The sequence below is a fragment of the Erpetoichthys calabaricus genome, chromosome 14 (assembly GCF_900747795.2).
Source record: "Erpetoichthys calabaricus chromosome 14, fErpCal1.3, whole genome shotgun sequence".
Taxonomy (NCBI): Eukaryota; Metazoa; Chordata; class Cladistia; order Polypteriformes; family Polypteridae; genus Erpetoichthys; species Erpetoichthys calabaricus.
This window is the reverse complement of record NC_041407.2, coordinates 107,373,404-107,495,299: the sequence shown is the minus strand read 5'-3', so window position 1 is coordinate 107,495,299 and position 121,896 is coordinate 107,373,404. Positions and strand designations below refer to the sequence as shown.

General features: G+C 41.5%; 1 protein-coding gene across 1 annotated transcript; it reads right to left on the bottom strand.

Moving 5' to 3' along the window:
* Positions 1–7,998: 7,998 nt before the first annotated feature.
* On the bottom strand, positions 7,999–88,954 carry cdc27 (cell division cycle 27). Its single transcript, XM_028818726.2, has 19 exons — positions 88,751–88,954; positions 75,417–75,492; positions 67,673–67,820; positions 65,165–65,290; positions 64,934–65,031; positions 61,086–61,237; positions 60,688–60,902; positions 53,358–53,469; positions 53,044–53,159; positions 52,746–52,845; positions 44,788–44,989; positions 40,283–40,455; positions 36,459–36,611; positions 32,601–32,809; positions 24,491–24,608; positions 19,794–19,922; positions 19,623–19,697; positions 14,132–14,300; positions 7,999–9,762 (listed from the first exon to the last, which is right to left on the bottom strand). The coding sequence occupies exons 1-19, from the start codon at positions 88,775–88,777 to the stop codon at positions 9,677–9,679; spliced, it is 2,484 nt and encodes an 827-aa protein (XP_028674559.1). The 5' UTR covers positions 88,778–88,954; the 3' UTR covers positions 7,999–9,676.
* Positions 88,955–121,896: the final 32,942 nt, after the last annotated feature.

Here is a 121,896-nt window from a genome sequence, read left to right as displayed (position 1 = left end):
CATCCCCAGCACCCCTAGGAGGTCCCATCGAAAGGCTCCGGTTATCAAATACAACGATGGAATCATAAAAACAAAAACGTGTGCAGCGTCCCTCCGTGTTCAGACCACCTCACCTGATCCTTCATGGACTGATGAAGCAAAGAGAAGAAAATGGATCCAAGCCATCGAACGAGACAAAGGACCACAGTGTGTAAAACACTAATGGAGCACAGATGTTAGCCCGATGACTACACAAAGTCCACACACTTTTAATAATAATTCATTACATTTATATAGCGCTTTTCTCAGTACTCAAACCGCTATCCACACAGGGAGGAACCGGGAAGCGAACCCACAATCTTCTACAGCTGCTGGTCATAAAATTAGAATATCATGACAAAGTTGATTTATTTCAGTAATTCCATTCAAAAAGTGAAACTTGTATATTAGATTCATTCATTACACACAGACTGATGTATTTCAAATGTTTATTTCTTTAATAATTTTGATGATTATAACTGACAACTAATGAAAGTCCCAAATTCAGTATCTCGGAAAATTAGAATATTGTGAAAAGGTTCAATATTGAAGACCCCTGGTGCCACACTCTAATCAGCTAATTAACTCCAAAGCCTTTAAATGGTCTCTCAGTCGAGTTCTGTAGGCTACACAATCAGGGGGAAGACTGCTGACTTGACAGTTGTCCAAAAGACGACCATTGACACCTCGCACAAGGAGGGCGAGACACAAAAGGTCATTGCTAAAGAGGCTGGCTGTTCACAGAGCTCTGTGTCCAAGCACATTAATAGAGAGGCGAAGGGAAGGACAAGATGTGGTAGAAAAAAGTGGACAAGCAATAGAGATAACCGCACCCTGGAGAGGATTGGGAAACAAAACCCATTCAAAAATGTGGGGGAGATTCACAAAGAGTGGACTGTCACATGGAGTCAGTGCTTCAAGAACCACCACACACAGACGTATGCAAGACATGGGTGTCAGCTGTCGCATTCCTTGTGTCAAGCCACTCTTGAACAAGAGACAGCGTCAGAAGCGTCTCGCCTTTGGACTGCTGCTGAGTGGTCCAAAGTTATGTTCTCTAATGAAAGTAAATTTTGCATTTCCTTTGGAAATCAAGGTCCCAGAGTCTGGAGGAAGAGAGGAGACACACAGAATCCACGTTGCGTGAGGTCCAGTGTAAAGTTTCCACACTCAGTGATGGTTTGGGGTGCCATGTCATCTGCTGGTGTTGGTCCATTGTGTTTTCTGAGGTCCAAGGTCAACGCAGCCGTCTACCAGGAAGGTTTAGAGCACTTCATGCTTCCTGCTGCTGAGGAACTTTATGGAGATGCAGATTTCATTTTCCAACAGGACCTGGCACCTGCACACAGTGCCAAAGCTACCAGTACCTGGTTTAAGGACCATGGTATCCCTGTTCTTGATTGGCCAGCAAACTCGCCTGACCTTAACTCCATAGAAAATCTATGAGGTATTGTGAAGAGGAAGATGCAATACGCCAGAGCCAACAATTCAGAAGAGCTGAAGGCCACTATCAGAGCAACATGGGCTCTCATACCACCTGAGCAGTGCCACAGACTGATCGACTCCATGCCACGCCGCATTGCTGCAGTAATCCAGGCCAGAGGAGCCCCAACTAAATATTGAGTGCTGTACCTGCTCATACTTTTCATGTTCATACCTTTCAGTTGGCCAACATTTCTAAAAATCCTTTTTTTGCATTGGTCTTAATTGATATTCTAATTTTCCGAGATACTGAATTTGGGACTTTCATTAGTTGTCAGTTATAATCATCAACATTAAAAGAAATAAACATTTGAAATACATCAGTCTGTGTGTAATGAATGAATCTAATATACAAGTTTCACTTTTTGAATGGAATTACTGAAATAAATCAACTTTGTCATGATATTCTAATTTGATGACCAGCACCAGTACAGTCTCCTTACTGTAAAGCAGCAGCACTACCACAGCACCATCTCTAAAATTGATTTTAGGAAGTGAAAGGAGACAGGCGGCCTAAACACGGCCCAGTGCTGGCCAGTAAGAGGAGTTTGGATTCCTCATCGACGTGTATCTTTCTACTTTTGTGACAATGCTGATGGGCCAGTTTCTCACCCAAGGAAGACACGTCACCTTTATGCCCCCCAAAAAATTCAAATATCTACCGCGGGGAAAATAAATATGAAACGCGTCAACGTTTTTCCTCAGTAAATATATTTCTAACGGGGCTATTGACGTTGAATTCTCACCAGATGTCAGTAACAACCCAAATACAAAGAAATCAAAACAATTAAGTTATGTGTAATAAAGTGGAGTGACACAGGGAATAAGTATTGAACACACTTGCTGAAATGTATTTAATATTCAGTAGAAGAGCCTTTGTTGGTAACGACAGGTCCAAGACTGTATGGAGAAACGAGTCGCACGTATTTGGCCCAAACCGTCTTCAAATCTGGAAGGTTCTGGGGGCCTCTTCTCTAAACTCCAACCTTCAGTTCTCTCCATTGATTTTCAACGGGGATGATTGACTGGGCCATTCATTCTAGCAGCTTCTTTCATTTCTTTATTCTGTGAAACCAATCGAGAGTTTCCTTGGCTGTGTGTTTGGGATCCTCGTCTTGCTGAAATGCCCAGCGTCCTGGTAGACAGCAGCAGGTTCTTATCCAGAATGTCCCGCTCCATTTCTCCATTCATCGTTCCTTCAGTGATATGAAGTCTGCCAGCTCCCCACACACACCATGCTGTTCTCACCTCCAAACTTCACTGTTGGTGTTTTTGGGGTGATGATGTGCAGTGCCACTTCTCCTCCAATGACATCCAAAGAGTTCCGCTTTGCTCTCCTCTGACCAGACTCTACTCTCCCAGTTATTTAATTTTCTTGTCCAAATCTTGTGCACTAAACTTTCAACGAGCTTCAACGTGTAGCAGTGGAGTCTCGCCAGACCATGGCGGTGGAGTGCTCTACTTACTGGTCTTTCTGAAGCTCTCTCCACGAGTGGTCCTCAGCTCTTCTGATTATTCTTTTGACTCCTCTGTCAGACATCTTGTGAGGAAAACCTGCTCGTGGCCACTTTATGATGTTCTTTGCACTCCAGGATTACGGCCCCAACGGTGCTCACCGGGTCATTCACAAGTTTAGAAAAGACGTCTGTGACCAATGCCAGCTGTAAGGTCATGAAGGTCTTGAGAGAGCTCTGTGCATTCACCCATCATGAGGTGCTTCTTGCGTGACACCCTGGTAACGATAGGCCATTAATGAGGACTAAAGCAGCGGGTATTCATTGGCACTGACGGGGGGCTATCAGGAGTAACAGACGTCAGCTGCTTTCTTGGTCTTCCAGGCCTTTTTGCATCTCCTTGTCTTCATGTGTTTAATTCCTATTCCACTTTGTTACACATAACTTTATTTATGGACTTAATTCTTGTTTTGATTTCTTTGTATGTGTGGACTACTTGGGTTGTTACCGACATCTGGTGAAAAGTCCATGTCAACAGCCCCATTAGAAATATATTTACTGAGAACAACATTGACACATTTGACACTTATTTTTGCTCGCTGTATCCAAAGTTTGAATGTTGTCCAACATGTGGGAGTGGCGGGGGGGCACCTACTGGGCTGTGATTTAAGCAGTACCACCTCCGAACACGAGGGGGCGCTCTTGGTGTGAAGAAGACCTCTTCTACGGAGTAGTGTTGTGGGGAGGCAGCATAAAGAAGAGGGGCGCCTCACGCCTGGACAAACTGGTGAGGAAAGCAGGCTTTATTGTAGGCACGGAGCTGGACAGTCTGACATCTGTGGCAGAGTGACGGGCGCTGAGCAGACTCCTGTCAATCATGGAGAGTCCACTGAACAGGATCATCTCCAGACAGAGGAGCAGCTTCAGCGACAGACTGCTGTCACCGTCCTGCTCCACTGACAGACTGAGGAGATCGTTCCTCCATCACACTATGTGACTCTTCAATTCCACCCAGGGGGGGTAAACGTTAACATTATACAACGTTATTGTCTGTTATATCTGCATTGTTATCAATCTTTAATTTAATATTGTTATTATCAGTATGCGAATTTCCCCTTGGGATTAATAAAGTATCTATCTACCTGAATGTGGCATTTCCACTGATCATTTCTGTATGGATATCCGTCACCGCAAAAGTTCAACTCTGCTCATATGCTCTCAATTAGACCCGTTTTAACTTTGTACCCGTTTGCAGATTTGAAATTATGTAGTAATAATAAGCTGGACTGGGTTAGCCTGTTTGAAATGAACAATCGTCGTGCTTCTCAAATGTCACCTCCAGGCAAATGATGGCATTTCTACATTAGGCCCCGAACTGAAGTGTGTAGTCACTTCTGGTGTTGTCTGTCGAAAGCATGTTAAGATGTTATTCCCAGCGCGTCACTTTTTCCACATTTTGTTATGTCACAGCCTTATTCCAAAATGGATTAAATTAATTTTTTTCCTCAGAATTCTACACACAACACCCCATAATGACAACATGAAAAAAGTTTACTTGAGGATTTTGCAAATTTATTAAAAATAAAAAGGCTGAGAAATCCCATGTCCATAAGTATTCACAGCCTTTGCTCAATACTTTGTCGATGCCCCTTTGGCAACAATTCCAGCCTCAAGTCTTGTTGAATATGATGCCACAAGCTTGGCACACCTATCCTTGGCCAGTTTGGCCCATTCCTCTCTGCAGCACCTCTCAAGCTCCATCAGGTTGGATGGGAAGCGTCGGTGCACAGCCATTTTAAATCAGCAGAAACAGTAAAAGAAGGCATTGCTACTAACAAGGTCATTATGATGTAATGTACGGAAAATAAAATTAGTGTATTCATGTATAGTAATCCCTCGCTACTTTGCGGTTCAGTTTTCGCGGATTCACGACTTCGCGGATTTTATACGTAAGCATATTTAAATTCATAACGCGGATTTTTCGCTGCTTTGCGGGTTTCTGCGGACAATGGGTCTTTTTATTTGCTTCCTCAGTTGGTTTGCCCAGTTGATTTCATACAAGAGATGCTATTGGCGGATGGCTGAGAAGCTACCCAATCAGAGCATGCAGTTAAGTTCCTGTGTGCTGCTGATTGGCTCAGCGACGGAGTGCTGCATTAACCAGGAAGTCTCATCTCACTCATTCAGCATTAACGTGCTACTGCTGCAGGGGCCGTGTCCAAGCACCAACAGAAGTTGCAAATAATTGCAGAAAAGGTAAAAGTTTTGGATATGTTGAAGGAAGGGAACAGCTACACCGCTGCAGGACACCATTACGGCATCAATGAGTCCACGATTCTTTTTATTTAAAAAGGAGGAAAAGCATATAAGATCTACGGCCGCAGTGTCTTTTAATCAGGGCGCAAAATGAGTTGCAAGTGGACGTGGTAAGGCAGTAGTCTGGATGGAATCTGCTTTGGGAATCTTTGCAACAAGGTCGACGACGTCATGGCCGCCTACAAGCTGCTACGTGTACTTCGCTATACAGTAAGTGTAAACTTATCTACCGATTTCATATTGCTTAGCAGTTGTCCCTGTTATTAATAGAGTAAATGGTGGGTTGTAAACAATACAGGGAGGGTTTAAAAACGTCCAAATACATGTTAAATAATTAAATAAATGTGGTGTCCCTACCTCGCGGAAATTCAGTTATCGCGGTTGGCCTTGGAACCTATCTCCTGCGATAAGTGAGGGATTACTGTATTAGCATAAAGAAATCTATAAGCATTAACCTTAGTGCAGATATTAATGCAAGTCAGGCCTGCCGAGCAAATGATTAAATAAAAGCACATGCCATATTTCTCTTTAATTAAAGCTTAGCTTTAACCTACCAAGTAAAATGTAGTTTGCAAGCCAAGGAAAGGGAAGTGATAAGAGAAAGCCCAAATATGGAAGAAGGGAACATCTGCTCGGCCAAAGCCAATCATAATAAGCAAAAACAGAAAATAAAGATGAACAACAGACAGTAGAAATAGCGGAGGCCTGCTGCAGGGGGCAGTCAGGAGATAATAATGGTTCCCATGAGAACTCGAGGTATCGGCTGGGCAGGTGCAGAGGGGAGTCAGAGGGAACAGCGAATGAGCTAATCTGAGCGAGGTCAGGACGATAAGAAATTACTAGACAAGTTTTGAGTCCAGAAATGTTCAGGGCTCAGTTCAATTTGGCCGTATTGGGTTGAGTCCGTGTTATTGTTGTTTTATTGTAATAAAGCTATAAACTCTGTCTGCCCATCCTCTGAGTCCTAATAGCCTTCATTTCAGGTAAAAAGCCTTTTGGTGACAATTTTTCGCCACGACATAAGGAGCACTCCTGGTGTGGTGCTCTTCGTACTCACATGTGAGTTTGACAAACGAAAGCGGATTTCTGGCGTGGATATCCTTTCTATTTGAACTGAGGTGAAAGCGGCAGGACTTAGTCAGGCCCGGCCTTAGGCATAGGCGAAGTAGGCGACCGCTTAGGGCCCCGGATCGACGGCCCGCCCCTCCCCTCGCAATGCATTCCAAAAGTTTCAAATATCCCAAAAAATAAAAAACGACAAAAAAACTAAGCTCGGCTTAGCTACATACCGCCACGTGGTGCCCAGTGGAAACAGTTCAAACGGGCTAAATTGTAGCAGCTAACTACTCCGGGTGATGACCTCGTAACGTTACAAGAAAACGTCTCCTTGGTCTAATTTTCACGCATTTCGCAGAGCTGGACCCCCCCTTTTGCCTAGGGCCCCATAATACCTAAGACCGGGCCTGACTTAGTCTTAGACATCAGTCTGGCAATGGAGTGTCATCCTGGAGGTCTAAGACGAGGTGGTGTTACGGACAGCGCCCTCTAATGTTTGGAGGTGGTATGACCCAAAGCTTAGCCATGTAGTTGTCCCATACTCCTGCTTGTCCGACACCATTTGCTTGCAAAGCACCCTGGGAAGGCGTTCATTTCAGTGCCAAAATAAAAGGTTTGCCTGGAGTGCTGCTGGACGTCACTGATCCACGACAGCCTCCAGCACCCATCAGCGCTCAAAAAGCACAAAACGGATGAACGAATGAGAGAGAGACGCGGTGACCTCAAAATAAAGCGGTTTTCCGAAGCCTTTGTTCAAAGTATTTTATTCCATATTTTTCACATCCTTAAAATGAATTGCAAATATATATTAACAGAAAGACTTCTCCTAAGACTGTACAATTATTTCAAAATAGGAAAAAGAAAAAAAAAAAAAAAAAGACACCAAGTTTCACTTGTAAAATGCAAATTAAAAAGTTGTACATCACACTCACACTGCATATTTCAGCCATTTATACTTTCTTTTTCTTTGCGCTTTTGACATAAACGCACCAAGTTGACTTGCAAAACATGAACATGACCGTCCAAATTCCCAGAAAATCAGCCACTTAGAATGCCTTGCATGGTTTTAAAATAATGTGATTTCTAATACTTGTATTGTTTTGGGGGGGAAAGGGACACCGCTGGATCAAAAAACAAACAAAAAAACAAAAGACATTTGGGAATACAAAAAATGAATTGACATATTCTCAAGAAGACAGTAATATCCTTCTGTTTAACGTAATTTGCAGTAAAAAAAAAAAAAAAAAAATTGCACCGTTTAGTTTTTCTCGGCTCACAGATGAACAGGATTTGTCATAAAACATCCGGATAAACCAAACCCCTGGCGTCGTCGGTGTACGTCTACTGTGGTCCCGCTCCGCACGCAGCGCCTCTGCATCTTAAAAGACAAGCAGATTCCGTCCGTTTAGGGTTAAACGAGGTGCTTATCATTTAGACGTTCAGGCCCTTCAGATTTTATAATTTGTGCAAAACGGACGTCGTTTCTCGAGACCGTTATTTTACAAAAGGCATGCAGAAGAAGAGGGCAGCGTTCCCTGTGATTATCGACTTTGTCTTGATTTGAGTGTTCTTGTTAAAACGGACAGCCCTGCAATCTTGATTTGTTAACGGATGCCTGTAATCTCCAATCTTCTCCGCACAAACATGTGGGGCAAGCTAGCATTATTTAAAAAAATAAATACAATAAAATAAAAAAGGTTGATACTTTACTAGTCGACAAACACGTGGAAGTAAATCAGAACGCACTTCCCTCCCAAACTAGTGAATCTCAGAAATTTAAGATTAGTCGGTGAGTGAATATTCAGGGAGGGCAGTCACGATTCTCTCTTTAATGTTTCAGGGGGAAAATCGCAGTGTTGAACCATTACAGCCAATTTCATAAAACACATCGCTAGAAATGTGCGGATCAGTGACGTCAGTGGTCTAGTTGAGAGCATGGGGGGGGGGCGCGGTGGCGGAGAACTCAATCCCAAAACTCAATGCGGTGGTAATGATGGGTAAGCCATCCATTAGCTGGACCCCCCACCTACCCGCCGTGTTGATTCTTGGGATTTTCTGTTCTTCCCTCAGTGCCAGTCCACACGTTTCTACTGATTTATACAAAAATGGACGCATCGTTTTACACTACGATTTTCTCAACGCAAGGAATACTGTTCGATATTAAGAAGGTAGAAGATTGTGACCGTTTCCCATTAATTGTGAGTCTAATATATTAAAGATAAAAAAACTGCACCTACACATCCGTTACGTATTACGTTTCGCAGACGTCACCCCACGGCTCTCCCGTGTGAGCTCTCTGTGCGACGCTAACCTCGACGTAAACTTTCGTCACGTTGGACGATCTGCTTATCCTGCGACAAAAGTCTTCATGTATGGACGTATTCAGCAGGGATAAAAAAATAAAAAATAAGCAGACATTTTCAGTGATTTTATTTATTTTTTTTAAAAAAAAGGTTTCTCTAAATTTCTAAAGGCTCGATAACAGGAAAGAGAGAACCTTAGTGATTAATCTGACTAAAAAACTGAGATCCAGAATTTAAAAGATCGTGTTATCAACCACTATTTTATTTTATTTTTTTCTTGCAGGTGCCACTAGAAGATGTAAACGTAAAATCTTGAATCCATTATCACACATTTGAAACTTTTCATTAGATTTGTCTGAACAAAAATAAAGGAAGCCTTTTCAAACTTTTTTTTGTGATATACATATATATACACATTTAAAAAAAAAAACAACAAAAAACGTTTCGACTGCATTAAAAGTCCGGTGTTGGGTTTGGGATCCCCAAGTTTTCACCGTCCAGCACACAGCATGATACTCGTGCACTTTCCTGAAACAACAGCCCCTCATAAACACAACAAGCATAATTTCCGTTCAAATAAAATCGACTCGTGTAAGACTTAATAGTTTCTGTCTCTCCTGGTCAAAAATAAAAAAAGGGAAGGGTGGGGGGGGGGGGGACAATGATTTAAAAAAAAAAAAAGGTACACACCACGAATCCAGAAGATGCAAGGAAGTTTGTCAAGATCTTCACTCACAGGCAGCAAAGAAATTGAAACTTTCGGAAGGTGCCAACTGTGGCTTTCATTTCGGTCCAAAGTTTTCACCGTTGGCCACACACTACGGCCCAGCATCGACACCCGTCCCAGGGGGCGTCCTCCGCTATTCCCATGAAATGGAACTACGTGGTTTGGCAAAAAAGTGCAAGACTGGAACAAGCAGTACACGGCGGCAAGAAGCTCATCGAGAATAGTGTGGGGGTAAATGGAGGCATTGGAGGTATTGTGTCAGCAGCAGTAAACGGGGCCCTGGAAACGCAGGGCTGATGGGAGCGCAGCATGGCGCCGGGCTAATACACCTCATCGCTCTCTGCTGCGTGAAGCTGAGTGTCATCGGCGTCTGTCATGCTGCTCTCCTGAGACTCCTCTGCATCGACTGCAAAGACGAGAAAACACCGAGAGGTCAGAACGGAAAACACACACAGACACACATTGGAAAATTAAAAAGACAATTGAAATACGGAAACACAGGCGAGTAAAAAAAAGAAAAAATTACAAATTATAAAAATGAACTTAGAAATACACAAATAAAGAGAAGAAAGCAAATACACAGCAAAAACTCAACGATGGAAAAAAACCCCAAAAACTATAAAGGCAACAAAGCAGAGTCAATAAAATAAATGTAACTGGAAATAGTATAAGAAAAAAATGAAAATAATAAAATCACCAACATCAAATGAAAATCTATAAATAAGCAAATAGAAAAAAGAAAATACAAATACAGACAGAAATGAGAGCACTTGTAAAAAATAAAATATTCTGGCAACAAAGCACAGTAGGGGAAGAAAAGGACAGTAGAAAAAAAACTAATAAAATCATGTAATCAATTTGATAAATGGAATTCTAAAAAAGCAAATACACATACAGAGAAATACAGGAAAGTCCATCCAAAAAATAAAAAAAAAAAATCAATAAAAATCTAAACTGGCGATACAGTGTAGCTAAAATAAAATAAAAAAAAACAGAAAAGGTATTAAAATAAAATAAAATCTAATAAATGACATAAATTAAATTGGAAATACATGAATACACAAATACACATACAGAGAGATTGGAGAGTCTGTCGAAAAACCAAACAATGAAAAAAAAAAAAATAAATAAAAAAATTAAATCGACAAGGCAGTGTAAAAAAAAATTATATAAAATTAATTAGCCATATAATATATTGCATAAAATAAATTGGAAATAAATTAGCATGGAGAAAAACGCAATTAAAACACAAAGAAAAGTTTGTCATAAAAACAAAAATCTAAAAACTACACTGGCAATGCAACATAGGAAAAAAAAAATATGGAAACAGTACAAAAATAAAATATAAAAACGACATAAAAAATTACATAAATGAAATCTGAAGTCCATACAGTAAGCACATAGACATCAGAAAACACATCCAGAGGATTATGGGAGTGTTTTGTTGTTTTTTTTTTTTTTGTAAAACTGAATGACTAATAAAACATCTGAGAACTACACTGGCAGTGTATCATAGTAAATAAAGAAGTACCTGGAGAGACACTATAAAAAATAGAATCATGCAATAAATAACATCTGTAAGATTGGAAATACAGTATATAAAAAAGGGAAGTTGATCTCCCTGTGTGGCGATGTTGGGCGCCCTTCATGTTCGCCTGATCTCGCTCCGTGCGATTTCTTCTTATGGGGCTTCCTCAAGTCAGAGGTATACACACACACCGACCTCAAAACCTTGAAGCCCTCAAGGATGCTATTCACCACGAAATCGCAGCTATTCCCCTTGAAATGACCGAACAAGTCATGCGAGCATTCAGAAATCGTCTCGAACAGTGTATTGCCAATGATGGCCACCACCTTGAAGACATCGTTTTTAAAACACAGTGAAGAAAATCTATTTTGTATACCGTTTCTTGTGTCGTAATGAAACTTATTTTATCTTGTAGCGTTTTTGTGGAATACCGTAGATACTCGCGTATAAGTCGAAAAATTTATGCCTTAAAATTCATTCAAAAAAAACAGGGTTGACTTATCCGCAGGGCAACACAATTGTCCATAGAATGTGGGTAATGACATTGTACACTCAACGCTTCACGGTGTTAAGTCACCGGTCATCTGCTGTTTCCCATGGTCTTTGAAATAATTGTAAGCCAGCAATACTATTGCTAATTAGCTAGTTTTTTTCTAATTTCATTAAATAATTCGTTAAACTGTGAAATACTTGAATTTGAGCATTAGCAGGTTTTGGATAACAAACATACCATTAGCTGTCACGTGCAACCAAATTTGGAATCAAAAGAACCAAGGCAACGCACGCTATCAATGTGATGCAAGCACAGCCCGCGATTCAAAAAATTTCTCTGCCTACCGGTTTGTCTCGTCTGACGGTAGCTGAAAAGCAGCATCAGGAGACAGCAGCCTGAAGTAGACAAGCAGCGGGTGATCTGTCGTGTCTAACAGCAAGCCATGCTGTCTTGTGAAGTCCGGTAGCCAGTTCGGCTCCCATGGACCAACGTCTGGGTATTCCACCCACGTTAACCTTGCCGTAGGTGCATCAGCTGCGCGAATGCGTTCAGCTGGTGCGGCATCGGTTAGTGTCCGATCAGCTGATGCCGGCTTCTCACTCTCTTGCTCGATTCCTGATCACTGTCAATAAAATCCGATTCTAAAAAATCAGAGTCCGACTCCACGATAATGTGCAAAACATCGTCTGCTGAGTGTTTTCTTTTCTGCACTCGCTTCGCTCCCTTGTGACATATCGACGCCATCTTGCCTTTGTTTACATTTTGCAACTCACGCACACGCAAGGATTAGTTGCTGAGTCAACAAGTCTAGTATTCCTCCAAGCACAGAGGGAATGCCTGGGACGTGACGGTGAGTTTTGTCGCCATTAACAGCTGATTGTCGCCCTCTATCTCTGATAGCTGTCAAGTTTTACTCTCGACTTATACGTGGGTCATAACAAATTTCGTAATTTTCGGCTTAAAAATACACTCGACTTATCTACGAGATCGACTAATACACGAGTATGTAGGGTAAACGTTTGAAATGTGGTACTTCTTTTTGGCTCACCCTGTATTCTTTTTGGCTCACCCTGTATTCTCAATCAGACTCTCTTCCTGTGTAGGTCGTAGTTGGTGGAACGAGCTGCCCAGCTTCATTCGTACTGCCAACTCCCTCAATATATTTAAGAAGCAACTGAAAACCCACCTGTTCTGTGATTATCTGTCTAACTGATAGGTGCTCTGTGATATCTCATATTGGTGGTTGATTTGTTATTAGGTTAAATTTAATGGCTTTATCGATTGTCTATCTTTTACCGTATAATTTCCAGTATTTTATAATGTCGGTCGTATAAGTCAAATGCGGAAAACTCACGCTATTGGTCCAAGAGATTATGATGTGCTAACGCCCACCTGACAGAGGAAACACGGAGCAGACGACCTTTTTTATTCTACATATTATGACTCAGGCACCGCCAAGAGTGGCAGCCTTTTCAGCAGCTCCATGTACGAATTCATTTTTCTGCTTTTATTTTTCTATTTTTTATTGATCACTCCTATCAATTGTGAATTTCCCCTTGGGATTAATAAAGTATCTATCTATCTGTCTACTATTCCGAAGTGACATTTGCATTTTCTATCTCACACCTTTATCGTAAGAACATCCCTTATCTATGATGGACCATTCAATCAGAATGGTTTAAAACTAAACATCGTTGAAGTACTTCGCAAAAGAAATTGGTAACTGTGCTGCTGCACCAAAATTCGATTTGTCTGAGAAACTGATGAGATATTAAAGGAGGAGGAGGCAAGAAGATGAAAAAAAAAAAAAAATAAAAAAAAAAATGAAGTGTCACATTTTTGAACGGGCGTATAAGTTTGGGTTTGACTTTATGTTCGATTTTTTGGGTTTCAAGACTGACTTATATGTTAGTATACATGGTAAATGTAAGAACCTTTTAAATCTTCCAGTTTTCAATTTGTTTCATTTGATTTGACAAGTCAAGCACTGTTGTGCTGATAAGCTGAAAAAAAAATCCTGCTTTAGTATACTGTAAGGATTGAATCTATGACAATAAAATATGAAAATAGTTTTGGGGGCTGAATATTGTTTTCAAGGCACTGAATTCTTGAACAATCTTGAATTGTAAGCAGCGCCTCCGATCTCGACAGCACGCTGTAACCACAATTTTAAAAAATCAGTTATTTGATAATTATGACTGGTCAGCCTAATTGTGTTGGCATACATGCAGCTGAAGCAAGGACAGCCATTTCAGGCAGGTAGATGTGCACAGACAGTCAAAAGAATGTGCTCTGTTGGGGTCTCTGAAGACCACGGTTCATACATAACATATCCAGATAGCTCCGTCGGGAGTTCCCCATATCTGGTAATTGTCACAAATAACTCACTGAATATGCAACGTGTGGGAATTTATGGCTTGTTGATGAATGTTAAGCCGTCTGCAAGAAGTAGGCCTTCAGTGCTCCACTGAAATGGAACTTCAAAATCGTCAAGGACCCCCACTAAACTGGATGATGACTGCACCATTCCAATGGCTCATCTTTGGCTTTATTTGAATGTTTAAATGGTTATACCACAGTGCAAGTTAAATGTATGTCTCCTTTTGTACCACATTTCTCTTGTCTTAATATTTTTACGGTTACTAAAGGGGTGTATGTACAAGTTCAAGTGATGAGTTGCATTAATTTAAATAAAAAAACAAAACACATTCCCGGGGTGGGAGCGCCCCCTGCTGGACACACACGTGCACTTGCCTGAGTCAAATGGGTAGGAGTCTTCTTGAGGTACTGGCTCCTCGTCATCCGGAAGATAGCGTTTATCGATGGCCTCTTTGATTTGATTGTTGGCCCCCTTGGGATCGAGGTCCATGGCCCAGGAGAAATTCATTAAGGCCAAGTGCGTCTGACCCAGCTTCTTATAAACCTGTACGAGGGCACACATGTGTAATACACGGTGAATTCAAAAGAAAAAAAAGCACAAAACAGTTTTAGTCCACCAGCAACCTCACACTTTATCTTTATTACGTATGCGTGGCTTCTTATTTGTTATTCTTGGTATTTCAATTATTTATTAATTCATATAATTACCAGTTTCTAATTTAACTAGCTGTGTACCCATCTATGACAGGCTGAAATCTAAATCAATGCAGATCTCAGCAGACTGAGCATTAACATTTGCAGTGCGCCATCCGCTGGAATGGATATTGTAATGCATGTAGTGGTAAAATGCATTGCATGTGTAATTCCAACATGTGGTGCATCACAAACGTTTATAGTAATGAAGTGTATGGTCCCAGGTAACTTGTTTAGTTACGCATTATGCAGTGGTGCTTGCTGGGTAAGGCTCTGTAGATTTGCATCACCATTGCCTGGCACTGCAGAATTGTGAATGGTTCTGACACCAGTCTACGTCTAAGACCTTGCAGTAATCTTGCGGTGCACTATTTGTCATACTCAAACAAAACTTTAAATTTATTGACGGGTAATTTACACTTACACATAGCTGAATATAACAACATCAGCTGTTATAACTAATTATCTTCACTTAACATTTTCTTTAGGACAGCACCCCAGTAAAATTATTTCTGTCCAATGGTCCCCTAACACATCACTGTCAAAAGCACGATATGCTTTATATGAAGACACAAGAAAGCACACCATCGTGCACGACACAGTAAGCTCGCCTCTAGCGGTTCTCCAGCCGCCATCCTTCTCCATTTCGTACAGATAGAGTGTGCATGTGGATGGCCCTAAGAACCATGGAGCAATGTACCCAAAATCGTCTCTGATGCATCTTTAGGACTGCAGTCACCTTCTTTAGCTAAGCGGGCACAGTGGAGTTGTGGGGGGAATTCTAAGGCTTAAGCCCCTGATCAATGAGCCACGCCACTCCCCTCCCGCCTCCCGTCCAATGCACTTCAGCTTTTAGCCCCCGATGTTCACAAGCAGAGCTCTTGGTTGCTGTTTCAGGTGTTCTGAAGGTGCACCCCCTAAGACCCCCCCAAGCACTCATCAACCCTGTGAAAAATCCAAAATGAACCCCCCCACCCCCACTTTATTAGAGAGGGGAGGCTAAACGCTTAATAAGTGCTGAAACTAGTGATGCACCTGAGTGGTCATCGCACTAAAGTAATACTGAAATATGCACTATAGGGCGTGACAGGGGCAATTTATTTATTTTGTTAAACAGAAAAATTTAAACACAAAATTGTAGGCAGACGCCATTAAAAATGACCACATTAAAACAGAAACTGATGTGCATCGAGACGCTAAAGACGCATGTGAACTTACAAGCAACTTTCTTATTATCTTCTCCCATTACACCTTACAGTGCTGGGGAGCTTCTAGTGAGCGCGTCCTCCAGGTGGCGGGCAAAGGAAGGACTGCTGTGAATATTCATAATAAACAGCCATGGACTAAAGGCCAGTTGTCCCGAGATAATGGGGTTCGTGACATTGGGCTTATCACCCGCACCGGCTAAGAATGAGTCAGAAACTTACAAGAAAATAAGTGAAAAAGGCATCAGTGTTAATGTGCATCTCTGTACGTATAACTGATGTGAACGGGCCCCTACCTATCTATCTATCATATAGTGCCTTTCATATCTATCTATCTATCCCATACTAAAGAAACTATGAGAGAGTGCAGAGAAAGGGAGAGTGTGCAGCTAAAGGCAATGGCTTTTACAGTAAATATGTCTGTACTTGTAAGTGTAAGTACGTTGGAGCAGGTCACTATAGCCAAAAAATTTGACTTTTTATTTTTTAATTTACACCATGTAGTTTGCAGTTATGGCCAACAATTTTTTTTAATCCCATTGAGAATGGAAATAAAGTTTCTGACAGAATAAGTGTCTATGGTGACCAACACTGGACAACTGCAAACAGTATTAAAAAGTCCATGACAAAAATCTCACATTGCTCTTGTCCAGTCACATGCTTATAACCTTCAAAACACGTGTATTTTTAATAAAATTGTGTTAAATAAACCACTTCCAGGAAAAAGCTCTCGTGAAAGAAAATGGAACGTGCTCAGAGTGAAGACCCGCCTCCTCGCCTCATTCGCTGGTCAGCCCAGTAACAGCTTATTCATTGGCTAACATTGTGCTTCATGTTATCACAAAAAATGTGTACTGAGGGGCGAGTAAAACTAAAGGTTAAAAGTTAAGGAAAAGTGAATGAAAACCAGGAGGAGGATCAGCGTCAGACTTGTGTACATCTGGAATGCATCAACAAGAAAATGGTCAAGTCCCCTGTTCAGTTTCACAGACATGCGACTAAATAATTCCGAGGTACTCCACTTGTGATAATGAATTTAAATGTAATGGTGGGAGGCAGGTCTTCAATTCTATTGCTCTGGTGAATGAAAATAAAATGTGCTCAGACATAAATAAGCATTTTCTGGTGGTGTTTCATTTTACAATATTTAAATAAAAATGCGTTTTTGCTCAATGCAAGCATACGACTGGACAACTTGACATGTGGATTATGCAACATAAGCACCACAAGGTTTTTCTTTTTTTTCTTTATTGATGCTTCGGATATTGTTTGTAGCATTGGTCACCATTAATGTCTACTCTTTCAGAATCTTTATTATCTCCGCTCTGCATGAAAACATGAGATTAAATATGTTTCTCAGCTATCACTGCAAATTAGATGGGATGGATAGATGTGAAAGGCACTATATAGTAGATAAATAGATGTGAAAGGCACTGTATAGTAGAGAGATAGATAGATATAAAAGGCACTATATAGTAGATAGATATAAAAGGCACTATATAGAAGATAGATATAAAAGGCACTATATAGTAGACAGACAGATATAAAAGGCACTATATAGTAGATAGATAGACAGATGTAAAAGGCACTATATAGTAGATAGATAGATAGATATAAAAGGCACTATATAGTAGATATAAAAGGCACTATATAGTAGATAGACAGATAGATATAAAAGGCACTATATAGTAGATAGATAGATATAAAAGGCACTATATAGTAGATAGATAGACAGATATAAAAGGCACTATATAGTAGATAGATAGACAGATATAAAAGGCACTATATAGTAGATAGATAGACAGATATAAAAGGCACTATATAGTAGATAGATAGACAGATATAAAAGGCACTATATAGTAGATAGATAGACAGATATAAAAGGCACTATATAATAGATAGATAGATATAAAAGGCACTATATAGTAGATAGATAGAGGTGAAAGGCACTATATAGTAGATAGATATAAAAGGCACCATGATAGATAGATATAAAAGGCACTATATAGTAGATAGACAGATATAAAAGGCACTATATAGTAGATAGACAGATATCAAAGGCACTATATAGTAGATAGATAGATGTGAAAGGCACTATATAGTAGATAGATATAAAAGGCACTATATAGTAGATAGATATAAAAGGCACTATATGATAGATAGATAGATAGATAGATATAAAAGGCACTATATAGTAGATAGATAGATGTGAAAGGCACTAGATAGATAGATAGATAGATAGATAGATAGATAGATAGATAGATAGATAGAGATAGTTTTTTTATTAACTTTAAGTTAAGAGAAAAACCAGATTAGGGGTTGGTTTGCGCATGTGGACGACTAGGTAAAGAGGTGCACCTCAACGAGGGGGCACTAGATGAGGCCAAGGGGGAAGTCAAACAAGACGCATTTGAAGGTGGTGTCAGGTGATATACAGTCTTGGTCCAAAGGAGGCCAAAGAGTGCAGAGAGCGGAGGTAAAAGATTAGGGGGGCAACCGGCTAACCCAAATATACCTGGAAAAGGCCCCTTAAACCAGTGACGTGCACATTCTCTGTGTGTCCACATGAGTTTAAGAGAATTCGTAAAGACAAGCTCGTTAGACAACTGTGATTGAGCCTTGTCCTGGTGTGGAAAAGTTTCAGATTGTGAACTGCAGTAGACTGTTATTATCAAGTCTCAATTATTTTCCTCAAATGAAACAGCATGATCCGCATTTACAGGACTTTAATTAGAGGTATTACAAGTCTATTTTGTGTATTGTTCCTGTCTTGTACCAGTAATTTATACATCTGTTCCAATCAGTTTCTTCAATTAGTTTATGACCTGGGAATGGGGAAAAAAAAAAAGTACAGATGCCACAAACCTGCTTTTATTCATTTATAACCTGAGAACGGATGGACGCCATAGGACTAGAAATGACAGAATCAGTTTACAGCTTGAGAAAGGAAGGAGTGCATAGGAACTTAAGAGATCAAACACTCTACCCAGAGTCACTCGTCTGCAGGGCAAGACAGCCTGTCAAATGTGTGCGAAGTCACATGTCCCGAAACCCCACGTGTGCATTTTAACACAGATATAGCTCAACTGACGGACCAATCATACATGGGGGGTGTTGTGGGAACACAGAAAGTGACATCAGAAATGAAGAGATGTTAGACCATCTGATTTAGACATCAAAAAAGATAAACCAAGAATAACACAGATCACCAAACCAAAAGTTTCCCAGGACAACACCCACCCCTTGACATTTCTGATTTTCAGTCTGCTTTTCTAAGACTGTTTAGTTTTTAGTTGCTATTATATTTTTCTTCTATTGGATATTGTTATACATTAATAAATACCACATTGCTTTTATATTTTCTATATTTGGTCATTTATCTCGAGTAAGAAGAAGTCACTAAGTGTGGGCAAAATTGCCACTGTCTTACCCACAGGGTTTATAAAGGCTGTTGAGGTCGCTTGTCAAGAATAAGAACAACAGAGGAAAAAGCAAGACATTATTTGGTTAGCAAATGGCATCCAACTAAAAGAGTCGCACATTTATGTGTCACAACGACACCCCCATGTTTGTTAGTGCTGGTGACAGTGAGTAATACTGCAGGGTGACCGGCAACTGGTACCAGTCGAGACTTTGTCTGTCTAGGATCTGTGTGTGTGTTAGTCTTCAAGGGTGGGAACACATAAACCCAATAAACGTTCCTGGTAAGTTTCAGAAACTTACACAATGAGTGCCTGGGGGTGTGCGAGTGAGTGTGCACTCCAGAGCCGCCTCATGCACTATTTTGTAGGAAAAGGTTTCGGGCTTCACCTCCCTGCCATTAAGCAAGACCAGCAATGGAACAGAAATTCTCCTTTTATATTTCCATTTAGACAAGCTACAGTATTTGAAGGAATAGATGTTAAATCAAATCATTTAATTAAATATACATTGAATATAATGTCCAGATGAAAAGAAAAACTATTTACCTTTCCTATTAAAAAGTAAACAAGTGACTCTTTTGGAACAATCTGCTTCAGCTCTTCAAGTTCTTGTAAAGCAGCCTAAAAATGAAAGAAGGTAGGGACACGCGGTGAGTCCAAAGTGGACAAAGCTGACCGGAAGGCGGGACACACAGAGCTCATGCAGGGGAGCTTTACCTTGTATTTCTCATTTGCAAACAGGATAGAAGCCCTGTGGAATTTGCATAGTGGGTTCTTGGGGTCAATATTAATGGCTTTGTTTAGAGTTTCTAAAGCATGTTCAGACTTCTTAAGGGCATGTTGTACCTGAAAGAGAGGAAAGAGAAGAGGGACATCATTTCAGTAAAAACAGTTAGAAGCAGCAGCAGAGAGCATGGTCATGATCTTTAGTTTAAGGCAACAAGAGATCAATTCCCTACCATGTACACATCACAAAAATTAAATAGAATACCCACAGTACTAGGGTGATGATTACATTTTACCTTAAGTAGGGGCCTGAGTTGCCTTGAAAGTTTGCATATTGTAATCTTTTTAGCCAATAAAAGGTGTCATTTTGGTTGACTTCTCATAGAATACCACAAAAAGACACTCTACTAACGGTAACACAAGGTCTAGTCAAAGGGGATGTCAGCACCTGCGGATCTTGTCATCTGAGGATGTCAGTCTTCACGACTGGTTAATCGGAGGACATGACAAATTACATAACTCCAAGGTGATTTTCCATCACAGTTTCACATTTCCAAAGTATCACCACATTCACACAGCCAATACTGTTGTGTATGACAAGGCTGGTGTTGTACAAATTCTTTTCTGGTAAAATCCTCTGTTCCTTTTTGTCATAGTACAACCAGCACAGGACATCAGACAGGCGAGTCGTGTCTTCTGCTTGCACGGCCTAAATCACCTGCCTCCGTTATTCATCATAGCTGCACTCTATGCATTATACCTGGTGAGTGCTCATTGGTTCTCAGCTCTCATGCACACACGGACCCCCACTGCTACGAATAAAGGCAAAAATCAAAGCTACCTGATTTTGTCAGGGAGAGTCACTGGCTGGTTGGATCGAGTCCGACTACACAACTGGCTGTCAATGGAGCGCGCCGCGACTGTCCCCAACTCAGTAAAATTGTGTCGATGAAAACAGCTGGAAGAGTCATGTAATATGGCAGGACCTTTTAGGGCTGCGTGTTAACTCTTTTAGGGCTAATTTTTTTTTTGTTTCTTTTCACCCAGGGCTGAATATTTTTCCAAAAACTAACATTTTTTAAAAAAGAACACAAAGCAATTGTTTAACATATCAAATCAACAAAAAATATTTACTTTTGACAAATGTTACTGTCTTGCATGTTGTATGAGCCTGCATACTCTATGATTTCACATACATATCACATACATTTTACACAGCAAAGTCTGATCTCGCTCAAAGCAGCCAATTTCAGTCATTGCCACATTGCACTCCTTACAATACGTGTTGCTTTGGTGCCTATTTTTCAATTGTCTGTTGCTGCACTTTCTCACATATATTGTTAGTGTGTACTGTAGAGAGACAAGTCACCCATTTGCCATCGTGCCATGCCACTGCCACCAAGTTTTCTGCCTGCATGAAAACCGTATTGTCACCTCTTTTCATCTTCTGAAACTTTATGAACTTTATGCATGATGTTATAGCCTGGCTCACCCCATGGGATTTGCTTCTGTTTATTACAGAAGTGAATAAAACTTTGCAGCATCACGTACCTATCATCACGCTGCATAACCTGTCCAAAGCCACCAGGGGACAAAGCACGTTTGGACCATGTTCTGTCCCATCTCTATTTGTAATGCCACAGCGCGCTTCATCTTGTCTTTTGTTGTGGGTTTCCACTTTGAAAAACGAGAATGCGATGCAACCGCAGCCCGCGATTCAAAAAATCTCTCTGCCTACCTGTTTGTCTCGTCTGACAGTAGCTGAAAAGCAGCATCAGGAGAGAGCAACCTGAAGTACAGCAGCTGGTGATCTGTCGTGTCCAACAGCAAGCCATGCTGTCTTGTGAAGTCCGGTAGCCAGTTCGGCTCCCACGGATCAATGTCTGTGTATTTATCCCACGCGAACCTTGCCGTAGATGCATCGGCTGCGCGAAGGCACTCAACTGGCAGCAGATCCGCTGGCGCGGCATCAGCTGGTGTTTGATCAGCTGATGCCGGCTTCTCACTCTCTTGCTTGATCTCCTGATCACTGTCAATAAAATCCGATTCTGAAAAATCAGAGTCCGACTCCGCGATAATGTGCAAAACATCGTCTGCCGAGTGTTTTCTTTTCTGCACTCGCTTCGCTCCCTTGTCACATGTCGATGCCATCTTGCCATTGTTTACATTTCGCAACTCACGCACACGCAAGGATTAGTTGCCGAGTCAACGAGTCTATCATTCCTCCAAGCACAGAGGGAATGCCTGTGACGTGACAGTGAGATTTGTCGCCATTAACAGTTGATTGTCGCCCTCTATCCCTGGATGTCGACTTTTGTCGACATTCGCCCTCAACCCTTCCTGTCAACAAAAGGCGACATCCGCCCTAAGAGAGTTAATAACCTAAAAGTTTACTCCGGATTGAACATTAAAATGTAATCAAAAGTAAATCAACTTGGACACAAGGCTTTCATGTTATAATGGACCTTCACCATTATTATGTCCCCCTCACAAATGCTGAAACAGACTTGACTTATGTAAGATGCACTTGATGCTGCTGGGACTCGCTCCCATCGCTACGACCCTTTAAGGAGTGAGGCAGCTTGAGAATGTTACATTACGTAACTGTGCAGTTTATAGAGGCTGAATGACAGAGTAAGGCCTTATGAAGGGTGAGGACAGTAAAGTGGATCAGAAGTGACAGTTTGTCTACTTTCTTAGAAGGCTGGCGTCCTTCAACATCTGCAATAAGATGCTGCAGATGTTCTATCAGACGGTTGTGGCGAGCACCCTCTTCTACGCAGTGGTGTGCTGGGGAGGCAGAATAAAGAAGAAGGATGCCTCACACCTGGACAAACTGGTGAGGAAGGCAGGCTCTATTGTAGGCACAGAGCTGACCAGTCTGACATCCGTGGCAGAGCGACGGGCGCTGAGCAGACTCCTGTCAATCATGGAGAATCCACTGCATCCACTGAACAGGATCATCTCCAGACAGAGGAGCAGCTTCAGCGACAGATTGCTGTCACCGTCCTGCTCCACTGACAGACTGAGGAGATCTTTCCTCCCCCACACTATGTGACTCTTCAATTACACCCAGGGGGGTAAACGTTAACATTATACAAAGTTATTGTCTGTTATACCTGCATTGTTATCACTCTTTAATTTAATATTGTTCTTTATCAGTATGCTGCTGCTGGAGTATGGGAATTTCCCCTTGGGATTAATAAAGTATCTATCTATCTATCTGAATGTGGCATTTCCACTGATCATTTCTGTATGGATATCCGTCACCGCAAAAGTTCAACTCTGCTCATATGCTCTCAATTAGACCCGTTTTAACTTTGTACCCGTTTGCAGATTTGAAATCATGTAGTAATAATAAGCTGGACTGGGTTAGCCTGTTTGAAATGAACAATCGTCGTGCTTCTCAAATGTCACCTCCAGGCAAATGATGGCATTTCTACATTAGGCCCCGAACTGAAGTGTGTAGTCACTTCTGGTGTTGTCTGTCGAAAGCATGTTAAGATGTTATAAAATTGGAAAACGACAAAATCATTTCATTAAGATCTAAATCATCTTTAATACTGGATTGTCTGGAGATGAAAATCATCAAGTGCTCAACAGGTAAAAAGAACCTGAATTTTATAGACAATGTAGACAACACAAACCTAGAAGTGGCTTAATGTAATCCGATTCCGACATTTAAGACTAATCTACAATTAAGCCCATTAACTGCTGGGTAATAATAAGGAATTATTTTTATATAGCACTTTCTAAGAGTGCTTTACATAAACAGTGGGGAACCATCTCAACCACCAGCCAGCATGAGATAGCTGACCTAACAGTTTGCTGTATCGCGGCCTAGTGCGATTTGTGGGAATTTAAAAACAGAAATTGCTTGTCTCTAATTTTTGTCCCATGTAAAATGTCAGTAACTTTGTACAGACTGAATACTCATGTCTCAGTAAAGATTATGGAGCCTTACATCTTCAATAAAAAGTCAAAAAAGAAAAAAAAAAATGAAGACGAGGTTAAAGTAACCCCATAGGAATCAACATGGCAGTAACCCCATCAACTGAGTGACTGGGACAAGGCTAAAATCAAAGGGGTCCTCCAGTAATAATCACTGTAAAAATGATCTTGTCCAAATAGGGCTAAAGACTGGTACCAAAGAGGTACTCTACATGTGAGGGCTGACTGAAAAGTAATGAGACTACTCTTGGCTGTGCAGGAATTTGTGAACGACACATATTGACGTGTGTGAACCTGCAGTTGGACCACCGCATTCTTCAGCGTTCTGTCACGGCGAGTGGAAGCACCTCATGTGTGATGTCATGGGGGATGAAGAGGACGTTCCTGTGAGAGTACGGCAGAGGTGTGTCATCAAATGTTGCCTTCTGCTTGCAGGACAGCACTAATGGAACAACAACTGAAATAACAGCAACTACATGGAAAGAAGTTCTCCTCAGATAAAGTGAAAAACGCCACGGCTGCATCGCTAAGAGTGACTTTGAGAGACAATGTTACTTGTCCTTGAATCATTGTAAAAGAAAATGTTTCAAGCCTGTGCAGTTATCCGACTCTAAATTTAAAAAATCAGTCTCATTACTTTTTCATTGGCTCTTGTATTTATAAATCTCTTGCTGGAATCATTCACAAAATAAAAACTTAAAAGAAAAACATTTAAACAGATGCAACAACATACTCACCACACCAACATGACACAGCAGAACTGAACTTTGAGGGTTGATGCCAAGTGCTTTTTTGAAATAAATTTCTGCCAGAGTAAACTTTTCTTGCTTATAATAAATCATCCCCAGGCCATACCTACAGAATTAAAGAAATGAACACAATTAACAAGAGTTCGTTGTGGCCGTAATACATCAATTCAATTTTACTACAATTAACAACACTAATGGCCATTGTGATGAGGATTTTGGTGGAGGGTCGGTTTCTGGAGAAGTGCCATAGAGACACCATGTGCATTTGCTACCTGGGGACCCAAGCAGGACTGTATTCATTGTTTAAAAATAATCATAAAACAGAAATATTTTTAAAGATTATTGAATGACCATAAATTTAATGTCACCAAGAAGGTCAAACCATAACCATAAGCAGTATTTTAAAGTCAATTCTGAATGACACAGGTAACCAATGTAGTGACATCAAAAGTGGAGAAATTTGCCTGAGGCAAAATACTTGCCCCATGAAGTTGGCCAAGCTAGATTATGGAGTAGAGGCAGCACATTGAGTGCAGCTGCCATTTTGATAACACGCCTGGTTGTTATCGTCGTCATCCATTTGGAACCGATACTTCCTGCCCAAGTCTATGTACATTTTTAGTTCAGGTGCTCCAGTTTTCCTTCCATATTCCCAGGTTAGGGTAACTCACGACTGCAAACTCTCGCGATAAAAGTGTGGGTGTGTGTAAGAGTGGGCATTGCACTGGACTGGACTGGCACTACCGTCAAGTATCACTGCAGCAGGTTTGAAAATGCTCATGTGTTATGTTGCATTACAAATATGCAAATAGTTTGGTTCTAGCCGATCAAAGCCGTATCTAGGAGTGGACATAATGGCCTAACACGATACAAGTGAAAATTCTGACAGTTTCACTGGCTACCAGTATGACTACTTTGCAAACTGAAAACTTACTTTTTAAGAAAGGTCTTACTGATTAATCTTGATCTGGGCCTGGAGGGGTGCCCAGTGTATGCGTCTCTTTTTCCCAGGCTAAGTGGGGAGACTTTTGGTGGTCCTTTAAGGTTCACCCTGAAGTTCCAGATCTGAGGTCTTTGCACCCAGTGTGGAGATTTTAACACGTCTGGTTACCTGGCACAGGCAGTTGTGTTCAACTTTCCTGACCCTGCTTAGAACCCTTCAACGAAGCCCCTAAGGTGACACACAAATCCCACCACCTGAACCTATGAAACCAGACTGATACAAGAATCTAGACCAAATTAATATAAAAAAAAGTGTTTTAAGTATTTATTAATGCACTAAAGATAAAAAGTTACAAATACTAAATGTAAAATACAAGGAGTATAAAAATGATATTCTTTCAGCCGTTAGGCAGAGGTGACATGGCTTTAGTCCTTTATGTCTATCTTCAAGATGATCTGTCTCTCTTACAAATTCCATTTTTATAAGAAAAAACTACAGAAAATTGCTCTGATCCTCCTCTTTGTTACTTCACTTTTGTCAAACGCTGGACTTTCCCTTTCCAGATGGTGTAACACAAACAGCTTCTTTTTTATAGCTAACAACCCATCAAATATTTAACTATTTATGTTTTACGTGGTTAATATTTCATTACTTCTGATTAAGTTTATCTCAAGCTTCACACTTATTTTTATTTAAATAGCATTACCATGATTAAACATCTATTAATATTTTAAAGAATAATATCCAAGTAATCAAACAGTTCAGTTTCTCTCCAATCCCATACAGCAAACAGTAAAACCGCTTAGCTCCAATGTTCAAGCTATTTATCTCAAGATTGTCTAGGTCAGGCCTAAACTGTGAAACTTCTAAAACCACCAAGGGTCAAAAGCTGAGATTACTGTGCAGAAAGCGACCAGAATTGTGCCACCGTCATCCTCACGTTCACTCCTGCATGCAATCTCCCATTGCCCTGAAGTGTCAACCACATTTTTTTAAAGCCAATTTCTTTCATTTAGCATCTGAACGTCTCCAGTCCATTAGGTTTATGGCCAGAGGATTCACCAGAGCGCGCCAGGGTGGTTCGATTTCGACAGCACCTCTTATCCATTGAATGCTTAATAATGCTCAGCTACTCAATTAGATTTGAATAATAAAGAGAAAACTGAAATTTTAGTGATTGGCAATAATGGATATAATGAGGTTATTAGAAATAAACTTGATGCATTAGAATTAAAAGTCAAGAAGGAGGTAAAGAATTTAGGGGTAACTGTTGACTGTAACCTGAATTTTAAATCGCATATTAATCAGACCACTAGGACAGCATTTTTTCACTTAAGAAATATAACAAATGTTAGACCTCTTATATCATTGAAAGATGCTGAGAAATTAGTTCATGCTTTTGTTTTCAGTCGACTAGATTACTGTAATGCACTCCTCTCACGACTACCCAAAAAAGACATAAATCAATTGCAACTAGTGCAGAATGGAGCTGCTAGAATCTTAACTAGGTAAAGAAAATCCGTGCACATTTCTCCAGTTTTGATGTCACTACACTGGTTGCCTGTGTCATTCAGAATTGACTTTAAAATACTGCTTATGGTTTACAAAGCCTTCAATAATATCGCTCCATCTTACATTTCGGAATGTCTGACACCTTACACTCCAATTCATAACCTTAGACCTTCAAATGAGTGTCTGCTTAGAATTCCAAGAACTAAACTTACAAGAAGTGGTGAGGCGGGCGGCCTTCTGCTGTTAGGCACCTAAAATCTGGAATAGCTTGCCAATAGGAATTTGCAAGGCTAATACAGTGGAGCACTTTAGAAAACCGCTGAAAACACATTACTTTAACATGGCTTTCTCATAGCTTTATTTTAGTTTAATCCTGATGCTCTGTATATTCCATTAATTATTATTATTCATGGTGGCTCCTATATCCATACTAACCTCTACTCTCTCTTCTATTCTGTTTCCGGTTTTCTGTGGTGGTGATCTGCGCCGCCACCACCACCTAATCGAAGCACCGTGATGTCCCTGCATTAATGGATTAAAGACCAGAAGTCCACGTGGCCATCATCATCAAGTTCTTCCATGAGAACCCTGAATATAATGAGGACTGATTGAGGCCATTTATGTTAGGTAGAATGTCTAGAGGGGGCTGGGTGGTCTCATGGCCTGAAACCCCTGCAGATTTTATTTTCTCTCCAGCCTTCTGGGTGTTTTTTTTTTTCTGTCATCCCTGGCCATCGGACCTTACTTTTATTCTATTTTAATTAGTGTTCTCTTATTTTAATTCTTATTTTGTCTTTTTTTTTCCTCTTTCTTCATCATGTAAAGCACTTTGAGCTACATGATTTGTATGAAAATGTGCTATAGAAACAAATGATGTTGTTGTCGTTGTAGCAGATGTTCGCCTTTTGTGAACTGATTAAAGGGCAGTTTCCTTACCTCTCACTCGCGCTACCCAGCAAACACAGCACAAGATGTGGCTGCGGCTGCTGATTCTGCTCCTCGTCTGTTTTCACTGCCACACAGCACTCTGGGTAATTCTCTTACTACACAAGTCCACACACAAAGACATGGCCTTTAAGACATTACTGCACCAACACAACAATCACATTTCCTGTTTGTGTTTTATGCTTAAATGTGTTCATAATGTTTTGTTGTATTTCCTTAACTTTAGATGAAGTTGGAGCTGTGCCGACACAACAAAAGAGAACTATAAGATAGGGTAATTAAAAATGGAGTTAAAGTGGTGGATCAAGTCTATCTAAAAGATATTTTTAACATGTGGGCAACAATATATTGCTAATTTATTAAAACCATTTTGCATATTCTAAAAGTAACACAATCAAATGGTAAGACTTTTGGGTCATTAATGCTGCACAGCAAAGAGAATAATGGCACAACGGTTTACTGTGCTCTTGAATTTGTGGAAACCTGCAGGTTCTGTGGGGACTGAGTGGTCTTTTCTCTTAAAGTCCTGCAGATTTGGTTTGTTTCTCCAGAATGGCGCCCCCCCCAGAGTCCCTCAACCCCCCATTTCTATGGCCGTTTGACCACAGCATCAGAGTCATCATTAGGGACTTGAAAACGAAGCAATAAATAAGCACTAAACTTTATCACTTGCATATCTGTATTGTGTGTGTGTGTGTGTCTGCACATTTTGATTTATGCTTATTTAGTATTTTTTATATGTAATTTATTCATTCATATCTTTACCTTATTCTCATTTGTTTTTCTTGCAATTTTTCACGGATATGTTGTAAAGCATTTTGAGCTACATTCCAGGTTTAAAAATGTGCCATAGAAATAAAAATGTCAAGTTTCACATTTTTGGTAGCTTTCTTAAAAATCCATACTGGAGGAAGAATTTCATCTGGTATCCTGAAGCCCACTGCTAGCCCTAACCGTTCCCTAATTTTAAACTTGATACTTCACTATTTACTAGGGGCTCTGCCCCCTGCTTGCTTCGCTCGCCAACCACCAGGTGGGCGCTATGCGCTAGCCTCTTCACGGCTCTGCTGCTCACGTATGGGAATGCAGATGTACAATTTAAACAGATTGTTATTTTCATGGGAATTGTTACATATTTTAAGAGCCATTTTCCTAGTTATATAAAATTCATAAATATTTTACTAGATGACAATGCATAATCTATGGGAGGTTCCTAAAACCCCCATAAGTTGAGTAAAATTGGTATATTCTTGCCATTTCTATCTGCTTTGACTAAACATTATTCTTCAGATAGTGACCAGCCTTGCCATGTGTAAGGTGTAGAGGGAATTAGGTTTTAAACCGTGCCCGTGCCCACGGGCCTTCTGAGTGTGTGAAGTAACATGTAAGGAAATAGCACTTATTTAAGTGCAGAACCGTACGCTTATAGTGTAACTAAGAAACTAAGAATCTTTAAGTATATTGTCTTAAAGTCTGTGCTGATCAGCTGGCCCCCATATTTACACAGATCTTCAACAGATCCCTGGGGGCATGTGAAGTTCCCTCCTGCCTTAAGCGTTCCACAATTATCCCGGTTCCAAAGAAAACCTCCATCGCAGGGTTAAATGACTACAGGCCAGTCGCCCTGACGTCTGTGGTCATGAAATCCTTTGAAAGACTGGTGTTGACCTACCTGAAGGACATTACAGACCCCCTGCTTGACCCCCTACAGTTTGCTTACCGAGCAAACAGGTCAGTGGATGATGCAATCAACATGGGACTGCATTACATCCTGCAACATCTCGACTCTCCAGGGACATATGCTAGGATCCTGTTTGTGGACTTCAGCTTGGCGTTCAATACTATCATTCCAGAAGTCCTCCACACCAAACTCACTTGGCTCACTGTACCAGCTCCCATCTCCCAGTGGATCAAAAACTTCCTGACAGATAGGAAGCAGCAAGTGAGACTGGGAAAAATCACATCCAGCACACGAACAGTCAGCACTGGCGCCCCCCAGGGATGTGTCCTCTCTCCTCTGCTCTTCTCCCTCTACACAAATTACTGCACCTCAAGAGACCCGTCTGTTAAAATCCTGAAGTTCGCAGATGATATGACAGTCATTGACCTCATCAAGGACAGTGACGAGTCTGTATACAGACGAGAGGTCGAACAGCTGGCCCTCTGGTGCGGTCAAAACAACCTGGAGCTGAACAAGCTTAAAACTGGCGAGATGACAGTGGACTTCAGGAGGAGCCCCCCAGTGCTGCCCCCTCTCACACTACTCAACAGCATTGTGTCTGCTGTGGAAAACTTTAGGTTTCTGGGATCCACAATTTCCCAGGACCTAAAGTGGGAACTAAACAAACACAATTGTTAAAAAGGCCCAGCAGAGGTTGTACTTCCTGCGCCAGCTCAGGAAGTTCAACCTGCCTCAGGAGCTGCTCGTCCAATTTTACTCTGCAGTAATCCAGTCTGTTCTCTGTTCATCTATCACATATTGGTTTGGCTCAGCCACAAAACAGGACAGGAACAGACTTCAACGGACAGTCAGGATTGCAGAAAAAATCATTGCTGTTGATCTGCCCTCCATTCAAGACTTATACAGATCTCGAGTCAGGAAACGGGCAGAAAACATCATTGCAGACCCATCACACCCTGGTTACAACCTTTTTCAACTTCTTCCCTCTGGTAGGCGCTACAGAGCACTGTACGCCAAAACTACCAGACATGTGAACAGTTTCTTTCCTCAGGCCATCACTCTCATGAACACTTAAGTCAATCTCACAGCATCAGGGACAATACCAGGTAAAACCGGAGTCCAATTCCTTGTATGTGTATATATACTTGGCCAATAAAGCTGATTCTGATTTAAGAAGTAAAGAACTTTTAAGTACAGAAATAACTAAAATTTCTCAAGAAAAAGATAAGTTTAGAGAAGATATTTTTTCCTTTTTTTTGCCTTTTATTCTACATGTGTAACTACTTTTTTCTTTATTTTTGTGTGGATTATTTTCTTTTAACTTTCACTAAATATTTTTAAAATGAACTTTTGGACTGAGAGATTTCTTTCAGCACGTGTTTTACCCGTGCTCGATCTCGCCTTATACTTAGGCGGCTACACATATGCATAATAGAACTAACCATTTTACATTACAGCGAGTAATAAACCATAGTAAAAAAAACAGTCAAATGTAATAAATTTAAAGAAAATTATGTTTCACGTTGTGTTAGGGTTATTCATGTGTTATACGTTTTTGTTCTGTTTGGCTTTGAAATTAACACGCGAATACTTTTTAAACTTACACTTTTACTGTAAAACTTCAGTAAAAATAATATTTAGAATTAACTTTTCTTCAGTCTTGCATTAAATTTTGATTCCGTGTTTGGAGTCACATCGTGACAACGCAACGTATAACTGCCTGTGAGTGAATATTGTTTCTATCTAATAAATAAACATACTTCTTCGAATGTTTGTCCCTGTGATTTGTTAATTGTCATAGCAAAAGCTATTCTAACGGGAAACTGTAAACGTTTTAATACGAATGGCGTATCACGATCTGTTTTTTTGTCTAATGTTGCCTGTTAAAATTTTACATGTCAGAATTGTTTGATCAAATTTGAATACAACTAATCTTGTCCCATTGCATAGCCCATCACTTAGACATAAATTAGCAAATAACATTACGATACATCCTTCTTTCAACAGTAATTCGGCCAGTGGAAGACCAGACGGTGTTAACGGTTGTAGATATTCTTCGTTATGTTGTAAGTTGATGTTTTCTTCTTCCGCACCATCACCACTAACTGTTTCAGCAGAGTCTATTGATACGAATTTAACCAATGTGCCGTGTAACCGATCGACAATTTTTGCGTTAATTCGTTTGACTTCCTCATTTTTCGGTGCTAGGATTGCACGTGTACTCATTTCCTCTGTTGATAACCCTTCGGGATGAAAGTCTTCAATAAGATTTGGACATAATACGTCTTCTTTTACTGGGAACTTAAAGTGAGGAAAATGTAAAAATTTATATGAGCTGAGAGCGCAGGAACTGAGTCTGACAAAAGCATTCACACGAATGAGAGGTAAGAGGACCGCGGGCATGTGCCGTTAACCTGAAATGGTTAATAGGAGGGCGGGACCCAGTCTACCAACTTGAAAAAAAATCTCTTGGCAATAGTCTTGTCTCGTCGCAAGATTTTCTTTTATAATAGAGATATGACACTGCTTGTCATGAGTTAACAGAACTTGAGTGCTTTATTTTCTTCAGAAAATTCAGGATGTTCAGAAGATCTCTTCAGAGTTAATATTTTATTTGTTTGAATTGACCCTGATTAAAACTCTGCAGGCCTTATCAATTGCTACCTGGAGTTAAAGCCCATACCGAGTAGTTGGCACATCAGCGTGGACTGTTTAATCCCACTCTGTAAAGACATGTGTGTTGGCTTAACGGTCCCTGTATGAACGAGTGTGCCACGCGATGGACTGGCGCCCCTGAGATGGGCTCTTGCAACTCCCCATGCATCCGCTATGGAAAATAAATATATTAAAAGTGATCTCTTGAAATGTCCGTTATTGATGACATCAGCCTTCTTGAACAGGGGGAGAGCTCTTAAGATGCTTGGGGGGGGTTTTGCTTTATGACAGTAAATCAAGAAATAAAAAAACATAAAAACACACCACTTTATATTATACTCTAATAGTCTGTTCCGTCTTACCAAGCATTATAGTGCCGTGGATTAACGCGAATAGCATTCCTGAAACACGCTAAGGCCTTCTCCAGCTCCTCTGTGAGAACGAATTCGTGGCCAAGCAACGTATATGCATATGCAAAGCCGGGGTCCACTTGAATCGCTCTCTGGAAGAACTTTATTGCGATGTCGTGTTCTCGCTGCAAACTAAAGCAATTCCCAGCAACACACCAGGCCTAAAAAAAAGGGATGGGAAAGGGTTGAGGAAGTAGTCAACCATGACAGGCTTGTCCTACACATGTTTAAACATAGGCCACGTATGTCAGTAATTGGCTAAAACAGTGCTGGGGGTCACACAGATAATGCAGTGCCCCCTAACCACATAGAGAAGGGAGTTAAGACCCCCATAACAAGCGTAACAGTTTTTCACATAACTATGCAAGTACACACAATGAATTGTTTTTGGTCTTCATTTAAACAGAATCCACCAATTAAGATGATATAACAATCATCATGCCATATTTACACATTTTAGTCCATTGTAAAATTTACATAAACATACATGCAAACTTCACATGCTGAAAAAGTAAGTGCACCCTTTGATGTATCACAACCTCAAATTAGAAAAATGTCTTGCCTGGATGTCTGGTTTAAACATCAGACATTTAGTTTGGTTTCCTCTTTGTTCTTTAAGTGTGTGCATCACAATGACAAGACTGAAGGGACTCTCTGCAGCTTTCAGAAAGACATTTGACGAGGGGGTTTAAAAAGATCTCCAAACAACTGTACAGTTGTGCTTGAAAGTTTGTGAACCCTTTAGAATTTTCTATATTTCTGCATAAATATGACCTAAAAACACATCACATTTTCACTCAAGTCCTAAAAGTAGATAAAGAGAAACCAGTTAAACAAATGAGACAAAAATATTATACTTGGAAGAGTGATTTTTGCACTTTTTGCGGTGGTGGGAGGATGGGATTGTAGGCTGCTGGGCTTATCGACACATTTACAAGACAAAAGACACTGACGGAGAGGTTCGAGCGGATTCAAGGTGGGCAGGATTTACGAGTTTTTTTGTAAGCTTTGGTAATTCAAGTGTTAAAGAAGGCTCTTAAGAAGCTCAGAATTTCATCACAGAACCTCCAGGTAGCTCTTGTCTCTGTTGGATGTTAAAATGGAGGAGTCTTATTATTAGAAAGAAGCTGCACAAATTAGATCTACAAAGAAGGTGTGCCAGGAGGAAACAAGAAAGAACATCACGGCGAGACTAAAGTCTGCCCATTAACACCTAGGCAAAGACCAGGAGCCTCATGTATAAATGGTGCGTATGCATAAAAATGTTGCGTACGTCTTTTTCCATGCTCACATTGAGATGTATGAAAACTAAACTTGCGGTAATGCTGCGCACAATTTTACAGCAGCCTCACGCTATGCGTACGCATGTTTCTGCTCGGTTTTGTAAATGGGCGACACCCAGCCTCAAAGCAGTGCTACTGTTTCTGTGGGTTTCCTTTCTTTTTTATATTCGCATCCATGATGTGGGCTTTACCAAAAACGGCAACAGCAATTGCATATCATTTACAAATTTAAAGCACTTGATTGTAATCAATCTGTAACAATATAATGCTGCAAACTATTCCAACTACCATGGCTGCTGTGGCGTTGTTAGAAGACATCAAAAACGGAAGAATTAGAAGTGAGATCATACCGATTTCCTATCCCATGATGATGACTGGCTTCTAAGTCAATTTAGATTTCCAAGAGCTATCTTCTTGGCACTGTGTGCTGAACTGGGGCCAGCTTTACAAAGGCAGATTCTGAGCAGTTGTGATCTACCTGCTCTTTTGCAAGTTCTGTGTACTCTCGAGTTTTTAGCCACAGCAGCTTTTAAACATGAACTGGCTGACCAATCAGGTATTTCTCGGTCACCACCGAGTCGCACCATCCCAGCTGTATGGGATGGTATTATCCTCTTGTCACCCACAGAAGTTTTCCTCACACTGTAGTTGAACAGGCAAACATCAGAGCGCAATTTGCAGCCACATCCAGTTTTCCAAATGTAATTGGAGCGGTCAACTGCACGCACATTGCTATAGAAGCGTCTTCAGAGAATTTGCTTATGTAAACGGAAAGTATTTGCACCCTATTAATGTGCAAATTATCTGTGATGTGAAAGTTTGTATCATTAATGTTGTGGCGAGATGGCCTGGCTCAACACACAATTCATTCATTCTACAAAATAGTGTCGGGAACAAATTTTAAAATGGTGCTGTGTGTGATGGCTGGCTTCTCGGTAAGATAAGACATTTAATATTACCCCTTTGGGCAAAACTGTAAGTTATGATGTAACCATATAACATGATTACTTAGGTGACAGTGGGTACCTGCTGAAGACGTGGCTTCTCAACCTGCTCACCAACCCACTGACTGAACAAGAACAACATTATAGTGACCTCCAGTCAGGTTTGGTCGCCATTTAAGTGTCTCGCCAATAATTGCAGCATCTCACTGATCAAATTGTGTGAGCCCCAGAATTCCGGAATTTCACCATCTCTTCTAGTGGTGTTGACATTCAGATGGTGGGCTGCGACTTCCTTTTGTTGCTTATACCACTGCTTAAGCTACCAAAAGTATGTTTTTCCTTGCCTACACTTCACTGACCAGACCCTCCATTTCTTATTCACTGAAATTCTTTTTAACATGTACTTTTGCAGTTTTCTTTAAACAAAACACTGAATGGATGGGGCTTTTTATATTGATTTGCATATTCAAATAGGCATAATTCTGGGAGGAGTCAGGGTGGAGCTGTAGGCTCATGCATGAGTGTTAAAAATCATGTTGACTGGGATTTATAAAGGAAAGTGTGTATGACTTTGCTTACGCACAGTTTTATGCATTTGAATTTTTTTTGTGCATACACACATTTCTAGTTTTGTCCGTATGCCATGTTTTACTGTGAATAATATGGAAGCTGTTATACATGAGGCCCCTAGGACTTCTGGAGCACTATGCTCTGAACAGATGAGACAAACATAAGAGTTATTTGACCACAGTACCAGAAGACATTTTTTGAGAAATCCAAAGGCAGCATTTGAACTTGATAGAAACTATGAGGCATGGTGGTGCTTTGCTATAGCAGGGTCTGGGCAGCTCACCGTCGTAAAACCCACTAGGAATTCTTCATTGAGGAAAATGAGCTTCTATGTTGTGACAGATGGTCTCACAACTTAGAGTGGACCTTGCAACATGACAATGACCCACAATATGCCAGTAAATCCACTAAGGAACAGCTAAAAAGAAAGAAATGGAGAGATCTGGAATGGAAAATTCAAAGCCCCGGATCTGAATCATACTGAGAAGCTGTGAGGGGATTTGGAATGGGCTGTGCATGCAAGACACCCCTCCAACATCACACAGCTTCATGGAGGAGTGGGAGAAACTCTCTCAGTCAATGTCAGAGACTGTCAGATGGTTAGAAGAAACACTGACTTGAGGGAGCAATGCCAACTATCAGAGCCAAGGCGCCACTTACATTTTCCACAGACTGAAAAGCCATCTCTGTTCATTCGACACTGAATAAATTAGTCAAAGTCAAATTTTCACTTCTTTTTATATTACATCAACGTTATCTAAAGATATTGTTTAAAGGTAAAATCTTGATATGTTATAAAGAAAAAAAATTTAATGGGATGTACTTACTTTTTCACATGACTATAGTACCCTACAAAGCCTAGAAACAGGCCGGTGTTTAGACCATACACATAAGCTGATTATTCAGGCAGATTCAGAACTTTTAATTGGTGGTAGACCATGAAAAAATCAATACCAATAAGAGCTGCCATTTTTAACAGTGTTGCTCATCTTGCTGAACTGAAATGACTTTACCTCTGGGGAGTTTTTATCCATGTCGGTAAGATCTTTTGAAAGGGCAGACAAGGCAACTTCCTTCTGTAGGTGCCAGAGACTCGTGGAATAAATCTCCATGCCTTCAACACGATAACTTTCTATGCGCCGCACTTCTGAGAATAACCGCTCAGCCTTTAGAAAAGAGAAACGACAGGAGAGCGTTTACTTAAATTTATATTGCAGTTATAAACAAACTGAAAAGCTCGGCACATGAAAAAAACAGAAAATCCAAGACGCACCTTTTGAAAAATGTAATGCCAGATCTAGTCACATGACCAGGTCACTTAGTGACATACAAGGGGGTACCCAAAAATAACTGGAATCTATACCTGGTGTGCAATCTCGACGTGGTTGTGAATTTCGCCACTGGGTGTAGCAGACTTATAGTATTCTGTGGCAGTCTGCCAAGTGGCGTTGCTCTGCATTGTTTGTACGCCATTCTGTGTCAGTTTTTCTTGGTGCTTATTAAACGTGTTCTGTGATTTTTGTGATGGGTGATCACGCAGAGCAGCGAGTCTTTCAGTTTTGTTTTCTCTTAGGGAAAACAGCTGCTGAAACTGTAGTGATGCTTGGAACTGCTTTTATAGAGGAAGCCTTAAGTAAAACACTGGCCTACGAGTGGTTTTCGCATTTCAAACGAGGAAAATGTCACTTGAAGACCAACCAAGATCTGGCTGGCCTTCCACAATTAGGAATGACGAAAATCTTGAAAAAAAAGTTTGCAATGAAATTTACGGAGATCGATGTCTGACTATTGAAGAGATTTCCGACTTGTGTGTTTTGGACTTTTTGCCAACCTCCCTACTTGCCTGATCTTTGCTCCGTTTGACTTTTTCTTGTTCCCACATATGAAAAAAGAACTCAAAGGAAAGCGTTTTTGTACCGTGGAGGAAGTCAAAGAAAAATCGATGCAGGCATTGGGAAATGTTCTTTTCAGCAATTCCAAAAATGCTTCCACCAGTGGGAAAACCGCTGGGAAAAGTGCATTCATTCACATAGAGTACTTTGAAGGAGACTAAAATTTCAGCAAGTAAAAATTATTAAAACAATTTTTTTTTCCTCTCAATTCCGGTGATTTTTGGGTACCCCCTCGTACCTATCAAAGACAATGGAATTCAATTTTTCCACTTACTTCAATATAAAACAAGCTACCAGCGTACATATAAATTAATTATTATGTATTTTGTTTAATTGTACCCTTCAAAACACTCAAGGACACATTACAAAGAATATAAAAAACTACACTAAACATGAAAAATAACAAAATAGTCTAAAAATACTATGGAAATAAAAGGAATACGTCTAAGACAGAAAAAGTAAATTTAAAAGTAACAGTTTCAACACTACGTTCACATTACCAGGCTGAAGAGACTCAAATCCGATATTTTCAGGACTGTGTGGACACAGAAATCCAATGTTTTTAAAATTAGATTTGAGTTATGTGGTGCTAGATCACACATATCTCGGAATTGTGGCAATGTGGATGGTCAGATTGGACTTCGTGTATTTCTTTGACAATACCAATGGCCGGCGTTGGCAACAGAGCAAAAAAAAAAAAAAAACACCAAAGGAAGAGAGCTATAGCTGCGATGATTGTCACAGTCCCACCACTGCCAGCTCCTTTCTCGCTCCCACGTATCTTTTGGTGTGGCGATGCCAATAACAATTAGCCATCTGGCTTTAATTTTACCTTCTCAACCAATCATGTGCAGTTGACTAACTGTTTGGTGTCTTCCAAAGCAAAATGTGATGCATACAACTAGCTCCTAGTCTGTCCATTTTGTCACCTTTAATACCATGAGTCGTCTCATACATGCGACGGTTTTTGTGGTTGGTGACACAAATGACCTGTGCTCAAACTTATCAATGTGCACATGCGTGCCGCTTCGGAAGACAGAGGTGTTCACATTACAGTTAGACACAGCAGGTCACTTGTACTTACAGTGCATCCAGAAAGTATTCACAGCGCTTCATCACTTTTCCCACATTTTCTTATGTTACAGCCTTATTCCAAAATGGATTAAATTCATTTTTTTCCTCAGAATTCTACACACAACACCCCATAATGAAAACGTGAAAAAAGTTTGCTTGAGATTTTTGCAATTTTATTAAAAATAAAAAAACTGGCAACACACATGTACATAAGTATTCACAGCCTTTGCCATGAAGCTCCAAATTGAGCTCAGGTGCATCCTGTTTCCCCTGAACATCCTTGAGATGTTTCTGCAGCTTCACTGGAGTCCACCTGTGGTAAATTCAGTTGATTGGACATGATTTGGTAAGGCATACACCTGTCCATATAAAGGTCCCACAGTTGACAGTTCAGGTCAGAGTACAAACCAAGCATGAAGTCAAAGGAATTGTCTGTAGACCTATGAGACAGGATTGTCTCGAGGCACAAATCTGGGGAAGGTTACAGAAAAATTTCTGCTGCTTTGAAGGTCTCAATGAGCACAGTGGCCTCCATCATCTGTAAGTGGAAGAAGTTCGAAACCACCAGGACTCTTCCTAGAGCTGGCCGGCCATCTAAACTGAGCGATCGGGGGAGAAGGGCCTTAGTTAGGGAGGTGACCAAGAACCCGATGGTCACTCTGTCAGAGCTCCAGAGGTCCTCTGTGGAGAGAGGAGAACCTTCCAGAAGGACAACCATCTCTGCAGCAATCCACCAATCAGGCCTGTATGGTAGAGTGGCCAGACGGAAGCCACTCCTTAGTAAAAAGGCACATGGCAGCCCACCTGGAGTTTGCCAAAAGGCACCTGAAGGACTCTCAGACCATGAGAAAGAAAATTCTCTGGTCTGATGAGACAAAGATTGAACTCTTTGGTGTGAATGCCAGGCGTCACGTTTGGAGGAAACCAGGCACTGCTCATCACCAGGCCAATACCATCCCTACAGTGAAGCATGGTGGTGGCAGCATCACGCTGTGGGGATGTTTTTCAGCGGCAGGGACTGGGAGACTAGTCAGGATAAAGGGAAAGATGACTGCAGCAATGTACAGAGACATCCTGGATGAAAACCTGCTCCAGAGCGCTCTTGACCACAGACTGGGGCGACGGTTCATCTTTCAGCAGGACAACGACCCTAAGCACACAGCCAAGATATCAAAGGAGTGGCTTCAGGACAACTCTGTGAATGTCCTTGAGTGGCCCAGCCAGAGCCCAGACTTGAATCCGATTGAACATCTCTGGAGAGATCTTAAAATGGCTGTGCACCGACGCTTCCCATCCAACCTGATGGAGCTTGAGAGGTGCTGCAAAGAGGAATGGGCGAAACTGGCCAAGGATAGGTGTGCCAAGCTTGTGGCATCATATTCAAAAAGACTTGAGGCTGGAATTGCTGCCAAAGGGTCATCGACAAAGTATTGAACAAAGGCTGTGAATACTTATGGACATGGGATTTCTCAGTTTTATTATTTTTAATAAATTTGCAAAAACTTCAAGTAAACTTTTTTCACGTTGCCATTATGGGGTGTTGTGTGTAGAATTCTGAGGAAAAAAAAGAATTTAATCCATTTTGGAATAAGGCTGTAACATAACAAAATGTGGAGAAAGTGATGAAGCGCTGTGAAAACTTTCCAGATGCACTGTATGAAGGTGCACTATCAAAAGACAGGCAAATTTGAGTCAAGCAAAAAATATCTTAATTGAGCAATGAGGATGGTAATGTGAACGCAGCGAGATTTGCTTTTTTAATAATACAACTGAATCTGAGTCAGTACAAAGCGTGGGTGCAGGATGGCTATAAAGTCACCAGCCTACTGAGGACAGAAGACACAACAAGGTGAGGCAGCAGCTGGTCTTACCTGCATGTACTCAGCAAGCTCAAAGTGTGCTCTCCCAATCTGGCACAACACCCAGCCCGTATTGTAATGGTGTGAAGGCAACTGGCTCAGGATGTTTATCGCCTCTTTACAGTTATAGGAACAAAGTGCTAAATAACCTTTCCCCATGTCACGCAGAAGGTTCATTAGGCCATCTGAAGAGAAAACAAAGACATGTTAGAAACTTACTCATAAGCAGACTTGACTGATACTTCATGAACTGCTATCCTTCATACACCTTCACAGAACGTGCTACCGCTTACAGGCCTGCCTGGGTCACAACACGGCAAAACACGTGTCAAAACGTGGTGCTGATCATCCAAAATGCTGTTGTGAAGTGCAAGAAGAAATGTAGAGCTAAAAAAACAAATAAAGTGGAATATGCTAGGACACTGGTTCTCAACCTGAGTCTTGGAAATCCCAGTGACTGCAGGTTTTTGTCTCCACATTTAATAATAAGTTTTATTTATGTAGCGTCTTTCATACACTAAAGGTCACTTTACAATTCAATACACACATTAACAAGACAATAGAAATCACATACAAAAAAATGAATAATACTCATTGAAAAGATGTTTTTAACAGGAATTTGAAATCAATAATTGATTTTTCCTCACGAAGGCTGAAAGGAATAGCATTCCAAATTTTAGGGGCTATCACAATGAAAGCTCTGCCACCCACAGTTACTAACCTGTAATTAGGTACAGTGAGTAAGTGAGCGTCCGATGATCTTAATGCACAAGCAGGAGTGTAAGGAAGCCGGCAGCTCAGACAGATAATGAGGGGCTAAACCATGAAGGGCTTTAAAGGTGAGAAGAATAATTTTATATTTGATTCTTGAAGAAACTGGTAATCAATGTAAATTACGGAGGACAGGAGTGAAGTGAGCAGATTTTTTAGTGTGTAAGTAAACATGCAGCAGAATTCTGAACATATTGTAATCTATTGATATAGTAGGCCATAAAACAATGCATTGCAATCGTCCAGACGGGAGTTGATGAAAGCGTGGATGAGTGTTTCAGTATCCTTCACACTGAGGAAAGAATGCAGACGAGCAAAGTTACAGAGATGAAAAAATCCATCTGTACTATTGAACTATTGTGTGATTGAAAAGTAAGAAGCTGATCAAAGATGACACCCAAATTACAGACTAATGCGGAGGGTTCATCCAGGATCCCATCAACGTCAATTTTTAGCCCACAAAGGGTAAAGAGGACAGATTTGGTACCAACTAATAAGATTTCTGTTTTATCAGGATTGAGTTGTAAAAAATTCTGTGTCATCCAATGACTTATTTCCCAAATGCAGTCAGTCAGTGCAACAGGTTATTGGTCGTAAATTTTATTTATTATGAACATGTTCTTCTTAAATTTGTATATGCTGGGTTTATGTCCAAATGTCTGTTAACGGCATTTTTGTTTGATAGCCAAGATTCAGGCAGCTCTCTCAGACCTTCGCTTCCATATATATATAAAATTATTATATATATATATATATGATGAAGTGCTTTGAGAGACAGGACAAGATTTAGATAAAATCCGGACCCTCCATTATACCGGATTATTATCTTAACCCTCCATTAAAGACGCCATAGCCACTGCAGTCCACCTGAGCCTGGCACATCTGGTGGATACGGACATGTGTGCGGATGTGATTCTTAGACTTCAGCTCCACATTCAACACAATTATCCCGCCGTACCTCATCGTTATGCATTCTCTACTAGTCCTGGAAACCCCCCTCCACAACTGGATATTAGACCCTCTTCACAGAAAGACTAGTAAGTCTGAAGTGGAAACAATACTTCAAACTAACGATACATCAAATACCATCCCTCTCAGCACTGGTGTCCCTCCATGGCTGCATACAGAGGCCTCTGCGCTTAACCTGATGACCTCTGACTATTGCACCAAGTATAGTATGAACCACATCATTAAGTTCGTGGCAACACTGATAGGCCTCATCAGTGGTGATGATGAGATGGTTTAGGAATGAGGTCGAACAACTTGTGGACTGGTGTAAGAACAATAACATGAAACCAAATGTCGCTAAAATAAAGGAGACTGCTGTCAATTTCAGGAAAGAAACCTGCCAAGATCCACTCCACTGTGGAGTAAGTCAGGAGGTCAAAGTTCATGGAAGTGGAGATAACAAATGATCTCCTTCTGGACCCAGCATACCTCCTCCTCTTACTGCCTAGTCAAGAAAGGACAAAAGAGAGTGCACTTCCTGTGGCCTTTGCTTCTTAAGTAGAAAAAGAAAATCTGATCACATCCCCACCAGCATTGTTACACTGGTTACCCGTGTAATTTAGAATTGACTTTAAAATACTAATAATGGTATATAAAACTTTAAATGGTCTGCTGCTTCTTAGATCTTGGGATGCCTGTCCCCCGTACACTCCAAGTTGTTAGATCTTCTAACGGTGGTCTGCTTATTATTCAAAGAGCTAAGCACAAAAGAAGAGGTGAGGTGGCCTTCTGCTGTCACGCACTAAAAATCTGAAACACAGTACAACATTGTAACATCGTAACATAAACGTCACCGGTCTCAAATGGGTTGTTCAAACTTTATGACCAGTGTGATAATGCAGTGTTGGTCTGTTAATGCAATGCAATATAAAAGTCATCCATATAAACCACGGATCTCAAACTCCTGTCCTGAAGGGCCACAGGTTAATCTTTTTCTTAATTAGTGATCTGTTTTTGCTGCTAATTAACATCTTTTCAATTCATTTTAATTGACTTGTTTAAGAATTGTTCCCTGGAATTTCTTCATTCTTCCTCCGAATTGCTTCACTTCTTTCTTTAAACAGAAATGAAATGTGAAGTGTGTGAGCCTACAGGAGGCCAACTAAGTCAGGGCCTGAAACTCTGGCCAATTTCACTCCAACCAGTTGCTTAATTAGGCTGTGATTCTTGTCATTAATTAAACCCTTTCCTTAATTCCATGGCTTGTTGCAGCTCTCATTGTGCAATAGCAGACATTATCAAAATTGTTGATTTTTTCTTTACTTTTCTAAGAGTGCTGTTAAAATGTTTTAGGGACCTGAGCAGATCAACATTCCTGAGACTTCCACCCTTTATATTTTCAGATATTTTATGATGGACAAAGTTTGCTGGTCATGTTTTGGATCATTTTGTATCTCATTATTGCTTGGCTTCGAATTCAGGAAAAATAAACAAATTATTGGGTCTTCAAGAGCAAGTTAATTAAAATGAATTCTAAACAAGTTAATTAGCAGCAAAAACAGGTCACTAATTAAGAAAAGGGTTAAAACGAAAACCTGCAGCCACTGCGGTCCTCCAGGACTGGACTTTGAGATCCCTGATATAAACTGTTGGTGATTCTCTGTGGTTTAATCTTGTTATTCTAGTTATTAGTCTTGTTGTCTGTTCTTCCAAATAATCGGGCCAGTGATGCAATTTTTCGTTCTGCTGTGCACTGCGGTGTGTGGTTTCAAATGACAAAGTTAACCTTGAACCTTGATTAGCAAATAATGATTTAAACAGGAGCACCTAGAACACAAAAATGGTTAAAAAACACTTTGCAACCCAATTAAAAATCCAAAGTTGGTTGAACAAAAACCTGCAGCCATGTGCGACCCCTAAGGACTGAGTTTGAAATCCAACCACCTTAGACAAACAAGACAACACCATTCATAGACATTAGAAGAGACATTAGAACACTCTCTAGACGAGAACAGGCCATTCAGCCCAACAAAGCTCGCCAGCCCTGTCCACTTATTTCTTCCAAGAAAACATCAAGTCGAGTTTTGAAAGTCCCTGAAGTCTTACTGTCTACCACACTACTTGGTAGCTTATTCCAAGTGTCTATCGTTCTTTTTGTAAAGGAAAACTTCCTAATGTTTGTGCGAAATTTACCCTTGACAAGTTTCCAACTGTGTCCCTGTGTTCTTGATGAACTCATTTTAAAATAATAGTCTCGATCCACTGTACTAATTCCCTTCATAATTTTAAACACTTCAATAATGTCACCTCTTAATCTTCTTTTGCTTAAACTGTAAAGGCTCAGCTCTTTAAATCTTCCCTCATAATTCAACCCCTGTAGCCATGGAATCAGCCCTAGTCGCTCTTCTCTGGACCTTCTCTAGTGCTACTATGTCCTTTTTGTAGCCTGGAGACCAAAACTGCACACAGTACTCAAGATGAGGCCTCACCAGTGTGTTATAAAGGTTGTGCAGACCCTCCTGTGACTTGTACTCCACTCATCAAGGCGCTATATAACCTGACATTCTGTTAGCCTTCTTAATGGCTTCTGAACACTGTCGGGAAGTCGATAGCTTCGAGTCCACTACGACTCCTAAATCCTTCTCATAAGGTGTACTCTTGATTTTCCGACCGCCCATTGCAGCCGCACATTTGCAGGAAGTAAGGTCTACCGTAACGCAATGAATAACTTTTTCCGAAGTAGCAGGACACCCCCTGGCTGGTACAAATCTGTCAAAACAACAATAAGAAAGCCATACCTGCTGCCGCCTTCTGCATATTGAAGGCTTGAACTTGTGGGGTGACAAAATTGCCCTTCCCTTCAGAAACGGAGTCGAGCTTCAGGATCTCAATGCTGTCATTTATGTTTGACGGAGTGATCCCCCCTTTGCTCATTTTTGTCTTCGTCTTTCTATTTGGAATTTTCGTTGGAAACTTCATTTTTAATTTCTTACTGTTTTCCTGAAAAAGAAAAGGTGTGCTTGACTGATTTGCCTGTTCCAGTTGTCACAGCACTGCACTGCCTAAAATTCATTTACTTGTTATATTTTTGAAAAGAATCTAACACCTTAAATCATTTGCCACAGCCCATTCACTGAGGTTTTAGGAAAACATGCCTTGTGTACCACTGCTAACATTATTTTTGCATAGTTTTGGCACTTTATGGCATCAAAATCAGAAATTAATAAACATTTTCCCCATTTAAACAGATTTAAAAGAGAAGAGATGCCATGTCTGGTCCAGTCTGTGGCTGATCCCAAATACAGTATGAAGGGAAAATTGCCAGCCTCAATGTCATTCATATACACACACACACACACAAAAATAAGACCCACATGTATTAAAACACAATGTTTTCCTCAATTCTTTAGATAAAAATATTATTTTTGTTAGAAGTACAGGTGGTTTACTGCTAATAAATCCAGACAGGTGAGAACTATGAGGTGCTCTGAACAACCCGAAGGGCAGCTTTAGGCAGCTGATTGAGCTTAACGTGTGGTGTGCTGAATGTGCACATCGAGGAGCTCGCTTTGCGCACGCACAGCATTACATCCCAATAGATTAGAAGCGGAGTGGTGGCTCTGAGGCTAGAGATTAGCACTGGCAATCGGAAGTTTGCCAATTCGAATCCCGTAAATGCCAATAGGGACTCTGCTCTGTTGGACCCTTGAGCAAGGCCCTTAACCTGCAATTGCTGAGCACTTTGAGTAGTGAGAAAAGTGATGTATAAATGCAAAGAATTATTATTATTATTATGTGTTACATGTGATAGTGAATGCATGGAATCTCAAGGCATATTTTTGATCGTTTTTTTTGCAAAAGTGAGTGACATACTTTGATAATTTCAGCTCTGATAAAGCTTAGAAAAGATTTTAAAATCCTTCATCTTACATATAAAGCCTTAAACAGCCAAGGTCCTGCTTACTTATCATTACTTACAACCCGATGTGTGCATTAGGACCTCAGGATATTGACCTACTAAAGATTTCACAGATTAAAAAATTAACAGTGGGAGGTCAAGCCTTTAGTTACAGGGCCGCAAAGCTGTGGAATGGTCGGCCTTCTTATATATAAGATGTCCTTTCAATCACAGGACTAAGACTAACAACGTTAGTCTAGTAGTGTTAACTTTCTTGTATACGAAGTACAGGGAAAGTATTGTAATCGTTCAAAGATTCGATGTTGAGATTTTGATGAATCTCAACGTTTTAGACCTCCCCGACTTTCTCGTACACAAAGTGTAGGGGAAGTATTGGAATCCTCCAAAAATTGATGAATCTCGACGTTTTAGACCTCCTTGAGTCTGAAAACACCATTTTTGGAATTATGTCTGTGTGTGTGTGTGCGCACATGTAAACACAATAACTTGAATACACTTTCACTTAGGTCAACCAAATTTTGCATGCAAGTATTAGGTACAAAATGTACATTTCGATCAACTTTTGGGCTATTTCCGATAACCGGAAGTGGTACTTTACTTTTTATTCATGTAACTGCAGAGTCCGATTTATTCAACTTTACTTTAATAATAATAGTTACAGAACTTATAACTATTTACTTTTATTTTATTTTTTTACTTTTATAATAATAGTTTACTTTTAAATAATAGTTCAATATCTTATTAATTTGTTGTTGATGGTTCTTTAATGTACATAATATAAAAATAGAAGCATGGTCTTGTGGTTTACTCTTCAAATATCCATCCCCATATCTGAGTATACGAAAAAGTTTCGGGGAGACCACTCCCGATTTTAACTCGTACTCGCAAATGTGACCATATTTCTCCAGTACTTGCCTCTCTTCACTGGCTTCCAGTTCGTTTTTGAATTGCTTTTAAAATTTTGTTATTGGTTTTTAAATGCTTAAATGGACTGGCGCCTTCTTCCCTCTCGGATCTTTTAAAAATTTACACCCCAAAGAGGGCACTTAGATCATCTAGCCAGTTGCTCAAAGTCGCCCTTAGATAAAGGTATAAAGGGAGTGGTGACCGGACTTTTTCAGTAGCTGATCCCTCTCTGCGGAATAGTTTATCAAAGGAGTGTATCAGAATGGACCCCTCTTTAGTCACATTTAAGTTATTACTGAAGACTTACTTCTTCATGCTGGCTTTTCAAATAATGGTATAAGCGAGTCTTTTTTTTCCTCTCTTATCTTATCGCTGCTATTTTAACTTATTCTATTTTCCTATTCTATTTTCCTTTATATTCATTTATTTTTAATTCTATGTGAATGATTTTTATGTGATTAATTTTATTCATTTTATTTTTGATTGTACAGCACTTTGGTCAGCGTTGACTGTTTTTTAATGTGCTTTATTTTTTGTTTTTGTTGTATACCCCGACAAGAGGTGCGGTTTATCTATGTGCGAGTGAAAATCAAAAAGTACTGGCGATTTGAAAATTAACCACAACAGATAGAAGCTGATGTAATACAACATGTTCACAGAGTGTGGCGCTCTGCCGTTAGGCGAGTTGAAGCCCAGGTCAAATAAATGTGAGGTTCCACTGCTGTTAAACAATGCACCATAGTGAGATTTCTTTGGGCAGAACAAGTGAAAATGGCTGAAATTCATTGAAGGATGTTGGCTCAGTATGGAAGTGAAAACAGCTGATTGAATGAAATGGGTAGAAAGGTTTAAAAGGAGGACGGACAAGTGTAACCAACAAACCTTATTCTGGTCAACCAATAATACTGCACACACAAACCCACACTGACAAGGCAAAGGCCTTCGTCAGAGAAGATCAACAGATTAAGTTATCCAAATGTGCAGCAACAGCACACATCAGCTATAGATTGCCATAGCGCAGGATGACTTTGGGTACCATAAGGTTTGCACAAGATGGGTACCAAAAACAGCTTACTGATATGCACAACCAACAGTGTGTGGAGGTTGCAACCCAATTCCTAAGACATTATGAATAGTTGAGGGTTTTGAAGCAGACTGTCACCGGAGATGTGAGATGGGTCCATCACTGTGAGCGGAAAAACAAGAGACAAAGCTTACAGTGGAAAAAGTGGTCTTCTCCAGTAAAAAAGAAATTCAAATCATAGCCCTCCACTAAGAAAATCATGACGACCTTCTTTTGGGACATGAGTGGGGCCTATTCTGGCTTATTTTCGGAAACCAGTCACCAGTGTAATATACTGTACTATGCTTAAACCTGCAATTCTCAGCAAAAGACGAGGAATGCTGTCAAAAACAGCCATTTGCAGTACCACGACAACATGTACGGCCACAACTGTAGAGGGCACACAACAGCTGCCCCCTTACAGCCGTGATCTGCTACCGTGCAACTATCACATCTTCAGTTCACTTAAAGAGGCTCTGTGTGGTCGCAGGTTCACCTCTAATGATGAGGCTAAGGAACTGGTGCAAACAGGGATGCAGGAACAGCCGAAAAGCTTCTCCACCCAAAGAATGAAGAAGTTAGTGGAACAATACAAGAAATGCTTCGAAATGCAGGGAGACATCATGGAGAAGTGATAGAACTGTTATGTTCTTCTGTTCACAGTCACCAGAATTAAAGAGGAAGTTGCTTTTACTTTTTGATTTTCCCCTCATGTATTGCATCTCTTGTTTGTTGATCATTTGCACAAAAACATAAGCATTACAATAATTGTGTGTTACTAACCCTACTGTATTCTGTTTCTCTTCTCAGTATTCTGCCACGGCACTTGGTGCCACTGCTTTAATGCCAAACTGCTTTTCTGTCCATGGAAAAGACACCAGAGAACATTTGGAGACCTTGGAATGAATGGATCTCAAGATTCAGTCATCAGATTAGACAGCCCAGCTCTGACTCTGCTAAATACAAAGGTGGCGGTACACATACAATGCATTTGGATCAAGTCTGAGGTACTGTGAGGTTATATAGAGGCAGAGAGTACCAGTGCTACGTGTTTTATTTATTTGGTGAAGCATAATGTTTAAAATCTGTGGTGGGTTGGCACCCTGCCCGGGATTGGTTCCTGCCTTGTGCCCTGTGTTGGCTGGGATTGGCTCCAGCAGACCCCCGTGACCCTGTGTTCGGATTCAGCGGGTTGGAAAATGGATGGATGGATGGATGGATGGAGGTTTAAAACTGCTAAATCGTCATGTGTACCAAAACTTCACAATATTGTGCTTGCTTGACAGTTTAAAATCACAAACACAGAATTTCTGAAATCAAAGAATATGAACTGCAAGTCCAAGCTGGTGGCACAGTGGTAGCACTGCCGCCTTGCAGTACGGAGATCATGGGTTCACGTCCTGGGTTCTTTCTTCATGGAGATTGCAAAGAGCTTTGAGAAGTGAGAAAAGTGCTATATAAATATAAAAAATTATTGAGTTAAAAATAAGTTCTAAATTCTACAAAAAAAGTTGTTATAGTACGTAATCCTGCAAAGCAATCAAAGCTTGATTTGTTAGGAGTTTTAAAGAAATTTCCAAACTTTTTGCATGTTTTCATCAAATTCAGTCTTGCTAATTCATTCTTTGCTTTGAAGGTCAATGGCTGATTGTCGTCCTCATAGCAGCCATGAGTTCATGTATCTCGTAGGAAAGAAGCGTATGAGTGGAGGTCCAACCAATCGTGTGAAGTGAAGTGCAGAGAAAGTAACAAGGCTCTCATTGGATTAACAATTAAGAGGTTCATCTGTGCAAACCCAAATTCACACTCACTTGATGAAGCTGGAATACAACTAAGAGCACGTTACAGAGACTGCAGTTTTTCCAAGACTGTTTTTCAATGAGGTACTAACAGAATCCGTGAGTTGCGTATCTATCAGATAACTACAGTCACATGACAAAGTCTGGGAACCCCTCAATTCTTTGGATTTTTGTTTCTCATTGGCTGAGCCTTCAAAGTAGCAACTTCCTTTTAATATATATCTTGGTCTCCAGGACTGTCACTGCGTCTTAGTTGGTCTTCAAGTTTCTTCATAATATTTGACCGTGGACCATTCAGAGGTTTATTTTACCCAATGATGCTTTTAACTTTAGCTTTTGTTTTCCTTTCCTCCAATGTCCACTGGCCATATATGTCAACAAATGATTAGTGGACAGACAGAGTTTCAGTTTCCAACTACTTTGTGTTTTTATGTACTCATGATATAGTTAGCAAAGTTTGTCACTGCATTTTTCATGAGGACTTGTTACAGCACTCTGCACTCCCTGGCCATCGGATCTTACTTTTCTTCTATGTTAATTAGTGTTTCCTAATTCTATTTTCTTGTTTATTTTTCTCTTTCTTCATCATGTAAAGCACTTTGAGCTACATCATTTGTATGAAAATTATGTACGAAAAAGTTACAGAAATAAACTGTATTAACGATGCCAAAAAGTGTAATGGTGATGGAGACTGTTGATCCCTTGATACCAATAACGAACATAATTTAGGAGATTACAGCTTTGCTCTTGGAAAAAAAAAAAACAGCATCTATGCTCTAAACCACCCAGAGCTGCAGTGCTGGTCTGTGGGAGGGAGGCCATTGTGGATCACCACAATCTGTACAATGACCCAGCTGTTTTAGCGTGTACCGCGTACACTCAGTGCAACTTCTGTTTGATGCTGGTCCAAAGTACAAGGTGGAGGGTCTTTTGTTTGTGTATCTGTGTATGATGCGGTTCATCTATAAAGAAATGATTCTGTTATTAATTTTTCCAAGGTTTTTGGTTGCAGCTTTCATGAATATTTCCTACCTATGAGGGATTCTTAAGAATAAACGTAAACAGGAAATCATTGTTGAAATCTGACAAGTTTTTAAAGTTACCAAAATTATTTTGCTCTGTCTCGGTCGCCATTTCTGTTTTAGTATAGGACGCTGACATTATGCGAGTTCCATGGTTAAGACGCGTCACGTTATATGAAGTGACTAGGAGGCTTCGCCCCCTGCTCACTTCGCTCGCCAACCCCCCGTGCCTGCTTTGCTTCCGCAGTTTCAGATGCGCGTTGTAGGCGCCTATGTTCATTGTATTTGTCCATGCTGGCGCGTTTTTGTAGCTCTGTTAGTCGAGCTGTTTGGTTCTGGAGCCGAGACAGTTTTGCTTCCGCGGTTTCAGACGCGCGTAGTAGGCGCCCACATTTATTTTCTTTATCCATGCGGGCTCGTGTTTGTAGCTCCGTTAGTCGAGCTGGTTTGTACAATCCCAAGCAGCACATTATTCCTAACTTCAGTCCGCAGTAGTGCCACTCACAATATGGCAGTGACGCCTGCACCTTCACTCCGCAGTAGTGCCACTCACAATATGGCGGTGACGCCTGCGCCGTCTGTACTATGTCGGGTTTCACTATGCTGTGTAGGCGCCTTTGCCTTTCGTACTATCTTTATGGACCTGTGGGGCCTCCGTAGCCTCTTCCGTTTGAATCTGGGCTGCAGCGCAGAATCCTCTTTTTTGTGTGTCCATGTCGGTAGTCGTTAGCTATGGGCGCGTTGTTGCTTCATTTCTCATTCACGTCAAGAGCTCTTTCGTTTTTGAGCGGTGACTCCTTCGTCCGCAGTGGATCACACTTCGCTGGCGGTTTATGAGACGCGCGCTGTCGGCGCCTGCGCAGTACGTCTCCTGCATCCATCGCCGTGTACCTGGGTCCATGCCATCCGGTTTACCATTCTCGGTTAGTAATATGGATAGACATGATTGATTAAACTTTTCACGGACAACTGTTTTTTTAAAAAGGCTTTTTGGTTTCAGGTCTGATATACAATTTTATATGTATTTATAAGCATTTCTGATGATTCTCGACTCATGCTTTGTATTATTTTTCATAATTTTTTTTCTGTTTTTGACCTTAGCTTTGTTATAATGTCCTTTCTTCTGGCCCAACTCATTCTAAAATTTCCAGCAATCCAACATAACATTGTCTACCTAAGAGGTGCATATCCTAATTAAAGTATTCTATTTAGTAAGATTTCAGTGTTCATCCAACACTGCAGCACTAAAGGAGCCCACAGATTACCACAGACTATCCAGCATCTTGGGTTCAAATTCCATATTTGGTTGTTCTCTTTTGTGCGGTTTGTCCACATTAATTTTTCTCCCACATCCCTAAAGATGTGCTGATTAGACTGTGGAAGATTGTGGGTTCGCTTCCTCCCTGTGTGGATAGCGCTTTGAGTACTGAGAAAAGCGCTATATAAATGTAATGAATTATTATTATTATTATTATTAAGTGGCAATTCCAAATTGGCACTGTGTGAATGAGTGTGTGGCATGTCTTGAGGGAATTCCATAATAAAAACAGAGTCAATCAATGGGCGCAACACAGTGTCCATATAAAGAGCTCTGAAGTTCGACAAAACTTCCACAAGTTAGTTTAATCAAGAGAGGGCTGGAATACAAAATGATTCTGTAATGGAGCTGCCTTATAAGCATTTCCTATATTGACGCCATACTTGGAGCGAGTGATGCACAACTTGATTTCAAGTAAATGGACAAGAATGACTGACAACCAACAAATATAAATAGGATTTTGTACAAGTTTTCTTTCCAGAGCTCACCAAGCAGGTGCATTCTCAGTTCCTTTTAATTCCTTCAGTGATCTCACAGGTGAAAGGGCAATATAATGGGCTGGCACTGTATCTCAGGTTAGTTCCTGCCTTGTACTCATTGCTGGTGTGGCAGGCTTCAGGCCAATGTGATCCAGAATTACATTAAGCTTGGACAAGAATTTGACCTTAGTATTTCTAAATGCCCCAGTAAGCAAAATAAATGCAGTTACAGCATAACAACCATCTTTACCTTTGCAGTAGAACTGGCACTAGTAAAGAGCCTCGTACTCCTCCTTGGCGGTGCATTTGGTGGAGCAGCAATTGTTGGACTCAGCACTTGTGGTGATGCACTGGATTGGAAGGGAAACAAATCTTAAATCTGTTTCCAAAATACAGTTTAGATAAAAAATGAGAAAACCAATGGTGCTACATTAGTTACGCAAGCAATGTACACACAATGGAAGAAGACAACAACTGTTCATTTTTTTTCATGTGCTTTCTTTTAAACAAAATGAAAGTATGATTGAAATACAAACCCCAAGATTTACCTGGTTTGTGGAGCCATGCTCTGCGTTTGCGTTAAAGGAATCGGAGTAATGTCCCGACTGTTCCCACTCTGCGTGAACACTGATTTGGTACCAGCTTGGCTAATTCTGGATAAGGACTGTTACAAAGGGGGAAAAAAAAATGCAATTGCGTTTAGAGAGCAGTTGGGCCAGCAATGATATTTAAAACAAATCTGCCATTAAGAGAAGCCGATTGCAGGACAGCTTTTGAAACTGTAAAATTACAACACAGCACATGTAGATATTTAAGAGGTGGTACAGTCTTACGTCTAGCAGTCCTGTAAGCTTTTAAGTACCTTCTTGGGAGGGGCTCCGGAAGATGGTGGGTCCATTACAGAAGATGTATTGGTGAAGTTTTGAAGGTATGACCCATCTCCCGGACTTGGTTCTAGTGGTAAAATCCCAAAACTGAAACAACAGGAACAATAGGTTAGGTTAGGTTAACTTAAACCTAAAAACCTAAAAACTCATCTCTTTAGAAAGACTTTTTGTTAAAGTATTTTTATAGACTCTTATTTTTGACTCTGTAGCACTTTGAGATTACTAAAATATAAAGTGCAATACAATTTATTACTATTATTATTATTAACTTCTTCTTTCGGCTGCTCCCGTTATGGGTTGCCACAGTGGATCATCTTCTTCCATATCTTTCTGTCCTCTGCATTTTGTTCTGTTACACCCATCACCTGCATGTCCTCTCTCACCACATCCATAAACCTCCTTTTAGGCCTTCCTCTTCTCCTCTTCCCTGGCAGCTCTATCCTTAGTACCCTTCTCCCAATATACTCAGCATATCTCCTCTGCACATGTCCAAACCAACGCAATCTTGCCTCTCTGACTGTCTCTCAACTGTCCAACCTGAGCTGACCCTCTAATGTCCTCATTTCTAATCCTGTCCATCCTCATCACACTCAATGCAAATCTTAGCATCTTTAACTCTGCCACCTCCAGCTCTGTTTCCTGTGCCACCGTCTCCAACCCATATAACATAGCTGGTCTCACTGCCGTCCTGTAGACCTTCCCTTTCACTCTTGCTGATACCCGTCTGTCACAAATCACTACTGACACTCTTCTCCACCCACTCCACCCTGCCTGCACTCTCTTCTTCACTTCTCTTCCACACTCCCCATTACTCTGTACTGTTGATCCCAAGTATTTAAACTCATCCACCTTCGCCAACTCTTCTCCTTGCATCCTCACCCTTTCACTGACCTCCCTCTCATTCACACACATGTATTCTGTCGTGGAGGTCCTACTGACCTTCATTCCTCTCCTCTCTAGAGCATATCTCCACCTCTCCGGGGTGTCCTCAACCTGCTCCCTACTCTAACTACAGATCAAAATGTCATCAGCAAACCTCACAGTCCACGGGGACTCCTGTCTAATCTCATCTGTCCACCTGTCCATCACCACTGCAAATAAGAAAGAGCTCAAAGCCGATCCCTGATGTAATCCCACCTCCGTCACTCCTACCGCAGACCTGTCACACTTTCCTCGTAAATATCCTGTACAACTCTTACATACTTCTCTGCCACTCCCGATTTCCTCATACAATATCACAGCTCCTCTCAGTCACCCTGTCATTTGCTTTCTTCAGCTCCACAAAGACGCAATGCAACTCCTTCTGGCCTTCTCTTTACTTCTCCATCAACATCCTCAGAGCAAACATTGCATCAGTGGTGCTCTTTCTTGGCATGAAACCACACTGCTGCTCACTAATCATCACCTCCCTTCTTAACTGAGCTTCCACTATTCTTTCCCATAACTTCATGCTGTGGCTCATGAATTTTATCCCCCTGGGTTACGTCAGGAAGGGCATCCGGTGTAAAATTTTCTGAAATCAATATGCGGACAACAGGTTAGGTTAACTGAAGGCCCAAAATTGTCAAAAATAGGAGACTGCAATAAAACTGTATAAAATGGCACCTGATGAGATAACTTGGTTTTTCCTTAATGCTTACACACAATTATGGATTGCTATTACCTTACCAACACTCACATTTGTACTCTGCATGATTATATTTGAGGAATATTCTCTATAAACACATGAATAAATGTGTAACGGTCCCTCCGGGCTATTCTGGTAGTCTAGTTGCCTGGTGTTACAGATGCAAAACAAAAAGGGACGTACGGAACTACAACAGCAGTCAATCTGACAGTGTGGCAAGAGCATCAGATTTGGGGCATTCTGTCAAGGTCCATGTAATAAAAAGAGAGTCTAAAATGGCAAACAGGGTCACCCTAGGATCATCAACAACATTAATTTCTATAGCATGTTTTCATAAAAAATATACAGCTCAAAGTGCTTTACAAGATGAAGAAAGAAAAATATAAAAATAAGATTAGGCAATACTAAATAACAAAGAATAAAGTAAGGTCTGATGGCCAGGAGGGCAAAAAAAAATCTCCAGAGGGCTGTAGGGGGAAGAAAAAAAAAAAAAAAAATTTGCAGGGGAGACCACCCAGCCTCCACTGGGCAATCGAACCACCCATGACAAAACAGCATGGCCTAAAGACAGACACAAATTCCCAACTGTGCAAAAATACCATTCGTCAATCCCCGCTACTCCACAGTGTTATTTGTCTTGGCGTCTACTCCACTTTAGTAGATAAATTGTCATTATTAGGATAGAATTCAGGCAACAAACAATACAGAAAAAGGTGAATTAGTAGAAACCAAAGAGAGTTAAGAACTTAAAACTATGTCAAAAATCTGAACATTTCTAAATTTCTCTGAATGCAAATCTCACACTACTGCTCTTTCCTAAATGCAGAAAAAAAACAAACGTCCAGCTCATTAAACACAGAGATGAACTGGAGGGAAACGCACACACGGATTCAGAAACTGCGACCTCAGTGGTGCCCCAGACAGGGGATTACCAAAGCTCCTCGATGTGAAGCCCAAGCAACTCTTCTCCTTGGAATTCTATATGACCAAACTGCCCAGCGAATTGGGTCACCTGAAGGTTCACCGAGGTGCGAGTAGCTTTATAGTGAAATTTCAAAATGATTGGAATCAAGTAGAAGGACAAGACAGACAATAGCCCTCTAAGCTCTGTTCACAATGCAGAAACTGTCAAAGTTCATGTCAGGGGAAGTGTGGAAATCACTAAGCCTTGAATCGCAGTAGCCTACAATAACACAATGAGTGGCGTTGATCGTGCAGGTCAGGCAGTGACATTCTACCCTTTCGTGTGCAAATAACAGAAAAAAAGAACACCGGCTTCTACTGTCCTGATTGCATCATTGGTGACCCTTTCAAAAGACGTCACACAAAGGACTTGTACTAAATCTGCATCAGTACAACAGTGGACACTAGTCAGACCTTTCCTACTGTATTTATGTTGATATTTTTATATTTTCATGTCTCTGTTATAAATGGATATGATGGTGATCTGCATCCAGCCCTGCAAGTAGGCCCTCCAACCTGCAGGGAAAAACCTGGGGGTTGGTGGCAGAATTGGCACTCCAGCTACCATAAAAAACCCATCATCACTTGCTCCATTCCATCTGAACGCATGTGGTGCTGAGGTGTCATCACTTGCATGGCTGCACTCGGGTCCTAATCTGGGATCCTGAGTTGGTTTGTCATGTGGTGGGTGTGGCAATGCGCTGTATCAGCGTGTGCTCCTAACCTCTGTTACATATAACATTTTTTATTGTTGAAAAAGTAATGCTACTGGCTCTTTTTTCAGGGGTATACATCACGCTACGGAGGTTAAACCATTCTCCTAATATTGAGCTGTAAGCAGCACAGGAAGATTTGCTGAGACAGCTCAGGAGAAGAGACGTAAATAAAATAAAACCAAGCTCAAAACGGAGATATTAAGCAATCTTTAGTGAAAGTACCAAGACGAGAACCAAAAGTCATTGAGCAAGGGTCAAAACCAGAAAATAATTCATTAATGAGGCAAAAAATAGTTTTCGATCCGGAAACTCTAATGAGAATATGTGCCGAGAGCTGACCATTTAACCTCGAGGTCATGATCCAACTACCTACTGACATTGGACCAAGGAGAAGAAAAACAGCAAACCCCCACCATCAGGGCAGGGCGTTGGGCAACCATGACTCATCAATGCGACAGGTCAGCAAAGGCTATTCCGTGTGGGACAATCGTGAAAATTTTAATGATAGTTATGGGAGAAATGGGCAACAATACATTAAAGCTGTGTAACCGCAGGTCAGTCAGAGTGCCCATGCTGACCCCCACTGAAGAGCATACAATGGAGACAAAGGATTGGAACGGAATTTTGGATTAATGGCAAGTGATCACCTGGTATAGTAAATCCCATTTTACTTTACATAACGTTTATGGCTGGGTGTGTGTACGTCATTTGGCAGGGGAAGTAAATGGCACTAAGATTCATTGAGGGGAATAAAAGTCAAAGCTGGTGGAGGGAATGTGATGCTTTGGGCAACGTTCTACTGGAACAGGTCCAGAAATTCACATGAACATTAAACTGATGCATACCACTTACCTAAACATTGTTGCAGACCAGGTGGGCCTCTTCATGGCAATGGTATTCCATAATATAATAATAATAATAATCCACTGCATCCACTGAACAGGATCATCTCCAGACAGAGAAGCAGCTTCAGCGACAGACTGCTGTCACCGTCCTGCTCCACTGACAGACTGAGGAGATCGTTCCTCACCCAAACTATGCAACTCTTCAATTCCACCCTTTTGGGGGTAAACATTAACATTATATAAAGTTATTGTCTGTTTTAATCTATCTAGCTAATAAACGTGGCATCATTCAGCAGGGTAATGTGCCCTGCCACCACTGTCTACCACAAATTGTTCAGGGACAGTTTGAAGAACAGAAAGAGTTGAAGGTTTTGCTCTAAACTCCAAATTCCTAAGATCTCCATCCAGTAGAGCATTTGTGGGATGTGTCGAAAGAAAAATTAACTGCTTGTTAGTTACTAAGGGTTTAAAGCTGACAAAGCTGTTTTGTTATAAATGGCACGTTATTCATACAAGCATGTGTCATAAGACAGGGTGCAGTAAGCTGACCTAGGACAACTTCCTTTTTAGGAACGCATCTGTTAGATACGGGAAAGATGACCTTTCCTTCTTTGGGGTCCATCTGACACGTACACAAAACAGAAACAGATGGCTCATTTGCATAATAAAAATGAAATGCTTAGGTAAATATTACGCTTTTTGATAAGTAGGGTGAAGGGAGGAAAATATAAAAAAAAAAAAACGACCGAAAACGGGAACTTTGCTCTTCTGCCTTTCAATACATGAATCCATGTACTCACTGGTGCCTGAATAAAGACTGATTGATTGAACTATTCCTGTCTTCCTCGGGGGATTCTTTCAGAGTTGAAACAATCTGCCACAGAGTTAGAAGATCTGCTGCTAACGTCCTATGGTATCGGGAAGCACAGCACCATCTGTGGTCTTGTGGAGTCTGTGCCTTGGCAGCATATAGAGGAGACACGGCATATTAGGTGGGAGGTCAGAATGTTTTATCTCAGGTGGTATATCGGTACTGAAAGTATCGAAAAACCTAAATTTTGAAACTGTATGGTATCAGTATTTATTTCAGCACCGGAAGTAAATGGTAGTTTTAAAGAACCTCACACTCAATCGTTTCATAATGTGATTGGAACTCTAATTGGGCTCTTTGATTCTAAAATTACATCTAGCTTGAATCACCAAAAGTGGGGCCGCTCTTTGAACGCACATCTATATATATATATATATAAAATCCCTATGTGCGTCCAGGTGTCCGTGTGTGGGTGTCTTCTGGTGAAGTGCGCATGTGCGGGGCACGGTGAGATGCACGATATTACTGTCCGAGAAAGTTAGAGGCGTTTTACGGAAATACAAACCAGTATTACTGCAGAGGAAATTAAAGGTACACAATACAGTGACGCATATTACAGCCATATACAAGCCAGTATTACTGTCAGAGGAGATTAAAGGCATATTACCGACGCGCACGCCTGTATTACCGCCAGAGAAAATTAAAGGTATATTACGGACGTACAAGCCAGCGGACGTACAAGACGGTATCCTTCAATAAGGGCGCGCACAAAAAGGTGAGCCTCAAAAGGGCGACCTCAATTGGGCGCAGCGAATAAAGGCGCGCATAAATAAAGATCTGCACCTTTGTTTCTCTTCACATATTCCAGAGCCATTTGAACTAAATTATCTACGAATGCCTTTATTCAACGCGCTCAATTGAGGTCGCCCTTTTGAAGCTCGCCTTTTTGTGCGCGCCCTTATTGAATAGAGCCGTACAACACAGTATTACTGTCACAGAAAATTAAAGACACACATTACACGGCAGCAGCCCACGAAGAACAGTGAGCTCAGCAAGTAAACATCAACAAAAGAAAGGCTGAAAGAAAGAAAAATACGACCAACAAAAAGAATGAGGTCAAAGTCCCTTGCCATTTAATAGAGACTGTTCCTACTAATGTTTATGCACTACTGTTCTAGTGCCCGTTATTGTTACGAGCTAAATGACTAGTTTTTAAATAAAGGTGATGGACAGTCCAATGAGCGACTGTGTTCCCGGTAATGACGTGCAGCGTGGCAGGGAGGCACACGTGTTTGTGGGCTGAGGGAATGAAGCAGTTGCGAGATGCTGTGGTGGGGGGCTTGAGGAGGTGTTATTAGAACAGAACATGGCTGTCAAACTCCAGGCCTGGAGGGTTGCAGTGGCTGCAGGTTTTCATTCTAACTATCTTCTTCATTAGTGACCAGTTTTTAATGCTAATTAACTTCTTTTGCTTTAGTTTTAATTAACTTGACTCAGACCCCTTAGTTGTCTCTTTTTTTAAATTAGCAGCCAAACGATAATGAGACACAACGAGCAGCCACATGACCAGCTCACCTGTGCCCGTTCACACCGTATCTGAAAATAAGGTTGATCTCTCAGGTCACCAAAACATTTTGACGAACAGAAAATCAACAGTTTTGGAAATGTCTGCTGTGGCAGAATGACAGCAGCAACAGGCCACAAAATTAAATAATGGGCTTAATTAACAGAAAGAATCAGCTTCTCATTTATAGACTGGTTGGAGTTTAAAATCCCAGTTTAGCTGCTCATCTGTTGGCTCGTTTCACGTCTCATTTTTGTTTGGCTACCATTTAAAGAAGAAACGAGTCAATTCAGAGGACTGAATCCTTAAAAACAGGGCTATTAAAATGAAGGGGAAAGGAGTTAATTAGCAGTGAAAACTGGTCACTGATTAAGAAAAGGGTCAGAATGAAAACCTGCAGCCACCGCGGCCCTCCAGGCCTGGAGTTTGACACACCTGCATTACAACACTCTAGACAAGAACAGGCCATTCAGCCCAACGAAGCTCGCCAGTCCTATCCTCTTATTTGTTCCAAAAAAACATCAAGTCGAGTTTTGAAAGTCCCTGAAGTCTTACTGTCTACCACATTACTTGGTCGCTTATTCCAAGGGTCTATCATTCTTTGTGTAAAGAAAAACTTCCTAATGTTTGTGTGAAATTTACCCTTAACCCGTATCCGTTATTAACTTCAGAATCCAATTAACACCCATGGATTTAGCACTAATTAATAACAGATAGCCTGAATTTTCTAACCACTTGGAGCTGTTAATGAAACTTTTATCGTTTGGTGTTTTACTTACCTTGGAGTTAAAGGACTCATAGAAGCAGGCCCTCCCAATAAACTGCGCCCACTTTTTGGCTTGTTCTGTGCCAGTTTGGACATTAAAGCACTTCCAGTCCCAAGTGGCACAGAGTCAGGAGAGATTACCGAGGAGTCGATATATGACAATGAGGAATCCGTGTTTAAAGCTGAATACTTTGAATTTGAAGATTCTAAATTCAGTCTATTTAATTCCTAAAGGGGAACAAAAAGACAAACACAAAACACTCACTTTTGTGAAACTGTTACAATCTTGGATGAAAAAACCAAGAACTAAGCAAAAGGGATTTGCACAGTACCATATTCCATGCACTGCTGCCAGTTAAATGAATAAGGCACCGAAAATGAAAGAGTCAAACACTGAGCCCTGTAACATACTAAAGTGTCTTGTGGCGTTTCCATCAAAACTGCATCCGTCTGTCTGTGAGAAGTGCTGAGGGAGGAGTAAGACGGACAGACGTTTGGCTGGCAGCTACTAAAATTCTGCAGAGACGTCAGTTTAAATATTTGATCTGGGTCAGGCTTCTCACCTGCAACAACAAATGGAAAATGAAAAGAATAAATAAGGCAACAATTTAGTTTGTGCATCATGAGCAGCAGTTGTAAGCTAAAAGATATTGAGACCGAGGACAAGTGAGGTAGTAGTCAAGTAAGCCACATGTACTTTTTAAAGGTATTTTAGTAGTCTACGTGTGCGTCCATCTAGTTGCTATGTCGCTGTCATTCCAACAGATGGTGCATCAAAAACATTAACACTGATTTTATGAATCCCATATCAAATGGGATATAACAGACACGTGAACTGCATGGTTCACTGCAAATGTTAATGCCGAGGTCTATGTTGCTTACTTAAATTTCAATCCGTCTTAGACGGGTTGCACAGGTAGTGCATTATAAATGTACTAGACAAAGAGCCCGTTTCGACAACTCAAGATGAAACGGGCGTGAGTTTGTGTCAGCAGTGTATGAAGAACAAATGATAAGTAACGAAGAAGTTTTTTTGTAATGATTGTAGTCCGCTTTACTCATTACTGTACAGGCTTGTACTGTTAGTTGATGAATTTTCCAAGCCTATAGTATAATATTGAATGATGAATGTTCCAGTACAATATGGAATAGTAATAAGTATAAGCACCACAAACCTGATATAGGTGCACTGAATCAGAATGCGTAATTAGGCCTCGAGCTGTAGTCGAAATCGCCTTTCAGGCCTCTAGAGCTTTAATCGAAGTCGCCTTTCTCTTTGAATTTTTGCGGCCGTAAATCCGACGCCTGCTGCGATGTTGGGGTTGGATGTCGGTCTTGTAAGGTTTTTCGGGCAGCTGCACAGAAGGCGACTGCGCATTCGGCTTCGGACAGACATGAGTGAGTGAGTGAGTGAGGAGGCAGTCGAATTATGTACTAAGATTATTCAATACGGAAAATCTGGAATTGGTGAACAAACGAGTTAAGCAGTAGATGGGAAGTCCTGAAAGTGCTTTCCAAAATACTGTAGAGAAAATAGAGTGGATGGTTTGAATAAAAAAATCTGCACTTTAAGGTGGTAAAAATGGCAAACTATTACATGGCTTGGTGTGATGCTTTTAAACACAAAGTAATGAACTGTTTGGGGAGCTTAATGGAACAAGCAGACATGGATTGTGAAATTGGAAATATGACTGGATGACTTGACATGTGGATTATGCAACACAAGTAATGTGAGAGTTCTTCATGGTTATTATGATACGGTTTGCTATCAACTAGTCTTTGGTTACCAAAGACCCCTTTTATACCAGAAACTTTGTTATCTCCGTTCTGCATGAAAACATGAGATTAACATTTTTTTCTTGGACAGCACAACAAAATACATGGTAACATATGAAGAAAATATTTTTGTGTAGAGTGTTCCTTTAATGGACAGCCATTTGAGCTATTTAAGTTAATTACTTGCTTTACACTATAAGTCAAACAGCTTCAATACTACAAATGTATCACTGTGCTAGTATCGGGAAGGTCACCAGTTCAAATACCATTACTGCCAGAAGGGTTCCTATTCCATTGGGCCCTTGAACAAGGCCCTTAAGCAGAAACACTTGTTCTAGGGGTGCTGTACGATGGCTGACCTTGCAGTCTGACCCCCAAAGTGCATGTGAAAAGACAATTTCCCCATGGGGATTAATAAAGTACATCAAATCTAAGCATACTTATTTATTTAAGAGTTTACTAGGGAGCTCTGCCCCCTGCTCACTTCACTTGCCAACCGCCGGGCGGGCGGTACCCGATCTGCTGCTCGAGTATGGGGAAGCGGATGTACAATTTAAACAGATTGTCAGTTTCATGGGAATTGTTACATATAGATAATAGAACTATTTTACGATCGATCAATCGATCGATATAGATAGATAGATACTTTATTAATCCCAATGGGAAATTCACATTACACCGAGTAATTAACCATAGTAAAAAATAGTAAAACACAATAAATTGAAAGAAAATTATGTTTCATGTTGCATTGTGGGTATTCGTTGTGTTATACGCTTTTGTTCTGTTTGGCTTTGAAATAACACGCAAATACTTTTTAAACTTACACTTTGTTTTTACTGAAGTTTTACAATATTTGGAATTAACTTTTCATCAATATCGCACAGAATTTTGATTCCGTATTTGGACTTGCATCATGACAACGCAACGTATAACTGTCCGTGAGCGAATATTGTTTCTCTTTCTAATAGATAAATCGACTTTTTCTAATATTTGTCCCTGTGATTTGTTAATTGTCTTTTCAGAAGCTATTCTAACGTGAAACTGTAAACGTTTTAATACGAATGGCATATCAGTGTCTAATGTTATCCCCTGAAGATGTACTACATTACCTTTCTTGGATATATCCTTCTTCAACAGTAATTCGGCTGGTGGAAGACCAGACGGTGTTAACGCTTATAGATATTTTTCATGATCCATCCATCCATTATCCAACCCGCTATATCCCAACTACAGGGTCACGGGGGTCTGCTGGAGCCAATCCCAGCCAACACAGGGCGCAAGGCAGGAAACAAACCCCAGGCAGGGCGCACAACACACACACACCAGGGACAACTTAGAATCGCCAATGCACCTAACCTGCATGTCATTGGACTGTGGGAGGAAACCCACGCAGACACGGGAAGAACATGCAAACTCCACGCAGGGAGGACCCAGGAAGTGAGCCCGGGTCTCCTAACTGCGAGGCAGCCGCGCTACCCACTGCCACCCTTATTTTTCATGATATTGTAAGTTCATGTTTTCATCTTCCGCACCATCACCACCAACTGTTTCAGCAGAGTCTATTGATACGCATTTAACCAATGTGCCGTGTAACCAATCAACAATTTTGGCGTTAATTTGTTTGACTTCATTGTTTCTCGGTGCTAGGATTGCCTGTGTACTCATTTCTTCTGTTGATAAACCCTTCGGGATGAAATTCTTCAATAAGATTTGGACATAATAAATCTTTTACTGGGAACTTAAAGTTAGGAAAATGTAAAAATTTATAAGAGCTGAGAGTGCAGGAACGGTGACTGACAAAAGCATTCACACCAATGAGAGGTGAGAGGACCGCAGGTGTGGGCTGTTAACCAGAAATGGTTGAAGGGAGGGCGGGACCCCCCCCCTCTACCAACTTGAAAAAATCTCTTGGCAAGTCTCGTCTGAAGATTCTCTTTTATAATAGAGTGATTATTGCCAGCAGTTCTGAAGAGAGATACAAAAAAAATAATTCATTGTTCTGCAGATTGGTAGCATGTTCCCCATTGCCTGCTCCGTTTTCCTATCAAAAAACATGCAGGCTAGGTGAATTGGTGATGTTAAATTGGCCTGTGTGTGTTTGCCCTGCCCTACTGGACTGGCACCCTGTCCAGTGTTTGTTCCTGCTTTGCATTTTATGCCAGCCGGGATAAGCTCCAGCACCCCATGCAACCTTGCTGTGGATTAAGTGTAATACAAAATGCCATAACATGAACACATGACTAGCCTGACTTGACATGCTGGATGTAGAAAGCACATAATACAGAAATACCCAAAAGCCTTGAAGACTTTTCATTTCAAAATTCACATTTATTAAGTGACAAAATTTGCATTATGAGGGAAAAAAAAAAAGACAATGGGGAGAATGAGAGAGGCATTCTTAAAAGTTAAATATTCAGACACATCACCCTACAAAAACAGCATCTGGTATTGAAGCAAAGAAGTAAAAGGAACTGGCAACGTACCGATTTCACACAGGGACTCAAACGGAGACCACAGGAAAGGATTTAAATTCAGGCCCTTTAGGTAACATTCGGATCCTTTAGCTAACCGATCAGTTTTACTAAATCAAAGAAGAGGAGAGGGGATTTAAAAAAAAAAAACCAAAACAAAACACAGATTCATCCGTGTGATTGTCAAATCATCCATCATTCTTTTAATATAAAGACCATGCATAAAATACCAAAACTGCTTACCAGTAAATTTGCCCCAGCAGAGAAAGAGTAAAGCACGCAGTTTCTCCAAACTCTGTCACAATATCATCTTGACTCTTCTGTTTATTCAAAACTCCTCCGGTTAAAATCTGCTCTCCTTCTGCAAGCCTAAGAACGGTTGGAAAGGGGACGGCATGGATAAGGACATCAATGACACGCGACCGGTTAAAGACGGCAGGTGCACACGACAGGGAGATCAACTGGGCGCTCGCTACACAATACACAAGAGCCCAGCAAGGAGAAGAGACCACCAGGTCAAAAAGAGAATTAGGAGCCGGGAATTGTGTACAAAGCCACTTGGCAGTCCATTATGTCCGAGTACTTGCTCTTTCCCTGCATAAAGATGATAACTAAGCAGTAAAATATTTTATTATGTGGAATGAAATGGCAGAAGCAAATGTGGTCCAGTAAGTCTAGATCTCATCTTCCTCCCTAATTCTGTTGCTTTTGGGGGCACAAATGTACTGGAAAAAAATTCCAAAACTTTTCTCACTGTAGAGAAATTACTGTTGTTGTTTTGATCAAAGTTATTTGCTTTTAACATTTTGAAAATCTGATAAATGTGCCAAGTTTAATTTGGAATAAGTGATTTGTTTTTGAGTTACTGAATGCAGAGTCTCACATCCTGACAGACGGACGTCACTCCATACTGGTCATACGGTGCTCAGGGATACTTAAAGTGAAAAAATGTCACACGTTTACAAATATTTTACACACAATTATGAGGAAGGACTCAAATTTCTGGAATTGGTTAACAGCATAGGAGTTGGATGTAGTTCTTAGATATGGCGCTAAGTATTGTATGCCTACCGTCTGGTTAATCAGTCTGCCAAGTGGCATTGTGGCAAGTTGATCGAGCGCATATTACTGCCATTTATTCTACAATTGTGCTTTCGACTTGGGTGGTTTCTTTTTTCCAAGTCACCATGGCAGATTTTCAAGAGAGTCGCGTTTTTCGACATTGACAGACTTGTTCAGAGAGTTTGTTCTCCGTGGAGCATTTTAATCAGTGAGATTACATGGAACTGCTGAGAGGTCTAGGGGAAGACATGCAGAAAAGTGGAGCATCCAAAACTGGATTCTGAAACATGACAATGCGCCTGTAGACACCACGCTGTCAGTCAGAGCTTCTGACCAAAAACAAAGCAGTTGCTTTCCTGTATTCTTCAGATCTCACTCTTCTTAACCTTTTTGTTCCAAAAACTAAAAATGAGACTGAAGGAAAAAAGACTTGTGAAAGTGAAAGAAATCCAGGAAGAAAATAAAAAAATAAAAATAAAAAGAGGCGGCTCTAGCATTGGTTAAAAAATACCCCTGACTATAGGAAATGTTTCCAGGAATAGGACAAGCGCCGAGACAAACATATTGTGTCTCAAGGAGAGGATTTTGAGGGGGACTATATGGAAATTACTTTAAGCATTATAATTAATGTTTATAACAACTGTGGGAATTTTGGGGTCCCCCTATCTATATACATACACATATATCTATATCTAATATACACATATCTATATCTAATAGACACACATGTATATATATATATATATATATATATATATAAAAATATTATATATAATATATATACTGTATATTATATAATACATGTTATATATAATTATATATTATATATAAACACATACACACTGTACATGTACACACACTTGAAAGAGTATTCAGCCCCCAAAACTACAGTTGGGTCAATACGTATTTAGACAGCAACCCAGTTCTCATAATTCTGCTTCTGTAAGTCACCACAAGGGAAGTGAAATGAAGATGTCATTTAAATGAAGACTTTTAGATTTAATTCAAAGGGTTTAACAAACAAAATATTATATTACGAGCCATTTAGCAATGACAGCCATTTTTACACACAGTGTCCCCCATTTTGAAAGACTCCGAAGTAATTGGACAATCGACTGACAAGCTGTTCCATGGTCAGGTGTGGGCAGTTCGTTCATCATCTCATTAACAACTAAGCAGGTATCGGGTCTGGTGTTGATTCCAAGTGTGAAATTTGTGTTTAGATGCTACTGCTGTGAGCTCTCAATATGACTCCAATGCAAGTAAAGCAGGCCATCATTAGACTGAGAAAATAAAGCAAACCTATCAATGGAAACATTAGGAGTAGCCAAAGCAGCAATTTGGTAAATTTAAACTTTAGTTATACAACAATATGGATTTTTCACCATACTGCCCACTCCTGCACACACACACACACACACACACACACACACACACACACACACACACACACACACCAATAAGTTAGGTGTAAACAGAGACAATAAAATCTCAGGGTCACTGACCGACTTTCTTAAATTTTCCCCACAAACACACTGCCTTTTAATATGTGACAGAGGCCATCTGCTGAACAGACTTTTGCCTTTAATTACCTTTTTCTTTACCATGTGATGTGGGCTTACAACACAAGTGAAATGAACACAAAATTTCTCTCCAACACTTAAACGAAACTTTGGCACAACCTCTTACCTGTTCAGGTCCACACAGCACTTTGCTAAGAGGTATTTACACTGTGGTGTGGTGCAACTATGGCCTTTCAGCAAACGGTACGCTTTGTACGCCTTTCCAGAACGATAGTAACAAGTTGCCAACAGGAAAAGAGCTTCTTCTGAGTGCACTGAAATTTAAAAATTGAAATCTCACATTAGCACAAACTAATTGAATAATAGTGTAACAAGAGACACATATACACTCTTCTTCAAAGGAATACTTCACCTAAGATATTACTTTATAAATGTATATTCACACACACACACACAAATTAGAATTATTACTGGAAAGTTAATTCAATTCAATTCAAAAAGTGAAACTTCTATATTATACAGATTCATTACACACGGAGATATATTTCAAGCGTTTATTTCTTTTCATTTTGCTGATTATGGATTACCGCTAATGAAAACCCAAAATTCAGTATCTCAAAAAATTAGAATATTGTGAAAATATTGTAGACTCCTGGTGTCCCACTCCACTCAGCTAATTAACCCAAAGGGGTCCTGAGCCTATAAATGGTCTCTCAGTAGTCTGCTTCAGTAGGCCACACAGACTGCTGACCTGACAGTCATCCAGAAGACAGTCACTGAGACCCTGCATAAGGTGGCGAAGCCACAAAAGGTCATTGCTAAAGAAGCTGGCTGTTCACAGAGTGCTGTATCCAAGCCCATTAATGGATAGTTGAGTGGAAGGAAAAAATGTGACAGCAGAAAAAGGTGCACAAGCAACACGGATAACTGCAGCCTTGAGAAGATTGTGAAGAATATGGGGGAGAGTCCCAAGGAGTGGACTGCAGCTGGAGTCAATGCTTCAAGAGCCACCACACACAGATGTATTCGGGACGTGGGCTACAACTGTCACACACCTTGTGAACCAGAGACAAAGTCAGATGCGTCTTACCTGAGCTAAGGAGAAAATGGACTAGGACTGGTCTGTTGCTCAGTGGTCCAAAGTCCTCTTTCCAGATGAAAGTCAATTTTGCATTTCATTTGGAAATCGAGGTCCCCGAGTCTGGAGGAAGAGTGGAGAGGCACAGAATCCAAGTTGATTGAGGTCCAGTGTGAAGTTTCCACAGTCAGTGATGATTTAGGGAGCCATGTCATCTGCTGGTGTTGGTCCACTGTGTTTTATCAGTTCAAAGCCAGTGCAGCCATCTACCAGGACATTTTAGAGCATTTCATGCTTTACTCTGCTGACAAGCTTTATAGAAATGCCGATTTCATTTTCCAGCAGGACTTGGCACCTGCCCACAATGCCAAAAGTACCAATACCTGGTTTAATTGACTATGGTATCACTTTGCTTGACTGGCCAGCAAACTCACCTGACCTAAACCCCATAGAGAATCTATCAAGAGGAAGATGAGAGACACCAGAGCCAACGATGCAGACGAGCTGAAGGCCGCGATCAAAGCATCCTGGGCTTCCATAACACCTCAGCAGAGCCACAGGCTGATCACCTCCATGCCACGCTGCACTGATGCAGTCATTCATGCAAAAGTAGCCCCAACCGAATATTGAGTGCGTACATGGACATACTTTTCAGTAGGCCAATATTTCTGTGTTAACTCTTTTAGGGCAGATGTCGACGAGGGGGTGAAGGCGAATGTCGACAAAAGTCGACATCCAGGGATAGGGAGCGACAATCAGCTGTTAATGGCGACAAATCTCACTGTCACGTCACAGGCATTCCCTCTGTGCTTGGAGGAATGCTAGACTCGTTGACTCGGCAAATAAACCTTGCGTGTGCGTGAGTTGCGAAATGTAAACAAAGGCAAGATGGCACCGACATGTGAAAAGGCAGCGAAGCAAGTGCAGAAAAGAAAACACTCGGCAGGCGATGTTTTGCGCATTATCGCGGAGTCGGACTCTTGATTTTTCAGAATCGGACTTTATTGGCAGTGATCAGGAGATCGAGCAAGAGAGTTAGAAGCAGGCATCAGCTGATCAGACACCAGCCGATGCCGCGCCAGCGGATCTGCTGCCAGTTGAGTGCCTTCGCACAGCCGATGCATCTACGGCAAAGTTCGCATGGGATAAATACACAGACATTGATCCGTTGAGAGCCGATCTGGCTACCGGAGTTTACAAGACGGCATGGCTTGCTGTTGGACACGACAGATCACCAGCTGCTGTACTTCAGGCTGCTCTCTCCTGATGCTGCTTTTCAGCTACTGTCAGACGAGACAAACAGGTAGGCAGAGATTTTTTTTTGAATTGCGGGCTGCGCTTGCATCGCATTCTCGTTATTCAAAGTGGAAACCCACAACGAAAGACGAGATGAAGCGCGCTGTGGCATTACAAATAGAGATGGGACAGAACTGGTGATATAACTTCAGGGAGCATTGGTCCAAACGTGCTTTGTCCCCTGGTGGCTTAGGTACGTGCTGCTGCAAAGTTTTATTCACTTCTGTAATAAACAGAAGCAAATCCCATGGGGTGAGCCAGGCTATAATGCCATACATAAAGTTCATAAAGTTTCAGAAGATGAAAAGAGGTGACAATACGGTTTTCATGCAGGCAGAAAACTTGGTGGCAGTGGCATGGCATGATGGCAAATGGGTGACTTGTCTCTCTACAGTACACACTAACAATATATGTGAGAAAGTGCAGCAACAGACAATTGAAAAATAGGCACCAAAGCAACACGTATTGTAAGGAGTGCAATGTGGCAATGACTGAAATTGGCTGCTTTGAGCGACATCAGACTTTGCTGTGTAAAATGTATGTGATATGTGTGTGAAATCATAGAGTATTCAGGCTCATACAACATGCAAGACAGTAACATTTGTCAAAAGGAAATTTTTTTTGTTGATTTGATGTGTTAAACAATTGCTTTGTGTTCTTTTTTAAAAATGTTAGTTTTTGGAAAAATATTCAGCCCTGGGAGAAAAGAAACAAAAAAAAAATTAGCCCTAAAAGAGTTAAAAGTCTTTTCTTTTTTATTTGTCTTATGGAATACAGTGGTACCTTGACTTACGAGTGTCCCAACTAACGAGTTTTTTGTAGATACGAGCCGTCTCTCGGCTGATTTTTTGCTTTGATTTGAGAGCTAAAATTCGGGTTACAAGCCAGCTTCAGATACCCCACCGCTAGTTCACTCAGCAAACGCCACAACATCCGCCCAGCATCCCGTGCTTCACTCATTCACTTTAAGCGGTTAGCTCGCAGTGGAAGCATCAGTGTTGTGCTCGCATTTGTGCTTGCAGTTATTTTGCAAAACTTCGTTTTTCCAACCATGGGTCCGAAGAAAGCGAGTGCGAAGGACAGTGCTGAGAAGAAGCAGCGGATGATGCGCATTGAACTAAAGAAAGAAATTATAGAAAAATACGACCAAGGTGTGCGTGTAGTCGACTTGGCGAAGCAGTACGCGAGTAGCACTTCTACAATCTGCACCATACTGAAGCAGAAGGAGTCAATAAAGGCTATAACACCAGCCAAGGGCGTTAAAATAATTTCTAAACAGCGGACATCAATCCATGAAAATACGAAGAAGCTGCCGATGGTGTGGTTGACGGAGAAGCAGCTTGCAGGAGATACCGTGATGGAGGCTATAATATGCAAGAAGGCACGAGCTATTTACGCTGATTTGCTGCAGCAGACACCAGGCACTTCGACGAACGAGGCATCGGGCGAGCCGTTTAAAGCCAGTCGGGGCTGGTCCGAGAATTTTAAAAAGAGAACCGGCATTCACTCCGTTGTCAGGCATGGTGAGGCAGCGAGCGTGGATATGAAGGCAACTAAGGATTACCTAAAAACTTTCCGGAATTATAGCAGCTGAAGGATACATCCCCCAGCAAGTCTTCAACTGGAAGAAGATGCCAAGGAGGACTTATATAACGGCAGAGGAGAAGAGGATGCCAGGCCACAAACCCATGAAGGACAGGCTAACCCTCGCACTGTGCGCCAATGCAAGATTAAACCTCTGCTCGTTTATCATTCAGAAAACCCCACAGCCTTTGAGTCACAAAAGAAAACCCCTGCAAATGAAAGTGAGGAAGGCGTAGCGACAAAGCCAAAAATCAGAGAATAAGATTCAGTTATTCAGTTCAGTTTCTCCTCCACCTCCGTGAGCATCTTCAAGTTGTCTGATCTCCAATGTAAATGCTGTACATTATGCTTAAGAAAACCAGTTTATTGTAGTACATTCTATTGTATTGTGTTTTAATACAATATTCGTTCTTTATAAGTACATTTTTCTTATTTAAGAACATGTAACAAAAAAATTGCAGTGTTTTTTGGGGGTCTGGAACGGATTAATGGCATTTCAATTCATTTCAATGGGGAAAATTGATTTCACATATGAAAAATTTGAGTTATAAGCTCCGTCACGGAACGAATTAAACTCGCAAGTCAAGGCACCACTGTATTCTTATTTTCTGAGATACTGAATTTTGAGTTTTCATTACTTGTAGGCCATAATCAGCAAAATGAAAAGAAATAAACACTTGAAATATATCACTCTGTGTGTAATGAATTTTGAATTGAATTAATGAAATAAATTAACTTTTTAATGATATTCTAATTTATTGAGATGCACCTCTATATTGCTTACCCAATGTGATTTGTAGTGATGGACGAGCGATTGTTAAATGGGACGTGTGTTCAAACGGGATGGAGCTCATGTATTGAAGACCTCCTTTCCCCCATAATTCATTGCTCAACAGTGCCGTCATAAACTCTACAGTTCGACCCCATCTGAATGCACTTCCCACCTGTGCACTACCATAATATTTTTGAATATAAAATTAATGAGGGAAGGTGGGTCAATGTGCTGACTTAAGGAGAGAACGGGGTCAACAGTGAAAAAAATATCAAAAGTGTCCATGGAAAAGTATTGCATATTCCACAAATTAAGTCATTTAGTCGTATGCTCACAACATCCCCGTGTTTAGACCGAAGTGTTGTTACATAAATCATTTCTGGAAACGGCTAATTGTGAACTAAAATTGAACACACTCAAGACAAGTCTGAGCATTTGAATTGCATACCCACTCATTCACTGGTCAGGAGTCCTGTCTTCCATTCAAAAGCCCAACCTCATGTGAAGGGGGCTTCCTGTTTGTGGGCTACTTTCATTTTCCAAAAGGTATTTAACAAAATTTCAGCAAATAATTCACGCATTTTGTGCATTTGAGAGTATACGACTGGACGACTTAACATGTGATTGATGTGACACGAGTAACGCAAGTATTTTTTTTTTTTTTAACCCACGTATGCTTTTCATAGTTTGCCATTGTGCGGCACAGGTTACCATTTGGGTCTATTATATTAAATTTTTTTTCTCGTTCTGCATGAAAACATGAGACTAAAAATGTTTCTCGGCCATCACTACAAACTACAGTGCATCCAGAAAGTATTCACAGCTCATCACTTTTTCCACATTTTGTTATGTTACAGCCTTATTCCAAAATGGATTAAATTCATTTTTTTCCTCAGAATTCTACACACAACACCCCATAATGACAACATGAAAACAGTTTACTTGAGATTTTTGCAAATTTATTAAAAATAAAAAAACTGAGAAATCCCATGTCCATAAGTATTCACAACCTTTACCATGAAGCTCTAAATTGAGCTCAGGTGCCTCCTAGGCACACACCTGTCTATAGAAGGTCCCACAGTTGACAGTTCATGTCAGAGCACAAACCAAGCATGAAGTCAAAGGAATTGTCTGTAGACCTCCGAGACAGGATTGTCTCGAGGCACAAATCTGGGGAAGGTTACAGAAAAATTGCTGCTACTTTGAAGGTCCCAATGAGCACAGTGGCCTCCATCATCCGTAAGTGGAAGAAGTTTGAAACCACCAGGACTCTTCCTAGACCTGGCCGGCCATCTAAACTGAGCGATCGGGGGAGAAGGGCCTTAGTCAGGGAGGTGACCAAGAACCTGATGGTCACTCTGTCAGAGCTCCAGGGGTCCTCTGTGGAGAGAGGAGAACCTTCCAGAAGGACAACCATCTCTGCAGCAATCCACCAATCAGGCCTGTATGGTAGAGTGGCCAGACGGAAGCCACTCCTTAGTAAAAGACACATGGCAGCCCGCCTGGAGTTTGCCAAAAGGCACCTGAAGGACTCTCAGACCATGAGAAAGAAAATTCTCTGGTCTGATGAGACAAAGATTGAACTCTTTGGTGTGAATGCCAGGAGTCACGTTTGGAGGAAACCAGGCACCGCTCATCACCAGGCCAATACCATCCTTACAGTGAAGCATGGTGGTGGCAGCATCATGCTGTGGGGAACTGGGAGACTAGTCAGGATAAAGGGAAAGATGACTGCAGCAATGTACAGAGACATCCTGGATGAAAACCTGCTCCACAGCGCTCTTGACCTCAGACTGGGGCGACGGTTCATCTTTCAGCAGGACAACGACCCTAAGCACACAGCCAAGATATCAAAGGAGTGGCTTCAGGACAACTCTGTGAATGTCCTTGAGTGGCCCAGCCAGAGCCCAGACTTGAATCTGATTGAACATCTCTGGAGAGATCTTAAAATGGCTGTGCACCGACGCTTCTCATCCAACCTGATGGAGCTTGAGAGGTGCTGCAAAGAGGAATGGGCGAAACTGGCCAAGGAGAGGTCTGCCAAGCTTGTGGCATCATATTCAACAAGACTTGAGGCTGGAATTGCTGCCAAAGGGGCATCGACAAAGTATTGAGCAAAGGCTGTGAATACTTATGGACATGGGATTTCTCAGCTTTTTGATTTTTAATAAATTAGCAAAAACCTCAAGTAAACTTTTGTTCACGTTGTCATTATGGGGTGTTTTGTGCAGAATTCTGAGGAAAAAAATAAATTTTTAATCCATTTTGGAATAAGGCTGTAACATAACAAAATGTGGAAAAAGTGATGCGCTGGGAATACTTTCCAGATGCACTGTATATGGGATAAGTAACATTTTTTTTGTTTTATGATTTTTTAATGGAGTATTCCTTTAATAAAATGTATTGCACTATAACCTAACAAAGGAAACTTTACATACAAGAAAATAAAAAGAAATAAAAAAAGGCAGAGAAAGGAAGTACTAATTCATTGGAGTCCAGTAACTGTCACATTGAGGGAGGTAGCTGATGGTCCGACTATGGAGTCGGAAACTCGGGTCCCAGTTCTCACTAGAATGCTTAATGGACTCAAATAAGGTGAATACTCGTATCACTCATTTCCTATTTTCTCTACGGTTTTCTATTTCAATTATTTTCCTTTATTTAGTGTCAGCTTGTCTCGTCTTTTGTCAACACCTCAGCTAATGTCTGAATGCGGCATTTGCTGGAATGAAAAATGTAATGCATACGAGAAGTAAATTCATTACAAAATACATTCCAATAAAGAACGCACCGATAACATTATTGCTGAATATGTCCCACAGAAATCAAGTTATATTTTATGCATTTATTGGTACCAGCAGGGTCACAAGCCAGTGCTGCCCAAAACCAATTTCAAATTTCTAAGGGAAACAGTGCTGCAAGTCACCCGGGATAAAAGTGGCAGTGAAATATTCAGTGTCATTTAAAATTTTTATGCAAAGCACAATCGTGATGATGGGCTGGCACAGGTTTACCATTAAAATTGTCCAGTAAATCAGTGATATTTCATTGCATGGGGAAAACCATTAAAAATAAAGAATTATAAAGATTCAGTTCTTTAAAAAACAATCCCAACCTGTAGAAAAAGTAGACAAGACCACCCAGCGATGCATGACCAATAAAGAAAGAAATAAAACATACCTTCAGCATAGAGTCGCTCTGCCAGAAAAACAGCATCCCGGTAAGCATAGTGGTTAAGTGCATGCCACACAGCAGCCTGGCAGGACAAAAAAAAAAAAACAAAGAAGCCAACGTTAGAACGCCATGTTGGAATTCTGCAGTTCAACAGCAAGTTCTTTCCAAAGACTTCATAGCCATTATTTCTCAGGGCAGGAGCCAAAAAAATAGTTAGGAGGCTGTTGGCCATTCACTAGAACATCTTACACCCCAGGGTTTATTTCTCATTAATTTTATAAATTAACTGCAATTTAAGCAGTGACAAATTAAAAAAATTAATTATTTCAGTAATACAATGTACACTGAGATGTCAACCAGTGGTGAGAACTGTAAAAACCACTGCCACGTATTCCAGCTGTCTCTGTATGTGTGAATCCTTAAGCCCTTTTCGGTCAAACTCTTCATTGAAGTCATTTAAGGGAGTCTCAGCCACAGCAGTGATGGGAAAATGAAGCCTTGTGAAGCTTTCTTTCTATTTGTGCCAAAAAAGATTCAAATCTTTGAAGCCTCAGCCCCAGTATGAACAGCGACATCTGATGGTTAACTGAGGTCAAGGCGAGCTCTCAACAGCGCAAGTGAAGCAGCACTCACTGTTTCAGTCTCAAGTCACCAGTAAAAGGTCAGAAAAGTCAGTGTTCATTTAATTTTACGAAGGTCCTTGTCCATTTATACCATTTAACTTTTGAATGCCATTTTCCGCTGTTAGTTGCCACCTGTCACCAAAGCTCTCCAAATCTCTCTCTCCCTCCTCACAACCCAACATTGTTGAATGAGAATGATGCATTTTATATAGGCTACCTCTTAAATTTATCGGCAAAGCTGTCAAACCAATAAAGCGCACTGTAAAGCACTGATGACGTTCGAAGCTTCAAACGTCACAGGTCACATGACAGCAGTGTTTTGACACAAGCTCTGGCCCAGTGATTCAACTCACTACACTTCAGAATGACTGACAAGCTTCGACAAGTATCATTTTCCCCATCTATAATCAGACAGTCAAGTGTGAAAGAAATTATTTTTTATATTTTATCTCATGCATGTTGAACTCCAGGCCTGGAGGGCCGCAGGTTTTCATTCTAACCATTTTCTTAATTAGTGACTAGTTGTTGCTACTAATTAACTTCACTTAATTGATTTGCCATTTAAGACTCTGACTGTGGGCTTACCAGTGTTGGTGGTCCTGGGGGGGGCCGCAGTGGCTGCAGGTTTTCATTCTGTTTTCTTAATTTCTGACCAGCTTTTACTGCTAATTAATTTCTTTTCCCTTCATCTTAATAGCCCTGTTTTAAGGATTCAGTCCTCTGAATTGATTTGTGTCTTCATTAAACCGAAATGAGACGTGAAACGAGCCAACAGATGACCAGCTAAATTGGGGCTTCAAACTCCAACCAGGTTCTCAATGAGAAACCAATTCTTGCTGTTAATTAAATAAGTTTATTTTTACTGAACATTCCACAGATGCTCAATGAGATTGACATCTGTGGAGATTTCAAGACTCATTCAACACCCTGAACTCACTGTCAGGTTCCTGAGAACATTTCTGAACAGTTTTTGCAATGTGGCAGGAGGAATTTTCCTTCTGAAAGAGGCCACAGCCATCACTAAATACCAATGGCATGAAGGGGTGCAACGTGGTCTACAACAACCTTTAGGTAGGTAGGACGAGTCAATTTAATAGTCACAAGAATGCCAAGATCCAAAGTTTATGACCAGAATATCACATTGCCTCAGCTGGCCTTCCTTCTTCCCATAGTGCATCCTGCTGCCCCCCATGGGTAAATGACACACACACACCGTGCCATCTACATGATCCAAAGGAAAATGATGTATGTAATCATTAAACATCCATCCTTTTCTGAGATACTAGTAAGCCCGCGATTCGCTAGCGAATCGGAAATCCAAGAATGGCAATCAGTTTCTGTTCCGTCCGATATCTGGATGGATGACATATCATGGAGGGTGGGTGCGTCTGGGGAAATGTCATTTAATTAAATAGGCATATCTGTAGTAAAGTGGTCTCGTTTTGTGGAGACGTGATTCCGTTGCCTGTGCCGCCATCGACTGCTGGCAGAGTTTTGCACAGCAAGTGCAGTTTACAGGTTGTGGTGTTCGTGTGCCAGCCACCGAGTCTGGGAAGCCGCTGGGTTTGAGTCTGTGACCGTTATGTGATCTATATTACTGGCACAGTGGATTAGAGCAAGTGTAGTGTACAGGTTGTGTTGTTTGGGCGCCACCTACTGACTCTGGGAAGCCGCTGCGTTTGACTCTGGGGCGTGCGCCACGGTGCATTACGTTGTGTTATTTGGGCGCCACCTACTGACTCCGGGAAGCCGCCGCGGTTTGGGAAGTCGCTGCGTTTGACTCTGGGGCGGGCGCCAAACTGAATGACCGTTATGTGATCTACATTACTGGCACAGTGGATTAGAGCAAGTGTAGTTTACAGGCGGCGGGCTCGTTGCAGTGCGCGTGACATCCGGTGCACAACCTTCTCGTTTCTGTGGCTGTGTCGTTAGCTATGGGCGGGCTTGTTTCAGTGCGGCAGTGTGCATGCGCTTCGATGCGCCCTGGAAGCCGCTGCGTCTGACTGTGGGGCGAGCACCGCAGCGCAATATGCGCCTCGGTGGGAAGCCGCTGCGTGAAGACATATCATGGAAGGTATATGCGGTGGTGTGGGCGGTCGCGTCCGGGCGGCTGTACAACCCGCCGTGCACGCTTTACCCCAGGTGTAGTTCACGGGTCGTAGTCTCATTTCTGTGTTTTGTTTGGTTTGTGCCATGACTCCTTTTGAGATATTGTGGCAAGGTGTCCTCAGAATTTAATGGATGTTTCAGTCAATTCACAACACAGCCAAGCCAAACGTTTTCTCTTCGTGATGGTATCTCGCACTGCCACCTGGTGGAATCTTCCAGATTTACGTGAAGTACGTGTGCAAGTATAAACAGTACAGTAGCAGTAGCGTCCGCTGGAGCGTGTATTGCGTGAAGTATAAACCCGGCCTTTGAATGAAAACCTGCAGCCACTGCGGCCCCCCAGGACTGGAGCTTGAGATCCCTGCCTTAGTAGATGCCATTGTGACGAGACCATGAATATTATTAGGGTCACCTGGCAGTGCTTTTACATTGGCTGATCTGTGTTTAAAATAGAATGCGATGTTTCTACATGGCTGGTTATGCAGGAGCTTATTGTTAAAAGGATAACAAAGAAAAATCAAAATTGACCAATTCTAGTAACGTGAACTCAGGGATTGGAATCTGCCCTAAAAAAAAAAAAAAAAAAACCTGATTGGAGCATCCCTAACCTCAAATGAGCCGATCCCAAATAAAGTTGTCCGTTTACGCCATGCCACTTCCTAACTTGAGCTATCACTTGACTTTTGTTCATTGCATTCGTCTGACACCTAACCCAGCGCACGTCTCACTCCTTGCATTCTGCTGTGGTCACATTTGCTTTTAACCTTGAAATTTCTATAGGTTTGTGCATCCAAGATCAACGTACATTCTTGCTGCTTTATACCAACCTGAAAAACGTGCAATCACATGGTACTGAAGCAGTGCAATGCCCGCCTGCCTATTTATAATGCACTGCAGGCTTCATGAAGGCCACCACCTCAAAGGCCTACACACACACTCCACACCGCATTGTTGTGTTCCTTATAAAACGACAGCTGACGGCGCTCATTACGACATGTTATAAAATGAAGATTTACTGACCGAAAACTGCAGGCGGCACACTGGCGTCGGAGCTCATGGATCCGGCATTCCATGTTGGAATTATTCATAACAAACAGGGCTTGAATTCTGGCTCAGGATTGAGGGTATCCCACCTGTTATTTTAAAAATTCCACACAGTTTAACTTGATGGAGCAGGACAATACTACTGTGTTTTCAAGGCAGAAGGTAGCTGTCATAACATTTATGTTATAGAAAAATACACGATTGAGTCGCACATGCTTTGAGAGTGCAGTGACACCCGGCCACATGCCGTACAGTTTACTATCTTACCTTTGGTTCATTGGACATTCCAGCCGTCTTGGTGAATCCAGATGACATCACACCTGGGCATGGACGCCAAGCAGACATTTTATCACTTTACATATAAAGAGATATGATTCTACCAACATTAACCATTACTTTGCATAAGGGGGTTTCGGGGCCTTATAATAACGACAGCATTTCTCATTTAAAACTAATGTAGATAGACAATTGCAATCATTTTTTTTTTTTTTTTTTAAATATGCTTACATCAGGATTCACTTTTTCCACGTATTCTGTCCCATTAAATCAAGAGGAATGTGTAGTGGCCCGTCGTTAATCGAGAGAGGGAAAGACGATAATTGCCAGAGTGCTGCCGTTAACTGACAAACAGCTGAGCAAACCAAGGAGGACTACAAAACAAAACCAAGAGTAGCTGTGGATTAGACAAACTTGGTATTGATCTCGTTCCACTCCTTCACTCCAACAGCACTAAGACCCGAGGATCGTCGCCTCTTAGTACCGCAGTACGCAGTCTGATCTCGATCCGCAGCGAGTATGGTACCATCTCGAGTACGCTGCAACTGACCCAAAAAGACTCTGCGACATCATCGATGCCAAAGGAGCTTCAACGAAATTCTAAGTAAAGGGTCTGAATACTTGTGTCGATGTGGCATTTTAGTTTTTTATATTTAAAGAATTACTAAAATCCAATTTTTGCTTTCTTAAAATGGGGATATTGAGTGCTGGTTGATAAGGTAAAATATTAATATATATATATATATATATATATATATATATATTTACACACACACACACACACACACATACCTCTATATAAATATCTGTATCTATATATCTATATATTCATTGTATTCGTAGTCTGAGTCTCAACGACCTGAATTGTGTGAGTGGTTACCTACCAGGTAACGCTTGTGGTTGGTCTGCCATTCGGCAAACATCCGCCACGGTGCCCTCTTTCAGTTGCGAGAAGCAGATCATGGAATGTTGCATAGTTTACTGTCAAATAATGCAAAGAGTACACGACACGTGTTTCGCCCTAATCAGGCGAATTGAAATAAATAAAAGACGTCATCTACAAAACCCTTAGTTGGCATATCTGACAAAGGAGAAGTACCCAAGGACTGGAAAGTTGCAAATGGGACTCCAATTTCCAACAAAGGAGAAAAAGTGGATCCTGGTAATTACAGATTACAATGTGTCTTACCTCTGTGTCATGCAAAATTATGGAAACTACTGGGTGATTCTAATTGGCGGGACCCTGAGTTATGATGTATTACTGTGTTAATAATGAAGCAATCCAAACGAAACAAAAATCACAGTATTCCTGGATAAATGTACGAACGAGTGAAGCGCTCTTTTGTCGGCGAGTGAGTGGCAGAACAGGAAATTGCTGCCATCACCCCTAAGACGCTTGCGGATACCTCTGTCAATATGGAGCGCCCTATCGATCTGTGTTTGCAAGAAGTTGGTGACCATTTCCATCACTGAATGTGATTGGATTGTTTACTACACATCTATCGAGGTATGCACTGTATTACCGTATATACTCGCGTACAAGTCGGGTCTTGAAACCCAAAAAAAAAAAAAATTGATCATAAAAATCAGACCCTGACTTATACGCCCGTTCAAAAATAAATTTTACATCTTCTTGCCTCCGCCAATCTCGTGTCAGTTTCTCAAACACATCAGATTTTGTTACAGCAGCGCAGTTACCGATTTCTTTCGCTCTACAATGACGTTTAATTTAAAACCAGCTTCACATTTTCTTCTGATCGAACGCTCCATCATAGATGACGGATGCTCTTACGATGAAGGTGTATAAGAGCGTGAGTAACAAAAAACACAAAAAACAGTGCAAACGTCGCTTCGGACTAGTTCAGGTATTACCGTGTGGTCACGTAGGCACAATACATAAGAATTAAAGGCCGTGTGCCCTGTGGTTACTCTCTCAGGTGGGCGTTAGCATATTGTAATCTCATGGACCAATAGCATGAGTTTTCTGCATTTGTCTTACACGACCAACATTATAAAATACTGGAAACTATACGATAAAATCAAGTCCCGACTTCTCCGCGAATGAACTTAAACACAAGTACAGTGGACCCTTGACTTATGAACTCAATTTGTTCGCGAGGGCTGGTTGTAACTCAAGTTGGTTGTAAGTCAAGACTATTTTTCCCATAAGAAATAACGTAAATGCCCTTAATGTGTTCCGAACCGCCCACAGCAACACTTAACTTTTTTTAATAGAAAAGGGTTGTATAATGTGCATAATTTACCAAAAACACCAATACTTTTTCTAATGTACTAACCAAAAAGTTATAAAAAGTGCCTAGCCTACCAGAAACAACAATTTCATACTGTACTCACCATTTAAATTGACATCTTTGGCTTGCAGGAAGGAAGGAGGAGGAGAATGAAATGGAAGGTGGTTATTGTTTGGAAGGAGTTTCCTTATTCAAATCTTTTCTTTGTAAAATTGTTGAGATGGTGGATTTCGACATGCTGTGCATATTAGCGAGATCAGTCACACGAACTCCACTCTCATATTTCCACACAATTTCCTTCTTCGTTTCGATTGTGATCGCTTTCTTTACCTTCACTTCCTTCCTTAGCAATTATCGAAATAAATTATATAAATCACTGCACTGACCGAAATTACGTCCACAAACACATGTATCTGGGCTCCGACCGACGCTTACAAAGGCTCTCGGCTGTTTGATTACAATCGCACAAGCGGATACACGTGACCGCATTCGGGTCATAACGCAAGATGTTGGTCGTAATTCAAAACAAAAAGTTTGGTCGTAAAAAACAAGTTGTTCGCATGTCAGGTCAGTCGTATATCAAGTGTCGACTGTATATACGGTAATTTTGTTTCTATCATTTAACTACTACACGAGTAACACATCGTAACTCGGTATTCTCGCCCATTAGAATCTCCTTGTATAATCTAGATACAATGGAACCTTGGGTCACGGCCATAATTTGTTCCAAAACTCTGATCGCAACCCAATTTGATCGTGACTCAAAGTAATTTCCCCCATAGGATTGTATGTAAATACAGTTAATCCGTTCCAGACCGTACGAGCTGTATGTAAATATAAATTTTTTTTTAAAGATTTTTAAGCACAAAAATAGTTCATTATACCAGAGAATGCATAGCGTAATAGTAAACTAAATGTAAAAACATTGAAGAACACTGAGAAAACCTTTAGCAGAGAAAAGTAACATTGCAAGAGTTCACACTACAGCCTTATGAATCGCTCGCTGTAAACACTTTTTTTAATGAGTTTTAAGCATAGGGAAAAAAATGAAAGTTTTTATACAAAAACTAACCATAAACAACCAAGAAAACTAACTTTGCACGAGTCGAGTTCTGGCATGAAGGAAGTGAGCAGGAAGCTGGGTGGAGAGAGGAGGTTACAGTTTTGAGGTAAAGTCCCTCTGAGCGAAGCACATCTGACCGAGAACAATGTACTGTACAGTGAGAGACTGAACACGTGCGGAAATCATCGGCGCGTACGAACCGGAAGGGAAACTGGCTTGTTCGTCACCTGAGTGTGTGGTCATGAACAGATGCGAAAGTTTGGCAAACTTTTTTGGTCGTAACCAGATTTGTACGTGGTCAGAGACGTTCGTGACCCGAGGTTCCACTGTATATATAAAAGCCAAATATCACTGACTCACTTATCATGAAATCTTCCAAACCGTGAGGACTTGGGACTTGAAATTTGGAATGTAAGTTACCCTTGTTCGCCAAGAAACGGTTTTAAAAATTTCATGGTCCAAGCACGAAATTTTTGTATAGTTTTTTTTTACACCCGTTTGTATGTGTGTCCGCTTTTCACGAGAGAACTACTTAACGGATTTAGATCTTTTTTTTGGTTTCTATAATTTGCTCGAACATTCCACTGATTTTGCGACTTTCTCATCGCGCTGATCATCATAGTTTGCGTGCGGTACCGATTTATTAGCGCAAATCCGAGACGGGCTGCAGGGCCCTCCTCACTCACGCGTCTGCCTCTGGGCGTAACCTTAACTCTACTTAGTTAGGGAACGAGAGAACGACTTAACGGATTTAGATCTTTTTTTTTTCCTAGAATTTGCTTGAACGTTTTGGTTGATTTTGCGACTTCTCTCATTGCGCTAAGAATCAGAGTTCACTTGCATGAGTGATATATTTGTGCTAATCCGAGACAGAGGCTGTGGGCCAAGGGGATTGGGAAGAGTGACGTCAGGAGTAGAGAGCGGGGCCCTCCTCACTGTCCTGTTTCAGTAATAGGCGGGAAAAGCCAAGAGGGGATGGTTAGTAAAAAATAAATCAGAAAAGTACCCGTATGAAAAGAACATACTAAATAACAGCCAGTATGGGTTAATGAGAAAAAGAGCTTGCCAGACCAGTGTTTTAGTTTCTGTGAACAGGCAACAAGAATAGTTGACAAAAACAAAGCAAATGTCATAATTTACTTGAACTTTCAAAAAAATGTACAGGTCGCTACAAAAAAGACAGAGCAGCACATGAAGCCACGTAAAGCAGAGCAACCAAGATTCTTTCTCTGAATTACTTTAATGACACCAAGTTTGTGACAGCTGGTAAACATGGGAAACTCGCAGATGGCACTAAAATTGGAGGAATGGCAGACACGGAGGAGGCAGCAAAGATGAATGAGAAAGGCCTGAGCAAGTTTCAGAACTGGACAGACACTTAGAAAATGGAGTGAACTGTGGAAAAGAGCAAAGTGCTACACATGGCTAAAAGGAACGTCAACCATAAATGCAAGATGGGAGACACCGAGCTGCAGGAAGCAACCTCTGAAAAGGACTGAGAGGGGTTTATGTTGACAGGACATTTTCATTGTCTAAGCAATGTGCAGAAGCAAACGAAACAAACGAAATGTTTGATTATACAGTAATCCCTCGCTATATCGCGCTTCGACTTTCGCGGCTTCACTCTATCGCGGATTTTATATGTAAGCATATCTAAATATATAACGCGGATTTTTCGCTGCTTCATGGGTTTCTGCGGACAATGCGTCTTTTTACTTCTGGTACTTGCTTCCTCAGTTGGTTTGCCCAGTTGATTTCATACAAGAGATGCTATTGGCGGATGACTGAGAAGCTACCCAATCAGAGCATGCAGTTAAGTTCCTGTGTGCTGATTGGCTCAGTGACGGAGTGCTGCATTAACCAGGAAGTCTCATCTCACTCATTCAGCATTAACGTGCTACTGCTGCAGGGGCCGTGTCCAAGCGCCAACAGAAGATGCAAATGTTTGCAGAAAAGGTAAAAGGTTTGGATATGCTGAAGGAAGGGAACAGCTACACCGCTGCAGGACACCATTACGGCATCAATGAGTCCACGATTCTTTTTATTTAAAAAGGAGGAAAAGCATATAAGATCTACGGCCGCAGTGTCCTTTAACCAAGGCGCAAAACGAGTTGCAAGTGGACGTGATAAGGCAGTAGTCTGGATGGAATCTGCTTTAGGGATTTGGATTGAAGAACAATGGCGGTGCTACACAGTCGCCTGAAGAGGCTCCTTTAGAAGAGCTGTAACGCTCTCCTTTGTTGTGCAGTAAAATTAAACTCATCGTTATCGGACAAGTCGTCGTGTCATTGTTGGTGAGTAACCATAATTAATTATCTACGTACAGTACTTATTACATGTACATAGTTTAGTGTCACTGTACACACATTTTACTGTATACAATTTTTCTCGCATTGTACGTATTTATTGCTGGTGGCCTGTCTGTCGTAATGGCTGTAACATATGTGATATCGGAGACGCTCGATATCTTTAAAATAATATTTAGGTTTTACTGTATATAAACTGTGTTTACATAGATATTAGGTAAGATTCGTTGAAATTATGTAAGAGAATACAAAGGGTTTATGCTGTATAATTGTGCAGGAAATGTTTATAATAGTGTGGGAGAGTTTATAAGGGCTTAAAATATATAAAAATAACCATATGAACATATGGTTTCTACTTCACGGATTTTCACCTTTCACGGGGGGTTCTGGAACGCAACCCCACGATGGAGGAGGGATTACTGTACTGTAAAAACTGTTTATATAATGTACTGAGTTCACTAAACAAGTCTGATGGACTGAATGGATTCCTCTCATTTGTCAAAGTTCTGGTCACCACAGGAGGAGGAGGTTGGGCGCATTCGCTGATGGCACACCCACCACATGACAACACCCGGATTGGGACAGAGTGCAGCGGGCGACACCTCAGTACGACTCTGGAACAGTGTGAGGTTTTTTTTTTTTTTTTTTTTAAATATACGGTAGCTGGAGTGCCAATCCTGCCACCAACCGCCAAGTTCATCCCTGTAAGTCGGAGGACCTGGATGCAGATTAACGTCACACCCAGGACGAAGCCTTACAGGTTTAGGGCTTTGCTGAAGGGCCCAACAGAGTAGAGTCACTTCTGGTCACCACACTACAAGAAAAACAGAGCAGCACTTGAAGATGTGCAAAGGTGAGCAGCCAGGAGCATCACGGGACTCAAGTGCACGTCGTACCGTGACAGACGCAGAGAACTGAGCCTGTTGGGTCTCGAGTAAAGGAGACGGCATGGGGACCTCATCCAGGTCTTCAAAATGCTCAAAGCAGTTCCTGCAGAATTCTCTCAACTGAACGGTGGATGACGCACTCGAGGACACCGACGGTAATTACGCGGAACATGGAAGCCAGAAAGCACTTCATTGCGCAAACAGTTGTGGAACAAACTACTGGCACATGGAGGTGAAGCAGAACCCCCTTTAAGAAGGATGTGGCAGAGCTATGGGGACAGCTCAGCTATTAGCCAAACAAACAAGTGATAAATGGACTGGAAGGTCTGCAATCATCTGTCAGATTTCTTATGCCCGAATACTTACTGAAGGCGCTACATTTATATGGGACAATAAGGACCCCAAAAACCTACAGTGCTGTTATGCCGCAAATGGTATCCTTGCTAAATTAGTGATGGTGGTATTAGAAATAGGAATTACACCATAAGGCACAAAGACAAATTTAATCAAAATAACGTGGGCTAGAAACAATACAGAAAGATAAAACGTGAACTTCCACCATGATGTCACGACTGCAAGCCACCCAAATTTATAAAAAAAGTTACATTTAAAGACAGGCGGTCATTTCCAAGTGGTTCAAAAACGCCACCATCGTAACCGTGTTAAAGAAGTCCACTGTCTCTTCTCTCGATGGCTATCACCCTATAGGACTCAACACTGGACATCATGAAGAACTTCCAGACACGAGTCGTGGGCCACCTGAACGCTGGACTTTCCAAACGGCATGGCCCATCACCCAAATGTTTGAAACGAGGATGCCATATCATCTATTCTTCATCTGGCCAATGTCCCACCTGTTCATAGACTCCAGTTTAGCATTTAACAACATCATCCCTCAGAGGTTCAAAGGGAAAGTTGGGTCTGCTAGGCTGCAACTGGATCCTGGACTTCCTGACAGACAGATATCAGAAACACCACCTAAATGAGTGCCAGTGCCCCTTCAGAGTACTCTGCCCACTTCAGTTCATAAAGCTCTAACGCCATCTTTAATTTTGCGGATGACACAATGATGGCGGGTCTCATTAGCATCTGGGATGAGTCAGCTTACAAAATGGAGATACGATGACTGGCAGACTGCTGCAAATGCAACAATCTGTCTCTTAATACGAAGAATATGAAACAGATGACGGTCTACTTTGCCGTCCAGGAACCAAGGTACACCGAGGGCTCTCTCTGGTCGAGATCATCAAACTCCTGGGTGTGAAGCTGACCTCGATATGCAAGAATGCACTGCAGCATCTCCACTTCCATTAAGGGGGGCCCAAGGAAGGCAAGACTACCTCCCCACATTCTACAGGGGCGCCATCGAGAACGTTCTGACCAGCTGCATCACCGTCTGCTTTGGGAACTGCAGAGTCACTGACTGTACACAACAAAAAAAGATCACGGGGACCTCCCTGTCCTCCATTAACGCCATACTTATTAAGTGTTGCTTCTGGAAAGCCTACAGGACTGTGAGGGACAAATCCCATGCTCTCCTTGTCCTACTTTCATAGATAGATACTTTATTAATCCCAAGGGGAAATTCACATACTCCACCAGCACCTTACTGATACAAAAAAAAAACAATATTAAAGATTGATAATAATCTGCCAGAAGGTTCTGGAGCATCTGCACCAGTTCTGCAACATCTTGAACTCTGAACTGTCCCTTGCGGTTCATTATTAAGCTGCACATTTGTGGCGATTGTTCTTTTTAGCATTACTTGTTACAATGTATTTATTACTACCTATTTCAACATATTACATATTTTTTTATCCATGATCTAATTCTAGTTCTGTTCTTAACCTGTCCGGTGCTTATGCACGTTACTTCATACCACCGTACACTGCAATATGGTGTATGGACAATAAAGGCACTCGACTCGACTCGAAGCAGCGGCCTTGGCTCAGGGCTCCACTCCGAACGGCTCTGCCTTGGTCAGTGTGTCCAGTTGCTCTCAGACTGGCATACAAAGTCTGACAATTTGAATACGAGTGACTTGAGTGGCACACCAGCAGGATTGTCCAGATGCCCCTTGGCAGGCGGGCAGACAACTTCAACTGCTTATTATTTTAATTTTAAATCCGTTTAAGAAGCAAGGCGCTATACAAGATCACGACGGTGGGCTGAACTCAAGAAGGCCTGATGTTTATTTATCAAGGCGATTCTACAGACCCCATAAACGTTCACAATTTTCCACTTTAGAGACTACCCGGTCATTCAGTTTATGGTGCCCGCTGCTCTTGTGGCACCCACTGGTGCCAGTTTTGCCCTTCAGTAACCCACCGACGCACGTCATTTAAGAGTTCACCAAAACCGCCGTGAAAAAGTAAAAAGGAAAAGCAAACTTGGGGCAGAAAGTGCTCGCCGCTCACCCCGCAGCTCCATTTGAGCCTCCGCTCGCCTTCTCCATTCACCTGACAGCCGCTCGCCTGCGCTTCCCCCCAACACTTCCACGGCTCCCTGCGTCGCGTTCAGGAGCTCCACAGGGGCACAATGAGGCTTATTCGTTGTCGGCCTCGCGCGGTCTTGAAAATTCCTGCAAAGCGCCCGATAACGATGTGAGAATGGAACACTGTGCCGCCTTCCCGGTCCGCAGTAGTAGGCCTCTGCGGAGCGCTCTCCGTCCCCGGCCTCAAGTGGCAGCAGCTCACGGCCGCCAAACGCACACTGGCGGGGGAGCGGGAGGCCTCGCACTTTCAAGTTTAAATCCAAACGCCGCGCTTCGCTTCTGTTACCTGGACGGGTTCCTGCAGCACAGTCATCCCGAGAATCAAGCGCCTTCCCTCTCGCTCGCTCGCACTCCCGCTCTCGCACACTCGTAGCCCTTTGCCGTGACTCTCCCCTCCGCTTTACTTCAGTTTCAGGCCCGAGCAGCTTCCGAGAATTTCAAACACACAGCGACCGTTACCGACGAAACCGAGCCGTGGCGGAACTTGCCGAAGACTCCGACCGGAAAGTGTCGAGCGGCAGCGGAAATGCACGAGCCGGGGATCGCGGCCGCGCGAATCGCGAGTCTCTGATTGGACGACTTCTATTTAGTTATTCCACTCGGCTCTTATAATAAAAAGAACAGAAAATGAAGGCGAACATCGAGGTCGGACAGACGCGGAGGTCCCGGCGATCTTCAATTGGATTATAGAGAATATTAGAGCGGAGGTTACGGCCATGATTTAAATTACTCGATAAATATGGAACACTTAGCGGGTGTAATTATTCTAGAGATGACACCCAAATGTATTTCATTTACGTTGTTACACTCCCAGCCAAATTGCATATTCATAAATCTAAAAATAGCAGTCATAAACGTCCATCCAACTCCAGCCATTTTCTAATCTGCTTCAATAGATCAGAGTGCAGCACTCCATGCAAGGCAACAACTCACCCTGAACAGGATGCCGGTCCTTCACAGGGCACACTCAAACCACATTCATTCATTCCTCATTTCTTACACTTTGACAATGAGGATAAGTTGTACATAATCTCACTCATTTATTTCAAGAGTACTAAAACCATGAAGATGTTTGTATTAATGTTTCATGTCCTTATGTACTGTAAGTACTTGAGCCTTATGCTTGCAGATATTGCTTATAAGATACAGCTTCAGTGACAGACTGCTGTCACCATCCTGCTCCACTGACAGACTGAGGAGATCGCTCCTCCCATCACACTATGCGACTCTTCAGTTCCACTGGGGGGTAAACGTTAACATTATACAAAGTTATTGTCTGTTTTACCTGCATGTTTATTACTCTTTAATTTAATATTGTTTTTTATCAGTATGCTGCTGCTGGAGTATGTGAATTTCCCTTTGGGATTAATAAAGTATCTATCTATCTATCTATCTATCTATCTATCTATCTATCTATCTATCTATCTATCTATCTATCTATCTATTATATAGTGCCTTTCACATCTATCTATCTATTATATAGTGCCTTTCACATCTATCTATTATATAGTGCCTTTCACATCTATCTATCTATCTATCTATCTATCTATCTATCTATCTATCTATCTATCTATCTATCTATTATATAGTGCCTTTCACATCTATCTATCTATTATATAGTGCCTTTCACATCTATCTATTATATAGTGCCTTTCACATCTATCTATCTATCTATCTATCTATCTATCTATCTATCTATCTACTGTCACATCTATCTATCTATCTATTATATAGTGCCTTTCACATCTATCTATCTATCTATCTATCTATCTATCTATCTATCTATCTATTATATAGTGCCTTTCACATCTATCTATTATATAGTGCCTTTCACATCTATCTATCTATCTATCTATTATATAGTGCCTTTCACATCTATCTATCTATCTATCTATTATATAGTGCCTTTCACATCTATCTATCTATTATATAGTGCCTTTCACATCTATCTATCTATCTATCTATTATATAGTGCCTTTCATATCTATCTATCTATCTATCTATCTATCTATCTATCTATTATATAGTGCCTTTCACATCTATGTATCTATCTATTATATAGTGCCTTTCACATCTATCTATCTATCTATCTATCTATCTATCTATCTATCTATCTATCTATCTATCTATCTATCTATCTATTATATAGTGCCTTTCACATCTATCTATCTATTATATAGTGCCTTTCACATCTATCTATCTATCTATCATATAGTGCCTTTCACATCTATCTATCTATCTATCTATCTATCTATCTATCTATCTATCTATCTATTATATAGTGCCTTTCACATCTATCTATCTATCTATTATATAGTGCCTTTCACATCTATCTATCTATCTATTATATAGTGCCTTTCATATCTATCTATCTATCTATCTATCTATCTATCTATCTATCTATCTATCTATCTATCATATAGTGCCTTTCACATCTATCTATCTATCTATCTATCTATCTATCTATCTATCTATCTATCTATCTATCTATCTATCTTATCTCCAGCTTCCCAAGCAACCCTGCTCAATATAAAGCAGATTTGGACGATGGATGGAGGTACAAATATGATTTTTATTAGAAGCCCTAAGAACCCATTACAAATAAAATATTCATGTAATTTAACATTATGTGTTATAAATACAACAATCAGCCACAACTTTAAGACCACTGTCAGGTGATGTGAATAATATTGATTATTTAATTGCAATGGGTGGCATATATATCAGGCAGCAAGTGAACAGTCAGTTCTTGAAGGTGATGTGCTGGCTGCAGAAAAACTGGACAAGCATAAGGATCTGACAAGGACCAAATTTTATATATATCCACCTTAATGATAAGTGTTTGTGTATCTGTCTGGTTGCTATGTCCCTAAAATTCCAACAGATGGCGTATCACAAACATTAACACTTCTTTTACGAATCTCATACCAAATGGCACATATCAGAGACATGTTATGGGGGGAACCTTGTATAAAAAGTGTTGTCATATCCACATGATGTGACTGAAATGTATGCAAATCCCCTTCAGTGACAGTGTGCAATGCACTTTAATCACTTGTGAATTACTGGATTTGTAATTTTAAACTTTGGAGCAGAGGGGTAAATCAAGGAAAAACGTGTTTGCCCCAAATATTATGGAGGGCACTATTTATTTATATATATATCAGGGGTGTCCAAACTGTGGCCCGTAGTCCATTTTTAATTGGCCTGCAGCAAATTCTAAAAGTATAATGAAATATGGCCCACACACGAAACTTGTCCTTAACTGTATTGTACTTCTTTGGTTTAACACAAGGTGGAGCTACTCTCTCGATCAAGGCAGCGTCTTCACAAATAAGCGCAACCAAAGAACAATTTTGCTACGGGTGACCACAAATGGCAGAACCAAAGAAACCCACAATAGCAAGTGAGTGCAGAAAATTTCAGACCCGGTGGGAAAACGAATATTTCTCCCCAGAAGTCAAGGGCAAGTGTGTCTATTTGATTTGCAATGAAACTATTGCAGTGATGAAAGAGTATAATGTGTGTCGAGACTACGAAACCAAACATCCAACCTGCACGTCCTACACAGTGCCGAGCGAAAACACAAAGTTAAGCAAATGGCAGCTGGTCTGCTAGCTCAACAACAGGAGTTTTTCCGTGTTAACAAAACACAAGAAAATGTCACATTAGCCAGTTACGAGGTCGCGCAACTCCAACCAAAGTCACGGGAAACCTTTCTCAGATGGTGACTTCATAAACCAGCGCCTCACTAAAGTCGCAGGAATAATGTGCCCGGACGGAGAAAATGCAGGAATTCAACAAGGTGCGCTTGTCCGGAAACGCAGTTGTACAGCAAATTGAAGATTTGTCAGTTAACTTAAAACATCAAGTGTCGGATAAAGATTTTTTGATTTTTACTCGATTGCATGTGATGAGAGCACTTTATAATACAATAAATGAAAACCCATTAATGGAGAGCCGTGATGCTGTTTTTTCTTTAAGCATATTCAATTATGAAGCACCATTTATCAATCAATCAAATCAATCAAATATCGGTAAATAGATAGATCTATCTATCTATCTATTATATAGCGCCTTTCATATCTATCTATCTATCTATCTATCTATCTATCTATCTATCTATTATATAGCGCCTTTCAGATCTAGCTATCTATCTATCTATTATATAGCGCCTTTTAGATCTATCTATCTATCTATTATATAGCGCCTTTTAGATCTATCTATCTATCGATATTTGATTGATTTTGCTAGCTTAATACACAGGGGGTGAGGCCATATACTGTAGCTCACCTCTAGTGGGTGGCCCAGCCTTTTCGTATATTTCTCTGTGTGTGGCCCCCAGTGAAAAAAGTTTGGACACCCCTGATATATATGATAGATGGCGCACATGGGCAGGAATCCCGGCCGAGAAGGGGTAAGATTCCTTACCTGAACGGGATGCCGGCCCTTCTGAGATACAAAAATGTTGGTAAGAATTGTTCTTCCTCAGCCAGGAGACAGGCAGGAGATGCCAATGCTGAAGTGGGTACATTGGCATCCTGGCAGGGTTGGAATGAGGAGCATTACCCAGGTGGGAGGCCAGTGTTATGGTAAGACCGAGGGAGACAGTCTGTCAGGGCTGCATGCTCCTCCGAAACTCTAGGTGGTGGCATCACAGGGCAACGCCACCTGTACAGACACACACAAGGCATGCTGGGAACTGCAGTCCCATGGAGCAGCCTTGTCAGTGGTTGTCACCCGTGGGAGTTGCAGGGACCTGTGATGCATACGTTGTGGAACTTTAGTTTGACTCAGAAGTGCTTCCAAAGGGCTATGCTATGGCCTTGTACTGGAAATACTCCTAGGTCTAAGATAAAAGAAGCAGCTCAACCTCATCCAGGCCAGTTGGAGTGGCGCAGAAGAAAGGCAGTGCTCGCCTGCATGGACAGAGGAGTGGAGGAAGAAAGATATTTTTACAAAGACGCCTGTTTTTAAGGTATTTTATTGTAATAAATTGTTGTATTTGCACCTGGGACTTGTGTCTTTGAAGTTGTGTCTGGGGTTTGGTGTGTGCTGCAGCCCCCTACTGGTTACACATATACAGTGAATCCAGAAAGTATTCCCAGCGCTTCATCACTTTTTCCACATTTTATTATGTTACAGCCTTATTCCAAAATGGATTAAATTCATTTTTTTCCTCAGAATTCTGCACACAACACCCCATAATGACAACGTGAAAAAAGTTTACTTTAGATTTTTGCAAATATATTAAAAATAAAAAAATTGAGAAATCACATGTCCATAAGTATTCACAGCCTTTGCCATGAAACTCCAAATTGAGCTCAGGTGCCTCCTGTTTCCCCTGATCATCCTTGAGATGTTTCTGCAGCTTCATTGGAGTCCACCTGTGGTAAATTCAGTTGACTGGACATGATTTGGAAAGGCACACACCTGTCTATAGAAGGTCCCACAGTTGACAGTTCATGTCAGAGCACAAACCAAGCATGAAGTCAAAGGAATTGTCTGTAGACCTCCGAGACAGGATTGTCTCGCGGCACAAATCTGGGGAAGGTTACAGAAAAATTTCTGCTGCTTTGAAGGTCCCAATGAGCACAGTGGCCTCCATCATCCGTAAGTGGAAGAAGTTCGAAACCACCAGGACTCTTCCTAGAGCTGGCCGGCCATCTAAACTGAGCGATCGGGGGAGAAGGGCCTTAGTCAGGGAGGTGACCAAGAACCCGATGGTCACTCTGTCAGAGCTCCAGAGGTCCTCTGTGGAGAGAGGAGAACCTTCCAGAAGGACAACCATCTCTGCAGCAATCCACCAATCAGGCCTGTATGGTAGAGTGGCCAGACGGAAGCCACTCCTTAGTAAAAGGCACATGGCAGCCCACCTGGAGTTTGTCAAAAGGCACCTGAAGGACTCTCAGACCATGAGAAAGAAAATTCTCTGGTCTGATGAGACAAAGATTGAACTCTTTGGTGTGAATGCCAGGCGTCACGTTTGGAGGAAACCAGGCACCGCTCATCACCAGGCCAATACCATCCCTACAGTGAAGCATGGTGGTGGCAGCATCATGCTGTGGGGAACTGGGAGACTAGTCAGGATAAAGGGAAAGATGACTGCAGCAATGTACAGAGACATCTTGGATGAAAACCTGCTCCAGAGCGCTCTTGACCTCAGACTGGGGCGACGGTTCATCTTTCAGTAGGACAACGACCCTAAGCACACAGCCAAGATATCAAAGGAGTGGCTTCAGGACAACTCTGTGAATGTCCTTGAGGGTATCCGTCAATAAGCGCGCGCACATAAAGGCGACCTTCAAAAGGGCGACCTCAATTGAGCGCCGAATAAAGGAGTAGACTCTGCTGAAACAGTTGGTGGTGATGGTGCAGAAGATGAAAACATCAACTTACAATATCACGAAGAATATCGACAGGCGTTAACACCGTCCGGTCTTCCACCGCCTGAATTACTGTTGAAAGACGGATGAATCAAAGATAGATAGATAGATAGATAGATAGATAGATAGATAGATAGATAGATAGATAGATAGATAGATAGATAGATACTTTATTAATCCCAATGGGAAATTCACAGAAAGGTAATGTAGCACATCTTCATCGGATAACATTAGACGCCAAAGGAGATCTTGATACGCCATTCATATTAAAACGTTTACAGTTTCCCGTTAGAATAGCTTCTGCAAATACAATTAACAAATCACAAAGAGAAACATTCAAAAAAGTCATTTTATTTATTGGAGAGAAAGAAACGAAATTCACTCACGGGCAGTTAGTTATACATTGCGTTGTCGCAATGAAAGTCCAAACACGGAATCAAAATTCATTGCGATATTGACGAAAACTGAATTTACAGTACAAGTGTAAACTTAAAAAGCATTTGCGTGTTAATTTCAAAGCCAAACAGAACAAAATCGTATTACTCAATGAATACCTCTAACGCATCATGAAACATAATTTACTTTCAAAGTATTACATTTTACTATTTTTTTTTAATATGGTTAATTACTCGCTGTAATGTAAAATAGTTCTGTTATGCATATGTAGCAATTCCCATGAAAATAAAAATCTGTTTAAATCGTACAACCGCATCCCCACATGTTGGCTGGGATTGGCTCCAGCAGACCCACGTGACGCTGTAGTTAGGGTATAGCGGGTAATGGCTGGACGGACGATGACCTCACCTGCCTCCCCTGACCTTGTGTCCCTGGTGTGTTTGTATGTGTGTGTAAACACCATAACTTGATTACGCTTTCATTTAGGTCAAGCAAATTTGGCATAATAGTATTAGGTACAAAACGTAGATTTCTATCAACTTTGGAGCTAGTTCCGCTAACCGGAAGTGGTACTTTACCTTTTATTCACGCAGCTGAATTGTTGAGTTATTATAACTTTTATAATAATTGTTCAATATATTATTAATTTGATTTGCTGTTGATGGTCCTTTAATGTACATCATATAAAAATAGAATCCTTGTCTCATGGTTTACTCCTCAAATATCCATCCCCATATCTGAGTATACGAGAAAGTTGAGGGGAGAGCACTCCTGATTTTTTTATTACACAAAATCTGCGATTTTTTTACAGGGGTGTGTAGGCTGTTTATATCCACAGTATATCAATGATGCCACTCGCTAGCCCCCCCGTCCTCCACAGGATCTCACTGTCTCGGGGAGGTCAAGTAGCCCTGACTCGGCATAAAACGATCCAACTCACAAAACGTTCTTGTGACCCTTCCATGTACTGTGCGCCGTTTGCCACCAGGGGGCGCTCCTTCCCTTTGAATGCCGGCTCGGCTGTGATCGCGTCTCACGGCTTCGTCTCCCTTCTGGCGCCCTTTTAGCTGCCTTGCTGTTTCAGCCTCGAGCTCGCATTTAACAGACGGGCAAATCCAAACTAATAAGGCGTTCATTTCACGTGGCTGCAGCAGCGCAGTCCCAGTCAGCCATCTCCGCTTTGCCTGTCACAAGACCACCAGGTGTAGGCAGCACTCGGGGCCAAGCCAGAGCCCGACTCACTGACACGCAATAAAGCAGAGACAAAGGGTCCCTGGTTTCACCCTCTGCTGCTCAACGGCTCCTCAGGCTGGTCATGTTGGCACTGTAGACAACAAAACACACAGACAGACTGACGTGAAAGACGCTATATAGCGCCTTCAGAAAGTTATCTGACATTTTATTACGTTGCGAATTTGTGCGAAAATCATTTCAATTCCTGTTTTCCTTCATCAAGCAACACCCAATGCCCCAGGATGACAAAGTGAAAACAGAATACATTTTTGTAAATTTACTAAAATAAAATAAAAAAACTGACAAGTATTCAGACCCTTTAAGCTGTACTTTGTTGAAGCCCCTTCAGCAACCATTCCAGCCCGGAGTCTTCTTGGGTTTGATGCCACACGCTTCACACCAGGGCCATCTTAACGCATGGGCACGCTGGGCAGTTGCTTGGGGGGCCCACGTCTTTTTTTGTTGCCTGTGCTTGACTTTGCCCCGGGGGCCTATGATTTATCTTAGTTTTATTTTTACTTTCTCGTAAGGAAAGTATTGTAATCGTCCAAAAATTTGATTTAGAGATTTTGATGAATTTTTGACGTTTTATACTTCCACAAGTGTTTGGAATTATGTCTGTGTGTCTGTCCGTGTCAGTGACTTGCGGTGAAGTTTTTAAATGGCCCTGCTTCATACTCCTGCATTGGGGGAATCTTCTCTGCAGGTCCTCTCAAGCTCTGTCGGGCAGTGGGCAGCTGTTTTCAGGTCTTTCCAGAGACATACAATTGGGTTCAAATCCTGGTTCTGATTGGGCCACTTAAGGGCATTCCCCGAATTGTCCCTGAGCCATTCCTGTGCTGTCTTTGCTTTGTTTTTTACGCATTACAATTTATTTGAGAAATTCCAGTCTGGTTTCCGCACTGGTCATAGTACAGAAACGGCACTGACGCGGGTTATAAATGATATTCTGATGTCCTCTGATGACGGAAACTCCACTGTAATTATGTTGTTGGACTTAAGTGCAGCATTTGACACCATAGACCATTCGATTTTACTGCACAGGCTAGAAAATGATGTTGGGCTCACAGACCCCATGCTCGCTTGGTTTAGTTCTTATTTATCAAATCGATTCCAATATGTACAGAAATGTGCTGACAGTACTCCATCATTACACACAGAAGTTCAATATGGTGTCCCGCAGGGCTGAGTACTGGGACCTTTACTGTTTTCACTGTACATGCTTCCACTGGGATCTCTCATTAGGAAACATAATGTTAATGTTCACTCGTATGCAGATGACACCCAGTTATACCTTTCATTTAAATCAAATGAAGTTTCTCCGATGTTGTCTTCAATTAGTTATGTTAGTGAATTAAACGAGTGGATGGATGATAATGACTTGTCTTTAAACACAGATGTTCATTGTTGGAGGGAATGACGCTGATCACAACAATATTCTGTCATCATTTAACTCAGTTGGAATCCCCATTAATTTTACTGAATCAGCTCACAATCTCGGAGTTCTCTTTGACTCTAGCAGGTCATTTAAAGCGCACATTACAAAGTTGTCCAAATCAGGTTTCTTCCATCTTAAAAATGTTGGGAAGTTAAAGCGCTTTCTAAATAAAAAGGATTCTGAGAAATGCATTCCTGCATTTATCTCTAGTAGGATTGACTACTGCAGTGCGGTGTTCACTGGATGATCAGACTGTTCTTTATACAGCCGCCAGTTAATCTGCAAGAATTATTACAAGAACAAGAAAGTACGAACACATAACTCCAGTTCTTAAATCCTTACACTCGCTCCCAGTTAAGTTTTCCTCCTTTTAACATATAAAGCATTAAATAGCTGAGGTCCGGCTTACTTGTCTGAACTTATCATTACGTACAAACCTGAGCGCACATCAAGATCTCAAGATGCTGGTCTGCTTCTGAGTCCAAGTATTAATAAAATAATACGGGGTGGGGGTTGAGCTTTTAGTTACAGGACCCCCTAAACTGTGGAGTGGTCTGCCTGCTACTATAAGAGATGCCCCTTCACTCTCAAGCTGAAGACTCACTAGTTCAGTTTAGTACACCCTGACTAGAGCTGCTGATTGACTGTACAGACTGCATCTCTGTGGTTGGTCATTAGCACTAAAACAGAAGTCACATGATCGTTCTAATTTGTTACTGACCCTCACCTATTCTGTTTCTCTCCTCAATACTCAAATGTGGCACTTTGTGCCCACGGCCCACCTGCCAAGTTGTTCTGCCTGCCTAAGGTAAAGTCATCCCTGATGGAGGATCACAGGAATCGTGGGGTAGAGGGGGTCCTTTCATTGGATTGGCTGGCCCAGCTGTGGAATGGCCAATTGGGGGAGGCAGCATGATGGCCGAGGTCTCCAGAACTTTAAACAAATCCAAATCATATTCTGTGATATCATCTGCTGTTGAATTCTGCTCCGTACTTGTAATATTTTTATTTTTATATTGTATTGAGGATGACTTTTGTTTTATTCCGTGTATTGTATTGTATTGTATTGACCCCCCTTCTTTTTGACACCCACTGCACGCCCAACCTACCTGGAAAGGGGTCTCTCTTTGAACTGCCTTTCCGGAAGTTTCTTCCATTTTTTTCCCCTACAAAGGTTTTTTTGGTCTTCTTAGAGAGTCGAGGCTGGGGGGCTGTCAAGAGGCAGGGTCTGTTAAAGCCCACTGCGGCACTTCTTGTGTGATTTTGGGCGATACAAAAAATACACTGTATTGTGTTGTGTTGTATTGTCCTGGAGACAGGTGACCCTTTAGTCCATGTGAGGCCCAGGAAGCCTGCAGCAGGTCTTCATTAATAAGGGGGTCTCCTTGCTTCGCTCCATTCAGCTTTCTCTCAGCCCTGTCCAGTCTCATAGTCCCTGATGCTGCCACCATCCTGCTTCACCGTGGCAGTGGTATCGTGCAGGTGATCAGCTGTGCCTGTTTTTTTTTTTCCCCTTCAGTTGGTTTCATCAGACCACGGGGTCTTGTTTCTCACACTTTGAGAATCCTTGAGGAACAAACTTCAAGTGGGCTTTCATGTTTCATCCAGTTAGTCAGATTGGTGGAGTGTCATGGTGGTGGTTCTCCTTCTGGAAGTTTCTGCCATCTCACACAGCTTAGCTACAGTGACCATCAGGTTCTCAATCACCCCTTCACCCCTTATTACTCACTCTAGGAAGAGCTGTGGTTGTTCCAGACTTCTTCCATTTAACAATTATGGAGTCTACTGTGCCCTCGGAAATACTTGGAGTGTGGCCTGGGACCATAGGTGTTGACGGACAAGACCTCAGCAAAGTCACCGACCTAAAATACCTCGGCTCGCTTATCTCAGACAGCGAATCCTAGTGAAGATCAACACGGCCTGGCTGAAATGGCAGCAGGTCACTGGCGTCCTTTGCGACCGTAGAATGCCAAACTACCTCAAGGTGAAGATATACAGTACTGTGCAAAAGTTTTAGGCAGGTGTGAAAAAGTGCTGTAAACAAAGAATGCTTTCAAAAATGGAAGTGTTAATCATTTATGTTCATCAATCAACAAAATGCAGTGAATGAACAAAAGAGAAATCGAAATCAAATCAATATTTGGTGTGACCACCCTTTGCCCGTCGCTCTGCCACAGATGTCAGACTGTCCAGCTCCATGCCTACAATAGAGCTGCCTTCCTCACCAGTTTGTCCAGGCGTGAGGTGTCCCTCTTCTTTATGCTGCCTCCCCAGCACACCACCGCGTATCAGAATCGTCTGATAGAACATCTGCAGCATCTTATTGCAGATGTTGAAGGACGTCAGCCTTCTAAGGAAGTATAGTCGGCTCTGTCCTCTCTTGCACAGAACATCAGTATTGACAGTCCAGTCTAATTTATCATCCAGCTGCACTCCCAGGTATTTATAGGTCTGCACCCTCTGCACACACAGTCACCTCTGATGATCACGGGGTCCATGAGGGGTCTGGTCCTCCTAAAATCCACCACCAGCTCCTTGGTTTTGCTGGTGTTCAGGTGTAGGTGGTTTGAGTCACACCATTTAACAAAGTCCTTGATTAGGTTCCTATACTCCTCCTCCTGCCCACTCACTTGTGAAGACCTCAGAAAAATGTGAGTTTAGAGAGTCCGCTATTTCCATGTCTGTATCTTTTAATTCCCCTTTGCTATTCCTGATGCTCTTCATCTCCTCCTTGACTCTTCTTTTACTACAAAAAACACTGAAAGAATCTCTTAGGATCGTCTGTGTGGAAGGTGAATGTTCTCATCGTTCCTTTGTACTAATCCTTGTCTAAGGAGTTAAGCAGAAGTAAGCTTAAAAACATGCTTTGCTGAGCAAACAGAAAAAATATTTGTCAAAAGGACTCAAGGTCTAAGCATTCCACACATGAGACTGCCTTATCACGTTTTCCCTTAGTTTACATCTGAACGCCATAACAAAGGAGCCAAGAAATCAAGTTGCAAAATGGGTGTTGAAGGGGCTCAAGGATTGTGTAAAATAAAAGTATCGACTGTTGCATTTCATAATGATATTAAATCACGCATTCTAGGGGTATAAAAACTTTGCCCCACCCAACAGACGGGGTTCAGAAGAGCCCTGACGTTGTCATGTAATTTTGATTGCCTGTTTTTCTGAACCTCTACTCACTGTGATGCTGAAAAATAAAGCTGCTATATAACCACACCTGCTGTCTCGTCTAAGTGATCGTCCACATCTGTCACCTTATCTGCTATTTTCCTCTCCAACTGTCTTTTGGCCTCCCTGATGTTCTTCTTAATGGTTGCCCTCATGTTCTCATACGCCCTGTGATTTGCTTTGGAGTTCTTAGTCCTCCACGCTTTATTTTTAAAAATTCTTCTCATCTGTATCTGTGAGATCTTTCACTTGGATGTTAGAGATGGCATTGAGTAAGTAAAGCTGGGAAGAAATATTAGTGTGTGTGTGTGTGTGTTCATTTAAGGCTGTAAAGCAAAAAAAATGGGAATATTTTGAAGGGGGGGGGGGTTCTTTTCAATACCCACTGTATACAATCTTTCTTTCTTTCTTTCTTTCTTTCTTTCTTTCTTTCTTTCTTTCTTTCTAAACTTCATTACTCAGTAAGTAGCAGTTGCCTAATGTAAAAGAGGCTATACATGTAATTATCGTATTTCTATTTTTTTTTTTAAGTTTATTTCTCCGTATTATTTTATGAAGGTCGTTTTCTTTTTTCTTTCTTCCCACCATTTGAATTTTCAAGTCGCTTATAATGCGTTTCTGACGCAATTCATCCATAACCGAAGGTCAGAATTTTTATAAACTGAATCCTGCTGCTGCAGATGAAGACTTCATCTCCATGTTCTCGTCTGGCGCTCCTCATTGTTCCCACCGCATCCTTCACTCTTTTGAACACTTTCTTGAATTTTGAGTTTCTCCCTTTTTCAAGGCCGCTGGGTGCGCTGATATGTCTGATCTCTGGGGGCTGCCAGGCTGGTAACGCAGTGTCAGGCGGAGGTGCAAATGGCACTTGACTGGCACTGGAAGAGAATCAGAAATCCACGCTGTGGCAAATGGAGAGCTCGGCTGGGTGGCATTGTGAGCAAAGGTGGACCACAAAGGGCCAGTAGGCCTGCTAGATTATAGTGGGGGACTCGTCGGTGGGTCTCCATATTATTTAAAGACTGTGTGCTCATAGGGGATGAAAGTACGTTGCTCTGTCTTCAAGGGGTAACCCCCGACCCACCACTGGTCACGTCAAGCTAAAGTACATCACTCTGTCTACCAAGGGGGATGGCGGTGAGTAGACCCCTGTCTGAGGGTACATCACTACGGGGCCAAAACACAAATCTTGCCAACCCAATTGAACAGCCTGCTGCCCGCCCCCCCCCCCCCCGCCCATCTCAACTCTATTGACACCACAATAAAGATCCACCAAATGACAACATCCATGAGAGGCAAAAAAGGGAAGACACAAAATATGTTTTAGGACACTTAAAACTCAAACAACTCTCTCAGTAGAAATGAACTCAGAGGATTAACAGGAAAAAGAAAGTGAAAATAAAGCCCCCCCGCACCCCAAAAAAAGTGAACTACAAAACCAGATCTTGTCACCTGGATTTAAGAGGATGGCTGCTCAGTCGGTGCTGTGCCCTTCAGTGCTACGACCATCGACCTCCTGGTGACGTCTGTTTTCTGGCTAATCGACATGCTGCTCGTCTCCACCTTCCGGCGCCATGATGAGCGAATCACACTGGCTGACGCTGAACCAAATGTGGAGGACACAGTTTATGACATTACTGGGACACAGTTATCAGATTTTGGACAAGCAAAGCATTAATGAAAGTAAATCCGATGCTAGTCATGTGACATGCAGGTCAGGTGAGGTATAATGTTCCTCCCATATAAGATGGCCGTCCGTTTGTCCGGCTCTGCTTGGGGTGGCTCTCAGTTAGGATTCAGTCTTTTGTTTTGTGTATTTTTTTTCCCCATTTGGTATAAATTTTATAATTTTCCCTTATTTGTCTTATATTTCTGTTTATTCTTTTATCCCAGTCCAAGGGTGGTCCTTGCAAAGCTTTCTGCCAGTCTCGGGTCCTTGCTGGTATGAAACACTGCAAAGGCAGTTTTGGAACGAACTGAGGGATTGGCTCCAGCAGACCCCCGTGACCCTGTAGTTAGGATATAGCGGGTTGGGTGATGCATGGATGGATGAAACTGAGCCATTACAGTACTTAGATTGAGTGACAGTGACGACCAAGGCGGTTTATGCAAGTTTCAAGTGGCCCTCTAGTGGTCAACATGCATTACTGCAGCCCCATGTTGGGATTCCTATCTTTATTTTGTTTAGAAAAATTTGTCCGGACCTGACCGGTACACAAAGAAATGTTTCTGTTGTTCGCCACAGCAGCGCCTGCACTGTCCGCACTCTGCACAGCACAATCTGTGGCCCAGAATCGGCCCTGTGCGCCGTGACGTTTTGTTTAGACAACACAGATCTACGAATATCACTCGGACTCCAAGCGCACGTCCGATTATATTATTCTCGCATTCTAACGTTGTTCGGTCTTAACGTCTGACGACCTACACAGTCCAACAATAAAACGAATAATGACGAGATGCCAATAATAATAATCCTCAAACTGCAGCATAGAAGAGACAGACATGGCGAAATAACCCTAATCGATCACAACGGCAGTAGGACTGTACCTCTTGAGTGAAGTGCTGAAAGATGATTTAACCCAAACTGTGATCGTCTCCCAAATGGACATACATTAAACTTGTGCTAAAACTTCACAAATATCATCCTCTGTTGCTCACCATCATTTGTAGGATTCACTCTCGGCACGCTAAAGCAGTTCTGCGTTTTTTTTGGGGGGCAGGTAGCTTGCAGTATTTGCAAACGGCAAATAGGAATTCTGGGTAAGTCATCTATAGTTGAAGGGGCCTTAGCTGCCTCGAAAGCCTGCATTTGTAATCTATTTAGTTAACCAATAAAAGGTGTCATTTCACCCTACTTTCTCCTGTATCAATCTATGGCTAACACGGTGCAACACTCTACTGCTATCTTTTTGAAGATGCACATTATATTCTCATTTTCACTGAATGTTGTAACTATGCAAAGTTTTCAATGTACTTTATATAATTTAAATGACAGACATATCACCATCGTTCAAAGGCACAGGACTAACTGGTCGTTTAAATAGATGGCTAGAAATACTTTGCTACAATAATTTGGTTATTTCTTTCTCAGTTCTCTCGCAGGGGTCAGTCAAGAGAGTTGACACGGACTGCTCAGCAAATCAGAGCGCCGCAGGCCAGCTGTTCATTCAGAGAGCCGAGTTCAATTCCCCGCTGGGGAGAAAGCTTTTATTCTCTTTTTAACCACAAAGGGACTGTAAATAAGGCACTGTATAATCAATATAAAACTGTCAGGAGGAAACAAAAACTGCTAAGGGGATAGAAAGGCACTATATGATAGATAGATAGATAGATAGATAGATAGATAGATAGATAGATAGATAGATAGATAGATAGATAGATAGATAGATAGATATGAAAGGCACTATTAGATAGATAGATAGATATGAAAGGCACTATATGATAGATAGATATGAAAGGAACTATATAATAGATAGATAGATAGATATGAAAGGCACTATTAGATAGATAGATAGATAGATAGATATGAAAGGCACTATATGATAGATAGATAGATAGATAGATATGAAAGGCACTATATGATAGATAGATATGAAAGGAACTATATAATAGATAGATAGATAGATATGAAAGGCACTATATGATAGATAGATATGAAAGGCACTATTAGATAGATAGATAGATAGATAGATAGATAGATAGATAGATAGATAGATAGATAGATATGAAAGACACTATATGATAGATAGATATGAAAGGAACTATATAATAGATAGATAGATAGATATGAAAGGCACTATATGATAGATAGATATGAAAGGAACTACAGTATATAATAGATAGATATGAAAGGCACTATATAATAGATAGATAGATAGATATGAAAGGCACTATATAATTAATAGATAGATAGATAGACAGGGAACAGATAGACATGGAATTCACTGTATAATAGGCAGACAGAGAAGTCACTATATAAGAAAACAGATAACTACAGATAACAGGGTCACGGGGGTCTGCTGGTGCCAATCCCAGCCAACACAGGGTGCAAGGCAGGAAACAAACCCCGGGCAGGGCGACAGCCCACTGCAGGGTGCACACACACACACACACCAAGTACACAGACGGGACAATTTAGGATCGCCAATGTACCTAACCTGCATGTCTTTGGACTGTGGGAGGAAACCCACACAGACATGGGGAGAACATGCAAACTCCACACAGGGAGGGCCCGGGAAGCAAACCCAGGTCTCCTAACTGCCAGGCAGCAGCGCCACCATGCCACCCCTAGAACTATCATATTATGTTTTAGGGCTATTGACTAACAACAGAGATGCAGTCTGTACAGTTAATCAGCAGCTCTAGTCAGGGTGTGCTAAGTTGTGAGTCTTCAGCTGGGATTTGAAAGCTGAGACTGAAGGGGTATCTCTTATAGTTTTATTTTATATATTTTTTTTAATCTTAAAATAATTAAAAATGCTACAGCCTGTTTATTAATCAACAGACGCTGCAGGAAGGCAAGCAGGCCGTGAGAGTACAAATAGATCTGAAAGGCAGTGACAATTCCTCTCAAAGCAAAGGGGGGTGGCGGGGCGCCATTTACCATTTCGTCTCAGGCAGGGCAGCAAAAATCCTCTGAGCGGCTCTGCTGCTGTGAATTGGTCATCAGACGTTGACACGGAAAGCCTGGTGAATTCAGTCGCAGGACGCTTCACTGTGGTGGGACAGCAGCTGTATGACACAAAGACAAAATAATTTCAAAGTGCAAGGACAAGCAGAACGTTGGCCCCCCTGAGCACTGCTCACAATGCAGGAACTGCCAGCGTTCAGGTCAGGGGGAATGTGGGAGTCACTGAGCCCTGCAATGACACAAGGGGCACGTCGGTCGTACACATCAGGCAGTGACGTTCTGCCCTCTCAAGTGCAAAGAAAAGAAAAAATGTAAGAAAAGTGTGCAAAGAAACGTCTACTGTCCTGATCGCAACGTGACCATTTTAAAATGTGCCACACGAAGGACGTCAGTGGCAATTTATTTATAATGCACATTTAAAACACCAGTTATGTTGTAGCCAAAGTGCTTTATATTAAAACATACAATAAACATAAATACAATAAATAGAAATAAAGTAGGCGGTGAGTTAAAGAAAAGAAAGAAGATGACAAACAGCAGGGCGACCGTCCGTATCAGTGAAGGTCACAGAAATGCGTCTTAATTCTTGTTTTAAACAACTGAAGGGGGCTCCTTAATGTAATGAGGTAAAGAGGTCCGCAGATGAGGGGGCAGCAGCTGTCCCCCTTAGCGCGACGGACCATAAGAGACAACTGCCGGAGAGATGTAAGCTCTCTGGATGGCTGGCGTAAAGCACACAATTGAGATAAGCAGACAGGAGCAGACCCCTGCAATGATTTAAAAACTAACAACAAAATGATAAAGTCAGTTCTGAAACTAAGAGGCAGCCGGTGTGAAGAAGCTAATACTGGAGAAACAGAATCAAACTTCCGTGCCCCAACCACAAAACGGACAGCGGCATTCTGAACCAACTGCAACCTGCGCTTCAGGGATTTGAGGACGTGCTAAATGAACATCAGGATGGCGGTGGACCCTCGACAGACCCCCTCCTACCGTACTTATATTGGCATTTTAGTATTTATATGTTTCTGTTACACGCAATAACATTTTAATAACAAAATGAACGTTTAGGGTTCGTTTCTAACTAAGCAGATTAAAGGATCGCTGAATAAGAGCCGCGTTAACGGGGACTGTCAGCTGTGGTGGTCCGCTAATTAATCTTCAGGTCCCTCGCATTGCCATTTGCATCATGCAGTTACATTTCTTCCTTAAGGTTCATCCTTCTTCATATGCAAAAAATGTGAATTAGAAACAACGAAGTGGCGTCACGCACTGCCATCCCGACACTCATCCTTATCACTAAGATGTTAATATTTAATGGTGGCAGTGGTAGGATTAAAATAGCCAAAGTGGAAACAAATGGCAGGGGAGTCAGCGCGGCAAGTCGCTCTTCACTCTTTCAATTTGACCGTCACGTGGTCTCTCCAGATTAAAACAAAAAAAACGCATATGGAGATTTTCTGTCATTGGTGTGAGACATGGCAGGAATTATGCCAGCCACACAAATGATGCCCTGGCAGCGCTCCACTCTCCTCCATGTTCCAGCTGTCAGTTCTCACAGCCCTCTGACCCGACATTTCATTTCCCTTTCCTGCCGGCGTTAAGCAGGATAGAAGGAGCTCCTGGAAAATCCTACGTTTAACAGCACAGACGAGCAGCTTCAAGGGGGCACTGATGAGCTCCGAGCAGCTGGCGGTGATGAAGATGGGCATGAGTGAGATGGGCATCTTGATGGGAGAGGACAGTCATTTTGGGGTTCTCACCAGGAGGAAAACATCAAAGCGCTTCAGACTGGAAACTCCACTCACAGACAGATAGAAACTGGAAAGGCGCTATAAAACAGGGAGATACAGAGAGGGTGTTATATAAACTAGAAAGACAGATGAAGAGATTACTAAATAGTAATCAGATAGAGACAGATATACTATGTAACATATAGATACATAAACTTGTGTGAAAAGGCACTATACAGCAGAAATGTAAGTAAGAGAATATGTAAGTGGGGAAAAGGTACTATAAAACAGTTCAATACATATAGAGATGAAAGACACTATATAATAGATGAGACAGATAAATGGCACTACATAATGAGCAGATGGAGATAGATACTATGTAACATAAAGATACATAAGCCTGTGTGAAAGGCACTTCTTCTTTTGGCTGCTCCCGTTAAGGGGTTGCCACAGCAGATCATCTTCTTCCATATCTTTCTGTCCTCTCCATCTTGTTCTGTCACTTCCATCACCTGCATGTCCTCTCTCACCACATCCATAAACCTTCTCTTAGGCCTTCCTCTTCTCCTCTTCCCTGGCAGCTCTATCCTTAGTAACCTTCTCCCAATATACCCAGCATCTCTCCTCTGCACATGTCCACACCAACGCCATCTCGCCTCTCTGACTTTGTCTCCCAACTGTCCAACTTGAGTTGACCCTCAAATGTCCTCATTTCTAATCCTGTCCACCCTCGTCACACCCAGTGCAAATCTTAACATCTTTAACTCTGCCACCTCCAGCTTTGTCTCCTGTGCCACCGTCTCCAACCCATATAACATAGCTGGTCTCACTGCCGTCCTGTAGACCTTCCTTTTCACTCTTGCTGATACCCATCTGTCACAAATCACTCCTGACACTCTTCTCCACCCATTCCACTCTGACTGCACTCTCTTCTTCACTTCTCTTCCACCATCCCCATTACTCTGTACCGTTGATCCCAAGTATTTAAACACATCCATCTTCACCAACTCTACTCCTCACCATTCCACTGACCTCCCCCTTATTCACACACATGTGTTCTGTCTTGGTGGTCCTACTGAACTTCATTCCTCTCCTCTCATATCTCCACCTCTCCAGGGTCTCCTCAACCTGCTCCCTACTATCACTACAGATCACAATGTCATCAGCAAACATCACAGTCCACGGGGACTCCTGTCTAATCTCGTCTGTCCACCTGTCCATCACCATTGGAGATAAGAAAGGGCTCAGAGCCGATCCCTGATGTAATCCCACCTCCGTCACTCCTACCGCAGACCTCACCACAGTCACACTTCCCTCGTACATATCCTGTACCACTCTTACGTACTTCTCTGCCACTCCCGACTTCCTCATACAACACCACAGCTCCTCTCAATCACCCTGTCATTTGCTTTCTCCAGGTCCACAAAGACACAATGCAACTCTTTCTGACCTTCTCTAAACTTCTCCATCAACATCCTCAGAGGAAACATCTCATCTGTGGTGTTCTTTCTTGGCATGAAATCATCCTGCTGCTCACTAATAATAATAATAATTCATTACATTTATATAGCGCTTTTCTCAGTACTCAAAGCGCTATCCACACAGGGAGGAACCGGGAAGCGAACCCACAATCTACCACAGTCTCCTTACTGCAAAGCAGCAGCACTACCACTGCACCAACTAATCATCACCTAACTTCTTAACCGAGCTTCCACTACTCTTTCCCATAACTTCATGAGGTGGCTCATTAATTTTATCCCCCTGTAGGTCCTGCACAGTCCTGCACATCCCCCTTATTCTTAAATATCGGCCCACCAGTACACTTCTTCTCCACTCCTCAGGCATCCTCTGACTTTCCAAGATTCCATTAAACAATCTGGTTAAAAACTCCACTGCCATCTCTCCTAAACACCGCCATGCTTCCATAGGTATGTCATCTGGACCAACTGCTTTTCCATTCTTCATCACTGTCCTTACTTCCTCCTTGCTAATCCGTTGCACTTCCTGATTCACTATCTCCACATCATCCAACCTCTTCTCTCTCTCGGTCTTTTCATTCATCAGCCTCTCAAAGTACTCTTTCCATCTGCTCAACACATTCTCCTCGCTTGTGAGTATGTTTCCATCTTTATCCTTTATCACCCTAACCTGCTGCACATCTTTCCCAGCTCGGTCCCTCTGTGTAGCCCACTGGTCCTTTTCTCCCTCCTGAGTGTCCAACCTCTCATACAACTCATCATACGCCTTTTCTTTAGTATTTGCCACCTCTCTTATCTCCTTGTCTACTTTTTGCATCTCTCTGACTATCCCACTTCTTCTTCACCATCCTCTTCCTCTGTATAATCTCCTGTATTTCTCCATTCCACCACCAGGTTTCCTTTTCCTCCTTCCTCTGTTCAGATGTCACGCCAAGCACCCTTCTTGCTGTCACCCTTACTACATCTGCTGTAGTTTTCCAGCTGTCTGGTAACTACATAAAGATACATAAACTTCTGTGAAAGGCACTATACAGCAGAAAGGTAAGATAGAATAAGTAAATGGGGGGAAAATGTTAATAAAACAAGTAAATACATAGATAGATAGCTATGAAAGACACTATATAAAAGATGAGACAGATAAACGGCACTATATAATGAGCTGATGGAGGAAAGGTACTATTGTATGTGTAGAAGGGGGTGGTCTGGCTTTCCACCTTGGTTTCAGGAAACATTGCTACTCAGCCAGGAGGCCGTAATGAACAGAGTGCAAGAATGGAGACACAACATGGCCAGGAAGATCTTCCATTTTTAATCCTGTTCAGCAAGAACAGTTAATGAATAGACAGTTCATCCTCCAGAATGACAGGTGGCAGCGCTCCGCTAACCGGTTCCCAGTTTGGACACCCATAGGGTTGCCTGGGATTTGTAGTGCAGAAGGGCAACACCGTTTGGGGACCTTGAGTGCCACCAGGGGGCGCAGTGAGAAGAGGACATTCGGGTTATGGGCAACCCCCGTGTGACCCGGAAGTGCTTCTGTCATGCAGTGCTGTGGCACAGGAAGTACTGCTGGGTCCAGGATAAAAGGAGGGGGGGAGACCGAGGACAAGGCCTGCCTGGAGGAGAGACGAGGAAACACTACAAGGAATGGAGACTGAGATTGTGTGTTGGAAGAACAACCTGTGGAAGGTATTTAGTTAAATAAATACGAGTTATTTGTACCCTTGGCTTATGTTTGGAATCGGGGGCTCTGGGGTGCCCCCTTTTGGTCACACTATGTAACAGAAAAACAGACAGACTGGAACAAAACAAAGTATAGGATAGGTAGACATGAAAGACAGCCTATAAAAGACAGCTAAAGAGATAGATGTGAAAGGTGCTATACAACACAATGATAGGGAACTAGACAATAGGCAGATAGATAGATAGATAGATAGATAGATAGATAGATAGATAGATAGATAGATAGATAGATAGATAGATAGATAGATAGATAGATAGATAGATAGATAGATAGATAGATACTTTATTAATCCCAAGGGGAAATTCACTATTGATGAAACGTACTTCATAATAAATACATACACAGATAGTGCTCAGCCCATTCGGAGCCCTAGGCTGGGTGGAGAGACGTTGTCCCTCGTTGTCCATAGTGGGTATTCGGTATTAATAGACTTTGACGACCTGTGGTGGATGAGGGGTAATCACCCTTCTGTGTCCGGCAAACACATCCCTTCAGTAACACAAAAAGGCGCCCCCTTATGTACATACCGTGGGCTTACGGGAATGCCCAACCCTTGGTGTACGGTGCGTGCGAATATTTACTTTCACACATGGCGCCCCGTCCATTTTTGATTCTTTTGATTACGTTAATGATGGGGTGGCACGGTGGGAGACCTGGGGACCTGGGTTCGCTTCCCGGGTCCTCCCTGCGTGGAGTTTGCATGTTCTCCCCATGTCTGCGTGGGTTTCCTCTGGGCGCTCCGGTTTCCTCTCACAGTCCAAAGACATGCAGGTTAGGTGGATTGGTGATTCTAAATTGGCCCTAGTGTGTGCCTGATGTGTGGGTGTGTTTGTGTGTGTCCTGCGGTGGGTTGGCACCCTGCCCGGGATTGGTTCCTGCCTTGTGCCCTGTGTTGGCTGGGATTGGCTCCAGCAGACCCCCGTGACCCTGTGTTCGGACTCAGCGGGTTGGAAAATGGATGGATGGATGGATGTTAATGATGCTAATTATTTGCATTGTTCTGTGTTTATTAGTTTTGTGTATTATTTAGTTCCTCTACATCCTTGTATCTTTTGCTCTGTTCCAGATGTTTTGTGGGAGGTTAACCAAGAGACAGGGCAACATGTCCGTCAATGTCAAGGGACAGCCCTCCACTCTATTATAGCTGAGGAAAGCCCACAGTCCTCTGCGGTTCATTGAATGCGCTTGTGGTGTTGGTGAGTTTTAGTATCGTTTGCTTTGCCAGTGAATTACTGTTGTGGATTTCAACCATTATCTCTGTTTTTTCGGCCAAAATGGCACTCTTTGGTGTCCACAGTGCATTGTAGTAGGTTGGGGGGGAGGTTTGAGGGGACCCCAGAGCACACACCCCTTAACACGCATATGTCGCCTAATGGATTGAGTTACTCTGACAAGGAAATGGGTCCAACTACAGACCTCCACAACTCTGAACAGCCAATTGGATTGCACATTTATGTCATCATTATTTTTGTCAGCTAAAGCCCCCCTCCCCCTCAACAGAGTGAAGCTCTGGAGGTCCTCATCTAGACTCTGACAATGGTATCTGGCTGCAGCTAGTGGAAGGTGTGGAGCTCCACCCCAGGCAGGAATCACATGACCTTTACAGTTCACTGGAAGGCCTGGCGGTCCATGCTAGATGGGATACACCTGACCTCCATACTCAAAATTGTGGTGTTCTGCTACGTGCCTGCTTAGACTATGGTTCTTCTTCTTCTCTCTCTTGTATTTCGTTCTTGTTTGTGGGCTCTGTTTAAATAAAATTATTTTGGTGTATTGTATACATGTTTTGTTGTATTATGTAGTTTATATATGCATTGTACTTTTGCAATTCCTAAATAAACTACAATATATTTAAAAAAAGGGGGATTTTGGTCAGCTGGCTCAAAGTGACAAAAACGAGCTCGCGCAGACAGGATGATTGACAGGTTGGCGTGCTGGAGCCCAGATGCGCGATGGCGTCTGCGCATGTGAAGGTGCGCGTCAGTGTCGTGCACGCGTCTGTCAGAGGAGGTGCGCGCGCGCGCACGGTGATAATGCGCTCAGTGCGACTCGTCCATAATTTGTTACGCGCTGCTCACATCAATTCCCTTTGCCTTTTCACTCCTGTTGACTGCACAGAACACGCCGTATCCAAAAGTGACAAAGTGTTCTAATTAATTTGATCCGATTAGCATATGTTCAAATAGCAGGGCCACTCCATGGTAATGTTCAGACTCGCTTCAAAGAAAAAACACAATTAAAAAGTGGCGAACGTACGGCTGGGCACCGTTAAGAGCAAACCCATAATATCTGTTAATTTACTTTATACGCGGGATCGCAATGCACACGCGAGAGAAATGAGCAGTTTGGCAAAAAGCCACCTGAAAGTAAACAATAAAGGACAGCAGTATTGTTTAGGCTGCGAGCGACACTAAGTTAATTAAAATGTTTTAGCCAAATGAAAATGACAAATATCACATTACGGGCTGGTAAATCGCGATGGACAATGTGTTACTTATCATTTCAATAGAATAATGGCATTTTAATGATGATAGCGGACGACAGCGTTTTGTTTGTATGAACACAAAAAAAATCTTGAACTGTGTTTAAAGGGAGAGAAAGACAGCTGGACAGACAGACATGGAGGACAAAAGGAGGGGAGATCAGGAAACTGAAGCAAGAACCTTAGAGAGGCCTCTGCATCGCCAGTCTAGAAATGGTGGAGACACAGGTAAATGGAGAGACTGAGATACAGAAAGATGGCCTGCTGACTGTGAAAGGCACTATATAAGAAAAGGGTGCTATATTAAAATAAGAAGACAAAAAGCACTATGGCAGATAACCATGAAAGGCACTATAAAACAAATACAGTGGAACCTCGGTTTGCGAGTAACTTGGTTTACGAGTGTTTTGCAAGACGAGCAAAAATTTTTAATAAATTTTGACTTGATAAACGAGCGAGGTCTTGCAGTACGAGTGGTATGTATACGCTTTGTCTGCTGAGCGTCATGAGATCACAACTGAGCTGATGGTTCTTCTCTCTCTCGCTGCGTGATTGTGGATAATCGTCTCCTATTCTCCGTCTGAGTCGGCGTGCCTCACTCATATAGTCAACATCCGTATGAGTGTATACTGTTTACTACAGCATTACCGTTGTGACTGTGTGTGCGCGCGCTTGTGTGTGTGTGTGCTGTGACGTGCGAGTCCCCGTCTTGCACACTAAAACACAAAGCTGACTCTCAGTACTTTAGCAACACCAGGTTTATTCAGCTTGAAACAGACACAGCAGTCAGGCAGGGCCCTGCACATTTATAATGTTCCTTGTTCCTTGTATCACCCATCGACGGCAGGCGCTTATAGCAGGTCCGCGATCTTTTCGGATTCGCTTTTACGGCGAACTGCTACAGCGCTGGGAGACTGCAATTGCTTCGGGACACTCTTCTGTGTGTTGTCCCGTTGGGTGGAATCCCACAAGAGTTTAGAAACTCACTCACACCAGCCATGATTCTTTTCAAAGGTAAAGTGCAGGTTAATTTGTTTTATGTATTTTTACTTTATATTTTGTATTAATCATTTTTATATGAATAGTTTTGGGTTGTGGAATGAATCATCTCAGTTTCCATTATTTCTTATGGGGAAATTCACTTTGATATACGAGTGCTTTGGACTACATCTCCAGAACGAATTATGCTCACAAACCGAGGTTCCACTGTACATTGACAAATACTTTACATGCAGGAAAAAAGCTGTAGAGACAGAAATCACTATAGCATTAAAGCAAAAACGTAGGCAGACCGGGAGACAAACAAAAAGATAACTAAACCGTTAGTTAATCTATATTACTACACCATAGTTAATTTATGCACGGCGGACGCACCGAGGCTCATGCGCACTGCGGCACGGTGTCCCAGAGTCAAACGCAGCGGCTTCCCAGAGTCAGTAGGCGGCGCCCAAACAACATGGATAAAAACAATGAACGAAGGCGCCCTGTAAACTACACTTGCTCTACTCCACTGTGCCAAGAGGCTCCCACAATGCGCTTCACACACACCAGAAGCAAAGACATCACGGCTCCGCAATGAAAGAGCTCAACTAACGGAAATACAAAACGAGCCCGTATGCATAAACACAATGAACGAGCGCACCCACAACGTACTTTTGACACAGCACAGGCAAAGGAGGCACGTATCCAAATGGAGGGAGCTCAACGATTAGTAATACAAACACGAGCCCGTATGGCTACGACCTGTAAACGAGCCCGTATGGATACAAACAATGAACGAAGGCGCCCACACAAAGAAACCGCTTTATTTCAAATAGGGCTATTGAATTAAATGGAAACTTTACCATGCCTACGACCTGTGAACTAAACCTGAGGTAAAGCGTGCACGCCATGTTGTACAGCCGCCCGGACGCGACCGCCCACACCACTGCATATACGACGACACTGCCATAAAGAAACAAAAACGAGACTGCATGAAGAAAAACAATAACAGAAGCGCGTTGAAATGAACTGTCCCAGGACGCACCCACCCTTCATGATATTTCATCACGCAGCGGCTTCCCACCGAGGCACATACGTACTGCGCAGTGGCGCACGCCCCAGAGTCAAACACAGCGGCTTCCCAGAGTCAGTAGGTGGCGCCCAAACAACACAACCTGTACACTACACTTGCTCTGATCCACTGTGCCAGTAATATAGATCACATAACGGTCACAGACTCAAACCCAGCGGCTTCCCAGACTCAGTGGCTGGCACACGAACACCACAACCTGTAAACTGAACTTGCTGTGCTCCACTCTGCCAGCAGTCGGTGTCAGCAAAGGCAACAGAATCACATCTCCACAAAACGAGACCGCTTTAGTACAGATATGCTTATTTAATTAAATGACATTTCCCCGGACGCACCCACCCTCCATGATATGTCATCCATCCAAATATCAGATGGAACAGAAACTGATTGCCATTCTTGGATTTACGATCCTCTAGAGAATCGCGGGCTTACTTGTTAACAATATAATAGACAGGTGCTTTATTAAACTAGAAAGACTAAAGGTACGCCATATCATACAATGTAGATAGATGGCACCCAATAAACTAGAGAGATGAAAGGCACTATATTATATAATAGATACATATGAAAGAAACTATATAACACATAGATAAAATATGAGAGGTACTATATAATAGATAGATAAAATATAGTGCCTTTCATCTATCTAAGGCATAATATTATAGCTAGATAAGAAAATAATTTTATAATACTGTACATAGTTATACAAGTGAAAGATTGTATGATGAAAGTATCATTGATACGAATATCGAAATTGTTAGACAGACAGAAAAAACTATGTAAGAGATACTACATACATATAGATAAAACATGCTACGTAAACTAGAGTGGCAAAATATACCTTACCATAGACAGACATACAGACAGGAAAGGCACTATATGATAGATAAATAGATTCAAACTCTATATAATATAATAATTAGATGTAAAAGGCACCCAATAATGGATATGAAAGGCAGTTTTTAAAGTTCTGTCTAGAGTTGCTTGTTGTTAATTTTGAATTTCTCGTTACACACACGTGCCACGCCCACAAGAACACAGCCAGAAGCTCCGCCTCTCCACCCAGATGGGCCACGCCTCTTACCACGCCCTCCCTTCCCCAGCTGCGTTGTACGAGTCGTGCAGTGAGTGCTCGGAGCTGAAGCCGCGGGGTCGCCGGGTTTGTATCTCGAAAAATTGGCTTCACCTGCCTGGGCGCTGACCGTCTCAGTATAGGCAGGTTTTACTGTGAAAGGCGCCATATTAAAAATAATTGATTTGTCTGGTGGTAAAGAGATGTAATTATTGCAGCAGGAGTCTGCTGTGTGATCACTTACAACATTGGATCTCTTAACAGTGACATTTGTCCTAAAATACGCAGTATATGTAAAAGCTGTTCATTTACTGCGATGCTCGTTAGATGAAAAATTACATCGACTTTCTACAATGACAATAAAAACTGACCCGAGATGTCGTCTTTAAAAAAAAATCGTTGTAATAAACAACTGAATATCATTGATGAGTTAATTGCTTTGGAACGGCAGACATCATAAAGTGCGCTATTTGAGACAGCCGCACTCATACTCAGAGTCTCCTAATCCATTTCAGGATGGCTGGGTGTGGGACGAAGCCAGCTGGATGGCACAGGGTGAGTTTGGTGTCCACAACCAGGGCCGGATTTTCCTATAGGCTAACTAGGCTTCAGCCTAGGGCCTCAAGATCAAGAGGGGCCTACATTCAAATTGTTAGCAAAATTTTATTATCTCTCATGTAATTTACAAACTTAAAAATGGAAGGTGAAAGGGCCTCATAAGTGGAACAGCCTAGGGCCTCTTTTCATATAAATCCGGCCCTGTCCACAACGGACACGTCTTTGAGGATACAGATAGAACTGGAATGACCAGCCCCACACAGGCATCGCGAGACTTGAATTCATGACAGAAGCGAAATAACGGTTTGTTTCTTTACAGTACTGGTACCCTAGTGGGGAACTGGGGACACTTTATCAACATCACAGTCTATTGCTGCATACACGTCTAGACGGCACGTTTTCCTCCATTTTTGGGTTAATTGGTGAATCACAACTGCACCGTCCAGGTGCCTATATTTGAAGGTGCCATTGGCATCCCTTCTACTTTGTGCCCAATGTTGCTGCTATTCTGAAATGGATACGCATGTAACAAATCATACAATTATTGAACATGGAGAGGAAAAAGCTATAAGGCAAACATCAGCCTTTCATATAAAATGGTTAATGGACTGATGTAAAACTTTAAGGAGTAAAAGGAACTATAAAAAGGTTCCAGAGGATGGGACACTTTGTAGCCTTTCGAGTTGCCGCTTCTTCTTCCTCCTCCTCTTCCTCGTTTGACCTGAATTCGTCTCCTTGACCTCGGATGAACTCTTGAGGAGACCCAGCTATAGGTCAACGCGCCTTTGGGAGGAACGACCGCGTTATTTGATTTCATTGGCTTAGTGATGCATGCCCACTACTAAAAACATGCCAACCGACTAAAGGAAAATAAACGTTCTTTTCGAAGATAACAGTGAAGCGGAGGAGACGGAAAGCCCACGAGAGCCACCAGGTCATCCAACGGTCTCGTGTCCCGTCCTTCCATGCAGGTGAGCTTCACTAATTGGCCGCACGCTGTGCTTTCATCTCCTTCACATCTTTCTTTATCTTATCCGTGCACCTCCACTTTGACCTCCCTCACGTTCTCTTCTCCTGGACTTCCAGCATCATTCTTTTTTCCATCACATCACATATCTTCAATCTATTTTCCTGTACTTTCTTAGATGTCTCCCCCACGTTTGTGTGAACGCTGATTTTATTAACGTGTTCGAGAGGACTGCCATGTTAACCAAACGTGTATAATTAAGCAGTTTATTAATGCGTCTATAGAGAGCCTTTAAGAGTCGCCACCAGCTAAAGCTGAGAAGGAGACCAGAGAGATGGTCTAAAATCCCCGTCCGGACCGATGAACTGAACATGTTGGCGTAAAGGAAACGCGCGGACGAAGCCAAATGGAATGTGGAATTGGGGGTCGCACCGGCGTGGATCATCCAATATGCGGCTGAGGGAGAAACGTCGAGATGACAAGAACAGAGTAGCTGTGCTGAGTGGGTGAGGAGGTCGGGGAGGGCTGGCAGTCAGCAAAGAAAGAAAGAAAGAAAGAAAGAAAGAAAGAAAGAAAGAAAGAAAGAAAGAAAGAAAGAAAGAAAACCTCTTCACATTCAGAACGTGTAAATAGATTTCGGCATCTGAGTTTGATAGACTGGCAGATGATGACGTGTTCCATAAATCAGACCAATAAATGAAATGCACTACACCCAAGATAAATAGATGGCTATCACCTTGTCACGTCAATGGAATCCTTTTACTAAGCACATAAGAAATACCTATTGATAGAGAGGAATGCAAGGCATTATAATTAGACAGGAAAGGCGCTATAATGATGGATGGAGGTGAAAGATACTATATAATAGATATGAATGCTAGTTTTTAATTAATCGACAGATGGATAGTACGTGAAAGGCAAAATATAATAGATTGATAGATCAATCTAAAAGGCACTAGATAATCTATAAATTGACAAGAAAGGCACTATATAATACATAGATGTGAAAGGCACTATGATAGATAGATAGATAGATAGATAGATAGATAGATAGATAGATAGATAGATGTAAGGCATCCATCTGTTTAGATTACATATATGAAGGCACTATATCCAACATACAGTAAATTGATCTACAGACAGATATGAAAGGCACTATATAAGACAAACAACAAGATAAATAAAAGGTACTTTATAAACGACTAAGGGAGGTCCCTATATCTAAGGCAGAATGATAGATATTAAAAGGCACTATATAAGATCGACAGATTGATAGATAAAACTTGTACTTAAACTACGTGGATGGAAGGCACTATACTGTAGAAAATGAATATAAGGCACTATATCCAAAATGGCAGACAACACAGATGGATGAAAGGCATTACATCTAAGACACATAGATAGTTGAAAGGTGTCATATCCAAGAGAGGCAGACAGATAGATGACAGGGTACTATACAGGTAGACAAACAAATAGTTGAAAGGCACTATATCCGTGAGAGACAGACAGGCTGATGAAAGACACTGTAAAATAAAAAGGTAGACAGACAGATAGATGAAATGCACCATATCCAAGATAGACAGACATTTATTCACTTAGCAGACGCCTTTATCCAAAGTGACTTACAAAAGAGGTAAACAACTGAGTAACACCAGGCTCAGGCCTGTTTGTTCAGCAAGTGTAACAGGACGGGTCACAAAAGCTGATCAGCACAAGTGAAAAGATTTAATAACTCATATGTTTACAATTAGTTGGATGTGAGAGGCACTAGATCCGAGACAGACGGATAACATCAGGCACGATGTGAAGCCATTTTGGTTGCACGTTCCTGCCTAATCTCTGCTCCTCCCGATTTCTCTCATGTCACGGCTCTCCAAGTCATTGTCATTAAATGACGCTCGCCGCGGCTTGCGTCTCTTTCGGGTGTGTTGACGTACATTCATACTTTCTATATGTGACAGCGTAATGACACCCCTCCACTCCACGAGTTTCTATGGCATGAAGAATGGCACCGGAAAGCGGCTCCATCAGTGTTCAAATATTCACGGCAGCTCTATGAGACATAGCCGTCAGTCTTTGTTTGAAGGGTTTCGGCTACGGAAATCAGGCAGCTGACCCGACGACGTGACGTGTCAGACCCCCATGTTGTATTCGGTAAAGAAATGTGCACAAAAACAAATTCCTTTACAAGACTGATTTGAATAAAGAGCTTTTTGAAAGCGCGCATATCACAGACCCATTAGGAGTTTTTGTCAATGTCATCCTTCATGCTTTAATAGGAGAGCCCTGTCACATTTGCAGTACTGGAGCTATTTATGTCAAATTAATAGTTTTATGATAATTACATGAAATATCTTGTCACGCACACTGCCGAGATGCAGATTGATAAACCCCAAGATGAACCTCCGCTATCTCGAGTCACAAATGTCGCCGATTATTCCGTCTGTTAAACGAAGATGGCAGATCGAGGACTCGGATTGTGTGATGCGAGGACTTGGAGAGCCGCGGTGCCACAGGACGTTAGGATTTTCAACTTTAGGTGTAAAAATCTAAGGAGTCGGGAGAGAAGGGCTTGACGTGGAGCACTGGGCCGGCCGTCTGTATGATGCAAGAGTGAAGTACTTTATGAAACTGCTCACTACCTCAATGACTCAGGCGCCGCCGCGAGTGGCAGCCTTTCCAGCAGCTCCGTGTAATGTGAATTTCCCCTTGGGATTATTAAAGTATCTATCTATTATATAGCACCTTTCATATCTATCTATCTATCTATCTATCTATCTATCTATCTATCTATCTATCTATCTATCTATTATATAGCACCTTTCATATCTATCTATCTATCTATCTATTATATAGCACCTTTCATATCTATCTATCTATTATATAGCACCTTTCATATCTATCTATCTACTGTATAGTGCCTTTCACTATCTATCTATCTATCTACTACCAAAGGTACTATAAGAAAGAAAGAAAGAAAGAAAATTCTTTTTCTTTCTTTGAAAGAATTTTCTTTTTCTTTCTTCCTTTGAAAGAATTTTCTTTCTTTCTTTCTTTCTCTTTTTCTTTCTTTCTATCACCCTTCACATACTAAAAAATCACCCGAAGCGATCTGCACAAGAATTACCATTACAGCACAATAACAGAAATACAGAAAACTAAGCATTTCATTTCCAATTTCATTTTCGTTCTTTCTTGGCAAATCCCCCAGGATCCTGTTTGACTTGAAAGGCGCTATATAAAACCTCTTTCCTTTACTATTAGAAAGAAAGAAAGAAAGAAAGAAAGACTATTTAATGGGTGGAGTTTATGACATAATACAGTTCGTAAATAGACAAAAACATGAAAAGTGATATATAATAATAGATATTAAATGCACTATAAGAGTTATAAGAATGATATATAATAGATAGAAAGGTCCAGTATAATAAATTACTATAAAAGTTGTCATATGTTAGATAAAACTAAGGCACTATTTGACAAGGCACTATTTAATATACTGTACATACACATGGTTAGATTGGTAAAAATGAAAGGCACTATATAATAAAAAAACACAAATTACACCATACTGTAGATAGACATGAAATGGACTATTAAAGAAATGGAGAGATTGTAAATATGAAAAGCAAGATATATAGATAGACAGATATGAAAGAGATGCAAAAGTCATCATGCAATATAGACAGATATGAAAGGCACTATATAATATGGAAGTGGATAGATAGATAGATAGATAGATAGATAGATAGATAGATATGAAAGGCACTATATAATAGATAGATAGATAGATAGATAGATAGATAGATAGATAGATAGATAGATAGATAGATAGATAGATAGATAGATACTTTATTAATCCCAAGGGGATCACTTAGTACACAGCATAAAGACAGGAATAAAAGGCAGTATATGCCAGATGGTGAGATAGACAGACATGAATAATTCAGATGAAGGTCCTCCATTTCACCTTCATGACTTCATCTGCTGCTTTTTAGCACACTGGGGACCCTACTGACCTCCAGGGGGGTCCATTCTATAGTTTGTGGTTTCTTGGCCATGAAAAAAGGAGG

What these genes read in the sequence shown, in the direction of transcription:
- cdc27 (XM_028818726.2), bottom strand. Translation starts at nt 88,777, where the DNA reads ATGACTGTGCTGCAGGAACCCGTCCAG. An exon ending in AGCTTGCTGAGTACATGCAG is followed by an intron (nt 36,612 to 40,282) that starts GTAAGACCAGCT and finishes TCTTTTCTAAAG; the next exon opens with GCTGAGCGGTTATTCTCAGA. An exon ending in TGCTGTGTCATGTTGGTGTG is followed by an intron (nt 19,923 to 24,490) that starts GTGAGTATGTTG and finishes CCTCTCTTTCAG; the next exon opens with GTACAACATGCCCTTAAGAA.